This window comes from Vicugna pacos, chromosome 35, assembly GCF_048564905.1.
Source record: "Vicugna pacos chromosome 35, VicPac4, whole genome shotgun sequence".
NCBI classification, from domain to species: Eukaryota; Metazoa; Chordata; class Mammalia; order Artiodactyla; family Camelidae; genus Vicugna; species Vicugna pacos.
In genome coordinates, this window is record NC_133021.1 from 10,501,061 (window position 1) to 10,645,239 (window position 144,179).

Sequence of the window (144,179 nt, forward strand, 5' to 3'; positions counted from 1 at the left end):
ATCAGTAAAATACTGGAGATCCTGCAAGTAAAGATTGATTGTTGAAATAAAAATTCAATAGACTGAGGAAAAAGTGAACACAGCTTGAGAGTCAGCCTGGGAGCCCCCCAGGACAGCAGGACTAGCCTTGAGAGACTACCTGGGGGGGGTTAATGATTGTAGAAGATAGAGCCAAAATTTACTCAGTAACAAACTTTATAAGAAGATAATTTTGCACATAGTTATGTGTAAAGAAATCTTAGAGAGTTCTCATAAAGAAAACTTTGTCAGAAAGACAAAGGGTTCACTGGGTGCCAATAAAAACAAATAAACCTCCAAACACAACATCCTACAAGATCCCGGAAAGAAAAGTGAAATACTCCCAGTGATGGTTCTGAGGGAAGGCAACTCTGAGTGGAGCACTCTATGCTGTCTTTCAACTGTCAGAATAAATGAGCACATTTGCCAGCATTCAGGGTCTCAGCCATTCCCCACGTGCAGAGACTCTGAAAGAGTCAATAGAGGGTGCTCTCCAGCAGCAAGAAAACTATGTACAAATGAAGTAATGATGAGTAAAGGACTTGCCACGCTTACTGTTAAGTCTAAATGATGTTTATTGTTGATGCCATCAAGATAGAACTAAAATTCTAAGAATTATCAACAGTGGAGTATTGGCGGGGGAGGGTACAGCTCAGTGGCAGAGCGCATGCTTAGCATGCACAAGGTCAGGGTTCGCTCCCCAGTACCTCTGTTGAATAAAAAATAATAATGATAATAAATAAAGTAAATAAATATTACCTCCTCCCAAAAAACTTTTTTAACAAATGAGAGTATTGGAAGTACTGGGAGTTTGAGGAGAAGAGAGATGGAGTGGGGAAGAAATGAAGAAAAAGTATACTAATTTTCAGGAGAATTGTGGAACATAGCTATGTAGGTCTTACTGCTTTGCAGCAAATAAAATTATAGTCTTAAAAAAAACATTTATGTTTGAGCCCAGCAGAACACCTATGTATTTAGTGTAAAATGCAACTCAGTAAAAGTCTGCCTTAACTTAGATGGTGCCTTGTAATTTATTGTAATGCAATTTCCTGTAGCAGAATTTTATTTTAAATCAGTTTTGGATATACGAAAACATAAAAGAAATTGTGTAGTTACCTTTTGGTGTTTTTTAAACCTAAATCCATAGGTAGCTAGTTTAAATTCATGAAGATAATTATTTTTTTTAGATAATTATTTTTGCATATTAAAGATAAAACTACAAATTGTCCAATATGCCTTCATAAATAAATTCTGTGGATTAAAAAAAAAGAAAAAGTATACTAATTTTGAATCTTGTTCAGGAGAAGGGCATACTTCTTAATTAAGTCTAGCTATAAGGGAAAAGTAAATTTAAGTAAATGTTAATATTTCAAGGACAATCACGAGAAGAATAGAAATTGAATCCATAGCTTCCAAACCATTGGTGAAAAAAAAATAATGGAAAGAATTAGATCAATCCAAGAAAGGACAGAATAGAGAATTAAAAAAAAAACAGAAACTACTAAGAATCGTGGCAAAATAAATATATAACATATCAGAATTTGTCCAGATTATTAATCTCAGTAAACATGACTAATTTAAACCCACCTGTCATAAAAGACCCTGTAAGTAAAGGTCACGGAGAATGAGACACCAGGAAAAGTCCCACTGGACGGAGGTGACCAGCCCAGCACCCCACTGCCTCCGGGGCTGGAGACAAATCCCTCAGCAGAGTCCTCCCTGATGCATGAGCCACAGACTCGTGAGCAGAGCGATGGGGCTGGGGCTGTATTTAGCAACTACATTTTGGGAATGGGGTTACACTTGATAACTAAAAACAGCACACATGTTCATTCCTGCTCCAGTATCATGGTGGTGGACTCCCCTGTGGCGAAATCCACTCACCAGTCAGGTTACTTTGGACTTGGGTAACACAAAGTCTCAAACTGGTTTCTGTCAGGAAGGTGAATGATGATCCCGTGTGGAGTCTGAAGGCAGAGCCGGGCTGGGGGAGGCCTGTGACCCCGCGGCCGCAGATCCTGGCACCCCCTCGGCTCTGCACACCCGGCTCAGCGTCCCCAGCGTGAGCTCCAGCCCCAGTTCGGTTCCCCTTGAAGCTGCGAGGGGACTGCTGGTGGCAGCTTGGGGCTTTGTGCTTCCTTGTTAGTTAGCAGGAGAGGGAGTCACACCGTGAAAACTCCTTCCCTTTGTCTCGTTAGCTCAGCTGCAGTGGCAGCCTTCAGGGGAGAGCCCTGTGCTCAGGGGCTCGGACTGATTTCCAGGGGCCGAATCAGTTTTGATGCGTCAGCCACAGTGCCCGTGACACCTCTCTCACTCACACTGTACTTGTCAAAATAAATTCCAAATAGATCCAACACATAAGTGTAAACTACAAAACCATTAAAGCCTTAGAAAATGTTGGTATAGGAAAGACCTTTATAAGAATCAGTTTTAAAGCAATAAGAGAACTGATAACATATTTTATTGCATCAGAATTTAAAACCTCTTTATAAAAAAGGGTTCTGTAAACAAACTTAAGAGACAGAGAGACAGACATAGTTAATCTACAAAGGCTTAATATTCTAGAGGTAATCTATGAAAAAACAGACAACTCAGTGGAAGAACGAGCAAAGCCCATGACAGGGCAGTTAGGAGAAAATGAACGTGTATTGCCAGCAAACTTAATGAAAAGATGGGCATGCTCGCTTTTGATTTAGGAAATCCAGATTCAAACAAAATATAAATTTACATTCATCAAATTGCTGAACATTTGAAAAGCTTGATACTTTCCAGTGTTGGGCAGGGTACAGGATAATGGAATTTTTTAATGCTGTTAAGTGATGTATAAATCATATAGCCATTTTGGAGAGCAGTCAAGTGGTGTGTGTGTGATGACCAAGCCCCGTGCTCTATAACCCTTCTTTTCACTACTCTGAGAAATAATTGCTCCTCATCTCAAGGAATCCCCCAGAAGGATGTCTGTACCGGTGTCAGCTGTCCTGACAGGCTGGCCAGGCAGTTTGTGTGTCCAGTGTGCCTTGTTACATGCAAATGTCGAGGCAGGACTCCGCATACAGATCAGGAAAGGGTGCTGATCGGATGTCTCTTTCTCCTGGTTACCTGTCATATTTTTTTGTTGTTTAAATAAAATCTGCTGACTGTTTCCTTTGATGTCTTTGTAAAAGGGGAGCCTCTCCCGTACATCTTTGCTCTGGTGCTTCCCGAGGGTTAATAATCACCACGTGGGCGTCACTGTGTTTGGGGGATGCTTGTGCACTTCAAACGAAGGAGTTTTAGTTGGTCCCCTGCTGCTTAGGTGGCACCAAAAAGAAATGGAATGAGTAATTTGAACACAAATGGGAGAAAGCAAGACTCATTTCCATCCAATGGAGAACTCGAATGTCTTCACCAGAAGGGCTGTCTGTTAACTCAGTGTCGTTCAGAGCCTTATTTGGGGCTAATGCTTCTTTATAAGATGCCTTCATGCGCCCGAAGTAATTCACAGAGGTTGATTGGTAAAACATTCTGAATCAATTAAGGCTTTAATCATCAAAAAAGCAAACTTCACGTGGCTTGTGGACTAATTGCACCGTCTCCCATCAGAGTGAACCTAAGCTGGAAAAGGAAAACAATTAGGAGAATGCAGTTATCCATCCTGATTCGTGGCTTAGAAGAGCTTGTGCTCATCTGTCCCCGTGGAAAGGTGGGGGTCTTCAGCGGAAAACAGCCCCAGCAGCTGCTGGGGTGCAGGGGCCCTACCGTGGTTCCAGGCACCCCTTATGCAGACCTACTGGGAGTGAGGTTCTTGAGCATCCAGCTTTAAGTGATGCAGCAGAAAACAAAGGCTCCCGGGTATTGTGTTGTATAAACATTTTTGAGAGCAAGTTTCCAAAAGCCTCCTTGCCAGCAGTGACAGGAGCCTTCCCGCACAAACATCTCATCGGAATGACTGCGTCTGCAGATCCGCCCACTCACACGATGATTAGGAAACTGGTTTCCTTTATTTAGACCAGCTCTCAGCTGGGGCTGCATGTCGGAACCCCAAGGGGAGCTTTGGAAAACCCCACAACCTCCCAGACCTACCACCTCAGACTGTTCGGGAGGCCACCAAGCAGGGCACTCTGTGAAACTCTCCAGTCAGGCCAGTATGCAGCCAAGATGGAGAACCACTAGTGGAGACAGCACGTCCAGGGTGGGGCAGTCTCTGCGCTGTGAGGATGGAGTGCATGTGTCTTTGCAGAACACAATGATTTTTGGCAATCTATTCTTCGCAGTGAAGGGTATGTGCTAAATGTATAGCTCCAGGAACTTGTGTGCCTTATCAGACCTTCCCCTCTTTACAAATCGAGAAGATTCCTTTCTCAGGCACTTCCTAATTCTTGATTTGGCAAATGTGGTCATCTGAATTATTTCTTAGGCAAATCTTGGAGAATCAGTGACTTTCAGTTGGCCTCTTGATGACCTTCACCAGAAATGGCATCCTTTTCTGACAAAGCTGGAGTTTGAGATGCTGGTTGTGTCTCTGGGCACCTGCTCTCAGCTCCGTGTCCCAGAGCTCCTGAGAAGGTGGGCAGCGATGTGCTGGTGAGAGCGCCTGCCTGTCCTCCATCACCCGCAGACAGGCACCTCCGCCTCACACTGCAATGTGCTATGTGGCACCGTGATCTGAACAATCAGAAGGAACATGGCGACTGTTGTCACTCTCCTGCTGGTCTCCTGGGGGCCTCGCCTCCTGATAAGTGGACTTAGCAGACAACTTCCTCTGAGAGAAGTTCTGGGGGAAGATTTCCTTAGCATTCCGGTCAACGTCTCAGTGCCCCTTTCAGCACTCTGTTGCTGGGCAGGTCCTTATTTTTAAAAGCTGTGATAAAATATACATACCATAAAATTTACCATTTTAACCACTTTTGAGTATACAGTTAGTGTTTGAGTGTATTCAGATTGTTGTGCAACCATCACCACTCTCCATTCCCAGAATGTTTCATCGTCCCAAACTGAGACTTTGTGTCCATCACACACTGACTCCTGTTGTCCTTGCCACCCTGCCCAGCCCCGCCCCGCCCCGCCATGACGTTCCTCAGAGACGTGGAGTCATACACTGTTTGTCCTTTTGTGTGAGGCTGCTTTTGCTTAGCATTGTTTTCAGGCTTCATCCATGTTGCAGCATGGGTCAGTTTCTTCCTTTTTAAGGTGGATTAATACCCGGAGTGTGGATGGACCACATTCTGTTTACTTGTACATCCATCGTGGGCACTTGGGGTGTTTCCACATTGTGTCTACTGTGAATGATGCTTCTGTGAACATGCGTGTGCAAATATCCATTCAAGTCTCCGTTTCCAGTTCCTTTGTTCATATCCCCAGAGATGAGGCTCCTGGATCCTAGGGTAATTCCACACTTTAACTTTTCACGGAAGCTCCATACTGTCTTCCACAATGGCTGCACCATTTCACATCCCCACCCACAATGCCCGCAGGATCCAGTTTCTCCACATCCTTGCCAACACTTCTTTTCTGTTTTTTTTTTTTATCCCAGTAGACATTCTAGTGGGTGTGAAGTGGTTGTCTGGGCCATTGTTAGTTAGTGCACTGTGTCTAGACCTGGCTTACCTCTAATATTTTTACACGCAAGAAAGATACTCTTTTCATGTAAAATGTGGGGAGGGGCCCCAATAACTGTGGAGAAATATGCAGCAATTCTCCATTTGCAGCCTTAAACTCGACCAGACTGGCTGCAACGCCCGCAGCCCCCAGGGCCTGCCTCTTTTCTGGGTTCTGCAGTGTAAGTCACTTCACTCTTTAAAGGTATGTTTTTAAACAGTCACTCGAGTTGTAACTTCCTGTCAATTCTTCTCTTCCAAATATTTGTGGTGTCGCCTCTCTGTTTGCTTTGTACTTGCAGACCAGTAATTTTTAAAAACTCTTTTACTGTCATTTTTGAAGGGTTTTGTGAGGGAGAAAGCAAATCCATGCAAACAATCCTTATGGGTTGAGGAGCCCCACGAACAATTCCCCCTCTTTCCTGTTGAAGAAAATTCGGCCTATTGAAGACTACGACAAAAGGGGAAGGCAGAGAGGAAGTGAAAGTGTTATCTTTATACTAATAAAACAGATTTTGGAGATGTGGCCAGAACCTGCAGGAAAGTGGGTTTTCCAACAGCAAAAGCAGAGTTGAAGTTAGCCGCTCAGCCCTGGACGGCCCTAGACGGCACAGGTGCAGGTCCACGAGGAGCGGGCAGAGCAGGGCAAGCACTCCTCCCTGGGAAGAGGAGGAGGAGGAGCTAAGCTGAGAATACCCTGTCTATTTATTTTCCCCAAATCCGCTGCTTAGCTAAGTGCCACGTCCCCCAGTGAGAGGGCAGAGAGACAGCTTAGAGGAAAGATCTCTCCACAGAAATGGGAACAGAAGGGGGCAAGAAGCATTGCCCCTGGAAGGAGGCCTCCACATTTAACGGATTCTGCTTCGCTCCTACTTGAACTTGATCTCCAGCTCCTGGCGTCCTGGGGTTGCTAGCTTTGACCGCGTTTTCCATCCACTTGTGCAGCTGCCCACCCCTCAGACCTCTTCCCCTGGACAGCAGGTGCATGTTTTCCTGACAGGAGTAGGAAGTACCCTGGGCTCTGGTGGTGGGGAGTGAACTGTGTCAACGAGGTGAGATTCCTGGGGAGCCACTTCTATGAAGCGGGCAGGAGAGAGGGGAGGGGTGAAAGCAAGGGGTTGGATGCATAGGGAGGGTTCCCCTGAGGGAGGGAGGTGGAGTCAGCCTTAAAAGAGTGAGTCTGACAAAGGGGCAATGGAGCAGGACGTGTCACCCTCTCCCTTTGAAGGGTGCTGAAAGGGCAGGAGCAGTGAGACCACAGGCTCAGAATTTTTTGTTGACACATGACAAGCCGTTGATAAAAGTTTCTGTCTGCAGGAAGAAATGCTGGGACAGCCCCCAGTGAGGAGCTGGGTGACGGTCACCCCAGTTCTCATCGCACCAGTTCTAGGGCTTTTCCACGTAACCCACATGCAACCCAAGATCCTTACCACCACTGGTATCTTCCCAGAAATTATTCTGAGGTTCACAGGGGAAGGAAGCCTCTGTAGCTGTAAGTGAGCAGACTTTAAATATGCACTTGAAAAACAAAGAACAGCACTAAACAAGGCAACACACACCTGAGAGACTCAGAGGCCTGCTTGAAAGGAAAGGTAGCCACGGTGAAAGATCGGAAGGCAAAGAGAACAGAATGTCGTGATTGCACTTCACTGGCTGAGTTAGATGTTTTAAAATGTCTGACGCAGACCCGTTGTGATTATGGAGAGGCTGATTTCCATCACCTGACGCAATGAAGTCAGAACCTTTCTCAGGTCTCAAACCACTTCAAGAGATTGATTCATGCACACGTTAATTAATTTGGCAAAAGCTGACTGATTGGGCATCCCGCCCTGCCTAGACCTGTTCCAGGCTCTGGGAGGGCACAGAGGGCGGGACACAGGGGACCCTGCTCAGGTGGGGCCATTCCGGAGAGGAAGGCGGATTGCAGGCAAGTCCACAAACGCCTCGGGGCAGCGCTTCCAGAGGCTGATCTGCGCTGTGAATGATGGAAGGGGCAGAGAACAGGTACGGGGGCCTGAGGGATTGTGGGGTTTTGGGAAAGGAAGCCAGAGTGGCTGGATCCCATCCACCAAGTAGGAGCGTAGCTGAGGTGTGGGCGCTGTGGACCCGCTCTCCAGAACAACACACACTCTCACATGACGTCTCGGCCGATTCCAGGGAGACTGGCACACCCAGAATCCAAGGGCCACAGTGAGTTCAGGAGAGAGACCGAGCTCTGGTTTGGGGACTACAGAGACCACGCTGGTCAGTGGGGAAACACACCGTTCCCTGCACGTGGGAACCACGTGTGGTGTTACAAGGGCGGTGACAGAGGGGAAGGTGTGGGAGAAAGGATAAAGGGCCCACTGTGAAAGGCTTCGAGTTCCCAGCTGAAGAGTTTGAAAGGCCCCAGGGGTCATGGGACCTGGGTTACCAAGGGGTTGAATGGCCTGGAGTCCGCAGCCCTCAGCTCAGTGGCCACGACGTGGTGGTGTTGCTGCGGGTTCCCCAGTGGGTTCAGGTCAGAGGATGCAGCCATCACCTCCTTCCTCTCTCCTCCTGGCAAATTAACAAGGAACAGGCCGCCGCTGGGGGACTGCAGACGGGGCTGTCGCCAGTGAGTTCTCATTCCTGGCGCTGATGGAAAAGTCCCGTTTGTCCAAGTGACGACAGAACTGAGGGAAATTAAGGTTCAGCCAGACACAGAAACAGGATGTTTGGTGAATTTATCATGTTGGATTAAGATGAAATAAGAACTGGTCTTGGTCAGTCAGTCTTGAGGGCTGAGTTCAAACTGACTGAAGAAAAAAAAGGCTCTTCATTGAAAGCACGTTAAGAAATTAGTGTTTGGTTATTTTGGTGTGCAGATGTGTAAATGCAGCTCCTTTTGATTCAAACACTTTTGAAAACTTAAAATGCACTTTTGATCTCTAGGTTATTTTCCAGCTTTGAGAGTGTGGGGTTTGCTTTTTTTTTAATGAGAATTTTCTTTGGAAATAACAGCGTGTTTTACTTCTCAGCCGTCATCCGTCAGCTGTGCATGGCTTCCCAGGGCACTGGTGTGTTCTCTGTTTAGTTTTTCTTTCATGGAAGAGATAAATGTTCTCCGGCAGACCATTATTTATCCTTTATATCTTTCTAGAGACGAGCAAAGTTCAGAGATTATATAAAACCTCTCATAAAAACCCGATTTCATAACTCGAGAGTAATTTTGGTTTGATTGTTTAGAAGAATGTTAATCCTGACAGGTTTAGCTGCTGTGATGAAGGACTGCAACTCCAGGGCGTGTAAAGTTGGGAAGAAAAGCCTAAACTGATGTGGCGCAGGTCAGCCTTACAAACTGGAAGGAACTCTAATCCAGTCACCTGACAATTAGCGCACCAGGAATGCTGTCATTTATTGTCTATTAATGAACCATCAACAGACCTGTCACCAATCACTGACTGTGAAAAAGTGCACTGCTCATTTTATTTCAGTAACTGGGTGCATCTGAGCAGGGAGATTTGTCCCGGGGAGGCACTGTGATTATTAAATACCATCAAGCAGACCCTTGATATAATGAGATTAAAACTGTCTGCATGGAGAAACTAGACATCATTAAAAAAGAAATAGGGAAGGAAAACCACCTTATCAAAATGGGCTTTACAGACTGGGTGACATCTGGGTGGTGAATCAGCTCTTTCTGTTGAAAACACAAATGCATTACTAGTAGATGAAATAAAATACAGGGAAGGCCTCACAGCTGGTTGACATAGCAGGCTCTGCTGCCGTGGTCACTCCCTGCTCTTCCGTCTGGACTTTCCTTCCACAGGAATTCACTGACACTGTAACACTGCCTGCGACGATGGTAAACAGTCTAGACGCTCCCCCTAGTCTCAGAACGAGCAGCAATGTAAATCTACGCTCTGGCTTACCGTCCTTCTTCAGAAACCAAGAGCACATCTAAGGGCCCGGGAGTTCCATGTGGCACAGCACGTGCCATCTTCTCCGTGACAAAACTGAAACTGAAGGCACTGCTGTTCACCTGCACATGTGGGAGTGTGTTCAGGAGCTGCTGTTTATAAAGAGGAGTTTATAGAAAGGCATCCTGTTAGCCTCCAGAGGGAGAAACAGCCACGGGGCTTGCTTCTGTTGCATTATGTTCTGAGATGAATAAGTGATGTGTACGCTGTCATTGCTGCTTAAGAAAATGTGAGTTACTACATCGCATCATTGAAAGGCAGTAATACAGAAGGGAAGCATGAAGTTGACTGACATGTCTCATTGGGGAAACAAAGCTAATTCTGGTGACTCTTGTAGGGGATTCTGCTTTGCTGCAGAACGTTGTCAGTTAAAGATTTCTTTAAAAAAAAAAGGGGAAGCTAACACAGTGTGCTTTTTGGCACAGCTGTGTTGTTCATTCCTCTACAATTTCAATCAGGGAAGCAGAGCCCAGAGGGAAGGGGGGTGGCTGGAAGTCAGGGTTGGCTCTGAGCTTTCCGAAGACCCCTTCTCCTCCTCTCAAAAATTTGTCCTCCTCCCACACACTCAGCACTCCACAGGCCAGGTGCATTTTCCTTGCCAGTAAGAAAACGTAGGCACGCTGGTTTTGACTCTGAAATGTAAGATTTTGAGACTTCACCTAGGGGAGGACGTTGGTTGTCGTGGGCAGTCACCTGGGCGTGGGAGTTTCAAGCTGCCCAGCAGAAGGGAGAAGGGCTTTCATGAATGGTTAAAATCAAAAACTAACATAACACATTGCAGGCAAGCTTTAACAAACGAGGTATGGGTTCCTTTTGTTCCCACAGAGTAGAAAAAGAAAATGCTGTTTAAATAATTTTATTTGAAAGAAATGCCATCTGATATTTATCATTCCCTGAGTATTATAACTTCAGCATCTCATGGATTTATTTGGGATCATCCATCTAAGTGTAATGGTAAAAGGTTCTTTGTAAATGGAGTACTGTCATTGTGCCATTAGAAGTAAAAATGGTCAAAATACTAAAAGACATTTAAAAATGCATCAGTCTCTAATACAAAGCCTTTGTCAGCACTCAGAAAAGTTTAGGTAATGCTGTATAAAGCTTTGCTTTTAAGACCATAAAGATATTACATCTAGAGGCCAGAGTTTCTGTGAATTTTTGACATACTAAACTTAACTCTCTCATTCTATAAATTTATTCCAATATATCGTGACTGCCATTTCTCATTATTTTTACAGTTCTTTGCCCCTTTTAAGCTGAGGAATTTGACCTTATGTGCCAATTTCCAGGGGAAGATGATGGCTAGCAGGAGCAAAACAAGTGCTGCTCCGCATGAGCATAACTGTTACACTGAACACACAGGACTTAGAAGGATGCAGTCACTTCTAAGTGAATTCCTTTACTTTTTGTCTCTCACTGTCATTTCAAAATGCTCTCCTTAGACTAGTCTTTCCCTGACCCCCTGGGGGAAATCTCCAGCAGGTGTCATTTGCCTTTTTTAAAGAAAGTAAACTTTTAATTTTAAATCAGATTAGATTTATAGAGGAGTTGCATAATTAGTACTGGAAGTCTTGTATAAACTTCATTCAGTTTCCCCTAACAGTAACACTTGACGTAACTGTAATACATCTATCAAAACTGAGAAATTAACATTGGGACTTTACCATTAACTAAAATGCAGAGTCGATTTAGACTTCACCTGGTTTCTCACATCCTTCTTCCTTTGCAGTATCCGCTCCAGGCTGTCATGTGGCATTTAGTTGTTGTCTCCCTAATCTCCTCCAAACTTCAGTAGTTTCTCATTCTTTCCTTGTTTTACATGATCTCGACCTATTGGAAGGGTCAGTTATTTTGTGGAGATTATTTGATTGGTATTGAATTGAATTTATAAATCAAACTGAAGAGAATTTGACATCTTCACAACATTGATCTTTTTATCCATGAATATGGTATACCTCTCCATTTATATAGGTCTGCTTTGATTTCTTTCATCAGTGTTTTATAGTTTTTAGCATACAGATTCTGTACATATTTTGTTAAATTTATGCCTAAGTATTTTGTACCTTGTCTTTTTTGTTTGTTTTAGGTGCAAGTGTAAATGGTGGATTATTCCCCCCACCAACATTCCCATTGCTCACTGATGGTATACAGGAATATAAGTGACTTTCATATATTGATATAGTAGCCTGCCATCTGGCTAAACTCACTTATTCTAGCTTTTTCATAAATTCTTTAAGAGTTTCCACATAGACAAATCATCTCATTTGTAAGTACAGAAAATTTTCTCTCTTGCTGTTATTCAATCTGTACGATGGCCTTTTCCTGCCCCTTTGTACAGGTTAGGACTGGATAGGATGTTGAGTAGCAGTGGTGAGAGAAGACGAGTATTCCTTGTTCCTGACCTTAAAAGTCCTCAGTCTTTCACTCTGAAGCATGATGTTAGCTGTAGGTTTTTTATGGATATCCTATGTTTGGTTAAGAAACTCCTTTTTTTTCCTATTGTTGAGAGCTTTTATCATAAATGAATGTTGAATTTTATCAGATTCTTTTTCTGCATTTATTAACATGCTCATATGGTTTTTATTATCTAGTCTGTTAGTAAGATAAATTATGTTGATTGGTTTCTGAATATTGACTCCATCTTCCAGTCCTGGGATGAAGTCTACTTGGTAATAATGTGTTATTCTTTTGTACACTTTGTATATTTCTGGATTCATTTTTTAATGTTTTGTTGAGAATATTTACATCAGTATTCATGAAAGATATTCATCTGTAGTTTGCTTGTAATCTGTTTATCTATTTTTGGTATTAGGGTAATGCTGCCCTCAAAAAGTGTGTTGAGAAGTACTTCTTTCTCTTCTGTTTTCTGTAGAGTTGGTGTATCTGGAAGATTTCACCAGCGGTACTGTCTGGATCTGGAGTTTTGTTTGTGTTTGTTTGTTTGTTTCTTTTTTTGTTTGTTTTTTGATATTTCAGCTACAAATATAATTTTGTTAATAGATATAAGACTATTCAGGTTATGTTTTTATTCTTGAACGAGTTTTGGTAGTTTGTTTCTTTCAAAGAATTGGCCCAGGTCATTAGAGTCAACAAGTTTATTGGCATAGAATTGTTTGTGGTATTTATTTTTTTTTTAGTGCATACAGTGGTGTTCCCTCTCACATTCCAGTATTTGTAATTTATGTCTTCTCTCTTTTCTCTCAATCAACCTGCCTAGATGTTTATCAACTTTGTTGATATTTAAAAAAACTTTTGGTTTCATTGACTTTGTACCTCTTTTCTGACAACTCTTACCATGACCACTATAGTGTTTACAGTATACATTTTAAAATAATTTGAGTCTGCCTTCAAATAACATTATACTGCTTTATATATAGTGTAAAGATCTTTTGACGGTATATTTCCAGTTCTTCCCTCTCATCTCTTTTACTATTATTTTCATAATTTACTTCTAAATATGCTATTAATTCACAATATGTTGTTGTCATTACAGCTTTAAACAGTCAGGAATCCTTTACATAACTTAAAAATAAGAAAGACATTTTAATTTACCTTCATTTATTTCTTTGTTGATGCTCTTTGCTTCTTTGTGTGTATCCAAGATCCTGACCTATAGCATATTCTGGCTGAAGAATTTTCTTTCATGTTTCTTGTACAGTAGCCCTGCTGGCAATAAATTCCCTGAGTTTGGGGTTTCATTTTTGTTGTTGTTTGGTTTGGGTTTTGGTTTGGGGCGGGAGAGGGTAGGGGGCAGATTGCTTGAAAAACTCTTTATTTATCCTTCACTTTTGAAGAATATTTTCACTTGGTATAGAATTCTGTATTGACATGTGTTTCTTTCAGCATTTGATGTCATTCCATTGTCATTGTGCTTGCCTCATTTCTGATAAGAAGCCCAGTCTACTTGTTATGCTGTTCCTCTGTAGGTAATATGTCTTCTTTTTCTCCTGTTTCCTTCAATATTGCTTCTCTGTCTCTGGATTTCAGCAGTTTGATGGTGATGTGTAGATGGGAGGTTCTGTTTTGTTTCTACGCTGCTTGATGTTCTCTGAGCTTCTTGGACCTGTGTTTTGGTGTCTGTCACTGATTTTGGAAAGTTCTTGACTGTTATTACTTCAACCATTTCTTCTGTGTCTTCTCTTTCCTTCTGCTTTTAGGATTCCAATTACTGATATGTTAGCTGATACTCTCCCACAAAAATAAATGCAATATCTTAATATTAATGGAGATTTTTAAAAATGAATTCTATATTGTTCTTTTCGTAAACCAAAGACTTACTGGATGAGGTCAATAACCTCTCCTCCTCTGTGCCTCTATTGGACTTATGTATAAATTTCAGTTCTTAGATTGAGAAGTACCATGTTCGTAGATGAAAGAGCACAGTTAAAAGATCCAGCTTCAGAATCAGAATTAGAATCAAACTCTGGCTGGAACAGACCCCTAACCAATCAGAGTGAGTTCCGACTGATCAGAGTGGTTGCCTGACCCCTCCAGGAGCCCCTGACCTTTAGGCTGTTCTGGCCACTAGCCACTGGGCGTCAGCCCTTCTCTGCCCTCCCTGCACTGGGAAGTCAGCCTCTGAGCCTCAGTTTCCTCCAGGCATGGGGACAGTAATCTCTGTCTGAGAGCTGTCGTGAGGATCAGCTGAGGGACAGTGGCTCCCTGCACGTAGCAGGCCCTCACAGAAGGCAGCCATTATGACATCAGGTGTCAGGTCTCTCAAAGAGAGCAGAGGCTCTCTCCTCAGCTGCCTCCTGCCTTGTGCACCTACCTGAACCTACCTGCGCCCACGTCATCTGGGGGTGGCCAATCCATTAGAGACGTGAATTCTATCTGATGGAGACGTTTCTCTATTTTCCAGGTAAAAATCTTTAGGTGATTTTCCCTTTTTTATTTTGATTATAAAACAATGAGAAAATACAGAAAAAATATGAAAAAGAAATATAAAATCACCTGTATGTTCTCATATGGAGTTAACTGCTGGCAATTTTGGAAGTAACATCCTTCCAAAATTTTTTTTTGTGAAAATATACAGATATGTACAGGAATGGTATTATACCAAATATAATGCTTTGCAATCTCCTTTTGTTTAATGCCATGTCACAGACATGCTTCCACGCCAGCGCATAGCATGGTCATAGAAGGCCATTATATGGATTTTCTAAATTAAATAAATTTGGAATAATGTCCGTCAGTGGACATTTAAGATTACTTCCGGTGAACTGTAGTGATCTCCTTTATACATGTACCTTGTCATACATACATGGGCTTTTTCTTAGAATACAGTCCAAGAAGTGGGTTCATTGGACAGAGGGGAAGCATATTTTAAATGAGACAGGTTACCAAATTCACTTGACTTAGAATTTGGCGGCTCTAAACTATACCCCATTAAAGCATATGCAACATCCATCTCCCCATGTTTGGGAGTTTTAGGATAAAATAAAATATTTCTATATTCTTTGATAAGCAAGAGCATTTTCTTCACATTCTCTTCCTAAAATTAAATAGAATCTTTAAAGAATATCTTCATGTTAAGATTTTTTTCAAACTCACTTATCTAAAAAATTAACAAAATCTTTTAACTGCCAACCAAATCATTTGGTTTAAACCATTAAACCAGACTGTCCATTAAAACGGTATTCATCAGAATCGGAGTGGGGTCTTAACACCGTCGTGGAGAATCACCTCTCTTTAGAGACGACCGGAGTGTGGTCTGAAGTCGGAGGGCTGAGCAGGTCGTCAGCTTTCCTGTTGCCTACTCTCCCTTTCTGGGAATAGTTACCGTTTTACTCCTGGAGGAAATTTTATTTTTCTCCCAACTTCAGGGCTGCCTGTGACTGTTAGGGTTTTTTTCAGCTGAGTGGATTATTGCAGAGTAAACATACCTGTGTCATTGCCATTCAGGTCAGGATCAACAAAATAGTTTTATTAACATTTCCTGATACAGGTGACCATAATGAAAACTATGTAATTGTCCTGAAGATTCCTTGGACTGTAACGTCTACATCAGACCATCAGCAATTTCTCTTTGGGAGAACGCACCTGATTGGTCTCCCCTTTTCTATTCTTCTCTGGGAAGAAATAATTCTCAATATTCTGTGTGTTTACGTAACTTACCTAGTTTTTACGTTATCCACAGCATCAGTAAAGCTTGTAATATTCTTACTCTTTGACAACGAAACCAAACCACAAGACAGTAAGGGCAAAAGATGGAGGTTTGCATGTGACTGAGTGCGCTGCTGTGCGTCCTGGCCAGATACCAGTTGTGAACAGGTCGGCACAAGTCAGTACCAGGTACTAACCTTGTGCTTGTAGATAAAGGTAGAGGTACAATCATGAATCCTGTGCTTTGCGTTGGGGAACCTGGCAGGGGATGAGATGTGCCGGTGAGATTACTCGGTGCAGCAGCCGGTCACTGAGGCCTGGGAGGGAGCGCAGCCACTTGCCTATGGACACAGATCCGTCAGCTACAGGGGCCATGGCCTCTGGACTCCTGGACAGCGTGCCCTCCCCCAGGTGCCGGCTGTGCCTTGAATCTCAAAGACTCGGGAAGGGCAGAGTCAATCTGGCCCTCAGCTCCCTGCTCCCAGGCCATGTCCCCAGCCTCACTCCACCTTTCCCTGCGTGTTCAGGACCGACACCCAGTTCAATCCCGCGGCTTGGTCCACAGCTTTCACGTTATCTTTCTTTCTTTTTCTTCTCTTCTTTCCCGCACAAACACCACACTGCTTCCCGTATGTGGTGAAGTTACAGCCTGGTCGGTAGCAGAGCGGAGCAGCGCTCTGATTAAAGTAATTAAAACTATACACAGCATGCGTAATTCACCTCTGAGTGGCTGTCACCACGGGCTGATGCGCGGAGCTGATCCAGTATCTGTCTGTGGCAGCCGGCGTATGCTACACGACCATTTTTTCTTTTCTGCAGAATTTTAATCACTTGAGATAAAGAGCCGGGAGAGAGAGATCAAGGCTGTATTAATCCTCTCAATGGCTTTATAATCTCCCTTCTATTCTGCTGCTGGTGATCAAGAAAAATAATGCCGCTTTCATCCTAGATGCCAAGGTCAGTCATCTCTGTGCCCTTTGATGACAAAGATGCCATCAGGAAGAGATTTTAATGAACGTGGTTCTGGCCATGCTTTGTGGGGAAAAAGGGTGTGTTCCACGACCCTGGGATGGTCATGCAGGCCCCCGTTTCAGGCACAAGTCATTTTGAAATATTAGCCCCATTAGAAAGACATTCCTAGACAGCTGGTGGGGGCTGCAGCCTGGCAGCGAAGGGTGGCTGAAGAACCAGGGAGAGGAGGCGGGCCTGCCCGGGGACGGGCCAGGTGGCCCTGCGGGCACTCGGGCACCTCCTCAGGGTGCTGCCAAGACCAAAATACCAGTGCAGGGATGCACAGGTGTGTGGTGACATTTAAAAGCAATACCCTGTTGTTTTTGCAAGAATGTGTGGACAAGTGAACAACAGAAGTCCTTTCAGCTCAGCAGCACCTGAGGACGATTCCCAGCTGGTTGCTTGCTGCGCCTTCCACCCACTCCCTTTCTTCCGTGGTTTTCTCCAAAACATGTTCCCTGGGCCGCGGAGACATGACAGGAGCTGACACGGCCTCAATAGAAGGTCACAGACCAGGTGGCCGAGAGCAAGGCCCACCAAGCTGCTGCAGCCCCTGCAGTCCTGCCTGCAGCCGTCCTGAGCCGCACTCATAGGAAGTCGTTCTGCGTCGTAGTGGTTTGTCCTGGTGAGGGAGGGGCACCCACGAGGTCCCCATGAGGTTCCCAGGGTGATCAGAGAGAGGTGGGCAAGGTGCTGGCTGCTCACCCTCAAGGACAGGGGACGGAGCCTCGGCTCTGGGCAGCAGGGCTCCAGGGCGGTTTGGGGGGGATTCTGAAGGGAGCTGGCACACTGGCGTGGCTAACATAAGTGGCTTTTAAATGTATCTCAAAAACGTTAGGTTTCCCTTCTGAGAGGTGGCTGTGCAGTCTCCCTTCAGGGTAGGAGCTCGGAGCTCTGCTCTGCCCCTTGACCAGCAGAGGGGCTGGTACAGTCAGGCTGACCCGGGGTGTGCAGAGAGGGTCAAGGGCAGCGCTAACACGGACACCACTCCTCTCCAGGCTTGGACCTGCCTTCTCTCCTCTGTAGTCTGGCTGCACGCTCTGATTCCACCCTCCCGGGATTTGTGCGTGGGCTCCTTAAATGCCTCCACCTGACTCAACTCTTTTAGGGTTTCTGACCGCCCCTCCTGGCCTGGGGTGACACTCAGCCCTGCCCAGCTGAGAGATGGAGAGCCACTCTGGGATGTGAACAGCATCGCAGGGGCACATTTTGCCCACTTACTGGAACAAACTTTGTGACTTAGGCACCACTGATGTCACTACTCACAATGGAACCTCCTTTTTCTTACTGAAGCAGCCTTGGCAAGGCCTTTCCTTGGACCCACTCCCTTGGCAATTCATTTGAGCCATTGAAATGAATGAGATTGAACGTGAAAGAAAACATTCTATGATTTAGACTTTCTCTACTTCCCGAGTTCCTGTACTGATGTGGAGAAGAGTTCAGTTGTAAATACCTAGGAGATCGGTCTGGCTTTTTCTCCCTTCGAGTGTAATTTCTGCCCTGGACTGTCTTCCCGTTCCTGTGGATCAGAGCATTTGTTGGCTGGAGGGGTCGCGCCGATGTGACTGACCCTCAGAAGAGCCTGGAACATGGGAGCGGCCGCTCTCAGTTACCGGCGTGACTCACAGAGCCCAGGGACTTTCTGTGGGGTCCACAGAGCCCGGGGGCCCAGGACGGTGCCAAGAGGCTCCAAGCATAAGACAGATGTCGTGGGTGGCCAGCAGGCAGGGCTCCTGGCGTGCCCCCCCGACATGCACACTTCATCCAGCATGACCCCCACTTTCCTCTGTTTTCTACGTTGAGCTTCCTCCTAGGATTTCCTTCAGGAAAAGAATGTTTCTTGTAAGTTTCAGAGCGTGCACAGCCCTTTCTATGTAGTCCTTTGCTCGGTCTCTAAAGGAATTGATAGAGGACAGGGTTGGTCTTCTTGATAAGAACCTTAAGGAAGGGGTGTATCTGATCGAGGAAGCTCTCTGGGGAGGTACTGTGAGTCCGTCTCCCACAGGTCAACCCAGGGGTGTGTGTGTGTGAACATCTGATTATTCCAGGCTGTCTCAGGGCAAAAATGAATTCCCAGAACTCACTCTGACGGCTAACCAGGGCTCCTGGGGGGCTGGGGGAAGACTGAGGACCCCAGATCATGAAGGCCTTCCATCTCCCTTCTAAGAAATTTAGTCTTTACCTTGAGGACAGAACCAGAAATCTCAGTGATACCCTCCACCCCCGTTCCCTCTGTCCAGTTAGCAATCACACTGCCTGGCAGTGGAGACCTGGGTCCCGGGTCCCGTCCCTCCTCTCTGCTCCCGCCGCCCCGGACCTGGTCTTCCTCCCATGGAACACCCTCATCATCCCCCCATCCCAGCCTCCGCCCGTTACTCAAGCCCCACGCAGCCTGAAGAACCCTGCTTTTAGAAAATAGATGCCACCAAGCCCCTGCTTTAAGAACACTCCTCACTTGCTTCCCATGCCCGATGGAGCCCCAGCCTCTTGACCAGGCTCGCAGGCTCTTGACGAGGCCACAGTCTCATTCCAGGGGCTCCTTGGTTGACAGAGGCCACGCATGTTCCCATCCCGCTGGGTGGAGGCTCACTGAGGGCCCCTGTGTGTGCATCCTGGCACCCTACATGTGAGAGGTGTGCTGTGCGTTTGACCAGGCTCCAATGGTCACTGGCGTCCTGTGTCCCAGGCACCTGACCAAGGGACACAGGCCTCTTGTTAACTCCTCACAACAACCTGAAGCAGCAGGAGTGGCTCGCACCGTTCCTTAGATGAGGAAACAGTCTCAGGGAGACTCAGCGCCTGTCTAACTTTCTTGTTATTTCACAGCCTTTCAGCAGCCAGTTTGTGAGCACCTGCTGTGTGCCAGGCCATGCTGGGAGCACAGATGCCAGAGGCTGGGGAGGCCCCTGGGATGGGGAGGCGGTGGAGGAGCAGCCAGACTGCTCTCCACTTCACGTGAAGCCAGGGGCTTAGTCTCCAAAAATAAGGGCACCTGTGGTGTGCTTCGAATTTCCAATGGAAGAGGCAACCTTCCAACTCCCAGGAAGCCGCTGAGCCTGGATGTGGGGGCGTGTCTGTTGGTGACAGGCCTGGGCCTCAGGGCCTGGGGATGGGCAGGTGAGCGCTTGTCCCCTCTTCTCGCCACTGGCCCCATCAGTCTGAGTGGGAAGATGGGAAGGGGCGGGAAGGAAGGCGCTCTCCTGGGCCTCCTGGGCCTCCTAGGCCCCCAGGCTGCTCTGGCCGTGGCCCTGGGGCAGCTCAGGTACACCTGACCCTGGTGCTCACAAGCCCGAGCCCGAGCCTGAGCCTGCCCCAGGTGACATGGCAGCACTGGGAAGGTGGGTGGGCGGCCGGCACTTGCTGGGTGGGGACAGCCATGCGGCTGGTTTGCCGGGAGAGGCATGGGTGCCTGGCAGTTCCTCAGGGCCAGCCCTTCGTGCATTCACCTCTGCAAACTGGCTGAGGCCCTCCAGTCTGGGCTAGCCCCCACCCCAGTACGGCAACTGGGGGCTGGCTGCATGGGCGTGGGGTGGGACCTGCTCAGGACACGTCCCTCACGCTTTGTGGAGAATGCAGTGCAGACGCCTGATGCTTGTCTCCTTTATCTGGGCGTCTCTTGTACATAAGCTTTCTGTGTGGGTGTCAGTTACTGGGAACCTGCAATGGCCTCTATATTGAGTCCCCGCCACCTGCCTGCCCTCCCAGCCCCCACCTCCACCCCCCGGGGTGCCGGGGGGCACGTCCATGTGCCCGCTTTCCCTCCTGAGCTGGTGAATGCCATGGCATCTATTACCATGTCTTCCAACAAACAGGATACATGCTGCATAATTATCAAGTTACTCTGGCCTAATTCATTTCCCAGATTCCGCAATGCCAACCTGCATTAGTCGTGCAGCTTCATTGGCACCTGTCCTCATTTCCTCCCAGAGTTCACAATAAATAACAACAATAATAGCACGTGCTCGCATCTGTTAAGCACTTTCTGGAGATGGGCGTTCTCAGGCTGTTCTGTTGTGGATTCTTCCTCTCGCATCCTAAGCTGAGTTCTGGGTCTTGAATGTCTAGAGGGGTCCCCGAGACAAGGACTTCAGTGCGAGTGGCTTGTCCAGGAGGCGACCCTATGACAGGAGTGACGAGGAGGGAAGGCAGCGATCGGAGGCTTATCATCAGGCACGGCTGTCAGTGGATGGCCAGAGGTGACCCCCTGGGGACACCCCCCTGGAGCCCATGCAGAACATGCACCGGGTAGTTATCACATCTCAGGGGTGCAGGAGGGGGCCATGGCATAGGCAGGGCCCCTCAGTGAGGTCCGCTGGGCTGCTGGGCAGGGGGCACTGCCTCTCAGGGATGTCTGGTCCCTGTGCGGGGAGGCTTGGCAGGCCCCAGCCAGCCGAGAAGTCGGTGCAGTGCAGGCCTTGGGAGGTAGCCAGCATGTGCTGCCAGAGGGCCCGGAGAGGGTGGGCGGGGGCAGGCATCTTCCGCGTGGGGCATTTTCCTTCCACAGACAGCAAGCTGAGTCTTGGTGGGCTAAGTAGCTTGCTTCGGATGACTCCTGTATGTCATTTATGTTCTTTTCTCTGTGCACGCTCCCCTCCCTTCCTGCCAATCCAAATATTTACCGTGCAGCTCCACTCCACAGCTCTGGGTGAGCTTGGTGCCCGCCTCTGTCTGGGTTGGTGTCTTTTCCACCGGATTCTGCCCCAGAGTTGCTTGTCCAGGTGCCAAGCCTACTTGCCTCTCTGAAGGAGTGTATCTGACCTACTCTGAAGAGGAACAACGGATACGGCTGGGCAGATCTTTCCGTGGAGGGCTGTGTTTTCCCGTTGGAACGCTGTATTCTCATTCCGTTGGGAAGTGAGTCAGCTGGGTTCTGCTGCTGCTGTGAGCAAGCTCATCGTCTCAGCGGTTTAACGCAACACGGGTCGATTTCTCACCCACATTCACTGCGGGTCCGCTTGGTGGTTCAGGGCGCTGGGCAGCTTTGGCCTCATGGCCCCCCAGCCCCCAGTGCATCAGGGCCCAGGCAGGTCCCAGGAATGGCTGGAGACTCCTGCCTGGGCATTTCACTGACTGTCCTGCAATGATGATGCCATTTCTGTTTCCATTTTGTTAACTAGAGCTTCTCAAATGGCCCCACTCATTACCAGAAGGCTGGGAAGTGCAGTCTTCTGTGAGCCCAGAAGGGGAGGAGGGACTGCAGGGTCTGAGTGAGGCCTAGCCGGAGAAGTAGTGGTAATTAAGTGATCAGGATCCAGGCCTGCCTGTGGCATTTCCTGGGATTTCTGAGAGGCTGGGAGAGTTTTGCCTTGGGCTGTAAATGTCAGTTGCTCATTAATTCCTCAGAAATGCCCAGAGCTGAGGCTGCTGTTGCTAATAAGATACATTTGTTTGGTTATTTAACAAATCAAAAGACCATGTTGTCATTTTCCCCTGGTCCTGATGGTTCTTTGAGCGGATGAGAGAGCCCCATTTTATGCATCATGTTCCTTGTAACATCTTTTTCTTTCCTATCCCTCCAAGTTATGCTTGGAAATAAATCTTCTTGGCAAGAAATATCATCATGGGATAGTAATCAACAGTTGTTCTCACAGCTGTTTTGAAACCTAAACAACTAAAAAATGCATTTAAATGTTTATTTTCATACCCTTTTTTCTTCCTAGCAGCTGATGTGAGATCTGCTGGCCTTGGGTCCTGCACATTTTTATTTACACTTGATGTATTCTCTTCGTCTGGTGGCTTTCAGAAAAAGTGACAATATATGATTCTTGCTACCTTCACACTAAAGGTGTACAAATGCTTTCCACGTATTTTGTTTTGTTTTGTTTTGTTTTTTTCAATATGATGCAGCCAAAGGGAGACCAGCAGATTTAGGAAGAGCTCGAATGTATTCTACTTAAGCGAATAGCTGACGCCTGACTTTCTTTTTTCATCAGTGATTGACAGATGCCACGCCTTCTGCCTGACTGGCACAGATCTGGTTTGATAAAGGAGGAAATGGTATCTTTACAGTGGTGCCCAGGTTGTCCTCACTCTTGTGAAAACCGTGGACATGAGCCCTTGTTCAGAGGAAGGATGACCCGCCACTTAACCTGGCGCTGTTTTCGTAACATTGCCGCACCCCACAGGCTGGTCCTGGCCCCGGGGATGGAACCGGCAGCAGCTTCTACCCTGAGCAGAACAGGACTGAAGCCGCACCCCGCCTCTGGAGGGCTTACGCTATTAGGTGCCCATCATGTGAGGTGGATTTACAAAGGCTTTTGAGGACCCAAAGAGAAAATGCACCCAGTAAATCAATGGTGATGCATTAACAGACTGCTACTGAAGCCATTGTTCACAGAATGTAATTCCTGGAGAAGGACATTTTGTACAGTATATCATCACAAACCAATGGTACTATGACAGGGTAGAAGCAGCTCTGATAAATTACTTACAAATAGGATCTTAGAATTCTAGCACAGATCTAATTTGAGGCTAGCAGTATTTGTGGAGCAGTAGATTTCATTTTTGCATCATACAAAGGTACAAAAAAAATCCTGCACGTATCGTGAGCAGCCAGTGTTTTCCATGATAAGTGACTGGTACAAAATGGGCATGATTTTCATGTCTTCTGACTCTGCCTCTTCTTACTCTGTATGATAAGCTCTGTTTACTTTAGTTCTTGTATTTTATCTAAAAATGAATCTGTGCGCACTTCTGAAAATTGCAAACACTTTAAAGGAACTATGCAATTTGGTGTTTTTATTCCCATAGAGGTATGGGAATAGCATAATTTTGTTGCCATTAATTTTTTTAATGAGATGTGTTGATACTCCTTTAAGATCATGACAGGACCATCCATAGCCCTGTTGTCCTGTAGGACCTGGAAAGTCAGACACCCAACAGGATCTCTTGGCCTCTGAAGTCTGATAAGAATTGAGACTGAGAGTGATGTCCAATCAGTGCCTCTGAGACCCAGTCAAATAATAGGATCTCTGAGCATGGAGCTGTGTGTCATTGAACTTTTCCATACCTCTTAATGCTAGGACAAGTGCCTCGTGTCCAAAAGCACTCGCATTGGAGAAGGTGGCAGGGATACACTGGTGGGAGGTAATGCTCTCTGTCCTGTCCCTGGCATCCAGGGACCAGGCATCCACCTGAGCTCTCCCGGGACCCTGGAGGGAGCATGGGTGACACAAGGACAACGGCGCTGTCACTGCTTTAGAACTCACCACGGTGGTGTCCTAAGGGGCACATCACACAGCAGTGCAGTAACATCCTCGTGGACCATTCCCACCACAAGGTGGTGACTGTGTGTGCTGTTTAAGAGGTAGCTCGGCTCCTGTTGGCCTTTCTCCCAAGACTGCTGGCCAGCCTCTCATCAGTTTTTGTGAACTCCTGAGAACCCTGGGAGACCTCCCACCCCTCCTTGCTTTGATATAGCCTGAACCCCACCCCCAGTGACTGAGCAGGGAGTATGGGTTTGATGGTTCCTAAGTGCTCACAGCAGAAACTTGCAAGGTGGTCTGATCTCCCACTTTAAGATGACTTCCAGACATGCCCCTTGCTCAGTCCTGTAGACAACTGGCAGCCAAGCTGGGACTGGAATTCTGTCGTCTTGACTCTAAATATCGTGTCCTTTTCACTGGTGGAAGGTCCAGTTGGACGTTCTGGAGACCTGTCCTGTTCAGTGTGGTAGCCAGTGGCCACACATGGCAATGGAGCACGTGAAGTGTGGCCCGTCAACGTTGTGACACATGGTGCCTAAAGGCCATCAGGGTTTGGAGGTGTAGCATCAGAAAAGGGAGGCTGTCTCATGTTCATGCTCTTGTGCTGTGTCCAGTGCCGCTCGGGACTGCATCTGAGGACAGGTGACACGAGACTTAAGAAACAAAGAGACAAAGTAAAGGGCAGAGATGGGACCAGGGGACTCAAAGTCTTGTGGATTCAGAGTCCCGAAAGCCTGGTTGACATCATATTTATTAGGAGTATGCAGCTCAGGAAAAAATGTGATCGGAGAGGTGGGGCTTTAGATACTCCATGCGCTAAGCACTTAGTTCTGCTTGCTGGCTAACTGATTAATTTCAGGCCCATCTCTTCCAGGAACAGTCACCCTCCTCAGGGTGTGACATTTCTGAGTCTATCCTGTGATTGCCTCTGGGACATCTGGAGATAGCCAGTACCTCCCCTGGGCTAAACCGCCTGCTTCCATGCCGGAATCAAGTTCTGTTCATGGGTGATCTGGTTTCCCAGGCCCGTCCGTTGTTTTACCCTAAGGAAGAATTTGCCCTCCTCCGTGCCCTCACGATCAATCTCAGGATCTCCCCTCACACGTTTTCTTTAGCGTAATATGTGCTATAGGTCATCTACTGCATAAACCATTAAACAAAGCGAGTGTGTGTGTTCTAAGCAAGTAAGTGTGAATGTGATGTTTTAAGCTCGTGGGAATGTAGGTGTGGCTTGTTTCCCAGCAGCTTTTTTCCCAGCATTCTTGTGTCAATCACGTTTGAATGATAATATTTTAGACATACTGGATGAGGTAGAGTGTATTTTTAAACTCTTTACGATTTTCTTTTTATTTTTTCATCGTGGCTCCCAGTAAATTTAAAGTTACCTGTGTGACTGGAGCTCTGTTTCTGGTGAACGAAGTCGCTGAATACAGTCACGAGAGGGGAAGACATCTGAGCCTCTAGGGGCAGCATCGAGTCTGCCGGGATTATGCTTCTGTGTGAGTCAGTTTCTGCGGTGGTAACAGATACTGTGCTAATTTCAGGGGCTTAAAACAACAGACGCTTCTCACCTGGTCAGCTGGGGCTCCACCGGGCTTGGCCTGGCTCAGCCGGTCTCACTGTGGGCCCAGCACTGGCAGAGCAGCCCTGCTCTGGGCCATGGTCTCCACCCTGCAGACACTCTGGCGGATGAGCAGAAACACCCAGTGCCTCTCAAAGCCTCGGCTGGGCATGGGCACGCTGCCTCCTCCTCTGACGGTCCATTTGTCAAAGCAGGCCGCATGCCCAAGTCCACGTGATGGGGGCGAAGGGGAGACGCCCTGCCTGCTGGGAGAACACAGCCTGCCTGAGCAGGGAGATGAGGAGTGGCTGCAAGCGCCGGATTCTGGGGCACACTTGCTCACTCCCCCACGTGAAAGAGCATCTCACGTTTACAGTGTCAGGCAGTCAGGGTCCATGCTGTCTGGCACAGACCCCTTGACCTTGAACCAAAAGGCCGGTTAACTGCTTCCCCCCCAGCCCCACCCCGCGCCCCATTCTTCAGTTGTGGAGCAAAGACCAGACAAGTCAGTAACACTCCCATTTGGGAGAAGGCCTGTTGGGACCCCCCTGCCCCCAAACAGTCCATCTCAGTCCTGACATCCAGCTGGGCAGCTACTTGGGGGGGGCTCCCCCGCCGGACCCCAGGGCAGGGAGTGGGGGACGTTCTTTGATTGGGAGAACTCCTGGGTCTGCCGTTTGTGTGACTCCAGACCCGCCCTCTGGAGGCAGCCCTCACCTCTTATCCTCCCTGGCTCCCTCGGAGGAAGGCACTGGAAGAGACGCCTCCCTGGTGGTGAGCAGATACCTTGCCTTGTTTCGTACCCATAAGGAAGGTGGAGGCCAAGGACCCTTTTAGGTCTCAAATGCTCAGTCTGTTGTAATTCAGGTTCAAAGTAGGAACCGTTGCTTGTTTTCAATCCGTGATTCCAGTCAGCTCCCTGGGCACGTAGACCTCAGCCACTGTCCTCCCTCCCGGGCTCTCTACACTCAGTCACGGGGGCTTTGAGCTTGCAGTGCTTCCGAGAGACGCAGTTCTGGGTCTCTCTCCCAGGGACATTCTATGTGACTGAGAGATCCCACTGGGGCCCTTCCACAAAGGGGGTTACAGTCATTCCTTTGATTTTGGTCTTTGCCAGGAAGCTAAGCCTTAATGGCCAATAGTTCCATTTTCAGATCCTTCAAGTCCTGGAACATTTGAGTTTTCGGCTTGCCCTTTCAGGTGCAGAGCGGTGAGTTGTTTTATTTTTATTTATTTATTTATTTATTTATTTATTTATTTATTTATTTATTTATTTATTTTGGCAGGGGGGAGCTTTCTTCCCTGTCTAGTATGCGAAGGCATCTCATCACACCACTTACATTCTGAAAATGAGTTTATTAGGTGCATTTTCCATGTTCTCAGTTATCACAAGTAACATCTGTTGCCAGATGTTGCAGGACTGAGTACATGGGTCGCCATTTTCCAACTTTCTCTATGAGTTTCCTGGAGCCCTGTCACCTAGACCCAAAACCGGCACCTTAGATTCCAGCTTTTTGTCATGGCAGCCCCGATACCTGTGTTCCATTTCTGCGTTAGTCAGCTTTTGCTGTGGTAGCTAACAGCCCACAAACCTCTGTGGCATCTGACCACCCGCATTTATTTTCCACCTGAGAGCCCTGCGTGTCAGCTGCAGCCCGGCCGAGCCTGGCCCCACTCCCCGCGCCTTCTCGGGCCAGCACTGCAGCCGGGAGCACAGGGCTCTGGGCTGGGGCTGACACACGCTGCCTCACAAAGCCTCTGCCAGGACCTGGCCCTCTGTCACTGTGTCCCACCAGTTACACAGGGCCTTCCAAGTTACAGGGTGGGAATTTCATGTCATGATAGGGGCAGGAGGAGGCAAGTATTCTGAACCAGTAACAGCCTCTCACAGTATAGACTCCATACAGAAACCCCGAAGGGAATCAGCAAAAACAGCTGTTATACCAGAGGCCGGCAACTTCTCCTCTGTGGGCCTCAAATTCCTCTCAACTAGTAACAAAGGTCATAGCTACCTGTGGATTAGAGATACCTCGGGCTGCCATCAAGGACAATGCGTTGGTCCTCTGCCGCCCCACTCCATCTGGCCCACGTGCCATGTCCGTGGGAGCCTGGGCTGTGGCAGGAAATGTGTAGGTTTAGACTCAGGCTGATGTGAGTTTTAATTCCATTCCACCATTTACCAGATGTGGAACACACCATCTTAAACTCTCTGCGTGGTGAAGTAAGTCACAGGTCGCCGGTAGGGTTACTGCTGCTGTCCTGGTTTCAAAGGCAGCTCTCTGGTCTTCACGCCTTCCAGGTCCTCCGTATTCTCCGGGCTCAGCCCCTCCATCCCCTCAGGCATACTGTGGGTGTCAAGTTGCCCACACTCCTCACTGTCTACCCGTCTTGGAGGTCTGCTTCAGCAACTGGGGCTACGAGGTGGAGGAGTGGCAAGTGCCTTCAGGATTGGGGTTGCTTTCCCAGGGGCCACCACACTGCAGATGTCTCTAGCCATGTCCCCAGGCCCCCGCCCCACGCCTGCCCCAGCCCTCTCCCGTCCCCTCCCACTGCCTCACGTTGCGTTTATCCAACCCTTCCTCCTGGGCCACCCCTTGCCACTTGAAATGTGTTGTCTGACTTAGATTTTCCAGGGCCAGTATTAAGGCTTTTCTAGGTTTCCCTTTGCCAGGCCTTAGCATCCTCTCATCATAAACCATTTGTTTATTCTTGGCTTTAGGGTTCATTTCTTATTCCCCAGCATTCTAGCTTAGTGATCTGGAATAGTTATCCTACTGAGTGGATCTTGGAAAGAGTTAATTTTATCATACAGGGACAGAAACTTGAACAATTTCCTGAATTTCCTGGTCTTTTCAAGTGGAGAGTGAGAGGGGAAACATATTATTTTTCTGAAATGTGTGAAATGGCTACTTATTTCTTCACTTATATTTAAGGCAGGGATTGATCGTTTCAGCCTTTATACAGATACATCAAGTCGACTGCGATTCTTTTTTTTAAATCACAACCTTTAGATATCAAGCTTACCGTATCAGCATTTGGAATGAATATAAAATACCCACAGTATTTACATAAAACTCAGTTGTCTTAAAGGGAGCATAGCAGAGGAATGCAAGATGCACCTGAGCAAGAGTATTAAGGAAACGTGTTCTCTGAGCATCACATGTGTTGGCCTTTGAGGCGGTGCCGTCTGGACACGTGCCCTGTGCCCCTGCCCTGCGCCACCCTCAGTGGGACTGCCAGGGATGTCCCTGCTGGCTTCTCAGCGGCCAGGCATTGCAGTGATGCTTAAGATACGAGAATAAATTTGCTGAAAGACACAGGGACTTCTTAAGCAGTGTCTCCCGGGACCCTCCCTCTCAGTATTGCCAGGAGTGTTTCAGGTCCTTTATGTCTGGAGCTTTTCGTGCCTTCCGTCACTGGAATTGGACCAGTTTGAGAAAGTATGTATCATAAATAATGTCTGGAACATTTTAATACACTGCAGATGGTATTAAAAGTCAAAGCTTTCATAAAATCTAATTTACTTCTGCCTGTAACTTAAATCCGGAATGGTTTGAAAGTGTGCATGGCTCCTGCTAAGTTCCAGCTTCCCCTTCAGCCTTCTGCAGGCTACCCAGCCTGCATCCAGCTGCTTGGTGACCCCACACACGGGAAGCTCTGGTTCCACTCTGTCCTGAAACCTCCTCACAGCCTTGGAAGAACCAGGCACCCATGTCCCCGTCACCCCCCCCACTTCCTCTGCCTTCCCTGGTCTTCTTTGTTCTGAAGGTGCATGCAGTGGCTTCTCATGGCCCTGATTTGAGATCTTCCTTCTTCCCTAATGGAACTGTTCGATGCCCTGAGTACCTCTCTAAGCACTGACGAAGGTCCATCCCAAATTTTTGATCTGTTGGGTTTTCATTTTCCTTTATGACAAAATATTTTCAAACAGCCTTTGTCCCTTCTCCTTTGACCTGTGGGTTATTTATGTGTGTCATTGAATTCCAGCTGTTGGGGATTTTCCAGATATCTTTCTGTTACTGACTTCTGATTTAATTCTGTTGTGGTCAGGGAACATACTTGGCATGATTTTAATCCTTTTACATTTATTTAGATTTGTTCTATGGCCCACGATACTTGGGCACATGTTCTGTGTGCACCTACAAAGAATTTATATTTCACCATTGTTGGATGGAGTGTTCTGTAAATAGCAATTAGGTCAAGTTGGTTACAATGTTGTTTAAGTCTTCTATGTCTTTACAGACTCACTATCTCCTTTCAAAAAAGTTTTCTGAATGAGAAGCAGCAGTCTTTTGTGTTTACTCACATATTGACCACTTTGGGCTCCTCATTTCCTTATCTCCACCCAGCTTTCTGTGTAGCATCATTTTCTTTCTCCCCAAGGCTTTGCTTTAGCCCTTCTGGCAGAGTTGATCTGCTGGTGACAGAGTCTGTTCAGCCCCCGGCACAGGGAGAGCAGAAACTCTTTCTGGCCTTAATGGTTTCCTTGCACAGGTGACAGGTGCAGGCCAGCGCCCTTCCAGCAGGAGACCAGGGTGGAGTGGGGGGCCTCCCACGCAGACCTCCGGCTTGTGTGTGCACATTTGCCTCCTCTCTGGGCTCAGGTCCACAGGCTTTATCCTCCTTGGCCTCCACAAACTCGCAAGTCCATCTTGTCAACTCAGGAGGTCCAAAGGGATGTGTCCAGGTCCCCTGCCTAGGCCAGACAGCCTCGCGGCTGTGAGCCAGGGCCACCTCGCAGCTTCTCTCCTTCAGGGATCAATGCCCTGCACTGCCTGTGGGCCAGCATCTGAAAATCGTCATTTTCTCTGTTTCATCTGCTTTTCTGGCTATTTAATTAAGGTGGGGAAGTAAATCTGATTCTCCTTACTCCTTCACAGCTGAAAGCAAAATCCTTTTCATCCACTTTTTATATAAAAACCTTTTAATTGTGGTGAAAATACATAACATGAAATTTACCATTGAAGCCATTTTTAGTGTACAGTTCAGTGGTGGTAAGTTGGTTCACACTGTCATGCAGCCATCACCAGAAATGTTTTATCTTCCCACCTGAAACTCTGTCCCCATGAAACACTCACTGCCCCTCCCCCACCCCCTGGCCCCCACCCTCTACTTTCTGTCTCTATGAATTTGACGACTTCTGGATCCTCACAGGAGTGGAATCACACGACGCTTGCCCTTTGTCTGACGCATTTCACTGAGCATCATCCTCAGGGTTCCTCCATGTTGCAGTAGGTGTCCAAACGTCCTTCATTGGAAAGGCAACATTTCCATTGTGGGGCTGGACCACATGCTTTTTCATTTGTCTGTGCATAGACAGTTGGGTTGCTCCCACCTTTTGGCTCCTGTGGACACACCATCTTTCTCTGCATACTCTCGCTGCTCCACGAGCTTGTTAAAATCCGTCAGATGTTGACAGCCATCTCGCATGTTGTCCAGTTTGTTTCTACAGGTGTGTGTGAGTACATATCTTTATACAATAATTCTCATGGGAAGAAGAAGAGATAAGTGCATATAGTTCATTAAACAGCATTGGTCAAATGCCCCTTCCTTGCCACTCTCAGTTTCTTTTTCTTTCCTTTCCATCTCCTCTTTATCACCCCCTCTCCTCTCTCCCTCCTTCTCTCTTTTCTCTTTCCTTTCTCCTCACTCTTGGTTTTTCCTTTCCTAGCCTGCCCTTCCTAGCCCATCTGTTTCCCTCTCTTCCTTCAGTGGAGGTGCGTGCGCTGGTTCCATGAAGCCGCCATGCGCACAGAACCAGTCACCATGGTTGCCATGCCGACAGTGCACACAGGGAACAGCGCACATTCCAGGAGCATCAGTGATGGCAGCCTGAAAATGAACGAAGTGCAGATAGCACTTCAGCCGTTCAGTGAGAGGTTACTGTTGGCTTGCGATGCCCGGGGAGGCTGCCCTCAAGTGCTGACAGTTGACTTGAGTCCTAAGAGCTGGGCTCAGCAGGGCTTATCAATGGTGGTGAAGGTGATCCAGGTTAAAGGAATGATGTGAGCCAAAGCCAAAACCCTTGTGCTTTCCCATACAGTGACCTCTCTGTCATTCAGATCTCTTCTCCCAAGAATTCTTTTCAGCTAACTTTTTAAATTTCAAAGTAATTCACAGAAAATTATATATGCCTGCAATAATTAAAATTGGGCCATGAAAATTAAGTTGTTTCTTTCTCATGCACTTTGCCCACTTTTTGAATGGTTCTAGATGTTATGCATTGCAAATATTTGTCCAATTTTATCATTTGTCTTTTGCTTTTTACAGCCTATTGTTCTTAAGAAAATAATTGCTCCTGAAACAAAAGCACAGCCCTGTTTATATTGTTGATTGGCTGAGAAAAAGTTTTATTTTAACCAGATGTTGTTCTTCTTAGCCCAATGACTAAATGAATTATCATAAATTTCTGAATTAATGGTTTTGCAATAATACAGCAAGCTAAAACACTCCATACATACCTCCTTTTTATTATTCTATCAGTATAGTTCTGGGTTCTTTTTGGTTTCAATGTTAATCGTAAGACATTTATTAACACGTATTTCCTGTGATCCTCCCAGATTTACTGGCAGCGTCAAGTGGGGCAATGTGTGAGACCTGTCACCTCCTGGGCCTGGTGCTGAGAGACCCCCAGCTAGCCTTGAGTGTCTTGTGCCTCACCGTCAGCTCCCGGCAGGGATCCTCTGCTTTAAGATGCTCACAGGGCTGTCTCCTTGGCACGTCTGCCCCGCCCTCCTCTGTTTAAGGCTCTTACAGGTTATCATCTGTTTACAAACGAAGGGAGGCCTGAAGTCCAAAGGCCTGTGTGCAAATTCCGTGTCTACCTCATACACGTGCCGTAAGGGGGCGCTCATTCTCTCTAAGCATCAGTTTCCTTGTCTGTAAAGTAACGGAGTCACGCAGGATCCCACCCATAGAGGACTGTAGTGGGCACTGAATGAGAGCGCAGGTGAAGCCCTGAGCTCTTCTGGTCCAGACAGGGTGCCACTGCCTCCACTCTCCAGGCCACCTTGCTCGCAGACTCATCGGTGACATTCCTCCCTGCGCACCAGCACTTCCATCACACTCAGCCATGCCTGGTCTATATGCCCCGCTCTGCTGCGTCTCTGTGTTTTTGCCGCCATGTTTCCCTCTGCCCTGAATGCCTTGTCCACTGTCAGATGTCTTCAGGTGGCAGTGCAGGCTGACACGCATCCAGGGGACGGTCCCTGAGCCCCATGCCTTGCCGCCCAGGCCTTGTGCACAGCTCAGCTGTGGGAGCTGTCGTATCAGATCGCAGCTCTTCCCCAAGTCCTGGCTCCTTGGTTCACACTCTGCCTCACCATGTGAACTGTTAAGAATTCAGATGGATTCTTTTAGTAAAAGAATTAACTGTAAGTATCACCCTCCCCGGCCCCCTCCTCCTCTCTTTGCTGAGGGAGCCATTACCTGAATTTGCTCTTATTCCTTCTAATCTATGCTTTCCTATTTTCTTACATAGTTCTCTCCCAATAATTCTATAGAACCTAGCTTGTGTTTTAAAAATTTACATAAAGATTTCCATTTCGTAGTGGTTACCCTCAAATATTTAACACACATTTTAGACCTAATGGAGTCTAAACTTAGACAGCAGGTTCCGAACAGAGAGGGACCAGCTTCACGACCAACCAGCCTCATGTCTATATCTCACATGCTTGTGGGCTCCTGTTGGCTCTGTCTTGGTTTTGATCCCCAAGTGAGTTACAGTAATGCCACAGAGTGACTTTCCACAGTTAGCGCCCATTCAGATTCCCCAGCCATTCACTCATCACTGCTTCTCCCACCCCTGCCTCCTGCTGGGCTCGGGTCCTCCTTACAGAAAGAGGTGCCTTCTTCAGAAGTCATTTTCTATTGAAGTCTGAAAATGTCTTTGTTTCACTTCACTCTTTTGTTCTCCACTTTTATTTTGGAAGAATTTGACCTGCAGAAATGTTAGGTGATAAAATGTGTATCTAACACCCTTCACCTAGACGCACAGGTGTTAGTGCTCTGCTACTTATGGTTCCTCTCTCTCTCCACGCGCACACGCACACACACACGCACACACGTTTTTTAGGTTTAGTCTACTTGAGAATCTGTGGCATGTATTTCCCCTAAACCCTCCAGCATCTGTCAGCTGTGAATAGGAGCGTTCTCCTCCATGATCACAGCAGAACCGTCGCTCATTAAAACTTAACATGGATCTAGCACTGTTATTTGACATATATCCATATCCAAGTGTCCTTAATTACAAGGATAAAGAGCTCCATTGCTTTTCTCGGTCCTGGCATCCAATCAAGGCTTATTCATTGCGCTGGTTCTCATGGCCCTTCATCTCCTTATCCTTAATCTAAGAATTCCTGGCCCTTTGTTTGCCTTGACATTGACATTTTTGAAAGCTCAAGACTAGTTGTTTTGTAGAATGTTCTTCAGTCTTGAGTTTATCTGATTGTTTCCTCTTTATTGGATTCAGGTTAAACATCTTGGTGATACTACATGGTTCTCAGTGCACCGCATCAGAGGTCACTCAATGTCTGTTTGTCTCATTATTGATGGTTTTTGGTTAAAGGATTATTTGGTTAAATGGAGGCCAACAGATTTTTCCACATGTAAGGGTGCATTTTTCCTTTGTAATTAATTAAAAATCTGTGCAGTGATGCTTTGCAACTATGTGACTATTCTGTTTCCCAAAGGTTTTAACATTTATTGTTGACTCTTCAATCAAATATGCCATTCTGTGTTTTTTTTAATTAGCATTCTTCTGTAAAGAACTGCTTTTCATTCTCCATCCCTCCACCTTTTAAATCATTTTAGAATGGACTACTTTGTTCTTTGTATTAATTCAACCCATTCCAATATAACCCTTAAGTCACTTATTTTGATCCTCAAATTGTTGCCCCTTTGGCTGGAGGGAGTCCACTCAGTGTATCTCCTGTATCTTTCCAACATGTCCTCATCTGATTTTGAGAGTTTCTCACTTTCTGGCACAACAAGGTGCTCACCTTATGTTTTCCCTGCCACAGCCCTGGAATCAGCCATTGTTCCAAGAAGTCATGGTTCCTTTGAGTAGGAGATGGTATTTAGCAACCAAGACCGGAGAGCCAGGTGTGCTCATCACTGCAGAGGTGCTGTTGCTTCTGGGCTCTCTCAGGAGACAGAGCAGGGAGATATATATATATGTTTAATATGTAATACATGTAAAATATATCTCCTCCTCTGTCCACTGAAAAAAATTGTATCTATATTATATGTTATATACATGTATTTAAAAATCATGCATTTATCCTGGCACTTCTAAATTTCAGTTTAGTGTTGCCATCACAGGGTTCTTTCTCCCTTCTTGTTACATATTTGTGTCTTCCGTATCCCACAATGAGCACTGATTTCCAACAGAATTGATGTGTTTGTTCATTTTCTGAATCCTATAATTCACACTAAATTGTTTTGGACTCACTGTACCAATACCACTGCCTACTTTAAAGTCACTAAGTGCAGTTCAGGCTTTATCAGACTTTATTTGTGCTTTAACATTTTTGTGCGTGGAAGATATCCCATTGAGAGTTACAATCAGATACTGGCTTTCAGATTTTCTGATTAATTCTTTGTTTTTCTTCTGTGTATCATGTTAGCTATTTGATACACAGTTAGGTTCATTAGTTCCTGTCTGAATGAATTGTAGAAAAATTTTTCTGTCTTTATTAATTTAATAGCATATTTTTGGATCGTAAACATTAGCATATTTCAAAAGTTCAAACTCCATGAAAAGAGACACTGAGAGAAACCTAATCCTGTTTCCTGTCTCTGTGTTACAACCCGTTCTCAGCCATGCCCCATAAATGGCCTTTTTTCTAAGCTTCTGGTATGTCCTTTCTGTGTTTCTTCTTGCAGAAATAAGCATATACCACAGAATGGGAGACAGTATCTACAGGTCATATACCTGGTAGTCTATTGTCCAGAATAGGTAAAGAATTCTTACAATTCAGCAATAAAAATACAAATAACCTAATTTTTAAAAGGACAAGTGATTGTATTTATTTGTTAGTTTATATTGAAGTGTATTGACCTACAACACTGTTAGCTCCAGATATTCCTATATGTTGCAAAGTGATCACCACAGTAAGTCCAGTTACCATCTGTCACCAGAAAACCTTACTACAGTGTTACTGACTGTATCCCCCAGGCTGTGCCCTTTATTCCCATGACTACTTTATTTCGTAGCCGGCAGTTTGTACCTCTTAATCCCTGTCACCTATTTCACTCATCCCCCACGCCTCTCCTGGCAGCCACCTATTTGTTCTCTGTATCTATGAGTTTGTTTCTGTTTTGTTTATTTATTTTATTTTTTGATTCTGCATGTGAATGAAATCAAATGGTATTTGTCTTTCTCTGTCTGACTTATTTCACTTAGCATAATACCCTCTAAGTGCATCCATGTTGTGGTAAATGGCAGGATTCCATTCCTTTTTATGACTAATATTCCACTGTATGCCTATACCACATCTTCTTTTTTCATTTGTCTGTCAGTGGACACTTAGGTTGCTTCCATTATTGGCTATTGTAAATAATGCCACAGTGAACATAGGGGTACATATCTTTTCAAATTAGCAGGGTTTTCTCTTCAGAAAAATACCCAGAAGTGAAATTGCTGAATCATGTGATAGTTCTATTTTTAAATTTTTGAGGAAATTGCATACCATTTTCCGTAGAGGCTGTACCAGTTTATGTTCCCACCAATCATACAGAACAGTTCCCTTTTCTCCACATCCTTGACAACAATTATTGTTGTCTTTGATAATAGCTATTCTGACAAGTGTGAGGTGATATCTCATTGTAGTTTTTATTTGCATTTCCCTGATGACTAGTGATGTTGAACATCTTTTCATGTGTCAGTTGGCCATTTGTATGTCTTCTATGGAAAAATGTCTATTCAGGTCCTCTGCCCATTTTCTAATTGGGTTATTTGTTATTTTGAAGTTGCATTGTATGAGTTCTTCGCATATTTTGGATATTAACCCCTTATCAGAAATAGTTTGAAAATACTTTCTCCCATTCAGTTGGTGGCCTTTTTGTTTTGTTGGTGGTTTTTCATTGCTGTACAAAAGCTTTTTAGTTTGACATACTCCCATTTGCTTGTTTTTGCTTTTGTTTCTGTTGCCCTAAGAGATACATGCAAAAAAAAATATTGCTAAGACTAGTGTTGAAGAGCATACTGCCTGTGTTTTCTTCTAGGAGTTTTATGGTTCAGGACTTATATGTAAGTCTTTATTCCATTTTGAGTTTATTTTTGTATATTGTGTGAGAAAGTCATTCAATCTGTTTCTTTTGCATGTAGCTGTCCAGTTTCCCAGCACTATTTTTTGAAGTTTTCTTTTTCCCACTATATAGTCTTGCCTCATTCTTGCCTCATTTGTTGGAGATTAATTGACCATATGTGAATGGGTTTGTTTCTGGGCTCTCTATTCAGTTCTGTTGATCTATGTGTCTGTCTTCATGCCAGTACCATACTGTTTTGATGGCTGCCACTTTGTAATATAGTTTGAAATTAGGGCGAGTGATACCTCCAGCTTTGTTCTTCTCTTTCAAGATGTTTTTGGCTATATAGGGTCTTTTGTGTTTCCATATAAATTTCAGAATTATTTGTTCTGGTTCTATGAAAAGTGCCATTGATATTTTGATAGGAATTGCATCTTCTGTAGATTGCCTTGGAGAGTATGGACATTTTAATAATATTAATTCTTCCAATTCATGAGCACAGTATAACTTTCCATTTGTTTGTGTTGTTTTCACTTTCTTTTATCACTATCTCTTATCTTTCTTTTGTTACAGTTTTCTGAGTGCATATCTTTTACCTTCTTGTTTACATTTATTCCTAGGTATTTTATTCTTTTTGAAACAATTGGAAATAGAATTTTTTTCTTAGTTTCTCTTTCTGATAATTCGTTGTTAGCACATAGAACTGCAGTAGATTTCTGCATATTAATTTTGTATCCTGCAACTTTACTGAATTCATTTATTATATCTAATAATTTTTGGTGGTATTTTTAGAATTTTCTGTATATAGCATTATGTCATCTGCAAACAGTGACAGTTATTTCTTCCTTTCCAATTTGAATTCCTTTTATTTCCTTTTATTTTCTAATTGCTGTGGCTAGGACTTTCAATACTATCTTGAACAAAATTCCTGAGAGTGAGAATCCTTGTCTTGTTCCTGACCTTAGAGGAAATTCTTTCTGCTTTTCACCATAGAGATGAAGTTAGCTGTGGGCCTGTCATATATGGCTTTGTTATGTTGAGGTATGTTCCCTCTATATCCACTTTGTTGGGAGTTTTTATCATAAATTAATTTTGAATTACATCAAAAGCTTTTTCTCTGTCTTCATTGTGATGATCATATGATTCTGATTCTTCAGTTTGGTAATAACATGTATCACATGATTGATTTGTGAATATTGAGCCATCCTTGCATCCCTGGGGTAAATCCCACTTAATCATGGTGTATGATCCTTTTACTGTATTGTTGAATTTGGTTTGCTGATATTTTGTTGAGGATTTTTGCATCTCTGCCAAAAACAAAAACCAAACAAACAAAAAAACGGAGGATGTTCATCAGTGATGTTAGTGTGTAATTTTTTTTTCCTGTGGTTGCTTTGTCTGGTTTTATTATTAGGGTGATGCTGGCCTCAGAGAATGAGTTTGGACATTTTCTTTCCTCCTCAATTTTCTGAAATGTTTTGAGAAGGGTAAGTGTTAACTCTTTTTTAAATGTTTGGTAGAATTCACCCGTGAAGCCATCTAGTCCTGGACTTTTGTTTGTTGGGTAGTTTTTGTTGTTGTTGTTGTTGTTGTTGTTGTTTTACTGATTCAGTTTAATTACTGGTAATCAGTCTGTTCATGTTTTCTATTTCTTCCTGATTCAGCCTTGGGAAATTGGGCATTTCTAGGAATTTATCCATTTCTTAGAAGTGTCCATTTTATCAGCATGTAATTGTTCATAGTAATGTTTTATAATCCCTTGTATTTCTGTAATGTGGGTTACAACTTTTCTTTTCTCACTTATGATCTTATTGATTTGAGCCCTGTCTCTTTTTTTCTTGAGAAGTCTGGCTAAAGGTTTATCAATTTTGTTTACCATTTAAAAGAACCAGCTCTTAGTTACATTGCTCTTTTCTATATTTTTAGTCTCTATTTTCATTCATTTCTGCTCTGACCTTTATTTCTTTTTACTAACTTTGGGTTTTGTTTCTACTTTCTCTGCTTACTTTAGGTGTAATGTTAACTTGTTTGAGATTGTTCAGGTTTCCTGATGAATGCTTAAATTGCTGTAAACCTCCCTCTTAGAACATCTTTTGCTGTATCCCATAGATTTTTGAATCGTGTTTCTATTTTCATTTCTCTCCAGGTGTTTTTTGATTTCCTCATTGACTTCTTCAGTGAACCACTGATTGTTTAGTAGCATCTTGTTTAGCCTCCCTGTGCTTGTGGTTTCTTGCAGTTTTTTTGTGTGTCATTGATTTCTAGTCTCATACAATTGTGGTCAGAAGAGATGCTTGATATGATTTCAGTCTTTTTAAATTTATTGGGACTTGGGTTTTTTTTTTTGGTGTTTACTGTTTATTTTTCAGTCCTTTTAAAAATGCATACTTTAATTGATTCATGGGGATACATTTTTATGTTTTCCAGATTATGAAGACATTTTTCAAATACTCTCTTAATCTTCAGCTTCTTTCCAGTATAACTTTTTGCCTTGAGGTTTCTGAGCCACCCCTCAAGCCTGCTTTCCAGAGTGCACCTTCCTTCTTTTGGTCAGTGCTGTAAATAACAAGAGAGCTTGATCTCATTGACAGTACCCCTCTGAAAATGGTGGGGACCACGTATTTAGCATCTTGGTACCCTCAGAGCCTAACACCTGTCCCAGCACCCAGGAAACTTCAGGGAAAGTGAGTATAGAATGAAAATTCCTCACACTGCTGAGACCCTGCCTCTCTCTGAGCCTCCTTGCTGCATCTTTGACTTATATTGAGACTTGTTTTGTGACCTAGCATATGATCTATCCTGGAGGATATTTCATATGCACTTGAAAAGAATGTGTATTCCACTGCTTATCTATGTCTGTTCATCTAGTCTAATGTGTCATTTAAGGTCAGTGTTTCCCTATTGATTTTCTGTCTAGATGATCTGTCCATTGATGTAAATGGGGTGTTAAATTCCTCTATTATTATTGTCTTACTGTTAGTTTCTCCCTTTAGGTTTGTTAATATTTGTTTTATTCATTTAGGTGCTCCTATGTTGGGTGCACATATATTTACAATTGTTATAACTTCTTCTTGTGTTGATTCCTTTATTATTATATAATGTCCTTCTTTGTTTCTTGTTACAGTTTTAAAGTCTATTTTGTCTAAGTATTGCTACTCCAGCTTTCTTTTTATTTCCATTTGTATGAAATACCTTTTTCCAACCCCTCATTTTCAGTCTGTGTGTGTCCTTAGATATTGAGTTTCCTGAACACATCGTATGCATGGGTATTGATTTTTCAGCCATTCAGTGACTGTGTTTTTTGATTGGAGCTTTTTGTGCATTTTCATTTAAAATAACTATTGATAGGTTTATACTTATTGCCATTTTGTTAATTATTTTCTTGTTGGTTTTGTAGTTCTTTTCATTTGTTTTTCTCTATTTTTACTCTCTTCTCTTGTGATTTTAATGACTATCTTTATTATTATGTTTGGGTTCCTTTCTCATTCGGGGCATGAATCTCTTTAAAGATTTTCAGTTTGTAATTACCATGAGGTTTATATATAAAAACAAAAGCAAATTATTTATATTATATATATAATTATTTTAAGTTTATGATCTCTTAAGTTCAATTGTCATTCATTCTAACTACCCTGCATTTTCCCTCTCCCTCAGCCCATGTTTAATGTTTTTACACTATATTTTATATTTTTTTCTTTTATAACCCTTTAACTATTTATTGTGGATATAGTTGATTTTATGACTTTTATCTTTTAACTTCCTGCTAGCTTTTTAAGTAGTTGATCCACTACCTTTACTAATAAGCTTTTTCTTTTCATAATTTTTACATTTGTAGTTGTGGTCTTTTCTTTTCCACTTAGAGAAGTCTAAGTATTTCTTATAAAGCCAGTTTAGTGCTATTGAACATTTTAAACTTTTGTTTGCCTGTAAGACTCTTTTATCTCTCCTTCAAATCTGAATAATAGCTTTGCCAGGTAGAATATTCTTTGTTATAGGTTTTCTCCTTTTATCACTTTAAATGTATCATACCATTCACTTCTGGCCTGCAGAGTTTCTGCTAGAAGTAAGCTTATGGTTATATGAGAGTTCCTATTTTCATAACTAGTTCCTTTTTCTTTACTGCCTCTAATACTCTCTCTTTATCTTTAATTTTTGCCATTTTAATTACAGTATGTCTTAATGTGGACCTCTTTGAGTTCATCTTATTTGGGACTCTCTGTGCTTCCTGGACCTGAATATCTGTTTATTTTCCTAGGTTAGGGAAGTTTTCAGCTATTATGCTTTCAAGTAAGTTCTCTGCCCCTTTCTCTCTTCTTCTGTGACCCTTATAATGCTAATGTTAGTATGCTTGATGTCCCAGAGGTCTATTAAACTGTCTTTATTTTGTTAAATTCTTTTTTCTCTTTTCTGTTCAGCGTAGGTGATTTCCACTATTCGGTCTTCCAGTTCAATGATCTGTTCCTCTGTGCCATTTAATCTACTGTTGATTCCTTCTAACATTTTTTTTTTTTAAATTTCAAAACCTCTGTTTGGTTCTTTTTCATATTTTCTGACTCTTTATTAAACGTCTCACTGTGTTCTTCCATTCTTCTCTCAAATTCACTGAGGATGTTTATGATCATGACCTCGAGCTCTTTATCAGGCTGATTGCATATCTCCACATCACTTAGTTCTTCTAAGGTTTTATCTTGTTCCATTCCTGTCTCCTCACCTTGCCTAGTTCTTTATCTTTATTTCTATCTATTGGCTAAATCAGTTACATTTCCTGATCTCAGAGAAGTAGCCTTATGTCAGGGACATCCATGAGGCCCAAGAGCACACTCCTGCTGGTCATCACAGCTATGTGCTCTAGGGGGCTGCTGGGCCCATTGCTGTAGTGGATCCAACTACTGTCAGCTTTCTGGTAGATGGGGATGGCCCCTGGCCCAGTTGGCTGCTAGGCCCTGCCTCTTGTGGAGGCTGCTAATAGATGGATCCTGGTCCCAGCACAGCTGACACTGAGCCCCAGGGTGTCCCAGGGCTGGTATCAGCCCACTGGTGGGCACGGCCAGGTCACAGGGTGGCTCGCTGCAAGTCATGTAGGTCTGAGGTTAATGCCAGGCTGCTGGTAGACGGGGCCAGGTCCTGGACCCACTTGTTTGGGTCCTGGGGCAGCTGGCTGCAGGGAGGGCCTAGGGCTGGTGCCAGCCCTTGGTGGGCAGGGCTGGATTCCTGCATGGCTCACTCCCAGCCTGAGGGGGAGGTTTCCAGGACTAGCGCCCACCACTACGGGGGTAGGTAAGACCCAGCACTAATAGGCTAGAACTTGGACTCCAAAACAGTGCTTGGCAGCACCAGCATCCTGGGGGTAGATGGCTACTGCCATCTTCTGTGCCCCAGGCAGTGTCCCAGTTGCCTTTTGTCTCCCTAGGAGGTTCTCCAAGATCAGCAAGTGGGTCTGACCCAGGCTCTACAAATTGCTGTCTCTGCACTGGGTCTTGGAGAAAAGGAGATTTTGTGCATGGCCTTTAAGAGCAGAGCCTCTGTCTCCTACAGGAGGTTCTGGTCTTTTTCATCAACAGTTCTGTAAATAGTTGTAATTTAGATGTGCCCATGAGAGTAGGTGAGCTCGGGGTCTTGCTTTGCCATCTTGATCACCTCCATAAAAAGATTCTAATAGAGAGTTCTCAGAGAAGATAAACACGTGGCCATTAAGCACATGATTAAAAGCTGAACACCATTAGTCATTAGGAAAATGCCAATCAAACCCCAAAGAGATACCTCTTCACATCCACTAGGAGGGCAGTTACCATTTTTTTTAAATGGAAAATTGCAAATGTTGGTGAGACTGTGGAGAAATTGGAACCTTTGTGTTCTGCTTATAGGGATGTACAATGGTGCAGCTGCTGGGAAACCAGTTCCACAGTTCCTCAGAAAGTTAAATATCAAGTTAACCATCTGACCCAGCAATTTCACTCTGAGGTATAAACCCAGAAGAACCGAAAACCTGTTCATCCAAAAACTCATAGACGAAAATTCTTAGTAGCATTATTCACAACAGCCGAAAAGGGTAAAATACCCAAGTGTCCATCAGTAGGTGATTGGCTAGAGAAAACGTGGTATGTCCGTGCAGTGAGACATTGCTCAGCTGTAGAAAGCGCTGAAGTACTAGTACGTGGTGCAGCATGGGTAAGCCTTGAAACCCTGCTCAGGGAGAGAGGCCAGACCCAAAGGCTCACACCCTGCAGGATTCCGCTGGCATGAAGAGAAGCCTGTGTAGACAAAAGGTGGGTTAGCGGTTGCCAGGGGCTCAGGGGCGGTGCGTGGGGAGTGGCTGCTGGAAGATTCATGGTTTCATGGGCGGGGGTGGTGATGTGCTCTGGAATTAGGTGGTGTTAATGGTGGCAGAACCTGGTGATAATAAAAACCACTCAATTGTACACTTTAAAATGGTGACTTTTATTGAATTCTATCAATAAAAATATAAGCATATTTTTAAATACACTCATGAGTACCTTGTTTTGTCTTTAATAAATGTCCTGGAAATCAGTTCATAGGCATCCTTACCTCCTTTTGTGCAGCAGCTTACCTGTTCCCTGTGCTGTCGCTCGTTCTGCAGTCTGCTATGTGTTGACATTTAAATTTCCCTCAGTAGTTTTTGGTTGTAAGTGATGCCACGATGCGTGCTCCCGCTGTGTCTGTGCCCCTGGAGGCGAGTTCCCTTCAGTCTCGAGTGAAATCCGGGTGTGTGTGAAGGGCTAGGCTGACATTTTACTTCCTTTCAGCCCTTTGCCACTGTCATCCCATTTTCTTTCAGCCACTTTATCTTCCCGATAAGGAATCTGCTGACAGTTCAATTATGCTTCTGTGGGTACCTTTCCCTGTGGCTGTTCTCCAGAATTCCCCCTTGCCTTTGCCGTCTGCAGGTTCACTTGGCAGTTTATTTCCTTTTGCGTAAGAATCGCTCTGTTTCTTAGGTCTGAGGAATCATGTCTTTTATCAATTCCAAAACTAGGTGTTTTTTTCCCTCTGACCACTGCTTTTCTTCCTCTTGTTGCCGTCTTTCTAGACCCTCTCCTTAAACATGCTTGGGACCTTCTTATTCCCCCTTACTTTCGCTCGGCATCATTTTCATAGTCTCTCTTGATCTGCCTTTGCCATCGTGCTCCGGGAGAGTTTCTTGAGCTCCCTTCCATTTGATTATTTCTGCTTTGGCTCTGTCTTACCTGGTATTTAACCTCACCTCTGAATGTCGAGTTTCAGTGGCGATATTTTTCACTTGTAGAAGTTCTGTTGGCTACTTTTTAAATTTGCCTTTTCTTTTCATGACACTTTAAAATTTTTGTGAGCGTTGCCATTCTTTCTCTTATGTGTAATAACTCCAGACTCCCGTCTTTTGTAGCCTCTCTCCAGTGACTCTGTCACCGCCCGCTCACACGTGGGGCGCTTACCTTTCACTCTGGGGGCCTGACTTCATGTGCGTGCGAGGCCTCAGCTTTGTCAGTGACCAGTTCTGCCTGGGCGCCGCAGCACATCAGTATGGAGTGGTGTTGCAGTGTTTGTGTCATTGTCCCCCTGGTGTCGTTGCTCTGGAACTGGTTTAAATTACATTTTCAGATTAAAGAGCCCTACAAAACATGGATGATATTTCTTTCTCTTTTTGAGCTCTCTTGTTTCCTGGCATATACTAATTGTCTTCATTTATTTCCATCGGGCTTAGCTCTGAATTTTAAATTTTTTTCTCATATTTCACCTAGAATTTTATGTGCTTGTAGCAGAAATGGCATCTATGATTGCTTATTCTGCCATGTAGCTGAAGTCAGAAGTCTCATGTGTGTGTGTTTGTGTAGCTGTCTTTTTAACACCTTTATTGTGGTGTGAGTACAGTAGACTACACGGTTCAGACACACGGTTCGATGAAGTTGGACAGATGTGCACAATCAGGAGAGCTGACATCACCATCCCTCCCCAAGAGGTGCAAACCTCAAATTCCTGACCGATCCCTTCCCACCCCCTTTAGCCCCTGGTTGCCATAAGTTTGTTCTCTATGTCTGTGAGTCTACTTCTATAAAATCAGAAATCTTTAAATAGACTTTTTTTATTGTAGTAAAATGTACATAACATAAAATTTGCTATTTTAACCATTTTAAGTGTACAATTCAGTGACATTAATTACATTCACAGTGTTGTCCAACCATCGCCAATATCTGGTTTAAAAATATCTTCATCAGCCCAGACCGAAACTCTGCACCTGTTAAGGAATACCTCTCATGCCCTCCTCCCTGCCACTTCCGGGAACCGCTAATCTACCTTCTACCTCTATGAATGTGTATATTGTAGACATTTCATATAAGTGGAGTCATGCAGTATTTGCCATTTTCTGTCTGGCTCATTTCGCTTAGCCTAATGCTTTTAGGGTTCATCTCCACTGCAGCAGGTGTCAGAACTTGGTTCCTCGTTGTGGCTGAACACTGCTCTGTTGAGTGAACGTCCCACTCATTTTCTTCATCCACCTGTTGATGTGCACTCGGGCTGTTCCCAACCTGTCAGCTGCTGTGAGCAGTGCTACAGTGAACATTCGCATCAAAGGTCTGTTTTAGTCCCTGTTTTTAGTCCTTTGGTGTATATACCCAGGAGTGGAGTCACATTATAGGTAATTTTATGTTTTAAAAATAGATTTTTAGCAAAATAAAATAGATGACAAAGACGTGGCACGTGAACAGCAGAGGCAGTGAGGGGCTGCTGTCAGGCGGCCTCTGTCTGGGTTAGTGCTGATGGCAGTCACGGTTAAGACCAGTACCTTATAGCCCTGGAATTGCCCCATCATTGCCACTCATCGCTCAGCTGTATACCCCGTGTGCATCCAATGTAATTCTCTCTGGAACTAAAATAACTTGACTGAGCGAGTCCATGTACATGTGTGGCCCATTTTTCATTATTGTTTCAGAAGGGGTGGCTTGCTTGTCTACGGTTTGGGGCGGTATTGGATCAGTAGACACTCCTTCCTGCTTCAGCATCACTCCCTGGCCTTTCTCATCGCTTCTCCGACTGCCGCTCACTTGTCGTGGATCGAGTGTCCGCAGTGCGCTCAGATCTGTGGGTCCCCACGAGGGAAGCAGATACGGAGAGGGGCAACTGCAGTGTGGTGACAGCCACATCCCTGCCCCTTGCCACCTGCTGCGTGTCTCACACACTCTGCACATGGGGCTGCATGGAACAACCCACACAGGCTTCTGATGGGTCACACAGGTGGTGTCACACAGATCATACAGGCAGGGTCGGGGGAAGCTGCCCAGCCCAGGTGACGATCTGCTCAGTCTAGCTCCCCACTGTGACCCAGCCAAGGTGACTCTGGCAGATCCCTTCCTAGACCACTGGACAGATGGCCACCCACAGTCCTATCAGCTGTGAGTGGAAGGGGGGCACACGGGAACAGTGTAGTGATTGACGGGGGCACCCGTAACATCCAGTGTCCAGATAGCCTCTGTCCATCTGCTACCACTGGCCATGAGCTCTCTCTTCCTTCCTTTAAATACGCTGGCAGTGAGCCACCTCAGCCGTGCGTCACCCTGAATTCTACGCGGGTAGCTGTCTTTTTCCTCCAAATCACTTTTAATGTATTTTCAGTGTCAATGGGGAAATCATACTCTTTTGTCAGAGAAAACATAAGCGTATTTTACCTCTGTCTTGCCTCGTGTCTAGCGCAGGAGTAAAGAGAGGGCAGCATTTTGGGGGGGCCTGGGAAGGAAAGAAGCCATTCTTTGGATGTCTGGGAATAAGGAAGGGATGTGCTACACTTGGAAGTTTTGGGGTGAAGTCTCCGCAGCGGGGGGCGTTCTTCCCGCAGAGGGGTCCTCTCAGAGCTCCAGGGTGGTGCACCGGGTGCGAGAGGGAGGTGCCATGTAGACGGCCTGGCTCTGCTCACGGGGACGGTGGGGGGAGTGGATTAGGGAGGCCGCCCTTTGGCTGTGCCTCTCTGCACATTTTCCTCTTGGTTCCCCCGAAGCCCATTTATCCCTGGAACTGGCTGTAAAGTGAGTAGGGGATTTCTTGACACAGGTAATGGAAGGCTCTGGTACAGACTGTCTTCCTACACAGCTGACCCACCTCAGACTGGGTTTCTCTCCATAACTGGCTCTGTTGTCCTCCAGTTTGGCTCCATTCTCAAGCTCTCAGGTGGTGACCCGATGGCCACCAGAAACTAGTCTTAAATCCCGCCTTGGCCGTGGGGCTCATGCCGCGTTGGCTCTGTGGGTGACGCTGGCGGCTGGTGTCAGGAGTGGCTGGTGGAGCAGGGCTGGGCCTTGACCCCCCCTGCTGTGGCCCCTCCTTAGGCCGGCATGGCCACCAACGGCACTAATTGACCTTGAATGCGTTAGTGTGTCCCTGCGACACACTCTCTCTCTCGAAGATGATAAGCTCGGGAAACCCCGAACATGGCAGGACCATCCGTGTGGTCCCTGCAGTGCCTGGCACAGCACCCTCCAGGCACTGGGTGTGTGCAGATGGATTTGTTCTGTGTGTGCTTTGCAGTGAGGTTTCTGTTACTTCCAAGAATAAGCAAATACACATTTTCTGGGTACAAATATTTTAAAATGTACTACAGTGAAAGAAGTTCAGTGATTAAAGAATCCTCTCTTAATTCCCATGATCTATGGATTTGTCTTTTTGCAAACCTGATTTGCTTAAAGTAAGCCACCTCTTCATACATCAGTCAGCCCCTTTGGATAAGAGTTAAATATAACAGGCTTGAAATATGGCCCTGAAGACATCGCTGAGCAGTAGGCATCATCACACGTCTACATCCCCAGGAAGTGAACCTCCTACAGGAGAAGTAGAGGCCAAGCGTGAGGGTCATTTAAAATGTATAAAAATAATAAAAGCACCTGTGGACAGAAAGGCCATCGGAAGGGACTGTGAACTTTTTGGTGACGCTGATGTGGGAGGCTTTTGTCTCTTTGCAGGGAGGACAGTGACCCGTGGTGCCTGCCCCGCTGCCTGCTGCCTCGGCATGCAGCCACGTTTTTCCTGGGTGGAATGTGCAGAGCTCTGGGCTCTGCACTCTCCCCAGCACATGCGGCCTCGGCAGGGAGAGTCCGAGCATTTCAGAGAGAGATGAAACAAAACCGGATTATTCCGCTGTCCTGCTGCATCGCATGATGCTCTGTTCAGGATTGTCTCTTGTGAGGCACCTTCTCCAAACCGCTCTCTGTGCGTAAAGTCCTCTGTGTCAGGGACGTGCCTGTGTGGGGAGCGCAGCTGCGGGCGGCAGATTGTGCAGATTCTTCCAGCGGGGGGGGCCTGTTTCCTGAGCCTTCTGGATGGAGCCTGAGCTCTGTGAAGTCACTGAAGTGTTGGTTGTCTGTTCTGTTCTGTTCTGACGCTCCCGCCCTGGCCTGAAACCTCCCCAGCCTGTGAGAGGGCTGCATTGCACCCCAGCGGGGTTTTCTGCACAAACATGCAATCTGGGCACATTGCGCTGGAGGGTGTACGGTGAACATCTTTATTTCTGCACTGTCCTGCGGTCTTAGCAGGAAGTAGCCCTCGAGGTTAATTTCTGAAATGCAGGTCACTTGAGAGTCCAGCTCTTTGGCCCTTTTGCCTGAATGGCTGATGACTCGCCCTCATGTATCCATCATGATCGATTATCCAGAAAAACTGATTATTCAGGTCATTAAATCCCCAATAAGTCTGGATAAACGACATCTGAGCGTCTTCCATGAACGAGACACCAGCTGTGGGCACTGTGGCTTCTCCAGCACCTGGGCCTCTCTGGGGGCCTGAGTGCACCTCTCACAGAAGCCCGCTCTCCTTATACTGGTTTGAGGGGTTTTTCCAAGACGAGGGCCCTTGATCTGTGGGCACTGGGGCAGCCCAGCTGCAGAGCTTGTGTGGAGCTGAGCTTTTCTAGCCGGGACAGAAGTTGGGAGGACAAGCGTACAAAAAATGGGTCAACTTAAATGTCCGTACATGGCCTCACAGAGCCAATGTGCTGCAGGATTCCTTCCCTGCCTGAGGAAGAGGGGGGCTGCAAACCCACGTGCACCGGATCCCAGAGCTGGCACAGACAGCCCCTGACCTATGATGGTTTGACTCACAACTTCCTGACTTTAGGATGATCCAGAAGTGATGCACATGCAGTGGACACCGCATCTGAATTTGGACCTACCCAAGGCTGGCGGCAGGCGGCAGGACCCTCTCCCAATGCTGGGTGGAGCTGTGGCTCCGAGTGAGCTGCTCCATCATTCAGATAAACAACTGACACGGTCACAATCATTCTGGACCTGGTGGCCACTGTGGTTTTCATTGTCAGCACAGTATTCAGCCAACAACAGGAGAGACTCCGCGCTGTCTCATAGAACAGGCTAGTGCAGAAGACCTTGCCCAGCTGCGGCCAGCATACGTGGGCTGAGCACGTTTAAGGTCGGCGAGGCTGAGAGCTCTGCTGTCCGGCAGCTTCCATGTATTCAGTGCATTTTCGACTTAGATTTTTTCAGCTTAGAGAGGGCTTATGGGGAAGCAACCCCATTGTAAATTGAGGGGGGTGTGTACTCTTAACAAGCTGAAGTGGCAGCGACGGCACGTTGGCCACCTGCCAAACTCTTTAGCTGCTGCGGGACCACTGCTCCAACTCCCGTCCTGTATCAGGCACTGGGGGAGGGGGTCACACAAGATGTGAAAACAAGGAAGGTGAGCCAGGCCAGGCCCGTCCCTGGAGGAGCCAAGGGGGAGTCGTCAGTGCCCCTTCACAGGTATTATGTTGGTGATCTACAAGAGGGTGCGAGTGAACAACCTGAGAAGTGGATGAAGAGCTCACCTGGTGATGGAGACGTGCCTTGAAAGATGGGTAGAGGCAGAGATTCGGAGACTAGGTAAGGGATCAGTGTGAGCGAGGAACTGTGGGTGGGGGTGTGCAGGGCAGGTACCCCACCCCTGGGAATGAGAGCAAACAAGTGAGGCCACAGAGGAGCTTGGGTGGGTTGGAGGCTAGTTCTGTGGCCTCATGGAAGGGTGTGAAGACCAGGAACTCGGTGATGACTGCTGTTTCAGGAGGACAAATCCAGCAGGTAAAGGTGGAGCTGGAGGATCAGCTTCTAAACTGTGTTTAATCCATAGGAAGTGAAGCTGCCTTTATTTCTTCCAGATTTTGCCTTCATGCGCTAAGGTGCGTATTGTGGATTCTGAGAGGAGGGGGAGTTCCTAAATTCATATGGCTACAAAGCCTCTTTTTCACAATAACTGGTGCACGGGAGGCCCTCGGTGTTTTTGCACAAACAAATAAGTACAACAGGAGTGTTGTGCAGAACACAGCTTCAGAAACACTGCATTCTCGAGAGGGAATGAAGCAAGAGGAAAGGCCAGTGAGAGGGCCTGATGCTTCCCAGGGCAAATGCAACAAGCGCTCGGGCTTCAGTGAGCTGCAGACGGCAGAGCCAGCCCCCAACCTGGACCCCCAACGCCAGGCGCTTGTGGGAGTGAGCCCAACCCCTCAGTCAGGCCTGGAGGACCTTCTCCACAGCCAACTCTTCATGCCTTTTATTCCCAGAGCTCTGAAGGTGGAGGAGCTGACATCCTTGATGTGATTCTGCTTCTAACAGACTTCCCTCGGAAGTACTTTCCCGCCCACACACAGCTCACATGTACGTGTGCACACAGATGTACACACATGCGTGTGTGCGTGCACCTACACACACCCTCTTTCTGCCCTGAGGCTGTATGGTCGCCACTGGAAGGTGAGAAGATTTAGGGCTCGCAGAGTCTGATCAAACGCTCAGTAAAGCAGAGACAGCTTCTTTTTAAATTCTAGTTTTCTGTTTCAAGGCCCAAGAAAGTCAGTTTCCTGGGCCTCGTGTTGAACCGTAGCCTTGTAGGCGTCCCCTGCTAGGCAGAGACAACACGGCAATATTCCCTGGTCCGGGGCTCAGATCAGCTGCCCCAGGTGCCACCTTCCCACACCGAGCTCAGGGGAGGATCAGGGCTCCCAGGAGTGGTGTGGGCCCATGTGGCTTCTATCTCCACGTCGTGCTGTCTGGGGACCCTAAGGAAGCACCTGTGTGTCACTCACATCATCCGCAGGAAATGACATCAGATGAGCAGTTCTATTGAAAGAGCTGGCCGATGTGTCCTCTAATAATTTTCCACACTCCTGGTTTCTCGCAGATACATCCACACCACTCACAGTGTTACATTCTACTCCTTTTCAGATTGATCTGCTGGCATAGCATTATTCTGTCCATTATTATTACAACATCCAATGCAATCACCATTACCCCATTAACTCGTAACTATTACTATCATTGCTAATATAGTGACTGTTAACAAGATATTAATAATTCATTCTGTCACTAATATAATTACTGTTATTAACTACTTTCCACCTCGGATCATCTGTCTTCACTGCCTCATCTGCCCCCTCTCTCTTCCCCCTTCCCCCTGCCTCACTTCAAAATCCAGACAGCCCTGGGTTCCTAGCAGGTCCTTGGTCACGCTCCCCTCCCCGTGACGCAGGGACATGTGTCAGTGACCAGTGGATAGCCAGTTCGCCTGCAGAGGCAGGCCCCAGGGTGGCCCGCGGGTGGTGCGGCCCACGGGGGCGTTCCAGGGCTGCTCTCATCTTTCAGTCGGATTTTGCCTTTGTTGACACCACAAGGCCCACCCGAAGGCGTGGGGCAAGAATCAGAAATGGGTCACGTGCTCTGTCCCCCCACCGCCATCCAGCACAGAGTGGGTGGCAGCTGGAGGGGATGGGGAGGCGGGACTGAGGGACCAGGGTGGCTTTCTTACTCCTCCTGGTAAACTGACAGACTTGGTAGAAAGTACCGATAACATCAAGGCGCTGCCCAGAATATCCCCACGTGCTTTGTGCCCATAGAGTCGGTTTCTGAGCAGAGTGTCTGCTTCTAGCGCCCTTAAAGGCACTGCTCCATCCGCTGACCGTACGTGTACTGGCTCCGCGGGGTGCTGGCCTGCAGAGACTGGCAGTCCAGCTGAGGACTGCATGGTGGAATTCACCGGGACATGCCACATGTTGGGGCAGCACCAGACGCGGGCTGCACACACCCCTCCCATCGCAGACACGAGCTTGGACCCAGAGAGGTCGCAGTCCTCCCAGAAAGAGACAGGCAGGCAGCCGTTAGAGACATAATCAGTGCCGCTGATGCCAGAGCAAGCACGGGGGCCCCCGGGGTTTCCACGGGGGCCCTAATTAGCCTGGGGGAGGTGCCAGCTCTGAGGAAGCTTTACGGAGGAGACGACACCTAGCTGAGCCTTTTGGGATGAAGAGGCTGCAGTGGAGAGGGCCAGGGAGGTGGTGGAGTAGCGGTCTGGGCGTCAGTAGGGGAAGCACGCTGTGCACACTGAGACTTCCAGACTTGATTTTGTGGGCGAGCTAATGCGTTAAGGATCTAGACCTGGGCGTGCTGTAAGATGCTGGCTGTGGTGTGTGGACCAACTTAAAGGAAGGCTTTTGTGACACATGGGATGCGATGTCATGAGGACGTGAGCTACACACGTGGCAGTGAGGGTGGGGACAAGGGGTTGTACCTGTGCGTTTGGGGGAGAATGTCGAATCAACAGGACTCATGGGGCTAAAGAGAGGGGTGTGTCTTTTATGTCTTTCCAGCTTGAAACTTTTTGATTATTATTAATACTTGCTATGGTGATTTGTGATTGCTGATCTGTGATGTCATTGTCATTATTTTGGGGCGCCATGAGCCACACCCACATAAGACGGTAGACTAAATCGGTAAATGTGTGTGTTCTGACTGCTCCACTGGCTGGCCCTTCCCCCATCCCCCTCTCTCTCCTCAGGCCTCCCTCTGCCCTGAGATACAACAAGATAAAATTAGGCCAGTTAATAACACGATAGAGGCTTCTGAGTGTTCAGGCGACAGGAAGAGGCACAGGTCTCTCACTTTAAATCAAAAGATGGAAACGACCAAGCCCAGCAGGAGGGCCTGTCAGACGCTGAGACGGGGTGAGAGCTGGGCCTCTTGCACAAAATGCAGCCAAGCTGTGCATAGTGAGTGCAGAGGGAAACTCTTACAGGAAGTTAAAGTGCTCCTCCAGGGAAAACGCGAACGGCAAGGAGGCAGAGCAGCCTCACTGCTGGCACGGAGAGCGTCTGAGTGTCTGGAAGGAAGGTGAGACCAGCCACGACACTCCCTGAGGCCCAGCCCGACCCAGAGCAAGGCCTGAGGCTCTTCTGTTCTGCGAGGGCTGAGACAGGTGAGGAAGCTGCAGAGGAAAAGTTCAAAGTCAACAGAGTTTGGTTCATGAGAATTAAGGAAAGAAACCATGTCTATAAAGTGAAAGTGCAGGCGGAGTGGCCAGTGCTGATGCAGAAGTGCAGCAGGTTCTCCAGAAGGTCAGCTCGGACCTTCCATGAAGCTGCCATGCCTGACAACAGATTTCAGTGTGGAGGAAGCAGCCTCATACTGGAGGAAGGTGCCACCTGGAACTTCCATAGCTAGAGAGGGGAAGCTGATGCCAGACTTAAACTCCACAGGACGGCTGACTCTTGCTAGGGGCCAGTGCAGCTGGTGGCCTTCAGTGGAAACCAGCTGCCATCCCAAAAAACCTAAGGCTCTTACAGATGCTATTTAATCTGCTCTGAAGGTGCTCTGTTAGTGCGACAGCAAAGCCTGGCGACAGCACATCTGCTTACAACGCGGTTTCCTGAGCATCTTAAGTCCACTGTAAGGTCTGCTGCTCGGTACAGATTTCTTCCGAAATATTACTGCTCATCGACTCGGCACCTCGTCACCCCAGAGCCCTGAAGGAGAGGGACACGGGATTAGTGCTTACATGCCTGCTGACACAGCATCCGTCTTGCATTCTGTGGATCAAGGAGTAATTTTAAATTTCAAGTCTTATTATTTAAAAAATACAATTCATAAAGCTGTAGCTGCCATAGACAGCAATTCCTCTGACGGGCCTGGACAGAGTCCATCAAAAACCCTCTGGAAAGAATCCACTGTTCTCCAAGCCATTCAGAACATTTGTGATGCCCAGAAAGAAATCAGAATATCAACATTCACAGGAGGCTGGAAGGAGCGATTCCAGCCCTCGTGGATGACTTTGTGAGTTTCAGGCTTAAGTGGAGGAAACGGCTGCAGACACGGTGGGAACAGCCAGAGAACTGGGGAGGTGGGGCCTGAAAACGGGCCTGACTGCTGCAGGCTCATGATGGAACTTTCACAGATGAGGACTTGTTCTTACGGACAAGCAAAGAAAGTGGCTTCTTGAGATGGAACTTACTCCTGGTGATGATGCTGCGAAGATTGTTACAGTGAAACAAAGGATTTAGAATATTGCATACACTTCATTGATAGAGGAGCAGCAGGGTTTGAGAGGATTGGCTCCAGTTTTGAAGGGAGTTCTGCTGTGCGTAAACACTGTCAGACAGCATTGCACACCGTAAAGGAATCGTTCATGAAAGGAAATCAACCGGTCAATGTGGCGAAATTCATTGCTGTCCAGTTTTAAGAAATTGCTACATGGCCACCCAGCCTTCAACACCACCCACGTTGGGGCCAGACCCTCCACCAACAAAAAGATTACAACTCACTGAAGGCTTAGATGGTGGTTACCATTTTTAAGCAACAAAATATTTCTTATTAAGGTACTTACCCTTTTTAGACATAATGCTATTGTACAATTAATAAACTACATCATAGCATAGACATAACTTTTATATGCACTGGGAGATGAGAAAGTTCATGTGACTTGCTTTATTGCAATGCTCCCTTGATTGTGGTGGTCTGGAACTGAACCCCACAACATCTTGCAGATCTGCCTCTGTGTGTTTCATACAAATAAAAAATTAACACGTATTTGCGAAACTTGTGACCAACAAGGGGTTAATTTCTAAAATATACAGCTCATACAACTCAATGTCCAAAAAACAAACAACCTAATCAAAAAAAATTGGGCAGGAGACCTAAATAGACATTTCTCCAAAGAAGACATCCAGATGGCCAGGAGGCACATGAAAAGATGCTCAACATCACTAATTATTAGAGAAATGCAAATCAAAGCCACAGTGAGGTGTCACCTCACACTGGTCAGAATGGCCATCACCAAAAAGTCTATAAATAATAAATGCTGGAGAGGGTGTGCAGAAAAGGGAGCCCTCCTAAACTGTTGGTGGGAATGTAAATTGTGCAGCCACTGTGAAAAACAGTATGGAGATTCCTCTAAAAAACTAAAAATAGAGCTGCCACATGATCCAGCAATCCCACTCCTGGGCATATATCTGGAGGAAACTCTAACTTAAAAAGATACATGCTCCTCAATGTTCACAGCAGCACTATTTACAATACCCAAGGCAAGGAAACAGCCTAGGTGTCCATCAACAGATGGCTGGAGGATGAAGAAGATGTACATATATACAGTGAATATTATTCAGCCATAAAAAGGAATGGAGTATTGCCATTTGCAGCAACATGGACAGACCTAGAGATTATTATACTAAATGTGGTGATACAATATTATAAATCAACTACACATCAATTTAAAAAATAAACATATTTAGGAAAATCAGATCATACTGTAGGTGCTACCTTGTAGGTGATTCATTTAACACTGTATTATTTATACAATGTTAACTATCTACTCTGTCATTTTAAATAGCTGCCTAGTTTCCTTTTGTAAGCAAACATCATAATTCATCAACCTAACTGTCAATCACCGGACGTTTAGAATGTTTCCAGACTTTCACCATTATAGACAGAATGGTGAGCATCCTTTTAGCTGCATCTTTGTGAATGTCAAAATTATATCTTTACAAAAAATTTATACAATAAATAAAATAACAGTGGAGCTGTTATTTTAAGGGTGTTCTAGTCAAGCTTTTTAATCAAGAAACAGACACCCAAACAAATGTGCTTGCTCCAGTGTGATAATGGGGGAAGGAGGTTCATATGAGCAAAATGAAATGGGAATCTCACGTAGCCTGAGAACAAGGTACCTCCAGTCCTCAAGAAACTGCAAGTGCAAGCTCCGGGGGTCCAGAGGACTCTCAGCTCCTCAGGGCCAGGCGGCCCTCATCTTTGCCCCTCTGTGCCTCTTGGCTCCCTCAGCTTCTTGACCAGCCTTCTTTGCCAGCAGACTCAGTTTTATATACAAGTGCTCAGCTTCAGTGGCCGACAGTCGTCTCTGTCCCTTGTTAGAGTTCTTGAGCAGGTAAGCCTGACTGGCACGTTCCTACCAGCCATGAGTCCTGGCCAGTCGCCTTGTGCAGCCGTGCATTTGGGGGTTGAGGGTGGGGTTTCAGTCAGTCTGTGCTGGTGAGCGCTGACCATGGGTGTCTCCTCCCAACTCCGTGTAATTGATGGCATAGTTGTAGCTTCAGATCTGCACTAAGGAAACTGGCAAATACTTCAGATCAGGTCCGGTTGTTAAATGTTTATCAGAAAACCATGGGAGTCACATGGAGTAAAGCTATTGGACTCCTCAGAAAACGTGTGGCCGGTGATTGACGCCTGTAGGATGTTTGTGATAAGCTCGATTCCATTAAAATTCTGTAGATGCTACTCCATTCTGTTCTAGCCTTTGATGCAGAGATGTCTGGAGGGTTTTGGTTTCTCTTTTTGTTCTCCTTGCATTGTTACCTTGTTTCATCCATCTGGACGCTTGCAAGTTCTGTTTCTCCGTGAGCCCCGCCATTTTCCTGGGATCGGACTGTCGGGCTCTCCCCTCCTTGGTGCTCAGCGGGCCTTCTCACTTGAAGATGCTCATCTTTGTTCATGTCAGGGGATTTTCTCAGTATTGTTAGTCTGAGTAGCATCTTTCTTTCCCGCACTCTGCTTTCCCTTCTGGAGCTCCTGTTGTGCTTCCGCTGGAACTCGTGGGTCAGGCTTCCAGTCAGCATCTCTACTCCTCGGAGCTCATTTGATCTATTTTCCATGAATTTTAGGAAAAACCCTCAATTCCAGCCAAATTCACTGATCTGATTTTATGCACCACCCAATCTGTTCTTCTGGGCTTGTATAACTTTTTTTTTTAATTTTTGCAATTGTCTTGTCATCTAAAAACAATCTTTCTTTCCTTTTCATATGTATAGTATATTACTGACTCTTCTCAATGCGTTTTTCATTTGATTCAGATTTTCTGATTCATCTGAATCAGTTTGATTCAGCAATTCCTGAAGCGTCTCTTTCATACCAGATGTTCCTTCGCGTCTTCAAAATAATCCCTTTATTACGGTGTTTCCATTACAAGCTTTATCATCAGGGTTACTTAACTTTAATTTTGCCACAGTAATGAACGTGTAGACTGTAGTGAGGTGGCTACAGTTCAACCTAATTGGATGCAGGGAGTTTTATTCCAGGGCTAAAGGACTTCTTTTCCATTTTTAAAAAAATAATCCATAAGTTGCCAGGACCCTGCTTCTTTCTCACCTGTACTTACTGTGCTTGTGAAATTCTCAGAGTGTGGGAGGCCCCAGACCGGCAGGGCAGCGTCACCTGGAGCCTGGTAGAGATGCAGATCTCAGACCTCACCCCCGTGTGCGGAGTTGGAACCTGTGGGGTAGCACCTAGAAATCAGTGCCTGAACGAGCCCTGCACGTCATTCTGATGCCCATCAGTTTGGGACCTGCTTACCTACCCATTACTCAATTTTCCTCCAAAGCAGGTTTAAGTGAGATGTCAAGTCCATGTTCGGCCCTTCATCCAGCATCTGCGCTTATCCTGGGCCCATCCATCAGCCAGCCCCACAGACCGCTCAAGACAGAATTCTGCTACTCGCTGTTACAGGCAGTAATCCGTCTGCCTCACCTTTGGTTTTGCCCAGCTTGCTTGTCTGGACGCACTGAGGTCACTTTAGAGAAATCTGATCAGCAGTGAAAGCAATGCTCTCTCATTGCATAAGGAGATTGGATTTGGAGGTGTGTTTCTTCCTGGGAATCCGGCTTCATTTAATGTCTTTAGATTGTGGAAACTGTGATCGCAACTGAGGTTCTTACCTCAGTTAACAGATGATGCCTCCTCACCACAGAACTCCGGGAGTGACCCTTATAAGCGAGCACATGCTTTGCTTTCCCTTAATGGCTGACAGCAGCTGCTGCGAGTCCTCAGGAGAAGAGGATTTAGACAAAAACCAGCCTGGTGTTGCAGCAGGAGGAAAAAGTAGGAAATTGATGAATTATCTTTCTATTTGCACCTTCAGAAATAGGTTAATTGTTTCAGTGATGAGCTCTGTCTTGATTAGGAAGCATTAATAGCAATTAATGATATAACTTCAAAAAAGGTATAGGAAAATTAATAGAATCCTCAGCTAACATAAATTATTGCCATTATCTACTGCATCCAGAGCCATTAGGGCTGCCGCGCTGGCTGATTAAAGTGCAAGGGAATTTTGGGGTCTGAATTCCCTAGAGAACTGAACAAATCTTTTCTTTATTTTTTCAGTATAAAATTCCCTGTAGTGAGCTAATAACATTATTTAGTGTAAAATGTCTCAATTCTATGCCTTAATTAAAAACCTTTCACCAGTTAATTTTATTAACATATGCACATTTTATCTACATGTGCAAATGATACTTGATTATGATGACAAAACTTTTTTAACAAAAAAAGAAACTGCTAAAGTGTGGCAAAGAACAGTTCAGGTGAAGAAATATGAAACTGCAAGATGGCTTTGCGCAGCTTTAGTCTGACCCAACGGTGGCGGCAGAGCACGCTTCCTTTGGGAAGGGCAGTAACCCAGAGAATGAGTGGATGGCAGCGGCAGCGGTGACGACGTGGGTTGCACGCGCCCTTGCTCTGCCCTGGGCCTGGGTTCCAAGCCTCACGTGCGGGCTCCTTTTATCTTCACCTTTACAGCAGCCTTTGAGGTAGGAGGCCTTGTCCCACTTTACAAAAGAGGAAACTGAGACTCAGAGATGGACAGGAACTTGCCCAAGTCCGCACAACACGGGGGGACACTGAGAGTTAGACCAGGTGGGGTGACTCCCCGTGCGTCCTCTCAGTCACTCGGCCAAACTCTGTGTGTCGGTTGTCTGCCTTCCTTTAAGGTGAGATTTGTCTCTCTCGGCCCAACTCTGCCCCATCTGGTACTCTTCCTCAGTGTCACCAGGACACAGTTAGACACAGCTGTCCTTTCCAGTGTCAGCCCTAGACATGCAGGCCTGTTCCTCAGAGGAGTCTGGCTGCTTTACAGTTGTATTACGGACTGGCAGCCAGCACCTTTACCTTCACTCTTGGTCAAACTGTGATCTGGGCGAAGCTGGCTTATGTTCACCCTTTTATTTGTCCTTAAAGGCTTGCCACCAAATTCCGTCACTCATTACTGAGACTTGATGGGCCCGTCTGTGTGGGTCTTGTCCGGAGGCTTCAGGACTTTACAGAAGTTGACCATTTGCCTGGCCTGAGTGCGCTGGGTTGAACAGCAGTGCACTCGGTAGACCAGGCACCCTCACCTGTCCACTTGCCACGATGGTTTTATGTGTCTTTCTCAAACGTTTCTAGCTCGTTCCTTCTTTTCTGGAGATCGAGCAACCAGAAGAACATTCCAGATTTGTACCTTAACCTGTAAGGACCATACAAATAGTGCCGTGTTCCCCTCATCCAAATGTGTCTCTGGTTAATCTCGGGATTCTGTTGGCATTTTTAGACAAAGCAACAGAACTGTTCTAAACTCCTTTGAACAAAGTGTTTATTGAAGTGTTACCTTTTGCCATGTGTTCTGTGAGGGCCGTATGAATTTGGAGGGAGGAATGGGCGTGATTAGGGAAAGTGTCAGAGCTGGAGGAGTGTGATCTGACCCTTGCAGGACGCTTGTGGAACTGGATGGCCTGTGAGGTCATTTGGGGGATAGGTGGGTGTTGGGGGCTGGCAGGGGCCAGGCGTGGAGCGGGGCAGCAGACAGCACAGACCAGGCAGCGAGGAAACCAGCCTGACCAGGGCTGGGGCAGTGGGGTATTGGAGGGAAGTGGGGCCCACGGTTGGGTTATTTGGGTGGGGATGGATTAGAGAGGTTCTTGGAAGCGGAGTGACTCCGTCAGTGTAGACAGAGGAATGCTGCACTAAAGACGACTGAAGTTTACTTCTGACTCACGTTCCACATGCAGCCCAGGTTCCGTGTGGGAGAGGGGGCTGCTCTGTAAGGGACTCGGAGCCAGGCTGGCGGAGGTGTGGCTGTTACGGGATGTGAGTACCTCCACGAGGGCCTGGGGGCTCGGGATCCGGGGGGGCATCTCGCACCTGCATGTCAATGCATCTGCTTGGAGATGACACGGTCCCTTCCATTCGCAATTCAGGGGCCAAAAGCAGTTACATGCTAACTTGTACATATAACTAACTCATTGGGGTCAGGGAAGGATCCACCTCTTGTGCCCGGAAGGAGACGAGAACTCAACATATTAGTGAGCCTTGATAATGTCTCCCACCCCAGACAGAGGGCATAGACTTGGGTTGGCAGGCACTGGAGCGGTCGGCAGGGTCTGAGTGTGAAGAGCCTGGGTTCTTGGAAGACTAGCCTGAGTTCAGGAACTGGAATGACCACTCTGGACGCAGGGTGTCTCAGCCTTTTCTCTTATGGGCTTTTATCTCTGCTGCTTGGCGTGGCCACACCTTGGACCTCTTCACTGGAGTTAGGATGGTGCAGTAGTTAAGAGCACACATTCTGGCTGTAAAGCCTTGTGTTCACATCCCAGCTCTGCCCTGTGACGTTGGCAGAGAAGCTACCTTGTGGGTCTCAATTTCCTTATCTGTCAAAATGGGAATAATAAAAAGTATACCTAACAGTGGATACAAATGGAGTGGCTCAGGGTCCGGCCCGCACTAAGCAGTTAATATCTGGGCTGTGATTCTTACAGTCTCTGTTGGGAGCTTTAATTCTGTTCGCAGTCTTCTTTCTCTTCCAGTTTCCCTGCCCTTTGCCTTCTTTATCTGATCAACACTTAGCTCGCCACTCCTGCCCAATTTATTAGCCCTCTCTTAGCATCCTTTCCTTCCTACACACCAGATTCCATGTTTTAATTATCTCCTGTGGCATCAGTCTGCCCTTGACCTCCAGCATACCCAACATGCCGAGGCTCAACTCACCTTCCACCTGCTCCCTTCTCTGCAGAACTAAAGTTCCACCAGACTGGTGTTTTCTAGAATCTCCAGTGGTGTCAGTGTTGCACAGAAATCCTTGGATTCATCCCAAGTTTCCTCCTGACTCTTTCTCTCATAGTTGTCGTCAACAGTGCCTCCTTCCACCTCCCCACCCTCTCCCCCAGGACTACTTTCTGCTGAGTCATGCATGAGAAGACAGTGGTTTTATGTGTTTTATTTTATGTAACTGATAAACATGTGAATGTAATCCTAACTGAAGCGTAAGATCACTTAGCACAGAGCTTCTCAAATTGAACAGGCATTCACATCACCTAGGCAGCTTGTTAATATTTAAGTCCTGATTTGGTAGGTCCAGGGTGTGGTCTGAGACTCTGCCCCTGTAACCATCTCCCAGGAGAGGTCTACACTGCTGGTCCCAGCTCCACTTTGAGGGGCAAGGAGTTGGCTCATGCATATTGAGTGTCTTGAGTCCTCGTCATGTGCTAAAAAGCACTATGTTTTCCTTCTAATGAGTGAGAGCTCAGCTCCCAGAGCATGGCCAGCAGCACAGGCTTCACATGGGAGCTGAAAGATGTAGAATCTCAGCTCCACCCAGATCTGCTGATTTGGAATCTGCATTTGAACAGGATCCCCAGATGACCTGTGTGCACATAAAAATTTGAGAAACACCAGCTTAGAAGATACAAATAAAAAGGTCTTAAAAACATTTGTAAAAGTGTATGTGGTTTTTCAGTGCTTTGGAGACTGAAAACGCTGATGTCAGATTAAGCTAATTAGTGGGTGTGTTGAAACTAATTAACCAGAAAAGGCTCTCTGAGGAAAATAAAGCTTGTACCAGGTTTGGGAAAAAGAAAAGTGTACTTAGAAATGTATTTAAGATTTGTATTTTTACATCATCTGGGATGCCTTCTCTATAGCCGCTTCTTTGGAAAGCCCAGTTGTAAAAGAACAGTGCTTTCTGCATGTGTCTGACTGAATTATTTTTTTATTTCATTATTTTTCTTTATGTCAAGAACAGCAAATATGCATATATAGAATTATTTCTTCCCCCTTTTCTACCTCAAAAGCAACACATCATCTACACTGTTCAGCACTTTGCTCTTTTCACTTATCAGTACGTCTTAGAGCTTTTTCTGTCTCAGTCTAGAAAGAGCTTCCTCATCATTGTTTTCACTGCTCATAACATCTAGGAGCACGGATGTGGGTGTCACTGTACGGCCATGGGTGTGGGTGTCACCGTACAGCATGGATGTGGGTGTCACTGTATGCTTTGTTTTCAAAATGATGTTTAGAAGGCCTTTTCCCAACAGTAACCAACACTTACATGTGGGAGGTCCTACCCCCGGAGAATAATTATTAAATAAATCTGTGTTAAACTTCTACATCTTTTCTACAAATGGACTCCTTCAGGTAGCCACCATTTGTTTCATTTGGGGTTATTTTAGGCTAAAGTGTCTTTCCCAAACAGTAGTTAATTTTCAAAATAAAGGAACAGAGCACTTGTAATCCAATAGAATTTTTAAGGACTCAACCAAAGGCAGCTCCCTCTTTTGGGGGAAATGATTTTGGGGAAAATCCTTGTCTGATATTCAGGTGTGTGGGACCAATTCTCCGCTCCTTAAGCCTCCCCCTCCCTCGGTGAGCCTCACTGTGCATGCGTGCTGAGTGGTCCCCTGCTGGCTAAGGAGAGTGCCATCCGAGCCCGTCCCTCTCCCTCTGCGTGGCTCAGGGGGCATGCCACTGCTCAGAGACAAGGTGTTCCGTGGATAGAACAGGACTACATTAAATTTTTAAATAAATAGATGACATCCTCTTATTGGAAGTTTTGGGAGAGTTTTGGTGGAGGTGCCCGTTGTTTAATGATTTGCCATAATTACTTTTGGATTTCCTATAAATTCTCTATCAGTCTATCGGCGCTGTCTCGCGGGAAGCTGTCCACCCACGCTGCTTAAAACTGTACAAGGTGCTAAGCGTGTGAACACACTCTTAGAGCTCGTTTGTTTGAATTGGTAGTTTGCACTGCCCGGATCTGCTGAGTAATCAGCGACCTTCCACATTTTAAAGAGGCCCACACTGACCAGCCTCTTCGCGTATTTGAACAGTCACGTAGGTGGGTTTAGGACTTCACTTTTTATCAACATCTGCCCTCCGGTCTGTGTGAGCAGACTGCTCACGTCTGCCAGGCGTGAACACGCACCGTAGTCTGTCTGTAAGCCGCTCTCTTAACAGGGGTCTCAGCTGTGTCCTTCACACACAGCTTCTGTTCCGTGCTCTCCCCCTCTGTCTGTCGTCAGCCTTAGAGTTATTGCTGCTGTTGATTTCAGACCAAAATATAAATGAGATTGTGTTGACACTTTTTTAAAACCTTTGCTTCCTCGCAGATTGAGTAGAGAACCAGTTGGTTTAAATAGATAACCTTGGATCATGTCGGCAAATGTCTTGTTCTAGCTGAGTGCTCCATGCTTGCGCTGTGGGACTGACTTTATTCATTTAAAGGAAGTTAGGGCAGACAGGAAAAGAAATATTTCCTTCTCTGAAGATTTCCTGATTTGTTGGTACCTCTGTTGTGACACCTAAGGGTAATTCTGCTGCAACAACTGTTACAAAAAGGAAAGAGATGGGAAGGAGAAGAGGAAATTCCTCATGGTGATGAGTTCTCATCCTTCCCTCAGAGCCGCCGTGGGCCTGGCTCCATCTGTGCTCCTCATTGGCGACAGTGACCCACCTAATTCCCAGAGACAGACAGGCAGAGAGTGCACACATGAGATGAGCCAGGACCCACCTTGTGCTCAGATCGTGCAGGCACCGGTCTCCAGCCCCTCGGGGTCCAGGCTCTCCCCGCAGTGAGGAGTCTCCCAGGGAACTGAGCCCACAGCCTGTCCTGGCGCGGCGGCAGCGGTCAGCCTGCCATGCCAGCCCAGGGTGTAGCCCTGCATGGCCCACGTGGAGAGGCGGTGGGGTGAAGGGTTCACTCCCCCTCTGGACAGAAGTGTTCCTGGATCCTAATGTCAGGAAACAGGACGTGGTTCTCTTCCTGGAATTTGCTTGGAGCGAATATGGGCAAAGGACTTGGTTAGCCGGCAAGCTGTCCACTCACTGATGCTGTTCTGGAATGTGTAGGGCTCACAGTGGCTTGATGCTGGTTAGGCTAGAAATCCTGCAAGATTTTCTGTCTCACAGTCCGCCCACTTCTAAGATGGACTGAATATGAAAGTGATGACCTAACCCAGAGTAGAGGAAGGGCTCATCCATGTATTTGTACCAACATTTGCATTTGAAGTGGGGATTCAGAGGGAAAGAAAGTGGTTGATGAAATATTTCTTCAGTTCTGGGCATAACCACCTTTCAGGATTTCAGTTTTATGAAACACTAAGCATGTGGGTGAGAGGTTTTATTTGGTTTGGGATGTCTAGTTTGAAAAGCTCCAGTTTTATTTAGGATGTCAGTCTTACACGAACAAGTAAAAAGAAAGTCATCTGTTGGTCTGTGGGGTGCCCCTCCCGGCGAAGTGCTGAAACCTTGAGAAACCTGCTTCTCCAAATATCAGCCCCTCTGGTCTCTGTTTTTCACGTGGCTGGGGGAGGCGTAAAATATAAAGCTTTCAATTTTACATTGTTCCAATCAAGCAAAGTCTTCAAAAACTCACAGCCCTGGGCGTGTTCCCCGGTGGCGTGGCTTCTTTATAACGAGACTGTGAGTTTGCCTTGAGCTTCAGTTGCCACAGTTCCCAGTCTGTGAGTTGGACAGTGGAGTCTGCACCCAGGTGAAGCAACTCCAGTTCAGTCTGGTTTTGTAAAGATCTTTACTGTAGTTTGGTGGGGCAGAAGAGGGGCGCCATTGCGATTTTCCAGATGTATTCTGTGGAGCAGACTGTGACCCCCATCCCCTCTGATTTATCTCCTTTTTCCTTTTCTCTTTTTTCTTTCTCTCGTGTGCTCAGAGCATTTGTTAAGATAATTTTCTGTTTTCCCCAGGGACTCAGGATTGAATTTCTTTGTTCTTGGTTTTATCTGTTAGAGGCACTTGTCTCGTTACGGTTTCTATCTGTGAAGCACGCTGTGTAATGAACATCCGATCTGCGGCGGGATCTGAGCCTGGCAGAGTCACGTACGTGTCTTGGAGACAGGGCTGTGCGGCTCTCCACAAACTGACGTGCAAAACTCTTGTCTTGGGAAGAGATCTGATTATCTTAGGAACAGATATTGGCGTCTATTTGGAAAATGTAAAGTTAGGTTCATTCGATTTGGCAGGCAGCTGTTGGGCATTCCTGTTTGCCAGAGGGTCTGAAGATGACAGGGGTCACGAGAATCTCTTCCCTCAGGTTTACAAGGGATGGGGCAGATGTGTGGGGGTACGGACACCCTTGTCTGAAGGAGACAGGCCTGGTCTCACTCGCCCCCAGAAGCACAGCATGTGAGTTCAACAGAGACGTGGGTTAGTTTATTTAGAGGCGACCCCAGGAAGCTGGACAGAGGTGCAGGCAGAGGAGGCAGGGAAGGGACAGACACCAGTGCAGGGACCTCAATGACCTGCCGCCTCAGTAAACTCCTGGCCTGGGTGCCCCAGGGAGCCCCAGGGAGACCGTATAGAAGCCACTTTCCGGTGGCTTGCCGGAGGGGAGAAAGCTCATGCTTTATTCGCTGAGAACAACTTCCCGGGACATTAGTGTACAGGCATCCTGGCTCACCTCCCCACCTCCCCGTAGGTCAGGCCTGCCCCTGTCCAGGGAAGGACCTCGGTGGGAGCTGGCAGCACTTGTAGAGAGCTGTGGCTTTGTATGGGGCCCAGGGCTGGGGCCGGGTGTGGGCAGCACCAGCTGCACACGGATGTTAACCAAGTGAGAAAGGGCACTGCTTACCCCACGGACATAAACCTGAGACCCAGAGCTGTCAAACTCCTGGAAGGAAAGATGGGGAAAAGCTTCATGACCTTGGATTTGTCAGTGATTTCTTAGATGTGACACCACATCACAGGCAGCAAAAGAGAAAATATGTGAATTGGACTTCATCAAAAATAAACACTCTGTGCATCAGAGGGCACTGTGAACAGAGTGAAAAGGCAGCCATGGAGTGAGGGGGATATTTCTAAATCACGTTTCTGGTAAGGGATTAATACTCAGAAAATGTGGAGAACTGCCACTCAACTCAACAACCAGACAGCCTGGATTAAAAGCTGAGCAAAACTGACACAACGTTGTAAACTGACTCCACTCCAATAAAAACAATAAAGAGAAATGAGCCAAGACTAGAATAGACGTTTCTCCAAAAGAACGAAATGAGAACATTCTCTAACACCACATACAAAAATAAAACTCAAACTGGATAAAAGACCTAATTGTAAGACCGGATCCTCTAAGACCCCTAGAGGAGGACGTAGGCAGAACACTCCTGGACACAAATCACAGCAGTATTTTTTTGGATCCACATCCTAAAGTAAAGGAAATCAAAGCAAAAATAAACAAATGAGACCTAATTAAACTCAAAAGATTTTGCACAGCAAAGGAAACCATCAACAAAACCAAGAGACAACCTACTAAATGGGAAAAAATATTTGCAGATGACGTGAGTGATAAGGGTTAATATCCAACATCTATGAATAGTGGTGCCAACGTCACTAACCATCAGAGATGCAGGCAACACTGCAGTGAGGTCCACCTCACCTCTGTCTGACAGCCACCATCAAAAAGAACACAGATGACAAGTGTTGGCGAGGATGTGGAGAACAGGGAACCCTCGTGCACTGCTGGTATGTAAATTGGTGCAGCCACTGTGGAAAACAGTATGGAAGTTCCTCAAAAAACTAAAAACAGAACTGCCATATGACCCAGCAGTTCCACTCCTGGCTGTGTATCTGAAAAAAACAAAAACACGATTCAAAAAGATGCATGAACCCCAATGTTCATAGCAGCATCATTTACAGTTGTCAAGATATGGAGGCAAGCTAAGTGCCCATCAACAGGTGAGTGGATAAAGAAACTCTGAGACATAGATATATATGTGTACCTTATACATACACACAGTGGAATGCTACTCAGCCGTTAATTGAAATTCTGCCATTTGCAGCAACATGGATGGACTTGGAGGGCATTACGCTGAGTGAAATAAGTAAGACAGAGAAAGACAAACACTGTATGAAATAACTTTATGTGAAATCTAAACATTATAACAAAAAAGCAGCAGACACACAGATACAGAGAACAAACTAGTGGTTACCAGTGAGGAGGGGAGGGAGTGGGACATAAAGATGGAGGGAGTGGGAGGTACAGACTGCTGGGCATAAGACAGGCTCAAGGATGTATGTACAGCACAGAAAATATGGCCAACGTTTTGTAATAACTGTAAATGGACAGTAACCTTTAAAAATTGTATGAACAGGACAAAATACCTTTTAAAATAATAATAAATAAATGAAAACTGAGTGAAGATAAGAACAACATTTCTCCAAAGATAACACACAGACGGCCAACAAATGCACGGAAGGATGGGCCACCTCACTGACCATTAGGGAAACGACAGCCAAATGGGATCCCACTTGCCAGGCACTAGGATGGCTATTTTGAAAAGAACCTAAACAAAGGAAAAATAAGTGTTGGTGAGGACATGGAGAAATTAGAACTCTTTTTGCATTGCTGGTGGGGATGTATAGTTGCACAGCCACCATGGACAGTGGTATGGTGAGTCCTCAAAAAATTAAACACAGAGTTAGCATATGATTTAGACCCCAAAGAACTGAAAACAGAGGCTTGAACAGACATTCACACGCCCATGTTCATAGCAACATCATTCACAGTAGCCAAAAGGTGGAAGCCACCAAGTGTTTATCAGTGGATGAATGGATGAACAGAGTGTGGTCCATCCACACAACAGGACATTAGTCACACTTAAAACAGGATGAGATTCTGACACGTGTTACAACGTAGGTGAACCCTGAAGACATTACACTAAGTGAAATAAGCCTGTCACAAAAGAACAAATACTGTCTGATTCTGCTGACATGGGGTCCCCAGAGTAAGATTCACAGAAGCCAAAGGCGGCATGTGGGCGGCAAGGGCTGGGGAGAAAGGAAGGAGGAGTGGCCGTTTAAGGGGGACAGAGTCTCAGTTTGGGGAGATGAAAGAATTCTGTAAAGGGATTGTGGTGATGGTCACACAACCATGTAAATTACTGCCACAGACCTGCACACTTAACTATGGTTAAAAGGGGAAATTTCATATTATGTATATTCAACCACAGTTTTTAAAAAGTGTGCCACAGGTACCAAGAGGAAAGATCACTTTAACTGAGGGCCCAGGAAGCCTTCATGGAGGAGGTGACCAGTTCCCTGGGATTTCAGGGGGTTGCAGAGGAGCAGCAGAGAGGGGTAGGTGAGAATGGAGAACACTGCTGCAGGCAGGGTGCTCAGGTCCGAGGAGGGCACAGCACACCATCAGTGTGGCTCTTGTCCTCTAGGCGATGGCGTTCTGGTCATTACAGACAAGATCAGATGTGGCTGTGATTCCTCCATCCGAGTCCGCCAGCTGCAGGAGTGTTCTGCCTGCCGCTCTGCCAGCCTCTAAGTGCTTTGCATCTCATTTGAACTTTGAGAAAAATTTTTTTCCTTGGAAGTCCTCCAGTTGGAGGTGGAGGGGACATAGGCTCCAAAGGCTCCCCCAAGGGGTCCTGTGGTTCCCCTCTGTCTTTACTGATCACCTCAGATGGGCACCACTGGCTGGGGGGCTTGGGCCCCATGCCCAGATTTGCACGTTTAGCAGAATTATTTACGGCCATTTCTCATTGAAGCCAAGAGTGACCTTGTGCTGAGGAACATTCTCAATAATTTCAGAGCGTCTTTGGAAAATTGACCTAACTTCGTGAAAAATACCCTCTTATTCCTCGACCCCATGCAAACTATATATGGTCCCAGTTTTTCTATTGGTTAGGGTTCTTCTACTATTAAACAGTAGATTATGTGTTTATGTGTTTAAATAAAATGTGGGTCATTGCTCTTGTCTCTCAAATGAGCTGTTTGGATCACTCCTGCGTCCAGTCAGTGCGGTCCTAAACCCACGCACCTGGTCTGTGGTTTACCAGTTCATGCTCATCCCGGAATAAACAAACACATGCGGAAGCCTACTGTAGAGCTGTTTTATCACCTTCATTTTTCTCTGCCCAGTAGAAAGCTGATGAAAAGACATTTTTGTCACATTCCACTCATTTCCAAATGTGCAAGTTTTCAAATGTATTATAAATGAGAAGAGAAGGGAACTGCCGGATTGTTTGTCAGACTGTCATAGTATTTTATTTATCATCTCTTGTCAGTAGAGAAGTCCAGGAGTGTATTGAGATAAAAATGGAAGTCCATGTAAAGATAAAATTGTAAATGGGAGGTACTGCTGTATTTCCCCCATTTTTCTTTCCCTCCTCCTGTTGGACAGTAAACAAAAAAAAACTCAGTCCGCTGGCACACACTCGTCTGGAGGGAACAAAGGTTTTGTCATCGGGTTTGTCTACACGTGCTGCCCCCAGCCCCGGGCACCCACTCACTGCCGCTCACGGCGCCACCGTGACTGCTTCGAGGCTGTGACTGGGTTCCGGCGAATGAGCAGTAAAGGACGGGGAGGTTTTCTCAGACACCGGCACACACAGCAGCTGTGTGTTTGCACTCCCACCACCCCCATCCGGGAGCCAGTGAGCAGGAACCGAAGAGGGAACTTGGGGAAAGTAAGAGGTGGGAGGCACCTTCTGTTTCGTGATTACAATTTTTCCAATCAGGAGAAGAGTCATGCTGTTCAGTTCATTTTTCACGATAAAGTGCATTTTCCAAGTGCCCAGGTTGTGCCTTGAGAAACTCCCCTTTTAGAGTCTGGGGGGTGACCTGGTCCGCCTGCGCCTACAGCCCTGTCACCATAGCACACAGGAACACAAACACTGATAATCATTTCTCCAGGTCCTTGGGGGTGCCACATAATATGTACACACACAGACACCTCCTGGTCTCGTTAGAAATACATGCCCTGAAGGATTCAGCTTTGTAGGAGTCGCACTGTCAAGACGCTGGCTCCCCGTGGTGGGGAGAGATCAGACACACCTGTTGAGATGCTTTTTCATAGGTTCTTTTTTGAAAGAAAGAAGGCTGCATCTTTTTAAATGAGCTGTTGAGATCTCCAGAAGGAGGAGTGTGGGGAAGTGTGTGCAGACAGCTCCCTCCCTCTGAGCAGTGAGCCGGGCTGCAGGCCTCCCCCGAGGTCCACACTCCCAGCCCCACATGCCCAGCACACAGGCCTGAGCATCTTCGGGGCGTCTGTGGGGAGGGGTCCCTGGCAGAAGAGAGGGTGAAACCGCAAGGCAGTGGGGACTGAGGGCCTCCTCCCGCATCCACCGCAGAGTTCACACCTCCAGGTCCTGCGCCCTGTGTGTGCCAGGCTCTGTGTGACGTGTGTCATGTACACAACATTCACACATCAAAAATGAGGGTCTGAAATGTGCACTCCTGTTTTCAGCAGCCCTGTGAGATGGACATCGTTCTGCAAATTAGGAAGATGAGGTTCAGAGGAGTTAAGTAACTTGCTTCCAGTTGGGAGCCAGGGCATCTCCACTGGATTCTAAACTCATTTCTCTTCCTAACTATACCTCTGAGCTGCTGGCCACATGAGAACCTCATCTGGGGTAGTTGGGGGAGGGGAGAGGAGCTTGAAATGGAAGGGACCAAGGACTGGGGTGAAGCAGCTTCCAGGGGCCTGGCCGGTCCACATGTCCAGGTTGGAGCTGGTGAGAAGAAAGGGCTGGCAGGCAGCAGCAGGCACATGAGCAGGGCCAGCACTGCCTGCGCGCAGGGTGGGGCTGTCCCACGCATGGAGAGATGCGAGCCAATAACTGGGACTTGGGAAGAGGCCTCATTAAAGGGACAAGAGTCAGGGAGGGGTGAGATCAGCTGCGACTTGGAGGGTGTTCACAGCCAAGCAAGTCACGTTCCTGGCTTCAGGCCTCAGGAACGATCCAGACTCCACCAAGGGAAAGTGCAGGGCTCCATGGAGGGGACCAGGAGGGGGGCCTGCAGGGACTGAGTGCTGAGTGTCCTTTTGTCTGGCATGCGTGCTGGGGCACAGGGCCCTGTGGGACACATCCCCCAGGCAGCCCACACTGGAATTGCCCACTATGCTCGGAGCCCAGGAGAGCCCAGCCCAGCTGGCCAGGGCAGGAGCTGAGACCCTGGTGAGGGAGACTGTCTGGTCATCAGCCTACAGGCGTGGGCAGTTTGCCTTGCCTTTTTTTTTACTATGAAGAGAGAGAACTAGTTTTTACTCCTGCCTAGGAGTGTGACCCCGAACCAGTGGTCTCAGCCACGGGCTGTCCTGCAGCACAGTGGACGTCTGGCAGTGCCCAGAGCTGTTTGTTTACATTGTACCCCAGAGCTTATGTATCTTACAACTGGGAGTTTATACTTCTGATTGCCTTCATCCATTTCTTCCTCCTCCCACTCCTTGCCTCTGCTAACCACCAATCTGTTCTCTTGAGTTCCACTTTTTTGATGCCACGTAGAAGCGGGATCATACAGTATTTGTCTTGCTCTGACTTATGATAATAACTTGGCATAATACCTTCTGGTTCCATCCATGTTGCAAATGGCAGAGGTTCCTTTCTTTTCATGGCTGAGTAATATTCCATCATGTGCATCTACCACACTTCCTTTGTCCATTCCTCTGCTGATGGACACAGGTTGTTTCCATGTCATTGGTGAATAATGCTGCAGTGAACGCGAGGATGTGGATATTTCTTGGAGACCCATCTGTTTCCTTCAGATATACAGTTGACCCTTAAAAAAAATGAGTTTGTACAGCATGGGCCCATTTTTTAAACAATGCGAAACAGTTTTATTTGCATGCATAACAGTGAGGGTTAGGGCCCTAGATGAAAAGGAAGGCAGTCTTCTGTCAAATGGACACAATCAAGGTCCTTAAGTAGCTGACTCTGGGACCGGCTGGATGGGACAACCTACCATGTTCCTTCAGAGGCATCCAGTGGCAGTAAACACGACAGTAACTACACAGTCTGCACTAGGTGGATCCTCAGATGTGGAACTGCATATACGGAGGAGCCATGTATATGGAGGAGCCACGTATACAGTGGGCCAGTGCAGTTACATGCAGATTTTCACCAGCTGGAGCGTCAACACTCTTCACCCCCATGTTGCTCAGGAGTCAATTGTGTATCCAGGAGTGGATTGGTGGGTCATATGGTAGTTCTATTTTTAATATGTAATTTTTGGATGAATGAGCAGCTTTCCAAAGAGGTGATAGTGTGGATAAGACATATGAGAGAGCTTTGGGAGCAGAGAGGCAAAGACCGAGTGTGGAGGGGTGCCCAGGCCGCTGATGAGCCTTGAGACCTGTGAGAACCCCACCTACAACAGGTGCAGAACCAGATTCCTTTACCCCTGGTCCTCCCATCTCACAAACAGTAGCTCCCCTAGCAGCCCCAGTCCCACAGTCACCCCCAAGTCCAGTCCATCAGCAACTGTGTGCCTGTGTCTTTGAGAAAAGTCCCAGATTTGGTTCCCACCTCCACACATGAATTGCTGTGTCTTGTACGAGTGCCTGCCATCACCTGGCTGGTCTCCCGTGTCCTCCCTTGCCCACTGTAGTCTCCAGAGTTTTTATTTTATTTTATTTTATTTCTCTCTCTTTTTTTAAATTGAAGTATGTATAGTCAGTTTACAATGTTGTGTCAATACCTGGTGCACAGCATAATGTCTCAGTTGTCTGTGTATATACATATATTGTTTTCATATTCTTTTTCATCATAAATTAGTACTAGATATTAAATATAGTTCCTTGTGCTATATACAATGGAATACTACTCAGCCATAAAAAATATTAGAATAAGGCCATTTCCAGAGTTTGGTTCTTTTAAGACAAGGTCCTATCCTCTCCCCCCTCTGCCCTAGACCCTCCAGTGGCTTTCAGACGTGCGCTGGCTAGTTCCTTCCCTCCAGGTCTCGTCCACCAACTCTGGCCACTCCTGCAGCTCCGACGCACGGTCTGTGTGACTTGCTGGGTGCCCTCAGGCTGCACTCCCACCCAAGGCACTGTCTTGATCACAGGGAAGCGGGCTGTTTTCCAGTCATCCTACTTTATCTGCAGTAATTCCACTGCTTAGCATTTCAAGTGGACTTCGAATTTTTTTTTTCTGTTTGAGAGATTTGATATTCTTTAAATGTACTTTGTAATTAAATGTAAACCAGGCAACTTCTCCCTGCTCAGCCTCTTTGGTGATTAAGAGGTTCACGTGGGGGAAACTGACGCGGACTGTGTGCCATTTCCCTCGGCTGAGATCTTTGTCCCCCGGACCACAGAGCGTTTGCCTCTGTGCCTTTGAAGCTGCCTGGTGCCCAATGGGCTGACCTCAGCAGAAACCCTCCCAACCACCTGAACCAGCCTGGGAAGCATGCCACTGAAGGAGTGACAGGGAAGTCTCAGAGAGGGAAGTGCTGGGGGAAGGAGCACTCTAGCTAATTTAATTAGGGGCTAACCAAGCACAGACAAAGTTTTACGAGGAGGCGACATGACGCTGGGCCTCAATTTTCTCATCTATGAAAAGGGAATACTAACAGCTCCCTTATGAGCTTGTTGCCATCATGGGGCAACACGTGTAAGTGTAAACATGCGGCAAAATGCTAAGTGGCCGGATGGGAGCTCGGTGAAGTGGTTTCCTTCCTTCTTTCCCGTTTGTTCTCAGTCTTCTCGGAAATAATCCTTAACACGCTGGCATATGGTGGTTTTGTGATGTTTTTTTAATGCGGAACACTGAAGGAGAGGGCAATTTTCCTGGTGGTGGTAGTAGTGGCTCGTTATTATGGAATATTTATGAAAAAATTAACCAACCATTGAGCATTTGTTGGATGCCTGTTATATCTTAGATTCTGTGGGAACAGCAGAGATGAAGTGATTGCTTTATTCTTTTAAAAATGCCCAGATAGTCTTCTTTGCATTTTTTCTTCTAAAAATTGAATGTGGGGGAAAAAATTGGTAGAAAGTCAGCTTGGCAGGTTAAAAATGCACACCCGTTACCTCCCCTCCCTTAAAAAAGGAGTAAAACCCCCAAAAATGAGGTGAAGGAAGAAGAGACTCAGGCCCACGTGACATGGAGGGCGAGTGAGGGATGAGCCCAGGGTCTGTACGGAGGGGTCGTGCCCCTGGGGGACGCTCTCGGCGCGGGGACACCTGGCGCGGGCCTGGCCACAGAGGAGCAGTTCTGACACAGACCTCAACCCAGGGGTTAGGTAGTGCTTTGTGTCTGGAACGGGCTGCTTCCTGCCTCGCACGGCGTGCAGAACACTCAGCGGCTGAAGTGAGCAGACAGACAGGTGGAGAGGCAGGCGGGTGAGGGTTCTTCTCCACTGAGAATAAATGACTTCGGACCAAAGACCTCTGCACTCCAGGGACCAGGGTCCCTTTGGAACAAGACTGGGCTCCCTGCCTGACTGAAGCAAAGCTGCCAGTTGCCAAGTTAAATGTTCCCATTTTGGGGCCATGGTCTGGGGGGTTCTGTTCCATTTCCAGCCTCCCTGTGCTGTTCTTTTTAGTCCGTGTGCACGTGTGAATTTGCATGAAATTTAAAAACAGGTTTGTCTTTAAGAAGCAAGTGTGCCAGCACTGTGTGATCTGATGAACACTGTCCTCGCCCCTGGGAGAGCTGGATGCTGGGCACCTCCGTGAACTTTTACTGAAGTGTTGTTCCCGCAGTTTCCATAGAAAACGCACAGGCCCTGCCGCCCCAAGACCTTGCTTCGGTCCTGCTGTCCTCGTTTCCTTGAGTCAAGGTCCCTTTACCAGCACGTGTGTATACTGGGTGTGTGGTAGACACACTCTTTTTAGGGCCTGTTCCATTTTCTGCATCTTGTGTACCTACTTCTCCAACAGGTGTCACGTGTGATTCATGTGTCATGAGAAAGAACAGAGAAGTCGGGGTCCAGAGGTTGGGGGGGCGAGAACAGATGGACATATACCAGCCGATACTGAGCTGGTCACTCAACTTGTCCTGTTGACCCCGCGGGGTGAGGGGACTGGACCTCGCGTGATTGTGCGGGCTGAGTGTGTGATATAAATAAGTTACTGTTCCTCGTGAGTGTCCATGCGGAGCTGCTTCCTCTTTTCCCCCCGATGGGGCTGGGGGGGTCGCACACCCCCCAGCGGCTGCAGACGCCGCTGCTCTGTCTCAGGCACGATCCAGTCCAGGCTGACCAGCCAGGGACAAGTGCTGAGCACGGCTTCCCATGCTGCGTGGGGGCGGAGTGGTGAGTAGTGCCCAGTTAGCACCTTGCCGGTGCCCTCTGCATGCTCCCCACTGCTCTCCTTCGCTTCGCGGAACTATTTGCAAATATTAGCTTCTCAGGTCATTTCTCCTCATCAGCAACTTTCACAGGTGACAGGCAGGCATTCATCTGATTGGCATTCCGCCTTTGTCCTCCGTCCCCTCACGAGTGTGTCTGTTCTCCAGCATCTCCTCAGAAACCTGACAACCAGACCCACGAGCCCTGCACTTCTGCCAACGGAGAACTTTGCAGGGAAGCTCTCCAGGGAGCCCTGCGAGGTCAGGGGAGGTGAAGGCTGCCTCCTGCTTTCCAGGGACCTCCAGGTACCTGAGAACTGGCCTCACATTATGGTGTCGATGTTTATAGGCTTAAAAAAATTGATTTGTTGGCTCTGCTTGCATCAAGCTTTTTTATTTTTTTTTAATTCACATGAACCTTTAATTCAAAACTATCACAGACAGCTTAGGCAGTGAAAGCCAGAACACAGAGCAGAGGGAACCTGGTGTCAGTAAGCAGTCAGTCCCCCGTCTCCGTGCTGTCCTCCCCCGATGGCCCTGACTGCACTGCCGGCTAGGTGGGGCCTCCCAGAGTTGTCCCACTGCTCCCGGTGGTGGCGGGTCCCTGCAGTATCAAGTTCTACAGCAAGCGTTTTGCATTTGCTGTGATATCAATTCATTTTTACTTCCAATCTCTTCCGTCTCCACCCTCTGTTGAAATTCCTTATCTAGAAATGTTGGCTCAGTCTTCACTTTCCGTAAATAAGCAGCAGTATCGTGCACTGTGGGTAGTTGATTTTAACATTACATGTACTTGCGAGAAAAGTGGCAAAAAATGTGTCATGGTATTTTTTCTCCTCCCTTGTCACCAGAAGTATGAGCTAAATTATTTATAGTTTGAAACTCACACAACAGAGCTGGATTCAGGACAGTTAAGTTTCTTTCCTGGAAACAACTGTGCACCTTGTTAACAGAACGTGTTTCTTCCGGGATCCCATTCGGGCCCCAAGAGGAGATATGTGTGCCTGAGAGAATGCCTGATGCGTGAAAACTTTGTGAGGTTGAGTGGATTTGAAAGTAATGGGTAGACAGACTAGGTAACTCTGTGAGCAAACTCTTAGATCAATTAAAAAAAATAACAAAGTCAGCAAGCATTTTGGAAAATGCACAGCAGTTGAGTGCAGCAGGAGGTGCAGCAGGAGGCTCTGGGTGCTCTCGGGTTCCTGTCCAGACATCCGCTTCTGGGCTGTGGACTCCACCCTGGGCTCCTGCAGCTGGGCAGAGGCCTGGAGGACACTGAGGGCTCCCAGGGGGCGGGTCGCTAGACACTGGGAATCCTGTCCACACGGCCTGACAGGATTCCTGTTTGTCACGCGTCCAGTCCTCAGGTTTCCTGGTACCTTGGAGAGGAGTTCCATGGGCTTATGCTTTCTCTGCCACAGGGGATGTCAGCGCACCTGAAGCCACGGCCCCCGTCATCATGGTCCCCCCGCGCAACAGGACTGTGGTGGCCGGGTCCAGTGAGGCCACCTTGGAGTGTGTGGCCAGTGCCAGGTACGCCTGTGTGTGGTTTGCTCCTCTGCCCAGGGCGTCCTGTTCCTCCAGCCGGGCATGTGCGTGGCGTGCACGGGAGGACAGGGACGCTGTGTGCAGACTTGTCCCCGAGCCCCGTTCTGCCGTGTCTGTGCTGACTGCAGCATTTGCGCTGGAAAGCGGTGTTTTTCCACACGGCGTGGGGCATGGTGGGGCGCCTCCTCCGAGATTCCCACCGAGGAGGGGAGAGGCGCTGGGGCGTCTGGCCGCAAAGGGAAGAGTTACTCCTGTCCTCTGCGGTCCTGGGTGTTCTTGGCCCAGTTAGCGCCACCGTAGCCTCCCAGGTAGCCGTGTCCCCGAGCAGTATTTATTTTCAACATTCTTTTCCTGAGCAAATAGAATCATTAGCACTTACGGTCCATTGCTGCTGCAATTAGCTATCCTTGCCCAATAGCCCTTGAGCAGAATGCATCGCGGATGCGCCATTGGGGAGGGAGTTCTGCCTGGATTGATTTTTAAATGTCTGTTGTTCAGCCTGCCACGGTTCCTGGTAGAATTAGCTTCAGCAAGCCCGTGCTGAACACCTGAAATTATTACGATTGCCATCAACATGACCCACAGTCATGGTCCCTAATGCCCTTCCTCCTCACAGGTCTGTGGAGGAGCTGAGTGTGACCTGGAAGGGACACGGGATGACAGTCACCAGCAGGCTCCACAGCTTTGGGAGGCGCCTCACCGTCAGCAACCCGACCTCAGTGGACACCGGGCTGTACGTCTGCGAGGAGGCACTGCGGGGGAGCGGCTTTCAGCTGGCCAGAGCCAGTGCCTTCCTCTCTATCATAGGTAACGCTCCCATGGACCGCAGTGCAGCCTCCTGGGGGTGGGGGCAGCCCCAGTACCAGCCATGAAAACTACCTAGTTAACACCTGTATTTCACTGACTTTATCTTTAACTCCACAAATGGAGGTGTGGTTGAGCTTACCTTCCAAATTCTGCCTGTTATTCCTTCCCAAGAGTATAAACACATTGAGTCAAACAGTCAATGTTTTGAAAATGTGCAAGAAACAGTCTGAAATTTTCCAGTTGTAGAGCTTGGGAAATAGAGTGTTGGCATCCGGGGCATGTTGCCCAGCGTCCTGTGCTGGCCTTCCTGCCACAAGGCTTTCCTGTAACTCTTGTTTGGCTGTTGTGATTGGTGTTCAAGGATTAATCTGTTAGCACTAGTGTTAACTTTTTGACCCAGAAGAAAGTCAGAAAGTCTTGGATGTTACCTTTCAGTAGATTAAGAAGTGAGAACAGAGATGCCCCTAGAACCATGTGTCATTCTTAAACCAGGGAGAAGGAGGAGACAAAATTAGGCCCATGAGAGCCGCTCTAAGTGCTGGAAAGTTGGTGTTCAGGAAGCGTGCATTGTCCAGTGACTCAGGGGACCCACTGTCTGTTTTCACATTATGATAAGATTGCATTAAATTGTGGGGCCAGGGCCTTTATTTCTGTCATTTTTTTCTGCTCCTGTAATACTTCCAGGCCTCTGACGCAGCTGCAATCACGACCGCAGTGACCCTCCCAGAGTCCTCCCTCTAGAGTGAATTTGATCCAGTAATTAATTCCCTTTATGTCTGGTTCCTCAAACTTAGGATATCGCACAACAATTCAGCATTCAGGGCATTTCTCCATCTTTCCCTCCCACACTCCCTTTCATGGAGGCTTCACTGGTATGAGTAGACACCTCACTGTTCTTACAAGCTACGGTTTTGACAGGGAACACTGTTGAAAAAGAGGGTTTCATGGCCTTGTAGTGTATGAACTCCCATGACAGCTTCATTAGCTTATACAAACTATTAGTTTGTAAAACTCTTGCTAAGGATTCATATTAAATATATCTATAGATTTTGCAAGGTGAGACAGCATTTGGCCTTCCCCAGTCATCCAGTACCTCTTAGATTTTTTACTTTATGTTTTTGTGTGTGAAATACAGCACATAAAAAAGTGCATAAAGCAGGTGTACAGTTCAGCCAACTGTAAAATAAGCACCTGTGTGATCACCACTGAGGTCAAGAAGCAGGCCACTGCCAGCTCCCGGAAGCCCTCGAGTTTGTTACCTCTCCTAAAAGGTGAAGGCAGGTCTTCCTCTTCTTAAAGATGAGCTCTTCCACAAGTTCCTGCATTGCAATTCTTACAAACTAGGAGACTGCAGTTTATTTAAAGTATCTAAGATTCACTACTTCACCATCTATACCAATCTTTGGATTTTAGTTTTCCTTTTCCAATGTTTAGTTTTCTGTATGTATTCTGATGATTATTTTCTTTGACCTAGAAAGCATTTGTAGGGTTATGTATGCTTTCTGTAATTGTTAACAATATAGTGTAACTAAATGCAACTTTATTTTTCACAAACCTTGTTTTATTCTGAGACTGTTTCCTGATACTAATTTTAGAAATTCATGCCATTCTTTTATACGCATGACATCTTTGTCTTTTGAACACTTTGAGCTTATCAGAAAAATACCTGCTTGGCCATGTTAGTTTCTTTAAATATTTCTTTGTTTCTCCTTGAAATCACATGTTTGTGGTCAGAATGTAACCTCTTAGCGACTCTGGACACTCCTGTAGTTGACATACGTGTTCATACTCAGGGTCTTAGAAAATGTGATTCTTTATTTTTGTTTTTCCTCTTGCTTTGCCTCTTTATTGGGCTTTTCCGTCTCATTCTGTTTTTTTCTGCACATCCATCTTTGTCCACCTTTCTCTCTCTCCTTTGCTACTTTTTCTTCCTCTTGAACATGATACAGAAACAAAAACACACAGAAGCAAGCTTTAAAACATTATAGTGGCACAGACGCTCCAATTATCCAGGTGTCATATAGCTGTGACCTGAGGGACTGAAGAGAAAGGCAAACAGATTTTAATGAGTAAAGTGTTAGGGCCACGCTGAAGATGCTTTCATTAGTGCACATACTGTTATGTGACCACCAGGCAGATCTGTAGTGACAGCACTGTCTTAAAGGTAAACTCTGAACTTTCTCTGCTATTGTATTTATGATTTGTGATCAAGTGTATCTTTTTTTGGCTCTAACATTGTTGTAGTTATGCACAGATGTATTTCTCAGTTATATTTGCTTAAAAAGAAACTATACCTTTAGTAACACAGAATGTCACATAATAAAACTTTAAACTGTCCCTGGTACTCATAGATTGATGTGTAAGCTGGACCCTGTCATTTCTGGTACTCGAAGTGGTGATTTTTGACAACTTTTTTCAGTAGTAAGTTGTTTTAATGAGGGAGGATATTTGGAAGAATTAGCTAATCTAATCATTAAAATGTTTTTTTCAAGCTTACTGCATAAGGTACGACTTATAAAAAAAGTTTTTCTATAAAAGCAATCTCAAAATAGAATTAAGTGTTGTGTAGAATTACTCTACAGCTAGAATTTTCTGAAAGATTGAAGGTTGTAGTAGTTCTGAGCACTGATACTGATTTTGAAAATTAAACCAATTGGCAGTCATCCCCTGGAGACTGGATTTCTAAGATCTTTATATACACATGCACTACAGTAAATAAGAATGTGTCCTCGTTAAAGCCAAAACATTGTGGGTTTTAAGCATCTAATAACAGGATTAAAGGTTTTAACTATTTAATTTCTTTTTAAAAATTAAAACATTTAAAAAAAATTTTAAGTGTGATCAATTATAATGTATCGATTTCTGGTGTATACAGCATAATGTCCCAGTCATGTGTGTGTGTATATATATGCATATATGTGTGTGTGTGTGCATGCACGTGTGTGTATATATGCATATATTCATTTTCATATTCTTTTTCATTAAAGGTTATCACAAGATATTGATCATGGTTCCCTGTGCTATACAGAAATCTTTTTTTTAAAATCTATTTTTATATATAGTGGTTAACATGTACAGATCTCAAACTCCCAAATTTATCCTTTCCCACCCATTTTCCCCAGTAACTGTAAGATTGTTTACTGTGTCTGCAAGTCTGTTTCTTCTGTAGATGAATTCATAGAGTCCTCTTTTTTTGAATTTTATTAGATTCCACATATGAGTGGTCTCATATGGTATTTTTCTATCTCTTTCTGGCTTACTTCACTAAAAATGACGATCTCCAGGTCCATACATGTCGCTGCAGATGGCATTGCTATTCTTTTTATCGTTGAATTGTATTCCATTGTATAAATATACCGCAGCTTCTTTATCCAGTCATCTGTTGTGATGGACTTTAGGTTGCTTCCGTGTCTTGGCTGTTGTGAATAGTGCTGCTGTGAACATTGGGGGTGCATGTATCTTTTCGAATTAAGAGTTCTCTCCAGATATATGCCCAGGAGTGGGACTGTTCAATTTCAGTTGAAATTCCTCTTTTCAGTTGAAAATAAGGATTAAATAATGACTGTTTTAGATAGAAAAATGGTACACTCCTTTCTAAGGTGTGGTTTGAAACATCAGTGCAGTTTTCCCCAAAAACATCTAAATTAGAGCCCTGGTTTTCAGACTGTTCCTCAGAACTCCAGGGGTTGTGGGAGCTCCCTCAGACATCACTTTGAGGGTAAGGGCTGTATGCAGGGGTGTGGGAAGAGACATTGTTCCTCCCCAGTTTCCATCCAGCTCCTCTTTTCTCTCTTTATTTGCCCTCTGTACAAAAGTAAAATGTAAGCTTTAATTTAAAGGGAGGCTTACTTTGTAATGATGAAAAGTTGAAAAACTTAGTACGATGGGCTGTGGCAGCTAGTTATTGTCCAGAATGGTTTTCCTTCTGTCTTGTTTCTTTTGCAGAGCCCACATTCGCTCTTTGCTGTGTGCATGTGCCCGAAGGCAGCTCTTTGGTGGGAGCAGTCAGTCACTGTGCCCCATCAACCCCTCTGTAGAAGCCTAAAGCATCATCTTGGAGATAGTGTTAGTTCAAGGGATGGGCATGTGAGCAGCCGGGTCAGCTGGCATTCCATCTGGCACTTTCCTGTAGTGCTAGCAAGGAAGAACTGCCTCTTCTTTCTGGATAGCTGCTTGTGTGTGGCCTGCCACGTGGTCGCCATCCTGGCTCAGTGGGAGAGCTACTCTGAGGAGTGCAGCATGTGGAGAGAGCAGAGCCAGGGGACTCAGGCCCTGACCACACTCCAGGCACCCGGGTTCTTTAAAGGTCAGAGCCTTCCACTCCAGGGCTGGTTACTTGTGTGGTGGGTACATCCTTTGTTTTGTTTAAGCTATGTGATATTTTCCTCCACTTAGAATTGAGAACTGTGAACAATATCTCAGGGAAGATGGCAAATTGGGAACTGTACTGTCAGGCCATTGTTACTAAATGAACCATAGAGTCTAGGCTTTTAGCTTTTAATTTCTAATTTATTGTTATATTTTTGCTTGCTTGTAATGAGTGATTTTACATCTGGCCAGGAACGCATTCAAATACATTTAAATGCCTACCTTTCTGGATACCTTCTGTAAAATGTCTGTTCTTAGAGCAGGATTACTGTGTGGTCCCTCAGCGCTGACATTCTACTCCAGAGTTATTTTGAGGCTCCCTGTTTGGAATACTGTGAGAACATTACAGCAGATGCACCAGTTCCAAGCAGTTTGTGCTGTCACTCTTCAGTTTATGAACCTCACTTTCAAGAACTTAGCAGTTTCAAGATAGTATCTTTAGGCTTTATGGGACTCTTTGGGGGATGCCAGTATTCAGGGCATTCTGGAGGTTCCTGTAAAAAGGAATGCCACTCAGTAATTAAGCCCTGGAGATGGGAGATCTTACTGTGACCCATGGCCCTTGAGGTCTTAGGGCAAATGGAAGAAGGCTCTTTGTTTGGCTAAATGAATAGTGAGGCTTCCGCCTTGCCTCCAGAGTTATTGTCCTCGTTTATAGCAAAATAGATACTTTCACAAAGAAATTTTATAAGCAAAATACTACCGCTCTTTCTCCATTTTACTTCCAGTCCTGCCATTCCGCTGTTATCTTTGTCAGTCACGTAACATCAGGGGCTGGAGGACAGGTGTTCCTCTTTTCCTGGCCTTCAGCATTCTTAGAATGGAGCATCCTTTCTTTAACATTCCAGCCACTTATGTTAGTTTGTTTTTTCAATGTTAGAATGTAAACTTCAAGAGGACAGGGATCAAGTTAGTTTTGTTCATAGTTACATTCTGCACTAGCCCCAGTGGAGTACCTGGCACAACAGAGACTCAGTACATAACCTGTTGAATGCATGAGCGAGTCTCCTCAGTTATCTAAATTTCAGTGACTGGTGGGGCTGATTCTCGTCAGACCAGTGCAGGAACCATCAGGTATTTTAAAGCAGTTAGACTTTGTGGGAACACTGTCATGTAAATGTGTAGCTCTGGGGTTCCCTACTGAAATGCCAGACCCATAATGTCAGTGAATGAAGTGTGTGTGTGTGTGTGTGTGTGTGTGTTGTGGTGACAAAACAGACTTTACTTTAAATTCTCTTTCAATATTAGATCTCCATAGGTTTATTGACATTCTTCAGTTGAAATAACTGTTGAAGACTCCTGTTGAAATATCAACTTTTCTTTCCTATGTGTTTCAAAACATGCCAGGAGTACGTGACAGTGTATTGTTGGGTTGATTGTCCCAGGTTTTGTATCCCTGGCCCAGTGCTGCTGCCTCAGTCCCAACCACCTGGCCTGCCTGATCCTGGAGCAGTGGGAGGAGGGCTGGCAGGGTCTGGCTGCATGAGAATCACCCCTGCCCCGAGGAAGGGAAGACTACTCTGTCATGAAATCGTGCGCCCACTGGCAGGAGGTGGGGAGGGTTTAATTTGGGGATCCTCCATACTGGAAAAGGTTCTGCCTGTGTGTTACACCTTGTACTTAACACGAAGTAGCAGTTCAACACCGGTGAGTTGTAAGCCTGCAGCTGCCATTTATAGCATATGCGCTGCAGGAACAAAATGAGGGCCGACAGTCGTATCTGCTGTCTTTCTAGTTTGGTTGACTTTTAAAGTGACAGACTTAACGCTTGAAGAAATTTAACGACGATCAAAAGATAATCTCTGATACTGCAGTTATTTCTGTAATCATTTAATTAAAACCCTTTGTTGAAACTATACTAATTTTCTGGACGTTTGTGGTAAGAACACTTATTTCTCTTGTTGTACCTCTCTGTCGCTTGCTCTTTGACTCCATTTTATGTCCCATCTACTGGTAGGTTCTCGTCTCTCATTTTTCCTATTTCAATGTCCTGGTCTGGTCGTTTCTCCATTTCCATGAGTCTCTTCCTTCCTCAGTTTACTTTCTTCTCTCCCATCTCCATTTCCTCATCTTCTCTGTTTATCCTTTGATTTTGATTCATTCCTCTTACATCTACAGTTTGACCATCCCTTACTTGTTTATTTTCTAAATCATTTAGAAATGTCAGTAAGTGGTTTCAAATAGGCTAAGAGCACGCTATGTTTCCTGATGGCCTGCCCCTGTGGCTGCCTCCTCCGTGGGACTAATTGTTGTCCTGAATTCTCCTTTGGTCATGTAAAGTCTTAGAGGCCTTTACTGCATATTTAGTAGAGGAAAGATAAATAGCTGGGCAGGTTTCTAACCTCAGTCAATTAGAGATAACTAGTGAATTTTTCAGAGTGATTATTTAAAGTGCTATGCTGATAATAGGTACTGAAACTAAGCCATATGCACAACCTGGCATTTAAAAAAATCTATTTTAAGTATTATAGATCTATACCTTGCAGCAGATTAATTTTTCAGTGGCAGTCCTCATTTTCTCTACACTAAGTTATGTCTTGGTACCACACTTTTTTGCAAAACTCTCAGACCTAAAGGATTTAAAGTTTATTATTGAAATTTTAGAACAGGAGGGAAAGGAAAGAAAAATAATTTTCCTGAGTGAAGGGACCTAGTACTCACAATAGCATTTTGATCTGAGGACTATATTGTAATAAATAACTCTCACTGTAGAATCTGGATGAAATTAACCCTGAGAGAATTTATATATTCCTGAGGCGGTAGGTGGCCAATTATGACTTTGTATAATCTATTTTCACACAGTATAGTACACAGATGTGTGTGTGAGCTGAGTGTAAATGCAACCTTTCTTTACCTTCTTTTTGGACTCTTTTTGATACCCCTTTTGGAGAGAATTTATCTAATTCTGCTTGAATATTCTCTTTTTGTCATCTTGGTAATCTAATTATTTGGATAGGATTTTGATGATTGTGTTTGAACATTGTGCTGAACATAAATGTACAGCAGCAGATGTACACAGCACCAGATTCATAATTATTCTTGGATTTCTTATATCTAAAGAAATGCCATTTCTAATATTTTCTGATGTCTTTACAAACTCCATTAGAATATTAAGGTTTAAATTTTTTTAAGTGTAATTTAATTACCTTTTTTCTTTTCAGGCTTTTGAAGGAACACACAAGATTTAAAAGTCATTAATTTTTAGAAAATTAAAAATTTTCATTAATTTTGTAGGCTAACACTCTGTAGTGTGAAATATAGTATTGAAACATATAATTAAGAAAAATACTATTTATTAACAGTTATATGAGTACACAGCTGGTTTTCTTCCTTGAAAACATTTTCATGTACCATCTAAAAGATACTTTGGGGGATTATTTATAGTTTATACTTTTCTTTTTACAGCTTTCTTCTATGCTTATTTTACTAGACTTCTAAGAAAAATTTGGATAACTGTAGGAAATAAACATTTGTATCTCATTTCAATGTAGTTCAATCATTTAAACAACTTTATTTATTCATTTAAATTATTTTTGTTTTGAGATGATTGTGGATTCACATGCTGTTGTAAGAAATAACATAGGGAGATCCTCTGCTCCTTTTACCACACTTCCCTCAATTGTAATATTTTGACAACTATAGAACAATATCATATCCGGCATATTGACATGGACACAGTCAAGACAGGGAACATTTTCATCACAAGGATTCCTTTTGTTACCCTTTTATAGCCATACCCATTTTCCTCCTGTTGACCTCAGCACTGCTCTTGGCAACCACTGATTTGCTCTTCACTTCTATAATTTTATGTCAAGAATTATGTAAATGGAATCATGTACTGTGTAACTTCTGGGATTGCCTTGGTTCACAGCATAATTCTTTGGAGATTCATCCAAATAGTGTGTATATCTGTTGTCAAATAATAGTCCATGCTGCTGATGTACCATAGATTAATTATTCACTCATCAAGGACATCTGGGTTGTCTCATGTTTTAGCTGTTATAAATAAAGCTGCTGTAAATATTTGTGTAAAAGTTGTTTTGCATATACAAGTTTTTATTTTTCTGTGATAAGTACTCAGGAGTAGAATTGCTGAATTGTATGTTAGTTGAATGTTTAAGAAACTTTTTGAAGTGGCTGTACTATTTTACATTGTCACAAGTAATGTATGAATGATCCATTTTTTTCCACATCCTCATCAGCATTTGGTATTGTCACTTTCTTTTATTTTAGCCATTCTGAGTGATGTGTAGTCACACTTCATTTTGATTTTAATTTACATTTCCCTAATGTTGAGCATCTTTTCATTTGCCTATTTGTCATCTGTATATTCTCTTTGGGGAAATGTCTCATGTCTTTTGCTGTTTACTAATTGGATTGTTTTTTCACTGTTGAATTTTGAGAGTTCTTAATGTACTTTAGATACTAGTCCTTTGTTGGCCGTGTGGTTTACAGATGTCTTCTCTCACTCTGAAGACTCTTTTCATCTTTTTAACAGGGTCTTTTGCAGAATAAATGTTTAACTTTGATGAAGTTGGATTAATTCATTGTCCTTTTATGGATCATGCTTTTGGTGTCACGTCTAAGAACTTGTTGCCTGTCTAGCTATAGATCCTGAAGTTTTTCTCCTGTTTGCTTCTTCTAAAAGTTTTTAGTTTTATGTTTCACATTGAAGTCCGTGATTCATTCAGAGTAAGTTTTGGCTTATGGTTGAGGTTCATTTTTTTAACCTGTGGATGTCTAATTGCTTCAGCACCATTTGTTGAAAAGGTAATTTTTCCTCCTTTGAATAACTTTTGCAGGTTTGTTGGAAATCCATTGAGCATATTTGTGAGTCTAATTTTTTTTCTATTGATCTAAGTATCTCTCAGCTAATAACTTAGTCTTTGATTACCATAAATATAAAATAAGTTTTATTTTTTAAATTGAAGTATAGCTGGTTTACAATGTGTAATTTGTAAGTGTACAGCATAATGCTTTAGTCATACATATACATACATATATTCCTTTTCACTTTTTTAGAAGTTTTTTTTTTTGATAGGGGGTGGTAATTAGGTTTGTTTATTTATTTATTTATTTATTTAATGGAGGTACTTGGGATTGAACTGAGGACCTTGTGCATGCTAAGCATGTGTTCTACCACTGAACTAAACCCTTCTCCTCATATTTTTTCTTTATAGGTTGCTACAAGGTATTGAATAAAGTTTCCCGTGCTGTACAGTAGAAACTTGTTTATCTATTTTACATATAGTAGTTAGTATCTTCAAATCTTGGATATGTTTTAAAATCAGACGAATTATTCCTTCTTCTTTTTCAGAATTGTTTTAGCTATTTTAGTTTCTTTGAATTTTTATATAAACCTGAGCAATTCTTCAGTATACAAAAAAAAATTTTAGTGGGATTTTGATAGGAATTGCATTAAATCTTTATATCATTTTTGGGAGCATTGACATCTTTACTGCATTGTCTTCCAGTCTATGAACGTGGTGTGTGTTTGCACTCATTTGCATCTCTGACTTTTTTGTCAACCATTTTAAGTTCATGGCTTACAAGACCTGTGCATGTTTTGTTAACTTTACATATAAATATTTAATTCTCTTGGAGCAATTGGAAATAGTATTGTAATTTTAATTGTGGTGTTCATGTGTTGTTTATTGCTAGCATATAGAAATGTTTTATGTTTATATCCTGTGATCTTGCTTATAGAAGGCCATGACTGCTGTATTGTAGATATAAAGCCATTGAACATGAAGAAGGAAGAAAATGAACTAAAGTAACCTAGATATGAGTAGATTGTCTGCTGCAGAATGGTGGTAGTAGAAACACCTCTTGATTTTAAGGACCTTTGAGTACTTTAAATATGTCATTTATTTTCAGTTTGGATATGTCACTTTTCATCTTGTACTTTTCCAAGACCTAGAGTCAGCCTTCTCTCCAAGAAGCCCTGTTTTCATTTAGGGGAGAATGACATTTAAAAACCGAGGTCTGGGCTCTCTTGCGGCAGACAGCTGTTGTTGCTTCAGAAGCTAGAAAAGAACAATGGTCAGAGCTAGGAAATGAAAATATTGATGAGTTTCAAAGTCAAATTTAACAGGAAATGGTTTTTAACTTTTTTCCTCCTTCAGCTTTATATTTCTGTCCTTTTTCTCTTACACTGGAAATACTTGTTTGTTGATAATATTAACTTACTTATTTGCTTTAATCTACAGTATACATAAAGTATTTTAAAATTACAGTACCAGTACTATTAAAAATAAAGCTACTGAATAAAGTTCAAGAATTTTTTTGCAGGTTTTTTTTAAGGGTGGAATTCTTTCAATATATACTACCAAGGATATACAGAGAGAGTACTGAGTTTAAACTTTTCTTCAAACAATTCTGTGTGTAGATACATATCTATACATATATACCTATCTATACATACATACCTATTTACATAAGTATATATGTATTTGTATATGTATAGATATATACACATGCATATACACTTTAAGTTCAAAAGTCACAATTAAAAGTAGTATTTAGAGATGTCTCACTTCCATCTCTAATCCCTTCACTTCTTCCCAATATCTCCTCCTTTTTCATTAATTTTTTGTTGTAAAAATAAGGAAATACATATTTTCTTTTTCATACAGAACGTATTTTATATCCTCTATTCTCCGTCTTTTTTTTTTCAACTTCATGATACATCCTGCAGAGTACACTATAATAGTATGTAGAGATCATCCTTACTCCTTTTTGTGGCAGTGTAAGTAATGGGCAATTTTTCATGTGTAATTTTATTAGATATTGCAGAATTCTCTCTTATGGGGATTTTTTTTTGTACTCTTATCAATAGTGTTTGACATTTTCCGTTTTCTCTAAACCTTGCCAAGAGAGTGAACTTTTGCCAGGTACAAGGGGAGTGTTTCAGTGTAGTTTTAATTTACATTTCTCTTATGAGTATAGTTGAGCATTTAAAAAAAGTTTGAGCTTTCTTTTCTGTAAACTGTTCATGTTTTTGCCTGTTTGTCTATCAGGTTTTTGGTGCTTACTGCTTCTACTTTTAAAGAAAAAGGAAGATCATCTCTTTGGGAGATGAATTGTGGATATTCTGGTTTTCCATTTGTTTTAGGATGATCTTTTTGTATGCACAAGTTTTGAAAAATGTTTTTTAATAGTTGTAATTTTGTATAATCAAAATCTTTATGCATATATTCTGCATAGATGGGGTATAGAAGTTAGGAAGTGCTTTTCAGGTCTGCATTTTCTAGCTGCTCACCTTTTTGGGCTCTATTTCAAACCAGCTATCACTAGCAGTGCATTATTCCAGGTTCTTTGTTGTTTAATTTTCTCACCATATACCAAAAAACCATAGAATGCCTCTACTGGTTTTTTGTCTATCATAAACTTGCCATTTGTGAAACAGTAGCCCAGTGATGTTAATTCTTTTTATGGGATGCCATTCATGACCTTTTTTCTCTCTATATTTGTAATACATTTCCATAGTCTGTGTTCCTTGGATCTCTTAACTAGATCAGAGGTTTACAGTCCCTTTCTGCAAAGGGCCAGAAGTAAATATTTTAGGCTTTGCAGACTATATAATCTTTGTCAATTACTCAAATTACTCAAAAATCTTTTGTGACATAAAAGTAGCCTTAGACAGTATGTAAATGAATATTCTGGCTGTGTTCCAGCAGATTTTAATTTACAAAAACATGATGATGGGGGAGAGTGAAGAAGAGTGGGCAAATTTGGCCCATGGGCCACATTCTGCTGACCCCTGGTCTAGAGCATTATGATTTTTACTACTCTTTAACTTGTTTAACTGCCCACTTCCTTGCCATCATTTTGAGTAAGTTTATTATAAGTTCCCTTAATTATAAAATCAGGAAAGAGTTATGTACCTCTAGGAAATGTACCTTTAGTGTTTGGAGGATGATGGTGAGTAGATTTTATTTATTTTTGATATACTATTATTATGGCATAAAGTAACTACATAGGATTTTTTTTTTTTGAAAATCAGAGTAACTATAACATGCTTTAATTCTATCTATTGGATGTTGGTGTTGCTGACAATATTCCCTTTGAGGATGAACATTGCAGAAAGACTGTTAAACAGTGGTACTATCACATTGCATTGTCAGATCTCTATGTAGAAGTAATAATTCTAAGAGAGATTTATCTGCACCAGGAAAGGGTCTAGAAGGGGCTTCAAGATGATGGAATAGGACACACAGCTCACCCTCTCCCACAAATGCATCAAAAATACATCTACATGTGGAACAGTTCTCACAGAATAATTAACTGAGCTCTGGCAGAAGATGCCATACTTTCAAACCTACGAGAAAGATCTCCATGCAACGGGGTAGCACAACAAAAACAAGACAAAATTGGAACAAGACCTGTGCCTTGCGGAGGGAGCAGTGAAAGAGGAAAAGTGCCCTCACCCTGGGAAGCCCCTTCAACAGCAGAGAGATTAGCTGGAACAGAAAGGGAGCTTCAGAGGCTCAGAGAAGAGTGTAGCAGCCACTATGAGGAAGACAGAACAGAGAGAAACTGACAGAGGATCCGTGCAGTCCCAAGCCTGAGATGTGAGCCTGCTGAGGCATGCCGGGACTGGGTGCTGAAGCTCAGGATTCAGAGGACACGTCTGAGGAGAGGCCTGGGGTTGGTTGTGCGGAGACACCTGAAGGGGTTAGATGGGGGTACTGGCTGAAACTCGGTGTGTACATAGGATGATCATGGGCCCACTGTAGGAGCCCCGTTGTTACTGTACCCTCAAGAAGGGAGGGGCAGGACACTGCCACAGCTGTCTCCCTTTTGGCTTGCCCTAGAAGGGCACAGTCCCTGGCGGGTTGGCCCTACGTGGTTGTGGGGCTAAAATTTGAGCCCATTCCCAGGGACCAGGTGGCTTCAGAAGCAGGGCTGAAATTTGAGTCCTGTCCCAAGAAACTTTGGCAAATTTATGCCATTTGTCCCTCTGTAAATTCAGTGCATCCAGGACATCCAAGCAGAATACTGTGTGACTGGGGCAGGCCCAGCATTAACAGCAGATGTGTGCACGTGGAGGTGGGGCTGGAGTCTGAGCTAATCCTGTAGCCTTCTGTGGATCCGAGTGCCTGACTGCATGACTATGGTGGGTCCTGGTTCCCAGCTTCAATGGATCTGCCCTGGTGACTTTGTGAGCACAACGCCAGAGGGACATTAGGGCAGGCTGCCTGCATTCCCATGGCTGAGGGTGGGCTGAGGGTGGGCTGAGGTCAGTACCAACAATGGTGTACTTTGTGAGCCCACATAGTGGGTGACAGGTGACACCAAAGAGGTGGATATCTCCTCTGGAGGAATACTCAGTGGCTAGTCTCCCAGCAGAAGTACTCCAGGTCTGCCTACCTCACACAGCTCAGAAACAAATCTGATGGCTTCTGCTCCAACAACTGGTGAGCAGACCCGGCCCCCAACAGGGCTGTGACAACCACAGAACAAAAAGGAGGCCCCAGTCAACACCTAGTGTAGGCTTTTGTTACCACAACATCAATCATACCCCAATCAAGGGGATGATAGCCAGGATACTTGGAGGAAAAACATGGCAGCCATTCATACTAAAAACAGCCCTTGCACCAAAAATATTAGATGCACACAGGCAGCAGAAGGACAATCCCACATAAAAACAGCCCTTCAAGACTGCAGGAGATAACTGTTACTCCGAAATACATAGAATCAGAGAAATATAAGTAAAATGAAGGAGAGGAACCACTCCCAATTAAAAGAGCAAGAGAAGTCCCATGGAAGAATAATGGAATAGACTTCTCCATTCTACCAAAACTTGAGTTAAAAAAGGAGATAATAAAGATACTGAAGGAATCAAGAGAGGCTACTGATAGAAATGCAGATTACTGTAAAAAGTAACTAGAAACTATAAAAAGGAGCCAATTTAAGCCAGAAATTGCAATTGCTGAGATGAAAGCCAAACTAAAGGCAATAAATAGCAGACTAAGTAATGCAGAAGAATGAATAAGTGATCTGGAAGATAGAATAATGGCAATCACCCAACCAGAACAGCAGGCAGAAAGACAAATGAATAAAATGAAAGCAATGAGACCTATGAGATCATGTAAAATGTGTCAATTTGTATATAATAGGGGTCCCAGAAGGAAAAGAGAGAGAAAAGGGGATCAAAACATATTAGAAGAAATTATGGCTGAAAACTTCTCAAACCTAAGGAAGGAAACAAATACAAGATTCCCAGGTATAGGAAGCACAGAGAGTCCCAAACAAGACAAACTCAAACAAACCTACACCAAGACATACTATAGTTAAAATGGCCCAAATTAAAGAGAAGGACCCCAATGGCAGCAAGAGGAAAACAAGGAGTTAATTACAAGGGAACCCTCATAAGGCTTTCAGCTGATTTCTGTGCATAAACATTGCTGGCCAGAAGGGAGTGGAGAGATACACTCAAAGTCCTGAAGGAGAAAAATCTGCAACCCAGAAACTCTACCCACAAGATTATCATTTACAAGGAGAGACAGAGTTTCACAGACAAGCAAAAACTAAAAGAATACAGCAATACTAAACGTATTCTAAAAGAAGCATGGAAAGATCTCTAAATAGAAGAAAGCAAAAATTTATAGAAAAGGGAAAATCACAATTGTAAATGTGACAACTACAATGAATAGCAGAAGAATAAACATGAAGATGTAAAAGAGGATATCAAAATCATAAAATGTGGGAGAGAGGAGTAATAAAATGTAGATTTTTTTTCTTTATTTTTAAAATTTGTTTGAGCCTGTATGATTCTAAAACAAGTAGATATAGGAATGGGTTAACAACTTAAACAGGGTTACCACAAATCAAAAATAATACAGTAGAGTCATACAAACAAAAAGAAAAGAAGCATAATACAAAAGAAAATCATCAAACCACAAAGGGAAAAACAAAAAGAGAAGGAAAGGAACAAAGAAGAAATACAGAATCAACTGGAAAACAAGATTTAAAATGGTAATAAACACACATCTATCCATAATTACTTTAAATGTTAATGGAATAAATGCTCCAATCAAAAGATACAGAGTGGCAGATTGAATAATAAAACTAGTGTCTACAATATGCTGCCTATAAGAGACACACTTTAAGGCAAAGGACACATATAGATTGAAAGTGAGGAGATGGAAAAGATATTTCATGCAAATAGAAATTACAAGAAATCGGGGGTTGCAATACTCATCAGACAAAATAAACTTTAAAAGAAGGCCATAAAGATAAAGGAAGACACTACATAGTGGTAAAAGGATCCATACAAGAAGAGGATATTATACTCATTAACATACATGCACCCAGTATAAGAACAGCTAAATTCAAAAATACCAATAGACATAAGGAAGAAATCGATGGGAATATGATAGTAGGAGACTTTAACACCCCACCAACATCAATGGACATATCTTCAGACAGAAAATAAGGCAACAAAGATAGTAAATGACACAGTACAACAGTTAGACTTAATACTCTCAGGACACTGCATTTAAAAAAATCAGAATACACATTCTTTTCACCTGGTCCTGTCCTCTCCAGGGCCAGCCCTCTCCTGGGCATTCCCTCGCCTTTGCATGATCTCCCCTGGGCCTGCACTCATCTGGGCCTGCTGTCTCCAGTAATAACCATCTCCTGAGACTGCCTTCACCTTGACCTGAGCTTATGTGGGACTTTGCTCTCCTGGGCCAGCCTTATCTTGGGCCTGCACTCACCTGGGCCTGCATTCTCCAGGGCCAACCCGGTTCTGAGCCTCCCTTCATCTGGTCCTGTCCTCTCCAGGGCCAGCCCTCTCCTGGGTATTACCTCCCCTGTGCCTGACCTCCCCTGGGCCTGCACTCATCTGGTCTACCCTCTCCTGTGCCTGATATTGCCTGAGACTACCTTCACATGGACCTGACCTCGTGTGAGCCTTTGCTCTCCTGGGCCAGCAATATCCTGGGCATTCCTCACCTGGTCCTGTCCTCTCCAGGGCCAGCTGTCTGATGGGCATTCCCTAACTTGTGCCGGACCTCCCCTGGGCCTGCACTCTTCTGAGCATGCCCTCTCCTGAGCCTGCCTTGACCTGGACCTGACCTCATATCGGCCTGCACTCTCCTAGGCCTGCCCTCACTTTGTCCGGCCCTCTCTAAGCCTGCCTTTTTCTGGACCTACCTCATGTGGCCTGTGCTATCTTGGGCCAGCCCTATCCTGGGCATGTGCTCAGCTGGACTTGCACTCTCCTGGTCGTGTCCTCTCCAGGGCCAGCCCTCTCCTGGGCATTCCCTCCTCTGTGTCTGACCTCCTCTGGGTCTGCACTCATCTGAACCTGCCATCTCCTGAACCTGCCTTCACCTGGACTTGATCTCATGTGGCCATTTCTCTTCGAGCCACCCCTGTCCTGGGCCTCCCCTCACCTGGTCCTGTCCTCTCCAGGGCCAGCCCTTTCCTGAGCATTCCCTCCCCTGGGCCTTACCTCCCCTGGGCCTACATTCATCTGGGCCTTCCCTCTCCTGAGCCTGCCTTCACTTGGACCTGTCCACATGTGCGCCTACACTCTCCTGGGCCACCCCTCAACTGGTCATGCCATCTTCAGGGCCAGCCCTCTCCTGGGCATTCCCTCCCCTTTGCCTAACTTCCCCTGGGCCTGGACTCACCTGGGCCTGCACTCTCCATGGCCAGCCCGGTCCTGGGCCTCCCTTCTGCTGGTCCTGTCCTCTCCAGGGCCAGCCCTCTCCTGGGCATTGCTTCCCTGTGTCTCACCTTACTTCCACTTGCACTCATCTGGTATTGTTTTCTCCTAGGCCTGCCCACACTTGAGCCTGCCTTCACCTAGACCTGAGCTTATGTGGGCCTGTGCTCTACTGGGCCTGCCCTATCCTTGGCTTGCCCTTACCTGGTCCTGACCTCCCCTTTGCCAGCCCTCTCCTGGGCCTGCACTCTCCTGAGCCTGCCTTCACTGGGACCTGACCTCATGTGCCTCTTTTCTCTTCAGGGCCAGCCCTGTCCTGGGCCTCCTGTTACTGGTTCCTGTCCTCTCCAGGCCCAGTCCTCTCCTGGGCATTCCCTTCACTGTGCCTGACCACCACTGGGCCTCCACTCATCTGGGCCTGACCTCTTATGTGCCTGCCATCTCCTGAGACTGCCTACACCTGGACTTAATCTCATGTGGGCCTTTTCTCTTCCGGGCCACCCCTGTCCTGGGCCTCCCATTACCTGTTCCTGTCCTCTCCAGGGTCACCCCACTCCTGGGCATTCCCTCTCCTGTACCTGGCCTCACCTTGTCCTGCCCTCTCTTGTGCCTGTCCTCTCCTGGGCCTGCCTTCATCTGGTCCTGTCCTCTCCAGGGCCAGCCCTCTCCTAGGCATTCCCTCCCTTGTGCCTGACCTTCCCTTGGCCTCTCCTCACCTGGGACTGCCCTTAACTTGGCCTGTCCTTTGCTGGGACTCCCCTCACTTGGTCCTGCCCTCTTCTGGGCCTGCTGTCTCTTGAGCCTGCCTTCACCTAGACCTTATCTCATATGGGCCCACGCTCTCCTGGGCCAGCCCTGTCCTGGGCCTGCACTCACCAGGGCCTGCACTCTACAGGCACTACCATCTCCTAGGCCAGCCCTGTCCTGGGCACTCCCTCACCTTGTCCTGCCCTCACCTGGTCCTTCACTCTCATGGTCCTGACCTGTCCTCTTCCTGCCGTCTCCTGGACCTGCCCTCTCCTGGTTCTTCCCTCACCTGGGTCCACCCGTACATGGACCTGCCCTCTCTCTCCTGTGCCTCCCCTCACCTGTGCCTGATCTCACCTGGGCCAGCCCTCTCCTGGGCCTGTCCTCTCCTGAGCTTTCTCTCACCTGAGCCTGTTCTCCCACTGGCCTGCCGTCTCCTGGGCCAGCCCTCTTCTGGGCTTTCCCTACCCTGGGACTGCCCTCACGTGGTCCTGCCCTCTCCTTGTCCTTCCCTCACCTGGTCCTGCCCTCTCCTGGGCCTTCCCTCTCCTGGGCCTGCCTTCTCCTGGGTCTGCCCTCACCTGAACCTGCCCTATTGTGGTAACTGCAGCAAAGTAAGTGAAATCCCTGGCACTTAGGGGCTTGGCTTAGAGTAGGTGCTCAGTAGGTGGAAATTCTGTTGGTAGGTAAAGGACACTACTGAGCATAGTGCTGGCACGTAGCGGGTGTCACCTGGCAGCTGCCATTAAATCAGTAGTGAGTGACCAGCACATGCAGGTGCCTGGTGGCTGGGAAGGACTGTCAGGAAATCTATTCCAGGCAACTCAAGGCCTGGAGCCATAAGCAGGGGGAGGAGCAGATGTGGCCTTGGGGGCAGGTGTGGGCTCGGGCTGGTGTGAGGGGCATCTACCTCAGATGGTCTGAGACAAGTTGGCAGTCCCACAGAGAGGAGGGCCCCCCTGGAGGGTGACGTGGGCCACCTCGCAGATGACCTGGGAGCGAACATCCCCTGGGGCCAGCACCTTGGCTGTGCTGGAGATGTTGTAGGAAACGCTGTCTCCCTCTGGGTCCATGCTGGTCTGGGAGGCTGTGATCTCATTCCCATTTTTGAACCATTTCATGGAGATGTTTCTGGGGGAGAAGCCATGGGATCTGCAGGTGAAGCTCACTGTCTGCTCAGGTGAGGCCCTCGTGGCAGGGCCCGATACCACGGGTGGAGAGGGTTTCACTACAGAAGGAGCATTTACAACAATGAACATCATTGTCATTATCATCACTAATGATAAGCTTACGACCCAGTTAAGAATGTTCACATATTTTTTATGATTTTGTTTTCAACTTTATTTCAATTCAGTTTTGTTGCAGGGCGAAATAATCAGGTTTGTTTCATTTCTTTTTTTTAAATCTTTTTTCTTTAATTTACTGAGGATTGAACACAGGACCTCGTGCATGCTAAGCACTGGGCAGCAGACAAGAGGTGTGGCTGGGGCCCCTCCCAGCTCCTCATCTGTGAAACAGGACAGCAGGCATTATCCTTCCTGGGGTTGCAGTGAGGGTTCAGTCTGGCAGTGAAGCATCCTTGCTTTGAGTAAAATCAAGATACCTCACAAAACTAAACAAAGATTTCTCTTTAACCTGGACTGTGTTTGTATCCAGAGCTCTCCTTTCAGGTGTTTATTAATTTACTCCATAGTTTTCATTCTTTCCTCAAATATTCCAGTAGGACTAATGTGCCAATCCCTGAATTTCAAAGGAAAAGGAGTGAAGGGATGTTTTTCTGAATCTGGGTTCCTCTCTTGGGTCAGTTTTGAGCTGAAAGCAAAGATCACTGAGTGCTGAGAAACCAGAGGTGGTTAATTTCTTAACTGTTCTTAAGTCAGAAGAGACACAGACACAGGCCCATGAACCAGGCAGAAGCAGCTCCTGTGTCCTGAAAACATACACAAATCAGAGAATCAAAAGCGAGGGTGCAGGAAGGGGGGTATAGCTCAGTGGTAGAGCACGTTCTCGGTGTGTATGGCGTGCGTGAGGTCCTGGGTTCAATCCCCAGTGCCTCCATTAAGGGAAAAAAAAATATGAGCGCAGTTTCTCCCTGTAGAAGTTCCCATAGGGTGTTTTCAAATTGTTCTTTATTACCCAATATCGCCTGTAAAAGTCAAAAGTCGACAGACAGCAAATATTACAAATATTTGCATTTGTCAATAGTTACCTGCTTTCTAAAACTCATGGGACATTTTAAGGATATAGTAAGGGGGTGTTACTTGAATATGTGAAGTCACAAAAACACCAGCATTCTGGATGCCCCAGAAAGACGAGACATTGCGATCAGCCTGAGGCTGGATGATCCACCCACGACCTTCAGCTCTTCAATTCCCCCCACCAGCCCTGAGAAGGGGGCCCAAGTGGGGCCCCATGTACAGGACGAGGCTCAGGGAGGACGCAGCTGGCCAAGGACACCAGCGAGGAAAGGTCGGAGCTCATCTCAGTGCACACAGGGCTGATTGATTTTAGGGTCTCTGATCTTTATCCTTGAGCCTCAGCATCTGATTCTGGACAAACCTGGTCAGACTAGTGAGGATATATGTAAAACACAGGGCCTGGTGTAGAGTAGGTGCTTAGTGAACAAGACCTGTGATTGTTATCATGTGAACTGGTCATTCCTAGTTCTGAAACTACCTAGTTATTCTTTAGGCAGTAAGAAGGCAAAATAAAAGCCCAATGGGAGCACCAGGAGGAGTCTCAAATCCTGCTCCATGCAACTGCCATGTAGAATTCACATGAAGAAAGTAGAAACACCAAATTACGATTTTTCCCCCTATTTTTAATAGTCCCCTCGGAAAATAAGTTAGGGGAATTGGCTTTCAAAACATGTGAGATCACAGGTGTTTTTCTGGCTATTCGGTCTTTACAGAAAGCTGGAGGCATTTTGAAAGGAGGGAGGACAGATTCCATCAGTGCCACATTGGTGTGTTGAGGCAGGAGGGCTCTGGGCTGAGCAGGGAGCGTCTGTGGGGATCCCAGCGCCTGTTTAGACACAAGTCTCTAAAGCTGGGGAGGTCTCCCCATTGACGAAGCTCTGGGCTGAGGGTGGTCTGGGCAGCCCCTCCTCGAGGCTGGAGAGGGCAGGAAGCCACGCTCAGGGAAAGTGTGCTCCCTGGGGTGGGCTCTGCCTGCCACTCCACTGGGTTCACTTTGTTGGGCTACTAACGGCTGGGGAGTTGGGCTACCCAGGCACCATGGGGACCCGCCTCTGTCAGGAAAAGCCCAGCTCTGCCTGTGACCTCAGAGAACATGGAGCTCAGGGCTTCTCTACCCAGGCTGTGCGGCAGCATCCCCTGCAGGAGTTAATCAGGCAGCTGCCTGGGCCCATGTGTCTCCAATTAAACCAGGATTTCTAGGGCAGGGACAGGGGCTGGGGATCTTGTCAACATTGCCCAGGTACTTCCTGGCCCCAACCCAACCCCAGTTATGCTTAGTCCTGGAGGGAGTGAGCCATCCGAGCCCTCGGGCTTTGGCACATCAGAGCTAATGCTGGTGAAACACGTACTCTGTGCTGGGCTCTGCTCTAAGCTCTGTACATGGATCCCTCACTCAGCCACTGCAGCGGCTCTGGGAGGGCGGTGCTGACAGGGACGGACCAGGCCCCTGAGCCCCAATGTGGGCAGGAGGGTACGTGTCTGAGATCCCAGAGCCGGGACCTTGCAGAGCTGGGATGGGAGCCCAGGCAGTGGGGCTTGGCCCAGGCACTCAACCACTGTGCACTGAGGCTCAGTGACACCCTAGCCCACCCCATCTAGGGCTTTCTAGATCCTCTCAAGTCATCACAGACCCTGAAAGGCAGCGAGGCTTACCACCGTCTCACAGGTGGGGAAACTGAGGAATAGAGGGAACTGAGACTGCCCAGACCACAGCCTAGGGAGACACCAGCATCACTTACTGAGGGGCTGTTCCATCATCAGGTTTATTGTACCGTACCCTCAGGACATCCTGCAAAGTTTGTGTGATTGTCATCCTTCTACCGATCTCCTCAAGCCCACATCATCTCCCCAAGCCGACATCTTCCATACAACTGGCCTCTTGAGTAGAGTTGTTTTTCCTCTATTTCTTTCTAGAAAAACCACATTCTTTAGTTCATGTATGCAAGTAGCATGCTTCTTGTAAGAGATTGACCTATCAGGGGTCCAACATTAAAATAAATAATGAACTTCAGTTTAGCACAATAAAGTTGAGAACTTGCCAAAATAAAATCTCCCTGGCATGGATCTCAGTCTCTACAGCAGATGCCTTCAGTCCCATGCAAAGGAGGAAGTAAATACACACAGCAGGTGAAGGAGCCTGGAGCACGTGGTGATGTGCGGGTGGCAGACCTCAGAGCACAGATGGGAGCCATTCAGCCCTGGGTTCAAGCTGCCCCTTTGCACAGCATCTGGGAGTCCTTGGGTGCGCTCTCTCTGGAAGACTTACTTCTAGCATCTGGGATAAAATGGTGATGATGAAATGAAATGTTGTGTATGAAGCACTTGACACGAAGCCTGGAACTTGGTAAGTTCCTAAACAATATTAGCAATTATTTCCTTTTTAAGTCAACACCTCATTTCTCGATGTTGTCACTGACTTGATGTGCTTACGTGCTATGTCAGTCTGAAGCGTGACATATCTGAACCCAGGAAATCGGCGAGATGGGCAAAATTAAATGCCATAAGTTGTGCAAAGGTGTTATTTTATCAGGTAGACATGAGCAAATGTAAGATCAAGCTGTTTGGAATTAAAGGTAAGTGTTGTAAAACCTGATGTCTTGTGCTTTCATAACTCCCCTAGGACTGCAGGGAATGTCTCATCTCTCATTTTACAGGGGAGGAAGCTGGGGGACACATTGCTGCTGGCTCCCTGTGGCTCAGCTGCTAAATCAGAAGAGGCCAGTAAGATGAAGAAAGGTCAAGATAATCTTGTTCAATCTCCTAATTTTCAATAACAAATAAATGAAACCCAAAGATCTAAATATCCATCCATTTGACTTATCTGCTGAATGTCTGAAAAAATTTTAAATGCTAAGTAAGTGTTGGTATCATTTTTCATTTTCAAAAAACGGTAACACCCAATGTTAATGACGGTTCAGGAATTTTCTAGAAAACAATTCCATCCCATAGAGCCCTAGTGGAAGGGCACTGCCACAGCTTTTCCTAAAAGCAGTTTGGCAGCGTGTTTCAAGGGTTCTGAAGTGCACTTCCCCTTGAATCATATAATTCCATTACTCTAAATTTGTAGGAAACGAATAATCAGACATACACAAGGCTTTGTATTCAAAGATGTTTACTATGGAATTAGTTACAATAACTAAAAAATATAGGAAAGGTAACATACCTATCCAATCCAGAGGGTATTTGTGGCACATTCTTATGATGAAATCCTCCACAGCCAAAATGTAACCTACAATATGCTTTTAAATAAGAGAATTCTACGGCAGATCGTTAAGAGTGAAAAGGAAATTACAAAACAGTATAACCCACACGATTTCTGTTTTGTTGAAAAATAAGAAGTATAATATTCTTATAATCACCAAAATGTAACCCTTCGTGGTGGGATTTAGGTAAGGATTTGTTTCCGCTCTTTTTGTATGTGTTCTAGATCTTCTCTGATGAACTTACGTAAATTTTAATCTGAAAAATATTACTAAAGAAAAAATATATAAATATACATGATAAACGCTAAGAAGTCAGCTGGGTGGAGTCAGTGCTACACGGGGAAGTGGAGGGATAAGCAAAAGCTGGAGGGAGGCTTCTCTTTCGATTTTTGGAATAAAGCCAGCAGAGTCCTCTAGTTAAAATTACAGCGGAATTTTAAGAGCATCCTGTTCTTTCCAATCCCTCGTCCTTCCTAGACTGCAGCTGTCTTCAAGCAACCTATGAGGAATTAAAATGTGGCCCATAGACAGACCTCCACGTTTTGATAAACACATGTTGATAAAAGGCAGACAGAGAAATGAATATGTATTTCTTGTGACAATAATCCTCTCCAAACATACCGAAGCGTTTCCCTGTAGCCCCGCATTTTGGGTGGTTTGCTCATATACTTTGATTAAGAGCAATATTCGTATCATATATCATCCACTTAAAAGAAAGAAAAAAAAAAAAGGATCTGGCCCCAGAGGCAAACCTATGTAGAAACCTTGGCCTTGGTTCATCGTGAGTTAGAGGCCCTGTCCTCCAACACTGGGCGGGGGCCAGCTCTGCTCCAAAAGTTGAAAAAAGCACAGTGATTTTTAATATATCAGGGATCCCAACACTTGCAAGTGAGTCACTGCTTTAGCCTAAGCAACGCCTGTGGAGTCTCTGTCTCCAAAGGAGGGTAGAGAAGTCTTTGATGGAACAGCCAACTCAGACTTGACCAAACATGTCTTAAAAGTACAGAGTTCCTGAGGCTTGGGGCGGAGGGGCGGTGGCAGGAGGGGGTGGGTGGTGATGAAAATAGTGAGCAAAGAGCATTTTTAAAGGTAACAGCATATTTAAATGAAATTTCAGCTGAAGCACTGAGATAATAGATCTTCCAAAGTGATGTCTCAGACTTGACTGCAACATCCTCAAAAAGGTAATTAAACACTGGTCACAAGGCTCTTGAATGCCTCACCTACAGTGAATGTATAAAAGGACCTGAAGCATTTGTGAATCTGACCAGCAAAGGATTGATGGATAAAAAAGAATGAAATAATGCCATTTGCAGCAACAAGGATGGACCTGGAGATCGTCATTCTAAGTGAAGTAAGCTGAAAGAGAAAGAAAAATACTATGATATTACTTATATGTGGAATCTTAAAAAAAAAAAGGGGGCGCAAATGAACTTATTTACAAAACAGACAGACTCACAGACATAGAGAACAAACTTATGGTTACCAGGTGTGAAAGAGGGTGGGGAGAGAGAAATTGGGATTCAGAATTTGCATATATAATAACTACTATATATAAAATAAACAACAAGGTCCTACTGTATAGCACAGGGAACTATATTCAATACCTTGTAACAGTCTATAATGAAAAAGAATCTAAAAAGGAATTATATATATATATATATATGTATGTATGTATATATATATAACTGAATCACTATGCTGTACACCAGAAATTAACACAACATTGTAAATTGACTCTACTTCAGTTAAAAACTGAAGTAGATTTAAATTTAAAAAGAACTGAGGTGACAGTTGCCTAGAGATCGCTGTGTGTGCACATGCACACATGCACACAACAGGCACGAGAGAGGAAAAGAGAAGGAGAGAGCGAGAAAGGGAACAATCTCAGAATTGAACAGCTTCATTCTAAATAAACATCAAGATTGAGAGTACAGAGCTTGACCTCCAGGACAACTTCAGCCAAGGAAGAAGTTTTCTGCTCTGCTGTTCCCTTCAGTCTTTTCCTTGCCGGGACTTGAAGCTTGTAGGCATCATTGACCACTCCAAGCACGATGGGGGAGGCAGCGTGGAAGCACTGGGTGGGAAGAGGGGGAAGTCAGCTGACTCGGCTCCTCTGCGCCTGAGCCAGCCTGCAGAGATGGAGCCAGAAAAGTGGAGCAATTCTGAAGGAAGAATGCTGTCCTCTTATTAATAGGACTAGACGCTGACATTTTTAAATTGAAGCAGTGTTTTTTGACTCCAGTGACTGGAAACTCTTAACAGTGATGAGAAAAATCACAGATGAACCAGGGGTCAACTATTCAGAGTGGATTTAAACGTAAATGAAAGACGGGAACATAGGTGCTTTCCAACTGCACCCAGGAGTCGTGCTTGTCAATGTGAGGACTTCATTTATTTTATTAAGGTTTATGTGTATCATTAAGAAAGTTTTATTATTGGGGGTTGCTTTTTATTATTTTAAATTTCAAACTCTAAGTAAAGCAACCAGTAATTTTTTGGATATATCTTGGGCTTTGATGATGCAGGAAACATGCAATGGAAAAAAAAAAAGAGTTGCATAAATCTCAGACTGGTAACACTGAGTTCTTTGCTGTTAGTGTGACTATTTGCAGAGTAAATTGCATTTTAATTCAGAAAGGGTTCCCACTTTCATCTATAGCCAAGAATTTGAAGGGAAAGGAACCAAGTATTCTTTGGCCCTACATGGTGTAGGCTATATCTCAGCTTATCCCCACAATATGAAATACACAGGGAAAAGATGGCAGCCTACAAGCCAAGGGGAGGGCTCAGGGAACAGGTCCTTCCCTCACTGCCCTCAAAATGAATCAGCTCTGCTGACACTTTGACCGTGACTTCTAGCCTCCAAAACTGTGAGACAATTTCTGTTTTTTAAGTCACCCAGTTTATGTTACTTTGTAATGGCAGCCCTTAAACACTAAGGCAAATAGGAAGTTGTATCTAAAAGTCTTATTAGTTGCCTTTGTTTTAAATTTTATTGAAGAAAGCCACATAGCTGTGGCATAGATAAAATGCCACTTGGCTCTGACCTGTAAGTCTTTTTGCAGCTCCCTGCCTGGAAGGTCCCAGTTCCTGTCTTCTCAGGAGTTTCCTCTCCTTCAAAATCCAACTCAAGCATCCCAAGCATTAGGAGACTTCCTGGTGCCCTCACATCCCATGAGTAAATCCCTTCTTCAGCTGTTCTACTGATACTCAGATTTTATATTGTATGTTTTGTTTATATGTTTTCCTTCTCAACCAGATTAAGAACTCACTGAGGTCATTTCTCTTCATCAACTTTGTACTCCCAACACAAGGCCTGATACACAGTAGGCACTTAATAATGCTGTGCTGCAGTCTATCTATGAATGGATCATTAGAGACTGCTGTTACCACAAACCAGCTGCTGCAGGTAGACATACATAAATTATAAAATAGTAATTAGGACAGGATAAGTAAGCATAGATTCTCTCCACAAATTCCTGAATAACAGAACTCTGAAGACACCATCTGGGCTGTGATGGAGGTAGATAGAGGATATGTAAAAAGAGTGCTTCTTGATTTTAAGTTTAAAGTCACATTGTATTAGCAGTTACCTATTGCACCTGCTTCCCACTGAAGCATTTAGAAGGACCCAGAAGTAGGTGAAGATTTCTAAGTAGCCAGGTAGCTATCCTTCTTCTGCAAGCCCTCTGAAGCAGAGGTCAGTTTTCCTCCCTAGCCCATCATCATCACCTCTATTCTCATACCCATCAGAAATGAAAATGTAATAAAGTAATTGCTCCCTGGAGAGGTTGGCTTTTATAAATAAAATGCAAGAGGGAAGAACAGAGACAGAAAGAGCATATGGTGGAGTCTGTCATTTTCCATATGCTTTATCTGGTCACACTGCCCAAGGCAATCTACAGATTTAATGCCATCCCTATCCAATTACCCAGGACATATTTCACAGAACTAGAACAAATCATAATAAAATTTATATGGAACAATCAAAGACCTAGAATTGTCAAAGCATTACTGAAAAGAAAGAAAGAAGCTGGAGGAATAACTCTCCCAGACTTCAGACAACTACTATAGAGCTACAGTCATCAAGACAGCATGGTATTGGTACCAAAACAGACATATAGACCAATGGAACACAATAGAGAGCCCAGAAATGAACCCACAAACTTTTGGTCAACTCATCTGCGACAAAGGAGGCAAGAATATACAATGGAATAAAGACAGTCTCTTCAGCAAATGGTGTTGGGACAACTGGACAGCAGCATGTAAAACAATGAAGCTAGAACACTCCCTTACACCATATACAAACATCAACTCAAAATGGATTAAATACTTAAACATAAGACAAGATACAATAAACCTCCTACAGGAAAACATAGGCAAAACATTATCTGACATACATTTCAAAAATTTTCTCCTAGAAGAAATAAAAGCAAGAATAAACAAATGGGACCTAATGAAACTTACAAGCTTCTGCACAGCAAAGGAAACCAGAAGTAAAACAAGAAGAACCTACGGAATGAGAGAAAATTTTTGCAAGTGAAACCGACAAAGGCTTGATCTCCAGAATATATAAGCAGCTCATACGACTCAATAAGAAAAAAATAAACAACCCAATCCAAAAATGGGCAGAAGACCTAAACAAGCAATTCTCCAAGGAAGACATACAAATGATCAAAAAGCACATGAAAAAATGCTCAATATCACTAATTATCAGAGAAATGCAAATCAAAACTACAATGAGGTATCACCTCATACCAGTCAGAATGGCTGTCATTCAAAAATCCACAAATGACAAATGCTGGAGAGGCTGTGGAGAAAGGGGAACCCTCCTATGCCGCTGGTGGGAATGCAGTTTGGTGCAGCCACTGTGGAAAACAGTGTGGCGATTCCTCAAAAGACTAGGAATAGACTTACCATATGACCCAGGAATCCCACTCCTGGGCTTGTATTCAGAAGGAAATCTACTTCAGGATGACACCTGCACCCCAATGTTCATAGCAGCACTATTTACAATAGCCAAAACATGGAAACAGCCTAAATGTCCATCAACAGGTGACTGGATAAAGAAGAGGTGGTATATTTATACAATGGAATACTACTCAGCCATAAAAATCGACAACATAATGCCATTTGCAGCAACATGGATGCTCCTGGAGAATGTCATTCTAAGTGAAGTAAGCCAGAAAGAGAAGGAAAAATACCATATGAGATCGCTCATATGTGGAATCTAAAAAACAAAAACAAAAACAAAAACAAAAACAAATGAACAAACAAAAACAAAGCATAAATACAGGACAGAAATAGACTCACAGACAGAGAATACAGACTTGTGGTTACCAGGGGGGTGGAGGGTGGGAAGGGATAGACTGGGATTTCAAAATTGTAGAATAGATAAACAAGATTGTACTGTATAGCACAGGGAAATATACACAAAATGTTATGATAACTCATAGAGAAAAAAATGTGACAATGAGTGTGTATATGTCCATGAATGACTGAAAAATGATGCTGAACACTGGAATTTGACACAACATTGTAAAATGATTATAAATCAATAAAAAATGTTAAAAAAGAATTTTTAAAGGTCTGGTTGGTTTTATTCAATGCTCCATGAATCGGACAGCACCCAATCTAGCAGATGGAAAGGAGCTCCAAGGAGTTTAGGAGATGAAAGAATTTTATAGGCAGAGGGAGAAGGAACAAGGAAGTTACACTATAAAAAAAAGGGGGGTCAGGAGGTTGGTTATTAGAAAGTTACTTTCCTTTAGTGGATGGCAGGGGTCTATCAGGCAGCTTACCTAACTAATGCTAATTAGGTAATTCCCCATTGACTGGTTTAAGATTCTATTTATTGCAGAGCCAGAACTGTAAGTGTTGGTTTGGTGACATGTGTTTGGCATAAGCAACTCCATTTGGGGCCCATTGTCTTGTTTTTAAGAGGAGTTTGTATTTGTTGTCCAAACAAAAGAGGCAGAAGTGGTTTGTTTGGAATGGGAAGGGTTGTTGTGTTGTTTTGGGCAGGGAAGCCTAAAAAGAAGGGGAAGGACTGGGGCAGAGATGGGATGATATGATCTCTGGGTCCCATCCTGGTTAAATTGAAGGAGTGAGTTAGGGCCAAAGTTTAAAGAGCAATCTTTGTAGAACCATCCGCACAGCCTGTAAACCATTTCTCCACTACATTTCCTACCCTGCTCTGCTCAGACCTGGTGCCACTTTAATACTCTGAGGTTGCATGGTGGTCATGAGCAGTGGGGGACAGAAGGAGGGAGCGCCACCTCGGTTTTCTGGCTTGAAGAATGGGGTGAAAGATTTTGCCATTCAAAGGCATGAGAAGTATAGTGGGAAGAGCAAGCTTGAAGGAAACATGGTGACTTCACCCACAGAGACTTCACTAGAGGATCCCCCTTAGTGTATGTGAAAGAGATAGGCTTGGGCAAACAAAAAGAGGGGGGTCACTCTGTTCCCCCAGCAAGGAACAAGTTTCCAGGACTCGTTACCCTAAGAGGCAGGATCAGAGGCTGAAACTACAGACAGGATCACAAAAGGCAGGAGGGTCCAAGAGTCAGAAGAGATAGAGTGTGGGGGAACTTGGATGCATCATAACAAGTTCCAAACTTCTGAGGCTGACAAGAAAGGCAGTGGAGTTCTTTGTCTGTGCGTCTTTGACCCTGAGTGGCAAAACTTACACACATGTGATCTCGTGTGCAGAAGATGGCTGACTTCCACAAAGACAGAACATTTGGGCGACAGACCCAACCTCTGTACATTTCTGAACAACAAGCCCTAGACAATGTCTAACTCAAAGTAGGTGCTGAGTCGATGTTTAAAAAAAAATCAATGAATGAAATGAATGTGCTTGGAATGGTGTTGATATTTGCTCTGCCCCCACACTGGAATAATCCATCCAGCTCACTCATGCCCCATGTTATTATTATTATCTTGGTGACTATGTTTATACAGCATTTTATAACTCCCTTGTTCTCCCAGACTTCAGGGGAATTGAAGCTTTGGTAATGAGGGAAATTTTCACTTGATTGTTTTTTGTAGGAAGTCAACTCAGCTCACATCTGGTGGCCTCCACGATGCCTTGGTTGCTAAAGGGGTTTTGCATTTTCCTCTGGCCTGCTAGACCCAGACCTTAGAGAAACAGACCTCCCAGCCTTTCCGTTAAAAGGAAGTTTAGTCTCATCTGGACTCTGTCTGGTTAGGGCCTGATTTTAGGCAGGCAGAGCAGACTTTAGCAAAACAAGCAGAGCAGAGAGAGGCTCCTGGTGCTTGGGTGAGACTGTTTTCATGGTGAGGGGCTAGGAGCAGGAGTGGGCGTGAGGTGTAAACTTCACATCAAAGACCCCGCCTGTCTGTGACCCATCAGATGCAGGCCTGAGTCTGCCTCACCAGCTACTCCATCCTCTCTTCTGGTCCCACCTTGTTCCAATTCTAGGGACTTCTCCATTGCTTCTCTAGTCCCCAGCCACGTCTTCACTCCACATCCAGGTCTGCAGGCTTCAAATGGATGGTAGGGTACCGAGAGGTGCACACCTGCGAGAGGTTTACTCCAACACACTTCTCACTATCCAGAAATAGTGCCCATTCAAAAACAGGCGAAACTCTTCTTGGGGAGGGATGGAAATGTCAGCTATCTTGTCTGTGGTGGTGGTTTCGTGGAAGTATACATCTACCAAAATTCATCAAATTGCACATCTGAAATATTTGTAGTTTTAAGGAACCATACCAAAATAAAGGTGTTAAAAATTAAAAATTAAAAAAAAAAGCAGGAAAAACTTACCTATGCTGTTAAAAGCCAGGATAGTGGTTACCGTTGAGAAAGACAGACAAGGCAGTGAGTGGGAGAGGGTACGTGGGATTCCTGGGTTGCTGGAAATGTTCTGTTTCTTGACCTAGGTGTCTGTTATGTAGGTGTGCTCACTTTGTGATAATTTATTTATCTGTGAGCTTATGATTTTTAAACTTTTCTGTGAACATATTTTGTTTCAATTAAAAATTTATTTTAATGACTAGACTACACTCCCCAAAATACAAGTGATGTGGATGAAGCTTGCATAGTCAGACATGGCCACAGGCCCAGGGCTGTGGGCAGGTGAGGCCTCCCGCCTGTCCCGTGAGCCTCCTGGGACACGCTGCCAAAGAATGCTGGGTGACAGCTCCCAGGGGTGTCTCACTGGGTTGGAGGAGCGCCGGGTGGCACCCTATCTCATTCTGCCCACCAGAAAGGTCCTTGTTCAGTAAAGGGCCCAGCTGGTTGTGCAGAGTGGTCAGGAGGACAGGCTGGTCCCACCCCATGCCACCCCACAACCCAATCTCCCAATCTTGACCAAAAACTTTGTGAGAAAGACCAGGAGTTGGGCAGGGGCTTTCAAGACCTTTGAGGTCAGTGAGCTAACCACACAGAACCGCCCTGGCTATGCAAGATTTCAGAGGAGACAGCCCCCTTCTCCCCTCTTCCCACTCACACCCAAAAAAAGCATCTTTTGCCCTTGGGTCAATGTCAGTTTTCTCCCTGAGGTGACCACTGGCTGAGTTTATGTACTTCATATGGTCTCCATTCTCCTGCAAAGAAAGGTCAACAAGATAAAAATGGACAAGAGATTTAAACAGGCCCCTCACAAAGGAGGATGTCCGAATGCCCAAGAAACATATAAAAAGATGCTCACCATCATTAGTCATCAGGAAAATGAGAATTAAAACCACAGTGAGCTATGACTATACCTCCACTGGAATGGCTAAAATGAAAAGACCTGACAATGCCAAGTGTCCAGACGCAGGGCCATCTTCTACCTTGCTGCTGGGACTGAAGATTGATCCACCTCTTGGAAAACTGGCAATTTCTACTAATGCTAAATATAGCCTGTAACTCTACTACTGGGCGTGTACCCAACAGAAATGAGTGCTTGCATCCATCAAAACACACAGAAACATACAAGAACAGTCAGAGAAGCTTTATTGCTAACAGCCAAAAAACTGGATCCAACCGAAATGCTCATCAGAGGAGAGAGAGTATCGAGGCATCTTCGTGCGAGGCATCGTCGTGCGACGCACCACCACTCAGCCGTCAGACAAGACTGAGCTGCTGCAGCCCACGTCAGCATGGGTGGCTTCCATGTGACGCTGAGCAAAGCGAAGGCAGACATGAGATTACATACTGTATGATTCCACATAAATGCCGCTCTAAAACAGGCAACGCTAATCTACGGTGATAGAATTCAGAAGAGCAATTTCTCCGCTGAATTGTGGCGTATTTCCTGGGAGGAGGTGCTGAGAGTGCTCTGTAGCTTGATCTGGGTGGTAGTTACCTGGGTGTGTATACAAATAAAAGTTCACCTAGTTTTACACATCAGATGTTGCGCTTAATATGGCAGGTAAGGTACCCTGCAATACAAATTTAAAAGGAAGGAAGATCAGCCATAAAAACCGACAACATAACACCATTTGCAGCAACATGGATGCTCCTGGAGAATGTCATTCTAAGTGAGGTAAGCCAGAAAGAGAAGGAAAAATACCATATGAGATCACTCATATGTGGAATCTAAAAAACAAAAACAAAAACAAATAAACAAACAAACAAAAACAAAGCGTAAATATAGGACAGAAATAGACTCATAGACAGAGAATACAGACTTGTGATTACCGGGGGGGGGAGGGGTAGAGGGTGGGAAGGGATAGACTGGGATTTCAAAATTGTAGAATAGATAAACAAGATTATACTGTATAGCACAGGGAAATATACACAAAATGTTATGGTAGCTCACAGAGAAAAAAATGTGACAATGAGTGTGTATATGTCCATGTATGACTGAAAAATTGTGCTGAACACTGGAATTTGACACAACATTGTAAAATGATTATAAATCAATAAAAAAATGTTAAAAAAATAATAAATAAAAGGAAGGAAGGAAGGGACAAATGAAAGAAAAGTCAACAGCACAACTCTGCCCTCTCACAGACAAAATGGCAGTCATTCTGGAAAACAGGCAATTTCTTAGAAAGTTAAACTTTCACCTCCAGGGGACTCAGCAGTCCACTTTTAGGTATTTATCCAAGAGAAATGAAAATGTGTTTCACACAAAACCCTCACATGAATGTCTATACCAGCATTATTTATAATGGCCCCAAACTGGAAATAACCCCGTGTGTTTCAGCAGCGAGTGGCTAAGTTGTCACACGCATACACGGAGCACTGCGGGCCATGGGAAGGGACAGGCCATGGCACGTGCCACAGCGTGGATGGATCTCAGATAAACTGCACTACGTAAACCCAATTTCAAAAGGGTACCTACTGGATGACTCCATTTATATGACATTCTGGAAAAGACAGAAATATAGGCACGGAGAACAGAGCGGTGGTTGCCAGAGTTTAGCGATGGAGGAAAGGTCTGAATACAAAAGGGACAACACAAAAGAAACCACTGGGGTGTTGGGATAGTCCTATCTCCTGTCTGAGGTCACAAGATGTATGAAGTGCACAGACTGTACACCTTTTACTGTATGCAAATAAAAAGCAATTTAATAAAAGGAAAAAAAAAACAAAACAAAGATCCACAATAAGACCCTGCCCTCTCCTCACAGCCCGGGCCTTCGCTCCTGCGAGCTCAAGCAGGAAGGGCAGATGGCAGAGAGCTTCAAGGGCTAGGACAGGGCCTGGCTCAGAGCAGGCATGCTTGGGCTTCACTTCCTGTCCTACTGTTCACGCGACTTCAGAATCATCACTGTCCTGTGAAATGCCATTAGCTCACTGTCAGTCTCTGTGTGTTTGCTTTTTAATCCTTAGACCTCAGCACTCAGAAACAGCTGAACTGTGCACATGACTCCCAGGGAGCATTTGTTCTCCGAGGTCACGGCCAATGCAGAGTCCCTTTGGGGGCACAGAGGAAAGCTTATCACCCACGAGATCCACGTTCCCCCTAACCCAGGGCTCCTTCCAGCTGGCAGCTGGGCTGTGAGCTGTTCTTTATCCACGTGGAGAGGCTGCAGGCAGGGACTTTACAGTTAGCCTTGGTTATACAGACGGCCCACCGTTCCCCACGAGACGGTGGCCCATCACATGTCACTGCATGTACTCATGATGGTTGCTCTGCTCAGAATTCCTTCCTCCCAACCAAGACCTTGCCCTTGCCCTCCTGGAGCATTCAGGGCCCAGCTCAAATGTCACCCTCTCTCCCACAATGACAGCTGAATCTGTTATCTTGTCTCCTAGCACTTTGCGTACTTGAGTCCTGTTGATTCTTCCCCAAAATACCCACACAGTCCCTTCCTCTCCACTGGCACCATCTGGCCTCCTTTCATGTCCTCTCACCAGCCCTTTGCAGGCTGAGATAGTCTCCAGGCCACCTCTCTGCTCTAACCTACACTTCTCCGATTCTCCCTTATACCTTGAAACCTCTCCTGGTTCCCCCTCAGTGAAGGGGACACAGGAGAGCCCACCAGGGCAGGTCCCTGCTTTTCTCTCTCCCACCTCCTTCACAGACACATCCCCCACACGCCTGTAAAAACCAGCCACCAGCTCTTCTGATCCCCGACGCCCCTGCTCACACCGGTCCCTGCCTGGAATGTCCTTCCCACCCCTCTGTCTGTTTAGGAAAGACCCTATTCCAGTGCCACCCCATCACCATCAAGCCCTCCTTCCATCTCCCTGGGAACATTTACTGATCCAACAAATATTTCCTGAACACCTACTTGCTGGAAATCCAAACAGTGGGTAGGAGGGATAAGGACCCTGCCCTGGGGGCGTTTCCGTTCTCCTGGGCAAGACTGATGATAAATCCACCCATGCGTGCTGTAATTTCAGAGGGGCTGAGGGGCAGGTCCGGTGACGGTGGCCTCACCGAGAAGATGCCATGTAGGCAGGGACCTGAAGGAAGTCCTTTGCCCTCTGCGCTCCTTGGCACTTTGCGTTCTTTATGGTCTCTCCTGTTTACTGCCTGTCTTAGCAAATCAAAATAATGCATGGAACATACTTTATTAAAAAAGCTGTGCTTTATCTGAAATTCCAGTTGAATTGGCTGTCCTGTACTGAATCAGGAAACCCTACTCCTTGGGTCTCCCTGCCCTTGTGAGTTCAGGGGATGAGGACGCTTGTACCCTCAGGGCCCAACACTGTGGCTGGCTCACAGTAGGTTCTCAAGAAACAAGGAAAGGATGATCAGCAGCGCTCATTATGCTCTAGTGCATTTTCCTTTGCATAGAGAGTCTCCTGGACACAGTAACCTCCTCTGCGCTGGGGCAGGTTTGGAGGCCATCTTTCATGCCTAAGGCAGGCCTGGCTAGAGGCAGCCCAAGGGGGCTTGAGCTGCCTTCCTACCATCTCCACCAGGGCCTCCCTTACCTCTTTGCATAATAAAAAAAAAGAAAAGCATTTTTAAATGTGGTGAAATAAGCAGTATGGAAAACTGCCATTTTCTCGATCCTATATACATGAATAAACGCATCTTTGGAAAACTTTGCCATATATGTTGGTGAGCCATGTACAATCTAAGAAGAAACTTTCCCAACCAGTTCCCTCGCTACCCACTTCCAAGCAGACAGGCTCCCCTAGACCTCTCCTCTACTGAAACTGTGGAGCTGGCCATGTAGCTGGCACGGAGGAGTTAGTTATTTGAGCGAGGGGCGTGAAAAGACCGTCTTGTGATTCTGGGGGTCCGTGCCTGTCTCCCACCAGTCTGGTGCTCTGTGTTGTTTCTGGGCCCTCCACATGGCAGCAGCTCAGGAAATGCAGGTTGAAAGCCTGACCATCCAGAGCAACGGACCATGCCTGACAGTAATGCTTCCCCCAAGTGTGCTTCCACAAGGAGGGCTGCTTCAGAAGCATAACCATCCTGCCTTCTGGGGGTCAGCGAGCCCCTCAGGTCCCAGCCTACATCACTGCCTGGTTCCAAAGCAACAGCCCAGGAAGGGTGTGGTCTAACTGCCCAGCAAGTTCTATGAACAAGCCCAGTCTTCACTCAGGGTTCATGAAAGGAGCACTGTCCCAGGGCCGCCTCAGCCCCTGTGGGTTTCAACTCAGAACGAGAATGTTGTTGCTTGAGCCTCTTTTGAGTCTAAAAAAGGACAAGGAAAGGCACTGTGTAGAATGGTTTACTTCTGACTTGTTTTTTCATTACCCCAAATTGTTAGGTGTTGAAAACCTTGCATTTACTTATGAATTGCTGGGCTGTGCTTATGTATGGAGGAGGGTAAAGACTGGAAGGGTCAAGATTATTTTCACTTTCCTTGTAAGTTTCTCCACGACTTAGCTTTTCATTGAGCATCTTGTATTTATTTCTGTGTAATTATGCCATTATTTGGTGCATTTTATAACCAGAGATGGTAAAAACTGTTCTCTCCTGTATTATGTTCTGTAATCAGAAGAGTCAAGATGGGGGCACAGAATCCAGCCCCACCAGAAGTCAGGGCCTCGTTTATCCAGGGAAGACAGTTCTGGATGCGCACACCGATTTATCCAGGAGAATGATCCTAGAAACACTGTAGGTAATGGTGTCAAACATCAACTCAAAGACAGAAAATTAATTAGGAACACACTACTTACTTGTATGCAAGGGAAGTCAACAGCAGACTTATCTCATATATTGGAGGCAACATTAGGAGTTAAATGCAAAACAAAGGAGAAAAGGGAGAAGGAAAAACTGAAGACAAGTTGAAAATAATGAACTTTGCCTTTTCTCTGGTCAGCTGTTGGTTAGCAGGCAGTTAGCTAAGAGGGTGGTCAGGATGTCCTGCCCTTGGCAGCCAGATGGGTCATCAAAGCAGATAATTCCAGTCATTAGTGGATTCTCCAGAGCTCCCTGGGAATAGAGCTGTGCTGTGAATGTGACAGGCTGTCTCTGTGTTACCTCTGCCTGGGTCCTGGGTGAGCACCCCCATCTCTGCTAGGCAGGTCTGTTCTGTGACCCTTACAAAAATTTCTCAGGAGCAAACAAATGCAAACAGTGGAAATGTCCAACCAAGGGAAACCTGCTAAATAAATTAAAGTGTATCTTCAGCAGAGGATACCAAAGATCTTTTGAAATATTTTAGTAATTTAAGAAAATATAATACACGAATCTGTAACAGTGTGGGAAGTTGTTCATGATACACTACTAAGTTAAAAATAAAATGTAGATTTCAAAAGAATATGTACAGGGAATTCTGGGTAAAGACAGCAGAATAACCATGTGTATGCTTTTTTGGCTCCTCCCCAAACCCTGCTAAAACAGCAATAAAAGGATTTTTTTTCCTAAATGAAGTAAGGTCTTTATTAGCAACTTAGCAGTGACATTGATAAACAAATATACTCTAAAAAGGATAATGAGTCAATGAAAATTCGCTTTAAAGCAAGACTAAAGGAACATACACCCGGACCTGTAACTAGAAAAAAGGTACTTTTTAAAGGCATACACTTGCAAAGACAAGGAGGAAGAAAGAAAAGGACAAAATTCGGAAGCACGTGGATGAGTGATCCACACAGGACAGTCCAAGGAGACTCCCAACGTGATGTTGAAGGCAGACCAAGTGAAAAGGGTAAAATGTCCGTGTGGGAGAATCAGAAGGCTCCAAGGAAAGATTTCTCAGAGAAGGTGAAATTGTAAGAATAATAATAGGTTTGAGTTTTCAGAGAGGAGACACAGGCAACTGGCAGAGATTTTTGGATTGAAATAATAACACGAAGGACAACTGAACAAGTGAAAAAGAAAAACAATCATTAATCCCCCCCCCAAAACCCAGAAACAAAAAAGGTAATCAGAAAAGGACTATATCCACCAGGGTCCAAATAGAAACTAGACAGTAATTTGACAGAGTTACTAATTATTCCAGTGGGTTGAAGCAAAGGGGGATTGTCTACTAAAAACGGAACCGAACTCTACAGAATACAAAACTAGCGGGCACAAGGGCAGCCACTGCCCCCTCCGGCTGAGATAAAGCCCCGAGGAAGCCCCTCGCTTCCCAGGACTGAGACCCCGTCGGGGCTCACTAAGTAGCAGAGAAGTTTCATGGTGCTGCCGTGGAGGGACTTGCTGGAAATCTCTAAACTGGCTCAAAACCCACTTTCTAGGATGCTAGAAAAAGCCACTTATGGGGAGGTGTCTCACTAGAGACTCCAGGAGGGATGCTAGGGGAAGCAGCTGGCGGCTGTGCGCTGCAGGAGCCGGGCCATCCGGGAGGGGCGCATTCGAACCACAAACGGAAAGCCCCTTCCTCCTTGCAGTGTCTCTCCGGCGCCCTCTACTGACAAAGCTTAACACGGTGCCATCCAGCCAAGGAAAAATACTTTTAAAAGGTCCAACACGATTTTCACAGAGCAGGCAACGAAGGGTAGATTGGCACAGAGAGGCCATAAATTGATAACTGGCACAAATATTTTAAAAATATTATTTTGAGACTAAAATGAGATATATGTGATGCTTTTAGCACAGGCAGGGCTTGGCAAACAAAATGAGTTCTCAGTTAATGGTAGTTACTACACTGGCTTTTAGCAAAGAACCCTTTCAGGTATCCTTGGATAGCTGAATAGGTTATCAAAGAAAACACTTTCAGTTGTTTGTAGATAATCCAGGAGACCTCAGGAGTTCCACTGTGAGGCATATGAGGGAGTATTTGAGGATATGCTGGAGTAGGGAGATACTCGGATGAGAAAATCCGTTAGCAGAGTATTGCAATATTCTAGGAAAGAAATGAGGAGCACCTGGACGGGGGGAGTCACTCCCTAAGGAAACACTAAGGCCCTGCTCCCACTGTCCTCAGTCATGGCAGCGGGTGGCCCACCAGGTCAGAAAGCGGTTGGCCTTAAAGGAAAGATGCCTTTCAGAGAAAACTATAGAGCCTACCCTTGCAGAGTGCCTTAGTTGGAAAGCTCTGGGCTGTGTGTCACAGAGGTTCTGCCTAGCCATTGGTTAAACACTCACACAGTTGGAAGTAGACAGTTTCCAGGGTGGGTCAATTCAGTGGCTCAGAAAGAATCCAGATGACAAGAATGTGCAGCTACTGCCATTTGTGCACTGCTGGTGTGAGTGGAAATTGGTACCATCCCTTTGGAAGACTGACACTGTCTACTAAGTCTGAACATAAGCATACCCAACAAGCCAGCAGCTCCACTCCTAGGTAACCCAAACACTCTTCATGGCACAAGAATGCTCATGGCAGCACTATTTGCAACAGACCAAGTGGGGAAACTATCCCCAAGTCCATCAAGGATGAAAATGGATACATAAATTATAACACATTCTCCCAATGGAATCCTATTCCCTGATGAGCGTGAATGATCCGTAATGACACACAACAAGGATGAATCTCACAAACACGATGTCAAATGAAACACGCCAGGCACAGAATAGTGTGCATTCAGAAATGGACGTATCAGTCAAGTTCCAGCTACATGAGGTACCAAAGCAGGCAAATTTTTCTATGATGTTAGATGTCAAGAGAGTGTCTACACTTAGGGGAGGTAGTGACGGAAAGATGCTTGTTACACAGGTGCATTCAATTTGTGAAATTTCATGGTGCTGTATGCTTCTAATTTTCTACATATATGGTTTATTTCAGAAGTTTACGAATAGCGGGGAAAAGTGTCTGGTACTTCCTGTTTTTCTTTTCTGTCCTCTTCAGACGGTTGGCCCTATTTTTAGGCTTCTACCTTCATGGCTGTAAAGTTGCTGGCAGACTGCACACGTAACCTCTTCACAGAGCTGCATCCAAGGGTGGGAAGCTGGGCATTTTCCCTAGTCATTCTCCTTTTAGTAAGGAGGACAAGCTTTTCCAGAAACCCTGCAGTTAATTTCTCTCCAGGTCCCACCCATTGGGACTGGCCACATGTCCGTGTTCTAGTAGCACGGGAAGCTGGAGAGACGACTTCTGGCATGTCCAGCCCTTCCCAGAGGCCGGAAGGAGAGGGAAGGGTGAAGGAGTGATGATAGGATGGGAAACCAGTGGCGTCTACCCTATGGAGTAAGAGCCAAACATGTTGCTAAAAGGGTTCATCATTAGCCAGACCTTGAGGGACATAGCTCTGCAGGGAGGGCTAGGGAAGGCAAGAAGGTGGTCTGGGTCATCAGAGAAACACATCCAGGGGGTACCAGGATGGAGAACTGGACTTGGACTCCAACCTCTAGTTCTGACTCTACTGACCAGTTGTGTTTCTGTGGGCAAGTTACTTCAGCTCTGTTTTCTACGTCAGTAGCATGAGGAAACTGGACCAAATGCAGTCAGTACATCCCTGCATGGAACTGCCTTATTCTGAGGTCCTTGAAAGGACATTGAACTGCTTTTGTTGCTGACATCAGATAATGTTGCCCAACTGTTATATTTATTATTAAAAGTTCTCTGTTTTGGTGTTTTTGAGGTTGGTTTGCTTCCTTCTATAAGCATTTTTTAAAAGTACCTTCTCATAACAATTCTCCATCTTCCTGATAACAACACTTTCTCTCTTTCTCTCTCTCCCCCTCCCTCCCTCCCTCTCCACCTGTTAGACCTAAGCAGCAGGGGGTAATCCATCTCCACTTCCTCCCAACACACCACACGAGTACCAAGCAGATACTAAGAAGTGCCACCCGCAGTCAAATGTTTTTTATGTAACTAATATTTTCCTAGAACTAAAGAAATGGATTTGCCTGAGAATAACTTGGTTACCCACTACTAACTGACTTCCCTGAATAGGTCTACAGGCATCACCATTAATGATGATGTGAGTTTGGTTCGACCACCTGTACATCCTTATTCAATGATCTGATAAGAAGTCTGTAGTCTCAGTTTACCAGTTCAGTATTCAATTCATTTTATTTTCAGTCAACAAATACTTATTGAGCAACTACTGTGTACCAGACACTCTACCAGATTCTACGTATCCAAATATGAGTAAGACACAGTACTTATCCTCAAAGAGCTTTCAGTCATGTAAGAAACAGATGATTTCCATACAATAAGAGGAAAGTAGTGATAATAAATCTGTGCTGATGGACACAGTGCATAAAGATTTAATTTATATAACAACAGCAGCACAGAGGAGAGGAGAAGGAATGAAGCTCTACAGAAGCAGAGTTTTGTGTACTATCAAAATAAAGCTGGCATTGATTTGAACTACACTGTTGCAAATTAAGATGTTAATTGTAATCACCAGGGAAATCACTAACAAAAGAACTCAAAAAGATAAAGGAAAAGAAACAAGGGAATTCAAATGATATACTAGAAAATACTGATTTAACACAAAAGGAGGCAGTAATGGAGGAATAAAGGAACAACAAATCATAAGACATAGAGGTAACAAATAGCAAAATGGCAAACATAAACCCTGCCTTATCTGTAATTACATTAATTGGGCTAAACACTTCAATTAAAAGGCAGGTATTGGCAGAATGGATTAAAAAAAAAACATAACCCAAATTTATTTTATTTTTTTCTTACTTCTTTTATTTAACTTTATTTGGGGGGGTGTAATTAGGTTTACTTATCATTAATTTTTTTTAATGGGGGTACTGGGGATTGAAGCCAGGACTTTGTGCGTGCTAAGCACATACTCTACCACTGAGCTATACCCTCCTCCCAGCTGATCATTCTTTATATTAAACTTTCTCTCTCCAAATTAATGTGTGGTTTCCATCTCCTGATTAGAAATAGGCCATGGCTGTAAGAACAATAATAATAAAAAAGATACAAATGAACTTATCTATAAATCAAAAATTATTCACAGACATAGAAAACAAACTATGATTACCAAAGGGGAAAGTAGAGGGAGGGATAAATTAGGAGTTTGGGATTAACACTACTATATATCAAATAGATAAACAACAAGGTCCTACTATATAGCACAGGGAACTACATTCAATATCTTGTAATAACCTATAATGGAAATATGAAAAGGAAATATATATGTATGTATAACTGAATCACTATGCTGTGCACCAAAAACTAACACGGCATTGTAAATCAACTATACTTCAATTAAAAAAAGAAAAATTTCCTTCTCCATTAGAGAAGACTATGGCACTCATCCTCATAAAGTGAATAACTCATCTCATTTTTAGATATGAAAACTGTTTAAGGAGAAAAAGAAGCAGATTCTGTGAATCTCATCTTTGATACAAAATTTAAATTTCTGTGAATCTTTAAATAATCTTCCTTGCCTTTATTTAATACATATGAAGCAATTGCTTAGGGTGGTGTCTGAAACTTAATTCAGGACTATGGGGTTAAATATCGAATAGTTAGTTCTATGAAATACTTTTCCAATCTTGGGATACACATTCGTTGTGGTTTCCAGGGCCACAGTTCTTTGACACTTGCTTTCTTAAATAACTGATTTCATATGAAGCTCATTTTCTTCTCATGTTAGGAATATTGTAGGCCAAAAAAGCCATTTTTCCAGATCAATAATAACTAGATTGTATTCTTCTAATACACATAACTCAGGAAGACTGGGTGAGATGTTGCATATACCAATGAAAACTCACTGGATGAATTAGCCTTCTACAGTGTAAATGCTACATTTTCCTTGTTTAAATTAACATCAATTGGTTTGTGTAATAAACAAAGGTAGCAGATGTTCAGAGAAAGGGAAAAAAATACACACTTACATACTCACACTGTCTCTTTCTCACTACCGTGGGTGAAAAAAACCTTCTGGAAATACCAACTTCTTGGGTCTAAAAATTGCATTAATGGGAATCGGAAGTCCATTTCTCAAAGTATTGATGCATGTGCACAGTTTAAAATGCATCTTGTTTACACTCTACAAATTAAAGTATAAATACTCTTAAATCCCAACAAAAAACATTACATTATGGTTGTTCACATGTTCAACCTTTCTATTTCAATCACTACATAAATGCTGTTTCCAATTAAATTTAGTGGTGCAGTTTGTTCTCTGGCTTAACTCTGCTGTCACCATGCTACTTCTTTAGCTAACTGCAAATTTGGTAAGTATGAGTGCTTCTGTTTTCAAGTAAACGAATTTTATGCAAACTCATTTCCACTGTCACACAATTAATTCCTCTTTAGCATTATAATCTATTATATAATGGATGATAAGCAGAAAATGAAATGGAACTTTTGTTTCTGATGGAGCTAAAACCACTAGTGAAACTTCAAGCTGTGTAGCTAGAAGATCATTTTACTTCATTGTAATATAAGTGTCCTTTTTTCCTTAATCTTAGAATTCAATTGTAGAGTCAGCAGTTAAAAAAAAAAGTGATGCTCAGTAATGTTTGCTTTCCTTGCAGGGCATTTTTTCCTCTTTAAGTCTTCAACTATTGCCCAAAGACTACATTGCATAGGTTTTTATGTGACCTTAGTTTATTTTTAACTTAAAATCTTGCCATATTATATGTTGTGTGAAATTACTGAAACATTTATGAAATATTTAAAGACATATCTGTTCCACAGAAATGGAGTTTAAATCTGATGTTGCAAATGAGATGCCAGATGCTCAAAATAATAGGCAACAAAGTAAGTGCAGAAGTCTCCACCAGGGGGAGCCTCAGAAAAGAGCCCCAAGAGCCTGTGGAATGGCTATGGTAGCCCCTATTCTACAGGAAGGTCTTAAACAGGGAAGTGGATTGTCGTGAAGCAAAGTCTGTATGGAAGTTTTCTTTCAAGAAAGTTGCACCCTGTAATTAAAACCTGGTGAGCAGCTCTTCAGGGGGCTACTCAGAAAGCATAATGTTTGACCACTGCAGGGTATATGTGTTAGGTGTGGAGGATGATAGGCGACTGGGGTCTGACTTCTTGGGGAAAAAATCTACAAAGTGAGCAATGGAATGACTAACTGCTCTGGCAGCATAGCCAGAGTGTTACTAATGTGTTGGAATCAACCTGGTCCTCAAAGTTCATCAGAACAAGTTGCGAAAGTTTTCTGTGGATGAGATGTGGTGAAACCCACGGGAGGGCTAGCTGACCTAGTGGGGTTTGTACCTCTCCTCAAGGGGAAAGAGAATGGAAAGAGGCCACGTAGAGGGGCCCACCACAAAACCGCAGGCAGGGTGGGCTGACCCTGCTGGCTAGATGGAACCCGACCCCCAAGTCACAGGCATTGCTGTCCGAGGGAAACTTCCAAAAAACCACGAAAGCATCCGTGAAAGAAAAATTCTTTTAACCACCCCTGTGAGGACACGAAAGAACAAGACAAATTGTGATGTTATCACTCAAGAAAGAATAATGTCCATGCCCTCAAACTCCCTCCCTCTCATCCTATTTTGACATTGATAGGGTTGGAAGCCACAGCCCAAAAGAGGGAAGAAGGGAGGGAGAGGCCAGGGTGCAGACAGAAGGGGCTGATCAACTCCTGCAGGCAGGTGACCCACCAAAACTGTGCCTCAGCTGGAGGAGGGGACCAAATAAAGACTGAGTGTGGATGAATATATTGGACTAGACAGCCTATTTTCTGAATCGAGACTGTATTTTTTGTGTAAAGTGACCCTAGGACTTCCTATTATCCAAGAGTAATGAACTTGTTGAAGTTTCCATCCAGTAATGGGGGAAAAGCTGCTACTGAATCTATTTTACATGGACGCTGAACAACAAAATCAAGTGGATTTTATGGTTATATTTTGGGAGTTGTACTTTTTCAGTTACATATATTTTTTATCCAATTCCATAATTTGAATCTGAGGAACTATTATTATATGTATGTAGAAAAAAATTAGTATATATAAATACATCTATATTAATGCCCAAAGAGTTACAGGCATGCAGTATTAGAATACAATGTATTGAGGAAACATCAGCTATAAAAGGTGAAGGTCTGATGAATTTGCAGTGCAAGGGTTTTCTGCTTGATGATGATAATCATAATGACGATCGCTAATACATGCTAATAAGCACTTATTTTGTGCCAAACATTGTCCTGAAGGCTTTATAGTGGGAACTTGCATAAATGATCTCATCAACCCTATGAGATAGGTAATGCTGCTATCCCCACTGTCTCTTCTCTAAAGAGAAGGTAACCAAGGCCCAAAGAAGGCAATTGAGTAACTCAGTCAAGGTCACTGAGTAAGTCCTAAGTGACAGAGATGGATGCAGAGATGAAACTCAACCAAACTCAATAACCAAAGAGATACAGAGGCAAAGAAGATACCACAGAACCCCGGCTCTGAGTGCAAGGCAAGCTCCTATGTGGACAATTTCGTATCCTCGGAAAGCCTCCTTTACCCTCAATTACATTCATTTTCACATACAATTTATCCTGCCTGTGCAAAGAGCAAGAGATGTTAGATCTAATACAGATACAAAAGTGGTCTGTCATTCAAATAATTGGAGATGTGAAATTCAGGGGGAAAAAATGATTGAGACATTCATTTTCCAGGCTCTGTTTCATTTAATCTGGAAATGTTTATTTGATAGAGTAAAATACCCAGGCTAGAGTACTTTTAACCAGAGCACATGTCCTAAAAATGAGACACTTAGGAGCCTGAGCTGACACAGTGAAGGCTGTTCCTCCCAATATGCCAGTTACGACTAGGGGCAATTATAATGTCACACTGCCAGAGCGATGTTAAAGGAATCAAAGTGGGCAGTGGAAGTGGAAGTGCTGAAAAGCTATTCAGTGATGTATCTGTTATCTATCATTGATAAGTCAGAATAGGGGAATCCTCAAATAACGTTTTAAAGTAGAGTTTTTATATTATGTCCTTTTATTAATTCCAAAAAAAGGAAAGGCCACACCACTCAACAGCAATGGAACTTAAGCACATGGAAAAAAGCAGTCTAAGGAAAAGCTGAGTTCCCAACATAAATTTTCCAGTTTATAAAAGTTATCCCTGCTTTTTGAATAATATTAAAATGCTGTAGATAAATATAAAAAGTACAGCAATCACCTATAATTTCACCATCCAGGTGCAAATACTATTAATAGTTCTTGTTCTTTATCAGAATTAAAATCATATTCTAAATCATTTTGCCTAGATTATTTTGGTTAACTTTAGATTTTGAGCATTTGTTTCATTCAAGATTCTTTCAAGTCATACATCTGACTCTGTGTATTTCCCATTGTATAGCAACACATGTGCTCCTTCCTCCTTCTCCCCGATTCCATTGCTTTTGTACTTTTTGTATATCTTTACCAAGGCAACCAGGACAGCAGATAAGCCCTCAAAAAGCTGAGCAGTTACTTCCGTCAAATTCAGAGAACTTATCCTCAAGTCAGTATTTTACATGCACATAGTGTTTCTGGAGTCTCAGAAGTCTTTGAGGATGCCAGCCAGACCCTTTTCCAAGCAAGCCTTCTGACTAAACAGTGCATCTCTCTAATCCTTCCGCCAAGCTCTGGGGAGCTTTCAGATGGGCTGAAGGACCCTTCACCACCTGAGCCCCCATGTCCTTGCAGGATGGCTGGGCAACCCTTACACAGTCACTACTCACAAGTGGCCCCAACACTCTGCACTGATTGTCTGCAACCCAATTAGTTATTCTTGGCAAAGGAAAAGTGATCTTCACGTCCTAGCTCACTAGCGAATCAGAGGACCCAAGAGCCAAATGGGCCATTGGGGGCCACTGAGTTCATATCTCATTTTATATCTCAGGAAAGCAAAGACCATGAAGGTTAAGTGATTTGGCTGGAGTGACACAGTGTGGTGAGAGAGGGCCACACCCTGGCTGGCAGAAAAGTGCTGCTTTTACCTTTTTTCCCCTGAAGGAAATATCCCATCTCCAGTTACTTACATTGAAATAATGCCTCCCCACTTTCTATTGTATCATGTTTCCTTATCCATGGAGAACAAATTTGGAGACCAACTTAGAATCTGATATATTATATTTGGTCTCTTCTGGAGACTAAACTATTATGAGAACCTATAAAAAAAAATCACGGGTTCTGTAACACTCAGGTAGCAACAACACAAATTCAGGCATTAATCACCACCACATCTTACTCTAGAGCCTGCATGCTTAAAGATTGAGAAAAAAGCTAATACATCTCCAATGGTTTGGGGTATAAGCTAAGGATTGTTATTAACACAGGCCACAGTTGAGGGTGGAATAGGCTATGACTCTGATCAGTGATAAGTTTGGAGAGCAGCCCAGAGGAGCAGCTTTGCAAGCTAAACACATCCCCCAAGCTCCTCCCCAAGGGCTGCAGAGCCATCTCCCTGGAATACTTAAATAGTGGAAGAACCAAGATGCTCATACCGGTCACTACAGAGCAACATTTCCAGCACTGAGAGACTCATGGACTTGATGACAAATGAGTAAGATTTTAAGTAGTGATCTGAGCATTTTAAGCTTTTTTGTCAGAAATGGAACAATAGCCCATGCGTTTCAAAGAATGTCAATAACCAAATAGAAAATGTGAAAAAAGATCATCAAAAGAAAAATCTACTTTCTGAAATATAAGTGATAATATCAATATATAAATTAGTAGGAGAAATGGCCAATGATCCTGTCTTACAGAAGAACAATGACACAAGATTAGTGCATTAAAACTGAAAATACATATTGATAGGAAAGCAAACCTGATTGCCTTCATAACAATCCATCTAAAGTATTTAATTTGGAAAGTATTTCTGCTGTTGTTAAACACTTCAGTATGAAACCGTTATCTTGTTCAAAGCCTTTACAAATACATTAAGCTGCACTGTACAGAATCTTAAAAATTTTAGCCATTCTAGACTATATATTCAACGTAATTGAGGGGTTACCTTTCTAAGGACCAAATACGATATACACTTTTTTCATTTAACATTGTGACAGAAAATCATTCCAAAATGTATTAAACTTTATGAGGCCTTCCTTAAAAGTCCGTTGGGCATAATGTCCTTTTCCTTGATGACCTAGAGTCATTATTGTGAATATTAACTGTCACACTGCACTGTAATAAAATTATGTCCGAGAGGCCCTCAGAAATGCATTCTTCCTATGGCCCTTAGAATGACAGAATGTCAGCGTTAAACAGGACTGGAGAGCTTGTCCAGATTTCTCAAATACAGATGAGGACAATAATGACAAGAGAGGAGTGACGTGCTGTGAGGAAGGGGACATAAACAGTCACCTGCCCCAGGTCTCCCAACTGCTCCTCCAGGGTCCCTTCAGCTGCCTCACACTGGACACCGCCACCTGTGCTTTTCATTACTTCTTCTGTCTTTTTTTTTTTTTTAATACTTTCTCTCTCTCCTTTTTGTTGGCTCTGTGCTCACCCTCCTAAGGGTTGCTGGGGATGCCATCTCCTCCAGCCCCTGACCGTGCACTCTGATGGTGACTGGTGCAGTTCTGGTGCAAAGGGATGGATGGGGAGCCCATGGTCATCAGAGAGTGATGGGTGTAAGTCAGGATCTGGGGAGTGCTCAGGTAAAATTTAGGAGAGTGATCTAAAATTTAGAGGGTACACTAACCTGGACCTCAATCAAGGGGTCTAACCAAATGTTGGATTCTAAGGTCCAGAGCCAAAGTGGGGAGGGGGTGCAGGAACCAAAAATGCCCAGAAGCTGGTACAGGAAGGAGCAAGCCACGAGAGGCAGTCCAGCCGGGTCTGAATGCCTGTGCTGGTGCTGCTGCTGCTGCTGCTGCTGCTGCTGTTGTTGTTGTTTTAATCCCCATTCCAGGGTGATAATATTTTGAAAGTAAATACAGTGGGAGGGAGGGAGGGAGCCAGCTTCCTTTTACAGCCCCTCAACCAATTCAAATTTGAACCTGTTTTAGAAGAGCACTCATGCCTTGGATGGTGAGATATGGGAGTCCCAGAGATCCGGGCGAGTCAGCCTGACACTCTTCAGGAGGCAGAACAGGCCCTGGGCATCAGACCGGGCCCGTGGCAATTCACAAGCCTTTTTGTTTATTTCCTGGCAACAGCTTTTCCTGGCTTTGTCCCAGAGCCTGTGAGGGTTCAGAGCAATTAAATTCCAGGTAGGTGAGGTGTTCCCTTCTGCTTTGGTTCCCATGCCAATAAGCAGGTAAGGCCACAGCCCAGTGTAGTAAGTAGAGGAGGAAATGGCATTTTTAAAAGCCAGCTGCACTGGAGCCTGGCAGAGTGCTGAATTCTCACTTTCTGAAAGAATCGCCCTTTTGTCTTCAATGCGATGACTGAGAAGCTCTCGGGGGGCAAATGACTTGTCCAAGTTAGTACAGCGGCAAGGCCATTCCCTGTGACTAAAACCATCAGGTATGAGAGCCATGCGCTCCCAGTGGTGGTCGCAGGCCAGGATGTTATCCCCTCAGAGAGGAAGCACCCGCCCTGTTCCGCCCAGTGGGCAGGGGAGAGTCTGATGTACTTTCTTCCTTCCTGCTTTCTATCATGGTCAAAGGGAAGTGTGCTTTGCTACAGCATCTGGAAGACAAATTGCTGTTCTCTGTAGGAACAGACAGGATGAGTCCTGCTGTGTGGTACATAATTAAGGTCTGTGAACTCAAAATGAGCAAACCAGGATGTTAGTAACCTTGGTAGAAGAGTGGCTCACGGGGACAGCCACATTTCATTCTTTATTTGAACCCCTTCGAGGTGGGAGAGCGAAACTTCTCTGACATGAGGGAACTTACCCAGAATAGAGTTCTTTTCAAGATTTTCTCCCCTACCTCTTGATCTCTCTACCATGAAAAAAAAACCCATAAATATATATGTATATATACACACACACATATATATGAATTTTTTTTTATTTTACAGCTGAGGAACAAGGTTTTCCTCTCATATCATGTGCTTTGAAGTATTTATTCAATCCAGACAATGACTGGGGCCCTAAAACATACTACATGACCAAGAAATTCAAAGCGTAGATGAAGAAAACATGGATTCTTGCTTTCCCAAAAGCCCAGAGTCCAGCTGAAGAGACAGAGAGGTAAATAAGTCACATAGGTACTTACCTGGCTGTGTCACTATGGCTGAAACACTTCAGTTCCATAATCCCAACCTCTTCAAGTGTAAAATGACAATAATAATACTTAACTTGTCAACAGTGTTATAAACACGAAAGAATCAATGGATATAGTCACTGAATAGCAGACTTGGCACATATTAGGGACCTAATACCAACCAGTAAGTGACAACACAAATGCATAAGTACTCTCTCCAAGAAATGATAATGAGTCAGAAACACAAAGGAAAGAGGAGGCTACTCTTCCCACAGGGGGACATTTGTTGCTTTATGACTGCCTGGCAAGCACACATCCTTTCTTTGGCAACAAAGTCCAGTTTCCTTGGACAAGCCCCCTGTTTCCCAGGCTCAGCCCATTGTTTCTGTAGGAGCCTGTGCCATTTCTGGTTACACGGCGTGGCGAGCAGCCTTTTGCAAGCTTCATCAGAGTCTGGGTTACAAAGGGAGCCTAAACGTTGAATTACAGTGCACTAAAAACTGGAAAGAATTAGTAGGGTATTTTCCTTTTGTAATTTCCTTTCTGAGGACACATGGAAATAGGAGGGAGGAGAGAGGGAAGGGTGGAAGGACAAGGCAGGAGGCTGGACTCCAGCTGTAAAAATGTCCAAAGGGGGTTTTAAGGCAAGGATTGACTTAATTGTCTACCATTAAATTGTTTGCTTTTAAGTGATGCAAGTCCTTTCCGTCTCCTCAAACTTGTTATCATGTGTCCTACACCCGAAACAAAAAGGTCTTGTGCACTTCTGCTTGTTTGTTTTCCTGGAAAAGAAGGCAAGTGCCAAGCTCTGTGTTGACACAGAGCGGAAGGTGAGCAGGCAAGGATGGGCACACTGATCTGCAAACTAAACCAACCCAGTTGCAGTAGAAGCTGGGAGTGGCCTATGGCCAAGAGAATGTCAATCACACGTAGTGACCTTAAAAGAGTCGGATGGCAAGAAGGCAGAGGATAGGACATGGAGTAGTGATTTGAGCCAATTTTATCTACTTTGAAGGGAAGGGACACCCTAGCTGATGTGGGATTTTATTTTAAGTTCTATTCAGGTTCATTTGAATGCTGATGCCACAGACAGTTTGAGTTCCTAGTTTAGATCCCTGCCCTGGTTCTGTACCAGAGGCATATGACAGCCAAACCATGGGGTGCCTGTTTCGGAGGAGAAGCAGTAACTCAGCATCAACCAATCAGGGCACGGGATTTCTACCCCAAAGTCACAGGAAAGCTGTGGCCAGCACTCTAAAAGCACGCTTACAGGGTTTGAGTAAGGAAGCTCTGTGCAACTGAGTGCATGTGACAGAAAAGCAAGCCCCCGCCACATTATATGGGCTCTCAGAAGCACGCTGCTTAAGTTCTGATGTGCATGTGAGCCACCTGGGAATGCTGTCAAGCCACAGACTCTGAATCGGAGGTCTGAGGGAGAACCTGAGGCTCCGCATTTGGAATCAGCTCCCAGATGCTGCTGGGGCTGTTGGTCTGGGTCCATACTTGGGGGCAGGAAGGCTAAATTCCTTCAGGAAATAATAAACAGTAGAGGACCCCAATGTCGATTAAATAAATTAATGTCGTCATATGATGTCTCTATTTGCACGTCTGAAAGTGAGGTCACATACACTAGATCTACAACTAAGTTCAAGATCACCGCCTCCATCGTCCCTTACCACAAAACACCTCGCAGCACAGGCTACTGTCTGTGCCCTGCCAGTATGGAATTCCTTGAAACTTGCAGTCTTTATGGAAGAAAAAAGAAGGTGCTTTCTGGAACCCTGCACTGTCTATCACAGCACAGTGTCAGAGACACTGGATTCCTACAGTAGACTTCTGAGCCTTTGGTAAGCCTCACATATAATCCAAAACTAGGGATCTTGGAAAGTGTAATACCAAAAACCATGGAGAATTTACAGAAGGGAAGTAACACTGATTCTCAGAGAAATAAACACTATAAAGAATAAAACTAGCAATTGCTACCATTTGTTTGATATTTATAGCCTGGCAAGCAATGTTTTAAACATTTTATCATTTAATTCTTGATATCACAGTTACTGTATGTGTAGTTACAAATGTTATCTCTATTTTAGAGACAAGAAAACTGAGACTCAGAGAGGATAAGTTACCTGCCCAAGATCACACAGCTAATAATTATTAGGATAGGTGTTTGAACACAGGCAGTCCTACTCCACAGTCTACACATATAACCACCACACTCTCCCATCTCCTGTCTCCACTGCCCCGCCAACATGGTTTCTGCTATGGACACCAATCATCTCCATGATGCGAGATGTAGTGGACATTTTTGGTCCTCTCAGCAACACTGGATGCTGCACACCTCTCCTTCCTTCTCCAGTATTCTCTTCTTCTGGTTTTCAGGGCATGGACTCTCCTGGTTCCTGTTCTGTTTTTCTAGAATTCCTCTCCGTTGTCTTTTCGTTATCCTTCTCCCTTATCTGGCCACTAAATGCTGGGATTCCTCAGGGCTGTGCAGAGTCTCTCCTGTTTTCTCACTCTGTAGTTTCTTCTAACAGGCAGTATCAACAACTTTTTTTCACATCTACTTAGGTGACTCTCTTCTAGAGTCTAGCCTCATCTATCCCAATGTGATGTCTCTATTTGCATGTCTGAAAGTTAGGTCACATGCAATAGATCTACAACTAAGTTCAAGATTGCCGCCTCCATCTTCCCTTACCACAAACACCTTGTTCCTTGCTTGTATCCCCTTGGTTTTATTATTTCAGTTCATACCCGCAACTCCCAACTTCCAGCATTTGCATCTCTTGTCTGAAGGTTTTCCCTGGTCATTGGAGTCCAATCTGCCTACTCCACAGGGCAAGCAATTCTCCTGGAGAATTGATGCCCATTAGTCAACTGACAGGAGAGGAGCTGGGGCATAAATATTGCAGCTTCCCTTCCCTTCGGTGGGGGTAACCCCAAGGCACATGTTCCATGCTGGCTTCTAGACTTCCCCAACAGGCATAAGCTCTTGAACTCCATGGTGGTAAATCCCTTGAAAAATGCACCTTTTATTGCTTGCCTTCCCTTCTTGGTCTCACTTCTTTACTTCCGCATTGGTGTTCCCTGGCATCAACCCCCAAATAAACCACTTAACCCTTAAACCCATCTTGGCGTCTGCTTCTTGAGAAGACCACACGAAGACACACCCACCACGTGATTTTCTTCAGGTCTTCCCTTCTCAGTGTATGGGCGCACCATCAACTTTATTCCACTGGCTGGAGACCAGGCCATCCTTGACCTTACTTCCAGATCCAACATCCATTAAGTCCTACAAATTCTGTCCATTCACTAGCTTCAAAGTGTCCACTTCTCCATCTCTTCTGCCACCCCCTACTCCAAAAGCTACTGTTCCTCATCTAGAACATTATAAAACACCTCTAACTGGTCTCCCACACTTGCTTTTTTTAATCTTTTAAAAATTGAGATATAATTGATACATCACATTATATTAGTTTCAGGTGTACAACAGAATAATTCAATATATGTAAATATTGCAAAATTATCCTCACAATAAGTCTAGTTATCATACATCATCACACACAGTTACAAAAGTTTTTTCTTGTGATGAGAATTTTTAAGATCTGTTCTCCTAGCAACTTTCAAATACGCAGTACAGTATTCAACTATAGTCACCATGCTGCGCATTACATCCCCAGGATTTACTTATTTTATACCTGGACATTTATACCCTTTGACCACCTTCACCCACTCTTGACCCCCTCAAATCAGTTTGCAGCCAGAATATTATGCAAACCTCTCTAAGTGTGACATGACCCACTGCCTAAACCCTTTAGTGTTTTTCTGTGGCTTTTAAGCTAACAACAGACAAGCTTATCCAGCAAACAAGCCACCGCAGGTTTTGATTTAACTTTCCTTTCCAGCTTCATCTTTGTCACACTACCCCTCACACCCTGGCTTCTCCCAATCTGGACCTTAAACCAGCATTTTTTTTTTGTATTTTTAAACCTCGCTAATGGATTTTAGTGAGGCATGAAAGCAGTTTAGTTGGTCAAGATCAGCATTCTATTTTAATGAAATGAAAGAAGAGAAACACATTAGCATGTTATTTGCCAGAACTTTTTTTCAATTATTTGTGTACTGCATCATGATGAAAAACCTATTTGTAACCAAATATCACACTGAAAAGTTGGTACAATGATGCCTGAAGCATTTCACGTTCTTTCCTGTCACCAAGCCTCAGGTGCTGCTCCCTCTGCCTGGAAGCTCTGCCCCAACCCCTGTGCCTAGGAATTCCTATCCACCCTCCCGGCGCCCCTGCATCCATGCTGGGGTCCTGAGGGCCTGGTGGGGGTGTCACTAAGGACTGTCCATCCTCCAGACAGGACCACGTGTAGCCAAGGAGAATTCAGCATACCCAAATGAGAAAGACTGAAAGTCCAAGTGATAAAGAATCCAAACACTTGGCTGCAACCATATCAGGCCAAAGAGGCGGGGTGGGAGAGAAGGTGGAAGTCAGAGTCTGTACAAGTGCCTTCAGCTATCAGAGTGCATCCACCAGGAATTTTCTGGGACACTCAGGCATGCTGTGAAGGGCAAACTGGAGGTCGACAAAATATGGCAAAGATCCTGTATTTAGAAAGCGAGTCCAGCAGCCCAGGTGAGAGCCCATAAGTGCACTTATAAAGACAGCAGCTGTCGGGTGGAGAGGAGGGAGGCTCTGCAAGGTTTGGTTACAGTGTCATCTACTTACATATGTATTAGACACTAACTGGCTGTCGGGGGCATTTTATACTTGACGTATAGAGTGCCTAGAGCCAGCGTGAATAGGAGGAAGATCCTGAGGCTGACTGAAAAAAAAAAAATCCCTGTTTCCGCCTACTGCCAGAAATGCATATATTTAATTGTTTTCCTATTTGGTGAGAGAGAAGAGTTCTAAGCTGTGGGTGACCTGTGGGGACACAGAGGCAGGATTGTAAAGATGGGGTGAATTTAACCCTTTAAGTGGTAGGTAAAGAAACAGAGGCTCAGAGCTCCCTTGTCTTACAAGCTACATCTGTGACCAGACCCCAGGACCTCAGCCAATCCAGGGAGGGCTTTGTCCACTAGACCATGCAGGGTCAAAGGGCAGTCCCTGAACACGACCCCTGGGAGTCTCCTCCTTACTTCCCTGATCCATGCATGCTCTGATCCCCCTGCCACCGACCCAGTGGGAGCTCCACCACATCCACCCTCAGTCACTAAGTACGGAACTGGAGAAAAACAGTTACTGGTTTTTAAATGGGGATGTGGATTGGGGGATGGTAACTGAAACAGAAAAAGGGGCATATATTAGAGACAATATGGGAAAAAGGTAAAAGAACTTAATGTCTGACAAGGTACAAGGGATAAAGAGGAAAGTATTTAATAGGAAGCCAAGACCTGAAGAGTGGGGAGAAAGCTAGTACCACGGACCAAAACGGGGTCACAGGGGAAGGCGAGGCATCAAGGGTCACTGGGAGAAAAACCGTTAGATCAGCCTGGGATAAATTAACTTCGGCAAGAGGGCAGGTTATGCATGGGGAGAGGTCCTGCTGATGTGTTATTTGGAGAAAACATGTTTTCTATCACCTAAGACAGTTTTATTTCCAGTCTGAGTCAGAAAGATGATCTAAGCAGTTAGAGTAAGAAGGTAAAGGGCTAAAGTGAGGCATAATTTGCAGTGGGAAGTGTCGGCTCCAGTTTTGATCATCTGAGCTGATGCCTGGGAACCCAGCAAACTCTCCCCATACATTCAGTCAGGAGAAGAGAAGACAGAGGGCTGGAAGGGGCTCTTTCTTCTCTTTTTGTGATGCGTCAGAATGGATACAACACAAAGCTGCTCCTCAAAACAGCCCTGCTGTGACCCGCCAGGGAGGGGCCGGCAGCCAGCCCCCTACATCACACCCCACGTCAGGTCTTAACACAGCTGCTCAGCCCCGGAGAGGCTTTCAAAGAGGCTGCCTGGAGAGGTTCGCTGGTGCAAGGGGAGCATCTTCTGAAGTCCTCACGATGCCGACAGAGCTGGAGGAAGGCTGGCAGTCAGCCAGGGTAGGGCTACTGACAGGAACTTTGGAAAAAGAGTTTTGGGGAGGAGAAAATAGAGAATGGATAGATGTTGGAGCTGAACGTAGGTTCTGATGTTAGAAGCAATCTAGATAAGAGGTGAGGACAGGGGCAGCGGGGGAGCGTGTAAAGTTCCTTTATTTCCCAGAGGTGGAAATTCTCTGAAAGTCAGACTCCCCTCTGAGAATTACTTCAGAGAACTGAAGAGACACAGAGGTCTTGAAGTTCACCAAGTCCACCCCCACGCACCACCTCACACAAACACACAGGCCCATCACCTCCACGGGGAAGAAAAAGCCGAGAGGTCACATGACCCTCTGGGGCCACACGGGCCACTGTCGGGGGCAGAACAGGGTACACCCTCAGGATGACACGCTCTACTCTCTGCTTCTGTGAATTCCACTTTCTTTAGATTCCACCTGTAAGTGAAATCCTGCAGTGTTTTTCTTTCTGCATCTGGCTCATTTCACTCAGCATAATGCCCTCCAGTTTTACCCATATTCTTGCAAATGGAAGGAACTCCTTTTCTAAGGCTGAAATATTTTCCAGTGTGTGATACACATACATATCTCACAATTTCTTCATCCATTTACCCATCAATGGAAACTTGGTTTGTTTCATGCCTTGGCTATCATAAATAATTCTTCAGTGAACATGGGGGTGCAGATATCTCTCTGACATGATTTCATTTCCTTTGGATCTATACCCAGGACTGGGGTTGCTGGATCATAGGGTAGTTTCATTTTTAATTTTTTGAGGAATCTCCATGCTGTTTTCCAGGATGGCTGCACCAATTTCCATTCCCACCAACAGTGCACAAGGGTTCCCTTTTCTCCATATCCTCTCTGACATTTGTTATCTCCTGTCTTTGTGAAAAATAGCCCTCCTGACAGGTGTGAGGTGCCATCTCATTGTGGTTTTGATGTGCATTTCTCCAATAATTAGTGATATTGAGCACCTTTCCATATTCTTATCGGCCATTTGTATGTCTTCTTACCCATTTCTTCTAACGCTTGGTCAGCACTGAAATTCCAGGTGGCTGCTGGTCTCCCTCCTGAAAGGCACTAAATCACTTTCTTGACTCTTCATCTTTCGGCTCATAATTAATCTGAAGGGTGCTTGCCTCCCACCTCTGCCTTCAGGGCTCCAGTCTTACCTTCTTAAAGGTTAACAGGGTGCCTCATTCAGTGAGATGATTTGGTGGCCCCAAAAACAGTGTCGGATGGGAGACAATTGGCCCAAATCCAGCAGAGAGCACAGGGCACTGTACCTGTCTGCTTGAGCTGCTATAACAAAGAATCACAGACTGGGGGCTTAACCACAGTTCTGGGGGCTGGAAGTCCAAGATCAAGGTGTCGGCAGGGCTGGTTTCTCCTGAGGCCTCTCTCCTTGGCTTGCAGACGGCCGCCTTCTTGCGTATCCTCCCATGGTCTTCCTCCTGCATATGTCTGCATCCTAATCTCCTCTTATAAGGACACAAGTCTAGCTGGACCTCATTTTAACTTAATTACCTTTTAAAAGACCCTGTCTCCAAATACAGCGAAATATGTTATGAGGTACTGGTGTCAGGACACCAACACGTGAAGTGGGTGCAGGGGGGACACAATTCAGCCCATATTAGGCACCAAGTCCAAAGTCAAAGGTTTGAGCAAATGTGTCAGAGCCCAAGGGAAAGGCATCCCCCCCCAGCCAGCAGTTCATGGTCTTATACCCAGCAGAGTCGTAGATCCCCAAAATTTCGCCTCCTCTATCTCCCAAAACCTCCCCACCAGTTGCTCCAGGGCCCCCAGCCCCAGCACCACTTCTGGCCCCACCCTCTGAGACACGTGGGCCCCACAGAGCACCAGAGACAAGAGCGAAGCCAGCTCTTCTCAGAATTTCAAAGGAGAACAAAATTTAGCAGTTCACGCGGGGCCAAAGGCTGACATTAAGCAAATTTCATGGGTTATTTGAAGTTAATTGAGTTTAATCATATAATGACTTTATAATTAGTCATAGTTCTCTTGTTTCTTTCTACTCGGGTGGACCCAGGCTGGGAAGGAAACAGCTGTGCCAGGCAGGGAAGGGGCCAGGGCAGTGGAGGAGGGACAGCGGCAGGGCCGGGGAAAGGAAGTGATGGGTTGGACCCACAGAAATGCTCTCTTTCACTCTCTGGGCCCCAGACTGCACCAGGTGGAGCGAGGCTCACAGCAGGGCTCCCACAGCAGGGCTCCCACACCCTGCCAGGTCTGCTGGAGACTCTGCCCGGACTCTGGAACTCTTCCCCTATTGGCCAGCAGAGGTCCTTTGATCACACCTCGACTCAGCTCAGCCACCAGGACTCAGGGGATGGCCACCTGCTGACCCCCCAGTCATACTTCCTGCCTCCCTCAGCTGCTCCCCTGGGGAGTGATGGGGTCCCTTAGGAAGGAGGGAGAGGGACTGAATACTGGAGAGGCAGCCCTAAGAGCCACTGCAGCAGCTATGACATTGACTCCTCTCCATACGAGCACTGGACCAGACCTTCCTGGGGACACATGAGAAGCAGCTGGCATCTGCCTTGGGGGACACCTCTCTCCAGACAGAAAGTCACTGATGCAGGGGGTGTCATGAGCCAATCCAGCCTCCTCCATCACAGGACCCTTCATCAGTCTTATGGATTTGCAAGCCTTCTTCAAAGTGTTTTGTTCTATGCACCCAATTAAACATTAATAAAAGATCAACGTTGTGGTCCTGGGGACCTCCTGACAAAATCACTGTGCATCTCTCTTCTTTGGGAACCTTCCTGTTGCAACGCTTGTCTCTCCCCTATCTCCCTGCAAACCCCATGGCCGTTCAAGGGCTGAGGGACCTGGCAAAGAAACCATGTTTGGTTCAAGCAGAAGCAGCATTTTCAAAGCCTGGGCTCTAAGGAACGTGGTCAGGACTGTGGGTGTGCTTCATGGCTCTGGTTTGGAGAGTTTTGCTTCCCTCCAAAGCACTTAGAGACCAGCAGACACAGCAAGTCAATGTGACGGGGTTTCTGCATTCAAGGCCCCCTTTCCTGTAGGTCTGTGTTATTGATCACCCACACCTTGGGCCCTGACAGGTAATCAATAGCCCCTCAGACTCAGATCTGTGACTTGGCCTGTGGGGGGCTCAAAAACAAGAAGTGAACATGGCAACTCTGGTTCACACTTTTGATACAAAAGAATTACATTTTTTCCCCAGAGCTGCTAAGCCATTTCTGCTCAAATTACCCTAGCCATCTTAGGAGCACATAACCAGAGGGTTTGGTTCATTTTTCCTGCTAGAAAGTTCTGCAGCCATCCCCATGCCATTAAGAGCAAGTGACAGGCCAAACTTTGGAAAAAATCTATTTATGCCCCCAAGAGAGCTAAGATTCTACACCATGACTCTTTAGAAGGGGCTGCCTAACCTTCTCGGTAAGGGATGCCTCTCACAAAGGCAGGAGGACAGAAAGGGACTGAGCACCTGCTGGGGGAAGAGGATGGACTATAGAAGCCACTGATGCTGCAGCCTTCAGAAACAGAAGGATCTTGGCTGGTGACAATGACATTGATCTTCAGGATATGGATTTAGTGGGATGGCGTGAGGGGTGCAAACAGTGAAAGACACTTAAAGACAAACAGAAGACAAAACCTCTACAACTATACTTCAGTTTTTTAAAGGCTGCTATTTTGCATCTAGCACAGGGTGGGGGGCTCTGGATTTCCACACTGTTCTCTTTAAAAATCAACTATATCCATCCTAACGAGCATGCACATCGTGTCACAATGCCTCCTGTGTTGGGCAGAACAGATGGGAAGCCTCAGAGGGTTTGGGTACTTGCACAGAGGCTGACAAAGCGCTTCTCCCCCTAATTTGGAAGTGAGTTTTAAATCCACAAAGAAGCAGAAATTCCTCTGGGCACATTACTCTGCCAGATAGGGCTGTGAGTTCTCCAAGAGTCCCCGGCACTGCTGGGCTGACAGGGGACCCAGGAAAGGCCCTTGCTTTCCAGGTCAAGGTCATTAGGGAGTTTAATTAGCACCTCGGTTTCAGAATCTATATGTAGATTCAGAATATATATGTCCTCGGAGGCCCACATAAAATTGGCTGGGATCCACATTCTGTGCCTGCTGGCAAGTTCAGCCCTCCCCAAAAGTCTTCGGGCTCTTGGGGCTTACATTCACAGAGGCTCCCATCATGCCATCTCCTTCCTCTGTCCCTCCTCCCACCTGCTAAAGGGAAACAAGAGCAGGACTGCAGGAGTCCTGGGGAGAGGCCAGGCCTCTGACTTGGGGTTGGAGAAGAGGGAGAGAGGTAGGGACTCATTTCTGAAACAAATTGAGAAAGTAAACTTCGCCAGGCTTGAGGACTGAAAATAGGGGTAGAGGAGAGACAAGGGTTCAGAGAATGATGGGAACCAGTGGAGACAGAAGGATGGGGAAGCCAGGATGTGTCCACAGAAGAGCAAGTCATCCAGGTGAGGCAGGAAGCAGAATGTTCTTAAGAAGAAGATACAACTAGGGCCTGGAAGGCTGGGGGCAGGGCTGGCGGCACTTTGTGCTGAATCCCACAGGCAAGGGGTAGTCCCTGAAGCAAAGATCCAGCAGGACTGGGTGACTTATGCTGGCAGTTTGTCTGTCTAGACTGGGGTGAACCAACGTGCAAGTGCCTTGAAAAGACAGAGAGGAACGTTTAAGTAAGAAATGTGCTGATGTTAACTTATGACCACAGATGCCCCAAAACTGCTCTCTTCAAAGGTGGAATCTAATCCCCACCCCTTAATGTGAGGGATGGCTTTAGTAAATAGAATTTAGAGGAAGAAATGATATCAGACCTCCAAGACTAGGTCTTAAAAGGCATTATACACCCCCTCCCTGGCTCTCTCTTGGACCATATGCTCTGGAGGAAACCAACAACCACATTAAGAGGAGACCCAAGCAGCACCATGACAAGAAACTGAGGCCTCCTGCCAACAGCCATGTGAGTGCGCCATCTTGGAAATGGGTCCTCCAGCCCTGGTTAAACCTTCAGATGACTGTGACTACAGCCAATGTTTTGGCTGCCACCTCACAAGAGGCACTGGTTCAGAAACATCCAGCCAAAATGCTCCCAAATTCCTGAATCTCAGAAACTGTTTGAGATAATAAGTGTTTATTGTTGTTTTTTTTTAGCCAATGTATTGTTATTACACAGCAATAGATAACAAATACACTGGATACTCAGGAAATAGTTGGAAGATGAATGGTAAAATGAAGGGAGGAAGGAGACCAGTTAGCCCTTGCCAAAGTTTAGGGAAGACATGGGAAGGGCTGGACAGGGGTGGTGGAAACAGAGAAGACAGGGACATTATGATGGATGAAAGATGGAAACATTTAGGGTCTTGGTAACTGGCTGATGATGAGAGGTGTAGAAAAGAAAAACCAAAAAGATTATTCCAAGGTTTGGAGCCTGAATGACTGAAAGGGACCACAAAGCCTTTGGAAATGGAAATTGTGTGGATCAGTCATTCTCCTCATAGACGTCATCACCATTGTTACTCTTGGTATTTAGAACAGTCTTCCTTTTAAAGAATATCTTCTCAAAAGTGGCATCTTCTAAAATGATCTCCCTTAAAGGGGTTTCCAAACTTGTCAACTCAATGATTGACATGGCCAATGCCTGCCTTGTGATGCTGAAAAGTTGCCACATTTGTGCCTTGCTTTCTAAGAGGCTTGTAATTATCCTTGAGCATTTGAGGAACTTGAAGCAGCCCTGGCCTCTTTCAACAGTCAAGTTCACAACAGAAAATCCTCCCCTGCAGCATCCTGTAGCTCTTCAAAGGGAGATGTGTTGACCATGGAGCTAGCTCACATGCACGCACACATGTATGCATGCACACAGGCACACAGGTGCCCGTGAGAATTCCCAGCTGAGATAAAATTGCAAACACAGCATTGGTTGACCCATCAACACTTTGGAGCTGAGCAGAGAGAAAGAAGCCCAGCTGGACACGAGGAGGAACGTGCAGGGGGTGCTGACAGCATCTCCTGGGAGGGATTCCTGAGTCAGATGGTACTCTTCTGTGGAACATCACAGGCAGCAGATGTCTAAGCCTTTGCCAAGTCCAGGCACAGCCAAACACTTGGCAGAAGCTGAGGCTGGCCCCTGGATCAGACACAAAGAAACCCATTTGCACAGTCTCATTTGCCTCCCCTTCAAGGGGCCAGAGAAATAAAGAGGGAATTCGAGGTTTACTGGAAAAGTAGGCAAAATTCAGATAATAGGTCTGCTACCAAATGAACTCACTCCCCAATGGTGCAGTTATTTCAAGGTGAAGGAAAGGCTGAAATAGAATTCCAGGGAAGGTCATTTTGTTCTTTATCTTACTCACCTCCATCTACCTTTTGCCAATTAAGAGCTTCCATGACAGCACCCCCGTGTGACTAAGACAGGTCCTCTCTCGGGTCGGGCTTTTACTGGGGGACCTGTGTTCAATCACTTTCTTGACAGGCACGTCCTAAGCACCATCCGCCAGCTCCACCAGCCTGGCTGTCAGCAGGAGGTCACCCTGAACAGACCCTATGGAGGCCCTTGGGGCTCGATGAGCTGTGCTGCCCGGGCCCACTCAGTTGTCTGTCCCTCCCACTGGATCAGTTATTCTCAGCCAAGGTGACCGTGCCACCCAGGCATGAGGCCTGGAGATGTTTCTTCATTGTCAAAACTGCAGAGAGAAGGCAGGTGCTCCTGGCTTCTACCAGGGAGCGGCTGAGGCTGCCAAACACCTCCCAGTGCACGGGATGTCCCCACCACAAACACTCATCCAGCCCAAAGAGGGAACATGCCAGCCTGAGAAGCCCTGGCCCGGACCGTGGCTCCCCCTGGGCATGCACCGGGCCTCTGTGCATTCGTCACTTGGTGTCCTGCACCTAAGACACAGTGACTGGTTCTCAGCATGTGTGGAAGGGAGGGAGGGAAGCAGGGAAGGAAAGGGGAGGGCAGGGGAGGGAGGGCAGTGGGGAAGGAGGCATCGCACATTCTCTGGGGAAACTTCAAGGCTGGATGAAGGGCCATAACTAATTTTGACTGCAGTCTCCTGTCTGAGAGTTAACACCATCCAAAATTTCACCAATCCAAGCCCTGGCTGCTACCCAGCCAGGGGCCCCTCCCAGCACATCAGGCGGCCCACGCCTAATCAGCAGCCCCTCCCCTCCAGGGGGACGCACGAGAGGGGGCTGTCTTCTCCACCACAGTGCCCTCACGGGGGCTCGGGGGTAACCTTGCTCATTGACCTGCACCCTCATCCTTAGAACCCACACAGGTCTAACTACTGCACAGCCCTCGTGCACACATGCACACACACTCACACATACACACGCACGTGTGTGCACACACAGGGACTCATATGCAAGGTCACTTGATTCTACCGCCCAGTGCTGGAGCTGGTGACCAGTTGCAAACAAAACCCAGTAAATTCTGAACTTTCACATTTTAGAGTCTGGACAATGTTTCTGTCCCTTCCCAACTTGCCATTGGAAAGACGAGGAATTCGGGTGAGATGCCATGAGGCACAGTCAGTCAGCAGGCCCCCCTCTTCCGGAGCGGGGTGGTCACCACTTCCTGGGTATCTCCAGCCCGCCTCAGGCTGGCATCCCCGGTGACCCACCTGGCTGACAGATGAGCAAGAAAAGGATGAGAGGGCAGCTCTCGACAAGGCGTCCGTGAGCACCGCACTGCCAGTCAAGATCTGGGCAAAGCTGGAAGCGTCTCTAGTGAAAAGTCCGGCCTTTCTGCAGCAGCCTGGGAAGTTTTTATCTGTGCAAGGAAACGTGAATTCTAGAAGATCACAAACACAAGCCATGGCCAGAGCACAGCCTGGTTGAGTGGGATCCTCAGTCAGACCTTCCTCCTTCCTGGGGATGGAAAGTGTCTGTACTGACCAGCTCATACATTGTCTGTTTTCTGATGCTCTGACATCTGGGGCCTTGCTGACTCCGGAGGGAAGGCCCCTTCCAGGATTAGCCAATTCCTGCAGATAAGAAAGAATTCCGCGGCACCAAGAATGCTTTTCATACACAGACCAGCCAATCCAGACCCCACCCCCACCCCACCCCCACTCACCCTCTCTATTAGGCTCGTACACTCAGACCCACTCTCCACCTGCCCTGCTCACGTGAGGACAGGCGCCAGACAGCCAGAGACAGCCCCCATGCCCCAGAGCCCTGAAAGTATTAAAATCAGTGCATCTCAAGCCTGCTGACCCTGCTTCAGTCATTCCTTCTCTGGAAACCACAGTGAAGGCTCGTGCTCACATCTCCGCTCGTGCCCTCTGCCTCCTGATGGACCCCAGTGTTTCCCGTGTGGCCTAGCAGGTGGGGGAGTGGGGGGGTGCTACGCCACACCGTCTGTTCCTAGAAAACTGTGCGCGTGATAAATTTCTTCTTCAGGACAGCCACCATTTCCGTTTCTGTACATCTTACTACACCAGTTCCAAAGAAATCTGGGGTAACCCTCAAACATTGCCCCCCAAAATGCCAGGGCAGTCAGCATTTGCAGATGCCTGAGCCCACGCAAGCCTGGGTCACAGTGGCACGTCCAGCACCTGCACCTTCTGTTAGGTCCCTCCCCGGCTCCGCGCTGGGGGAGGGAGCGGAAAAGGCAGTCAGGAGGGAGGCAGCGTAGAAGAAAGGACACTGCACTTTGGAGGCACCAGCTGTGTGCAAACACAACACCCATTACACACATTCTCTCTTCTGTCATCGCTACAAACTCTGAACACAGAAGAGGCTCAGGAGCGATTAAAACCCCACGTTAATCTGACATAGAACCAAGATTTGAACCCAAGACTCAAACACCGTTCCTCCTCCCACCTCCCCAGGCTGCCTTCCCAGTAGACACTTTAAAGCATCAAAAAAGATGTCTTTTACTAGTGGTTACCGCTGGGGAGAGGGAGGGGGAGGGCAGGACAGAGGTGGAGGATTAAGAGGCACAAACTCTCAGGTATAAAATAAGTGACAAGGATGTGTTGTACATCATGGGGAATGTAGGCAGGACTTTATAATAACTATACATGGTGTATAACCTTTAAAAACTGTGAATCACTATATTGTACACTTGTAACATATAATGTTGTACGTCCTCTACACTTCAATTTAAAAAACATGATATTATAAAATAAATACATAAATATAGTTAAAAAAAGATGTCTTTTTTCTTTCCTGGGACCGGCAAGGACTATGCAGAAAGGCTGCCCAGGGTCCCCGTAGCCCAGCTCGCCACGACCCTTCCCCCAGTGACACTCAGGTGCCGGGTCATTCCCAGTAGCCCATGGCCAGGAAGTGCAACCAGTGTCCCCTCTTCCTGGGACATGAGCATTTCAGCCATGCTCCAACTGGGACAGAGCCTCCACAGTGCTCCCGCCAAGCCCCTGCCGTTTGTGGCTTAATACACATTGGAGTGTTTTAAAAACTCTGCAGCAACACTGCCAAGGAGGTAAGAGGTAGACTGTTTGCAGCCCAGATCTGCTCCTTGGGGAGGACTTCATAGCGCAGCCCTGGCAGGAAGTCCAGAGAAAACGGCTCTTGGGAAGCGTGGGGTCCGCCAGAATCGCTCACGCCTGAAGTCGGGCCTTCCTGCCAGAAGCCAGGAGGCTGATTCAGGTCTTACAAGCACAGCTGAGAAGAAAGACATTTTTTCCAGAGCCCATGTTAGAAAAGAGCCGCCTCCTGAAGTGATGGCGTTTGCCCAGATCCTGCAGAAGAAAAGAGAAACAGAAGAAGGCTCTAAGAGAGGACATTCGACAAAGAAGGTTCTGACTTTAAATTTGCCTCCAGGCGTTAACCTGAGAGGGAACAGCAGAGACAACATGTCCTTTGACAACGTCAATGTCATTAAAAACACAAATGTGGAAACGTTCAGGGTCAAAGAACCATGATACAGGTAACAATCTTGAATGGGTCAGAAAAAAAATTACATGAAGAACAAATCTGGCCAAAGGATATAAGAGTGCTCCTTGGACTATTTGCAGTTTTGCAACTCTTGAAAATTGAAAATTAATTCCAAATAAAAAGCTGATGCTTAAATCCGATCTTGAGCGTCTGCAGGCCCAGGCTTTCAAGCCTTAGTCGGCAACACAGTGTGACTGGGAGAGGGCTGGACCAGTGTGGAGTCCAGGAGAGGACCGATTCCAATTTTCTCCAGTATCCCCTTAGTTCTAGAAGCTTTCTTAGGCCCTAGCACAGTGGGGATGGAAACCAGCAGTATCCTGGAGCTTACAGAGGGGAGAGGGAGGCCGACCACAAACCAGAAAGTACACAACAGTTGAAAGCTGTAAGAAAGATGTTCAAAAAGGTATAAGAAAGTAAAACGTGCATCCTGTGAGGAAGTAAAATCTGAGCAGGACACGCGGGGGTGGTCCAGATGGTCTGGTGGATGCTTTTGCTCTGGAGCAGGAAGCCAGGGAGGGGCAGGGGCTTGAGCAGTTAGGTGAAGGGGTGCCATGCTCAGGTCTGGGGCACCATCCCCACAGCTGTTTCTTCCATGTGGACTTCATGCTCCCTCCAAGTTCAGGTCGGCTCCCTCTGGCCCTGACGGACATGCCTGGGTCTGGCTGGCTGTGTGCTCTGATCCTGGGCTTCCCACTTGCCCTCACCTGGCCTTGCCCCTGCACCCAAGGCCAGGTTTCTCTTCTGGAGAAGAGGCCATGTTCTAAAGCTGCAGCCTCACCAGTGCCCATCTGCAGCCTTCAGGGGACCTCAGCCCCTTGAAAAAGAATCTCCTTGGCTATGTCTTTGGGGAGCTGATGGGGTTTCTGTAGGCAGCCTCAGGATCTTGGATGTAT

The 144,179-nt window shown here is 45.4% G+C and overlaps 1 protein-coding gene across 2 annotated transcripts; it reads left to right on the top strand.

Moving 5' to 3' along the window:
- Positions 1-7,562: 7,562 nt before the first annotated feature.
- On the top strand, positions 7,563-100,168 carry LOC116277082 (protein sidekick-1-like). Of its 2 annotated transcripts, XM_072955291.1 has the most exons (4): positions 7,566-7,598; positions 76,439-76,550; positions 77,182-77,372; positions 100,022-100,168. In XM_072955291.1, exons 2-4 carry the CDS (start codon positions 76,477-76,479, stop codon positions 100,072-100,074), a joined length of 318 nt encoding a protein of 105 aa, XP_072811392.1. In that variant the 5' UTR covers positions 7,566-7,598; positions 76,439-76,476; the 3' UTR covers positions 100,075-100,168. The 2 variants fall into 2 exon arrangements, with proteins under 2 accessions (XP_072811391.1, XP_072811392.1); XM_072955290.1 differs by lacking the exon at positions 100,022-100,168 and having other exon boundaries at positions 7,563-7,598; positions 77,182-77,572.
- The last annotated feature ends 44,011 nt before the right edge of the window (positions 100,169-144,179 follow it).

Bases quoted from the DNA above. Each gene is read 5' to 3' on its own strand.
- LOC116277082 (XM_072955290.1), top strand. From the start codon at position 76,477: ATGGTCCCCCCGCGCAACAGGACTGTGGTGGCCGGGTCCAGTGAGGCC. The intron at 76,551-77,181 runs GTACGCCTGTGT...TCCTCCTCACAG, and splicing joins GAGTGTGTGGCCAGTGCCAG to GTCTGTGGAGGAGCTGAGTG.